This window comes from Somniosus microcephalus, chromosome 11, assembly GCF_052327205.1.
Source record: "Somniosus microcephalus isolate GS21.2 chromosome 11, FLI_Smic_1.0, whole genome shotgun sequence".
NCBI classification, from domain to species: Eukaryota; Metazoa; Chordata; class Chondrichthyes; order Squaliformes; family Somniosidae; genus Somniosus; species Somniosus microcephalus.
The window spans coordinates 95,941,161-96,085,339 of NC_140997.1; the positions used below are offsets into that span (position 1 = coordinate 95,941,161).

Below are 144,179 nucleotides of genomic sequence, written 5' to 3' on the forward strand. Positions count from 1 at the left end.
TTCCCTACCCCTCTCCATCCCTTCCCCCCCGCTCCCCCTCCGCTCCCCCCTTCCCTCCCCCTTCCCTCCTTCCCCTCTCCCCTCCCCCCAGTTGCTCTCTCTCTTCCCCCCATTCTCTCGCTCTCTCTTCCCCCCAGTCTCTCGCTCTCTCTTCCCCCAGTCTCTCGCTCTCTCTCTTCCCCCCAGTCTCTCGCTCTCTCTCTTCCCCCCAGTCTCTCGCTCTCTCTTCCCCCCAGTCTCTCGCTCTCTCTTCCCCCCAGTCTCTCGCTCTCTCTTCCCCCCAGTCTCTCGCTCTCTCTTCCCCCAGTCTCTCGCTCTCTCTTCCCCCCAGTCTCTCGCTCTCTCTTCCCCCCAGTCTCTCGCTCTCTCTTCCCCCCAGTCTCTCGCTCTCTCTTCCCCCCAGTCTCTCGCTCTCTCTTCCCCCCAGTCTCTCGCTCTCTCTTCCCCCCAGTCTCTCGCTCTCTCTTCCCCCCAGTCTCTCGCTCTCTCTTCCCCCCAGTCTCTCGCTCTCTCTTCCCCCCAGTCTCTCGCTCTCTCTTCCCCCCAGTCTCTCGCTCTCTCTTCCCCCCAGTCTCTCGCTCTCTCTTCCCCCCAGTCTCTCGCTCTCTCTTCCCCCCAGTCTCTCGCTCTCTCTTCCCCCAGTCTCTCGCTCTCTTCCCCCCAGTCTCTCGCTCTCTCTTCCCCCCAGTCTCTCGCTCTCTCTTCCCCCCAGTCTCTCGCTCTCTCTTCCCCCCAGTCTCTCGCTCTCTCTTCCCCCCAGTCTCTCGCTCTCTCTTCCCCCCAGTCTCTCCCTCTCTCTTCCCCCCAGTCTCTCCCTCTCTCTTCCCCCCAGTCTCTCCCTCTCTCTTCCCCCCAGTCTCTCCCTCTCTCTTCCCCCCAGTCTCTCCCTCTCTCTTCCCCCCAGTCTCTCCCTCTCTCTTCCCCCCAGTCTCTCCCTCTCTCTTCCCCCCAGTCTCTCCCTCTCTCTTCCCCCCAGTCTCTCCCTCTCTCTTCCCCCCAGTCTCTCCCTCTCTCTTCCCCCAGTCTCTCCCTCTCTCTTCCCCCCAGTCTCTCCCTCTCTCTTCCCCCCAGTCTCTCCCTCTCTCTTCCCCCCAGTCTCTCCCTCTCTCTTCCCCCCAGTCTCTCCCTCTCTCTTCCCCCCAGTCTCTCCCTCTCTTCCCCCCCAGTCTCTCCCTCTCTCTTCCCCCCAGTCTCTCCCTCTCTCTTCCCCCCAGTCTCTCGCTCTCTCTCTTCCCCCCAGTCTCTCGCTCTCTCTCTTCCCCCCAGTCTCTCGCTCTCTCTCTTCCCCCCAGTCTCTCGCTCTCTCTCTTCCCCCCAGTCTCTCGCTCTCTCTCTTCCCCCCAGTCTCTCGCTCTCTCTCTTCCCCCCAGTCTCTCGCTCTCTCTCTTCCCCCCAGTCTCTCGCTCTCTCTCTTCCCCCCAGTCTCTCGCTCTCTCTCTTCCCCCCAGTCTCTCGCTCTCTCTCTTCCCCCCAGTCTCTCGCTCTCTCTCTTCCCCCCAGTCTCTCGCTCTCTCTCTTCCCCCCAGTCTCTCGCTCTCTCTCTTCCCCCCAGTCTCTCGCTCTCTCTCTTCCCCTCCAGTCTCTCGCTCTCTCTCTTCCCCCCCAGTCTCTCGCTCTCTCTCTTCCCCCCCCAGTCTCTCGCTCTCTCTTCCCCCCCAGTCTCTCGCTCTCTCTTCCCCCCCAGTCTCTCGCTCTCTCTTCCCCCCCCAGTCTCTCGCTCTCTCTTCCCCCCCAGTCTCTCGCTCTCTCTTCCCCCCCAGTCTCTCGCTCTCTCTTCCCCCCCAGTCTCTCGCTCTCTCTTCCCCCCCAGTCTCTCGCTCTCTCTTCCCCCCCCAGTCTCTCGCTCTCTCTTCCCCCCCGTCTCTCGCTCTCTCTTCCCCCCCAGTCTCTCGCTCTCTCTTCCCCCCCAGTCTCTCGCTCTCTCTTCCCCAGTCTCTCGCTCTCTCTCTTCCCCCCAGTCTCTCGCTCTCTCTTCCCCCCCCAGTCTCTCGCTCTCTCTTTCCCCCCCAGTCTCTCGCTCTCTCTTCCAACCCCCAGTCTCTTGCTCCCTCTTCCCCTCCAGTCTCTCGCTCCATCTCTTCCCCCCAGTCTCTCGCTCCATCTCTTCCCCCCCAGTCTCTCGCTCCATCTCTTCCCCCCCAGTCTCTCGCTCTCTCTCTTCCCCCCAGTCTCTCGCTCTCTCTCTTCCCCCAGTCTCTCGCTCTCTCTCTTCCCCCCAGTCTCTCGCTCTCTCTCTTCCCCCCAGTCGCTCTCTCTCTCCCCCCCGTCGCTCTCTCTCTCCCCCCCAGTCTCTCGCTCTCTCTCTTCCCCCCCCAGTCTCTCGCTCTCTCTTCCCCCCCAGTCTCTCGCTCTCTCTTCCCCCCCCAGTCTCTCGCTCTCTCTTCCCCCCCAGTCTCTCGCTCTCTCTTCCCCCCCAGTCTCTCGCTCTCTCTTCCCCCCCAGTCTCTCGCTCTCTCTTCCCCCCCAGTCTCTCGCTCTCTCTTCCCCCCCCAGTCTCTCGCTCTCTCTTCCCCCCCGTCTCTCGCTCTCTCTTCCCCCCCAGTCTCTCGCTCTCTCTTCCCCCCCAGTCTCTCGCTCTCTCTTCCCCAGTCTCTCGCTCTCTCTCTTCCCCCCAGTCTCTCGCTCTCTCTTCCCCCCCCAGTCTCTCGCTCTCTCTTTCCCCCCCCAGTCTCTCGCTCTCTCTTCCCCTCCAGTCTCTCGCTCCATCTCTTCCCCCCAGTCTCTCGCTCCATCTCTTCCCCCCCAGTCTCTCGCTCCATCTCTTCCCCCCAGTCTCTCGCTCTCTCTCTTCCCCCCAGTCTCTCGCTCTCTCTCTTCCCCCAGTCTCTCGCTCTCTCTCTTCCCCCCAGTCTCTCGCTCTCTCTCTTCCCCCCAGTCTCTCGCTCTCTCTCTTCCCCCCAGTCTCTCGCTCTCTCTCTTCCCCCAGTCTCTCGCTCTCTCTCTTCCCCCCAGTCTCTCGCTCTCTCTCTTCCCCCCAGTCGCTCTCTCTCTCCCCCCCGTCGCTCTCTCTCTCCCCCTCAGTCTCTCTCTCCCTCAGTCTCTCTCTCTCTCTATCTCCCCATTCTCTCTCTCTCTCCCCAGTCTCTCTCTTCTCTCTCCCCCCAGTCTCTCTACTCTCTCTCTCTCCCGTCTCTCTCTCTCTCCCCCAGTCTCTCTCTCTCTCCCCCAGTCTCTCTCCCCCTCAGTCGCTGTCTCTCTCCTCCCTCAGTCTCTCTCTCTATATCTCCCCAGTCTCTCTCTCTCTCTATCTCCCCGTCTCTCTCTCTCTCCCTCTCCCCCCAGTCTCTCTACTCTTTCTCTCTCCCCGTCTCTCTCTCTCCTTCCCTCTCTCTCTCCTTCCCTCTCTCTCTCCTTCCCTCTCTCTCTCTCCTTCCCTCTCCCTCCCCTCTCTACCCCCTCCCCCTCTCCTCCCTTCCCCCCTCCCTTCCCTACCCCCCCCTTCCCTACCCCCTCCCTCCCCTACCCCCTCCCTCTCCTACCCCTCTCCCTCCCCCCTCCCTCCCTCCCCCCCGCTCCCCCTCCGCCCTCCCCTTCCCCCTCCTTCCCCTCTCCCCTCCCCCCAGTTGCTCTCTCTCTTCCCCCCCATTCTCTCGCTCTCTCTTCCCCCCAGTCTCTCGCTCTCTCTTCCCCCAGTCTCTCGCTCTCTCTCTTCCCCCCAGTCTCTCGCTCTCTCTTCCCCCCAGTCTCTCGCTCTGTCTTCCCCCCAGTCTCTCGCTCTGTCTTCCCCCCAGTCTCTCGCTCTGTCTTCCCCCCAGTCTCTCGCTCTCTCTTCCCCCCAGTCTCTCGCTCTCTCTTCCCCCCAGTCTCTCGCTCTCTCTTCCCCCCAGTCTCTCGCTCTCTCTTCACCCCAGTCTCTCGCTCTCTCTTCCCCCCCAGTCTCTCGCTCTCTCTTCCCCCCAGTCTCTCGCTCTCTCTTCCCCCCAGTCTCTCGCTCTCTCTTCCCCCCAGTCTCTCGCTCTCTCTTCCCCCCAGTCTCTCGCTCTCTCTTCCCCCCAGTCTCTCGCTCTCTCTTCCCCCCAGTCTCTCGCTCTCTCTTCCCCCCAGTCTCTCGCTCTCTCTTCCCCCCAGTCTCTCGCTCTCTCTTCCCCCCAGTCTCTCGCTCTCTTCCCCCCAGTCTCTCGCTCTCTTCCCCCCAGTCTCTCGCTCTCTTCCCCCCAGTCTCTCGCTCTCTCTTCCCCCCAGTCTCTCGCTCTCTCTTCCCCCCAGTCTCTCGCTCTCTCTTCCCCCCAGTCTCTCGCTCTCTCTTCCCCCCAGTCTCTCCCTCTCTCTTCCCCCCAGTCTCTCTCCCTCTCTCTTCCCCCCAGTCTCTCGCTCTCTCTCTTCCCCCCAGTCTCTCGCTCTCTCTCTTCCCCCCAGTCTCTCGCTCTCTCTCTTCCCCCCAGTCTCTCGCTCTCTCTCTTCCCCTCCAGTCTCTCGCTCTCTCTCTTCCCCCCCCCAGTCTCTCGCTCTCTCTTCCCCCCCAGTCTCTCGCTCTCTCTTCCCCCCCAGTCTCTCGCTCTCTCTTCCCCCCAGTCTCTCGCTCTCTCTTCCCCCCAGTCTCTCGCTCTCTTCCCCCCAGTCTCTCGCTCTCTCTTCCCCCCAGTCTCTCGCTCTCTCTTCCCCCCCCAGTCTCTCGCTCTCTCTTCCCCCCCCAGTCTCTCGCTCTCTCTCTTCCCCCCCAGTCTCTCGCTCTCTCTTCCCCTCCAGTCTCTCGCTCCATCTCTTCCCCCCCCAGTCTCTCGCTCCATCTCTTCCCCCCAGTCTCTCGCTCTCTCTCTTCCCCCCAGTCTCTCGCTCTCTCTCTTCCCCCAGTCTTTCCCCCAGTCTCTCGCTCTCTCTCTTTCCCCCGTCTCTCGCTCTCTCTCTTCCCCCCAGTCTCTCGCTCTCTCTCTTCCCCCCAGTCGCTCTCTCTCTTCCCCCCCAGTCGCTCTCTCTCTTCCCCCCCCAGTTGCTCTCTCTCTCTTCCCCCCCAGTCGCTCTCTCTCTTCCCCCCAGTCGCTCTCTCTCTTCCCCCCAGTCGCTCTCTCTCTTCCCCCCAGTCGCTCTCTCTCTTCCCCCCAGTCGCTCTCTCTCTTCCCCCCAGCCGCTCTCTCTCTTCCCCCCAGCCGCTCTCTCTCTTCCCCCCAGCCGCTCTCTCTCTTCCCCCCAGCCGCTCTCTCTCTTCCCCCCAGCCGCTCTCTCTCTTCTCCCCAGTCGCTCTCTCTCTTCCCCCCAGTCGCTCTGTCTCTCTCTTCCAACAACAACATGCCCTCAAAAAAGCCTTGGCACCGCTGGGCACCCCCAGCTAGTATTCAATAAATTAAAGATTTAACAGGGAGCGTATACTGGCCTGGAAAACATGACACTGGAATTACTTTATCAAAGGTGAGTCATTGCAGGTCTATCCATTATGAGGTCTATGTTAAAATATCTATGCACCAAAAAATCCAGACAACAACTTGCATTTATATAGCACCTTTAACGTAGTAAAATGTCCCATGGAGCTTCACAGCAGCGATTTTCAAACAAAATTTGACACCGTGTGGTGGAGAGAGAATTCCAGAGCTTAGAGCCCAGGCAGCTGAAGGCACAGCAACCAATGGTGAAGCGATTAAAATCGGGGATGCACTAGAGGCCAGAGGACTGCAGAGATCTCGGATAGTTACATGGCTGGATGAGGTTAGAGAGATAAGGTGGGGAGAATTGAATTAATAGGTTGTTTATTCATAAGGCCCTGCCCTGCAATGAGTTCTATCATGGTGAGAAAGTGGCCTCAGTAAGGTGTGGAAGTCAAATACACAACGCCCAATCCATCCTGTGCATCTGGGCTAACCTTTGTGCCCATAGAAAACAAATGGTTATGACACAGGACAAGACTCAAGAGCTCCATCTTCTGCACATTCCTATTTATGTTCATCAGTGCGCAGAGGCTCAGAGTGGCCTGCAGCGTGTTACTGAGCCATGGGAGACCTTCCTCATTGTCCCCAGAAAGCAGCACAAAACATGCAGGCCAGGCCACTAAGACATGCTTTAACATTGTGCCACTGTAACTGGGAAAGGTTTATTTTATGGCTGATTTGGAATTCAAAGCAAGGAGGCATCAGAAGCAATGGTAAAGGTGTCAGGAACTCTGAAACATCGTTAAAAAATTTGGATGAAATTGACCTGATAAGAGATATGTGCTTGCAGTCAAAATGCTTGCAGACAGGAACAGCTCACACAGCAAGTTTCTTATGGGAATATTACAGGAAGGTGGTGTTGATGTAGAAGCTTATTGAATGGTGGAGCAGGCTCGAAGGGCCAAATGGCCTACTCCTGCTCCTATTTCTTATGTTTCTTAAGAGACAAGTGACAGAATCACAGACAGCCACCAGAGGGCAATGCTGTTACAGGCTGTGGAAAGGGGAGGTTGTATCAGTGCAAAAGCTAAATACTGCAGATGCTGGAAATCTGAAATAAAAACAGAAAATGCTGGAAAATACTCAACATGTCAGGCAGCATCTGTGGAGAGAGAAACAGAGTTAACTTGGAGTACTATGCACAGTTCTGGTTGCCATATTACAAAAAGGATATAGAGGCACTGGAGAAGGTACAAAAAGGATTTACAAGGGTGATACCAGAACTGAGAGGTTATAATTATCAGGAAAGACTTAACACGCTGGGGCTATTTTCTCTAGAAAAGAGAAGGCTGACGGGTGACCTGATAGAGGTCTTTAAATTTTTTGATAGATTAGACGTAGAGATGTTTCCACTTGTGGGGGAGACCAAAACTAGGGGCCATAAATATAAGATAGTCACTAATAAATCCAATAGGGAATTCAGGAGAAATTTCTTTACCCAGAGAGTGGTGAGAATGTGGAACTTGCTACCACAGGAAGTAGTTGAGGCAAATAGCACAGAGGCATTTAAGGGGAAGCTAAATTAGGGTGACCATATGTCCCCGGATGAGGTACAGTGCCCCCGGGTAAACAATGTTCCCAGTTAATGAAACTCATCCCCGAATACCCGAGCTGCCACTTTATTTGAATAAGCTCCATTCATCTTAATTGTAGCTTGCGTAAAATCGCGCTCGCACTCAGGGACTCAGAGACGGACCAATCAACAGGGCCCACTGTTGACTGACAGGTTCTCTGCCCATTGGCATCGACGGACCAATGAAATGTCGGATCGCTGTTTGTGACGATAGTTTGGCTTTGACCAAACTGGCTTCAGTTTGGACCAATGAAAGGGGGCGAGTGTTGGCCAATGGGACGGCTGTGTTTGCGCGGGAGGTGTGATGGCGGTGTTGTCTGTGTGAGCCGGAGCCCGGGGACAAGTAACACTGTGGGTGTGTTAATGTGCGGAGTGGAAGGGTTTTAGTGTCTGCCTCTGCAACTTGGCAGATTGAGCTCAGTACCTCAGTCCCACTCAGTCCTATGAGAACAGTGCCAGTCTGAGGCTAAACATGGCTCTGCGTGTATGTGTCTATAGAAGGGGCTGTCTTTATGCCTGAGGATAGCGGAACTGCTGCACGCCATTTCCATTATAATACTGCCACAGGCAAGCAGCATGGTAATCCCCTGCCCTCAACCGTCTCTGTGCCAGGGCGACCCCCCTCTTCCCCAGTCTATGTGACAGGAGGGCCCTTTTTCCTCACTCTGCCAGGTTGATTCCCCCTCCCCACTAATGTTTGTGCCAGGGTGACGCCTCCTCACTAATCTGTGTGTGCCAGGGTGACCCGCTTCCCTCCCCACTAATCTTTTCTTGAAATGTGGCGGTAGCACAGCAATCATTAATAAATCTGTGAAAAATAAATGACATGGGCAGTGAGATGAAGAATGATTTTCTGACTAGGCCGGGACAGTGGGTACGAAAAACTGACATTCCCGCGCAGTGTTACTGTATTATTTATAAATGGTGTCTGAATGCACTTCAATAATGTGACGTCACATCCGCGGTAATTATATGCACATTTGTTTGGAATTTGTAGTGTATATGTGCAACTTTTAAAATATAGGCGGCTACAAATTTTTGCCTCGCTACGTTGCGCAACCTACATTTTCTGTCCTGGCTGCTTTGCGGTGCTCCCACCCTGTGTGTCCCTGGATTTAGTTTAGAAAATATGGTTACCCTAATCTAAATAACCACATGAGGGAGAAAGGAATAGAAGGTTAAACTGATGGGGTTAGATGAAGAGGGGTGGGAGGAGGCTCGTGTGGAGCATAAACACCGGCACAGACCAGTTGGACTGATAGGCCTGTTTCTGTTCTGTAGACTCTATGTAAACAGTTCAGGTCGATGACCTTTCATCAGAATCTTTCACCTAGTTCTGACGAAGGGTCACAGACCTGAAACGTTAACTCAGTTTCTCTCTCCACCGATGCTGCCTGACCTGCTGAGGGTTTTCCAGCAATTTGAGGTGATACGAGTTCCTGCTACTGGTATGGAACGTAACGTGAATGAACAACCTCAACTGACGTTTACACATCAGAAAGCACTGACCTGATCAAGAGGACCAACAGACACTTTGCGAACATTAGTAGAAACGTGTTGCCAGCCTGATCCTTGAGGATAACTTGGAGCAATACCTTGGCGAAACCATAAATTACCTAGAATAAAAATACCAATAATTTAGGAAAACTCACCTTTTCACACTGCAGAATAGCAATGCTCAGTAAAATCTTCATCTTGTATATATATATTAATTAAAAATACTTTATACCGATCCCTTTCTAATTCTCCATTTCATTTTTAAAAAATAATTTATGTTACTGCCTGAAAGGGCGGTGGAAGTGGATTCAATAGTAACTTTCAAAAGGGAATTGGATAAATACTTGAAGGGGAGAAATTTGCAGAGCTATGGGGAAAGTGCAGGGGAGTGAGACTAATTGGGTAGGTCTTTCAAAGAGCCGGCACTGGTACAATGGGCAAATGGCCTCCTTCTGTGCTGTATCATTGTATGATGCTATGATTTTTCCAGAAGGTTTTCCTATCCAGCTTGAATTTCCATCCGAGAGAGCTGTAGAGTGGAGGGTTACATGTGGCAATACGCAAGTGACTAACATTTGAAATATTTGAGTAGTCACACACGTTGCCACTAATTACCAATGCATCACAAAGAAATAAGATTTTTGGGGTGATTCATAAACCATGCGACGTCCCCAGGTATTGCACACAAAGGAAATTCTACCCTTTCCTTCAACGCAAGACTTGTAACAATGCTGATAGCTGCAGGCAGTCCCTTACACAACTATCTGTGTGAAACCAGTATAAGCTTGAGCTTGGGTCTGCATGGTTTACACTGTGTGGCTTGGATTCTTATTTTTAATATATATCTTTAGAATCATGATACAGCACAGGAGGAGGCCATTCGGCCCGCCGTGCCTGTGCAGGCTCTCTGGTAGAACTTTCCAATTAGTCCCACTCACCTGCTCTTTCCCCACAGCCCTGCAATTTTTTTTCTCCTTCAAGTATTTATCAAATTCTCTTTTGAAAGTTACTATTGAATCTGCTTCCACCGCCCTTTCAGGCAGCACATTCCAGATCACAACAACTTTGGTTCTTTTGCCAATCACCTTAAATCTGTGTCCTCTGGTTACTGACCCTCCTGCCTCTGGAAACAGTTTCTCTTTGTTCTTGGGATGTGGGCGACACTGGCAAGGCAGCATTCAGTGCCCATCATTAGTTACCCTGAGGGCATCAAGAGTTATCCACATAGTGTGGGACTGGAGTCACGTGTGGGTCAGACCGGGTAAGGGGTGGCAGACTCAATTTCCTGAAGGATATTAATGAACCTGTTGGGTTTTTACAACAATCCGGCAGTTTTCATGGTCTGGTGCCAGCTTATTAATATATCAGCTCAACATAAGCTCGAGTAGCAGAATCTCATCTTTCGATCAGGCATTTTACAACCTCGACACTGAGTTCAACAATTTCAGATCATAATCACCGCTCCCATTTTCTCATATAGCAGTTACTGGTAATGGTTCGGCTGCAACCATTTACACCTCTCTGGACCCTTTCATCTTGCACCATCATCCCTTTTGTCATTTAAATCTCTCCTGCCTTCCACCCCATCACAGACCTTACCTTTTGTTCTTTCCTCCCCTCCCCCCTTTTCCTTGGCTCTGCACTTGCTTAAAAACTGTTACTTCTCTAACTTCTTCCAGTTCTGATGAAAGGTCATCGATGTTAACTGTTTCTCTCTCCTCAGATGCTGCCTGACCTGCAGAGTATTTCCAGCATTTTCTGTTTTTATATTAATATATCGGATTTTTAAAAAAATTCAATTTCACAATGGGATTTGAACTCTCGACCTCTAGGTAACTATGGAGATGGCAAAAACGCTGAACAAATATTTTGTATCAGTCTTTACAGTAGAGGACACTAAAAATATCCCAACACTGGACAAACAGGGGCAATGGGGTGGGCGGGGGGGGGAGCTAAACACGATTAAAATCACTAAGGAGGTGGTACTCGGTAAGATAATGGGACTAAAGGCGGATAAATCCCCTGGACCTGATGGCCTACATCCTAGGGTCTTGAGAGAAGTAGCGGTAGGGATTGTGGATGCATTAGTGGTAATTTTCCAAAACTCCCTGGATTCAGGAAAGGTCCCAGCAGATTGGAAAACTGCTAATGTAACGCCCTTATTTAAAAAGGGAAGTAGACAAAAGGCTGGAAACTATAGACCAGTTAGCCTAACAAAATGTTGGAGTCCATTATTAAGGAAGCAGTAACAGGACATTTGGATAAGCATAATTTAATCAGACAGAGTCAGCATGGTTTTATGAAGGGGAAGTCATGTTTGACAAATTTGCTCGAATTCTTTGAGGACGCAACAAACAGGGTGGATAAAGGGGAACCAGTGGGTGTGGTGTATTTGGACTTCCAAAAGGCATTTGACAAGGTGCCACACAAAAGATTACTGCACAAGATAAAAAATCACGGGATTGGGGGTAATATACTGGCATAGGTGGAAGATTGGCTATCTAACAGAAAACAGAGAGTTGGGATAAATGGTTCATTCTCGGGTTGGCAATCAGTGACTAGTGGTGTTCCGCAGGGGTCAGTGCTGGGACCCCAACTCTTTACAATCTATATTAACGATTTGGAGGAAGGGACCGAGTGCAACGTATCCAAGTTTGTCGACGACACAAAGATGGGAGGGAAAGCAGTCGTCGGTCGTACGTGTCTTCACACTGTTCCCTTTGGGGAACTGTATGAAGTGGTGGAAGGATTTCTGGCCGCGATTAACGCTCCTTCCGTGACCGTAACCATCTTCGTACCAGCCATTAGGGTGGTTAGTCCTATGGCGGGAGGGTTTTACGGGCTCCCACAACCCATACGAGGGGGGGGGGGGCCACCCACACCCACGGACGCAAGTATCCCGCTGGATGTCAACCCAGAATTTAGAGCCGGAGCTCCGACTCCACTTGCCAGGACTGTCTGGAGCGGGGTTCGAAACCCTACGCCTTCTGGCCCAGCGGCGGGGATGCTACCGCTACGCCAAAGGCCCACTCCGGGAAAGCAGTGAGTGAGGAGGACATAAAAAACCTGCAAAAGGACATAGACAGGCTAAGTGAGTGGGCAGAAATTTGGCAGATGGAATATAATGTTGGAAAGTGTGAGGTTATGCACTTTGGCAGAAAAAAATCAAAGAGCAAGTTATTATCTAAACGGAGAGAAACTGCAAAGTGCTACAGTACAAAAGGATCTGGGGGTCCTGGTGCATGAAACACAGAAGGTTAGTATGCAGGTACAGCAGGTGATCAGGAAGGGCAATGGCATCTTAGCTTTTATTGCAAGGGGGATGGAGTATAAAAGCAGGGAAGTCTTGCTTCAGTTCTACAGGGTACTGGTGAGGCCACACCTGGAATACTGCGTACAGTTTTGGTTTCCATATTTAAGAAAAGATATACTTGCTCTCGAGGCAGTTCAGAGAAGGTTCACTCGGTTGATTCCGGAGATGAGGGGGTTGACTTATGAGGAAAGGTTGAGTAGGTTGGGCCTCTACTCATTGGAATTCAGAAGAATGAGAGGCGATCTTATCGAAACATATAAGATTGTGAGGGGGCTTGATTGGGTGGATGCGGTGAGGATGTTTCCACTGATGAGTGAGACTAGAACTAGGGGGCATAATCTTAGAATAAGGGGCTGCCCTTTCAAAACTGAGATGAGGAGAAACTTCTTCACTCAGAGGGTAGTAAATCTATGGAATTTGCTACCTCAGAGAGCTGTGGAAGCTGCAACATTAAATAAATTTAAAACGGAGATAGACAGTTTCCTAGCAGATAAGGGAATTAGGGGTTACGGGGAGCAGGCAGGGAAGTGGACGTGAGTCTAGGTTTGGATCAGCCATGATCCTATTGAATGCCGGAGCAGGCCCGAGGGGCCGTATGGCCTACTCCTGCTCCTACTTCTTATGTTTATGTTTCTTATGTAACTAGATTACTAGTCTAGGACAGTAGGTTACTGTACCCAAAGTACAGTCAAGACAATATACAGAATGTAGTAGCTTTATTGTTGTTGGTCTTTCATTACAGAATTAATGCACACGCAAAGTGTGGCAGCTTACCATTTTCATCCACTGTATACACAGACGTCTGGCCCACAGACACCTGTATCAGCTTCTGCTTGGAAGGGGGAGGAATGTGGTACCAACAGTCACCTGTAAAAGAAAGAAAGGAGAAAGACTTCTGTTTATATAGCATCTTTCATGGCCTCAGGATGTCCCAAACCACTTTACAGCCAATTAAGTACTTTGAAGTGTAGTCACTGTTGTGATGTAGGAAACGTGGCAGCCAATTTGCGCACAGCAAGCTCCCAGAAACAGCAATGTGATAATGACCAGTTAATCTGTTTTAGTGATATTGGTTGAGGAATAAATATTAGCCAAGGACACCGGGGAGATCGCTCCTGCTCTTCTTCGAATTAGTGTCATGGGATCTTGAACACCTACCCGAGAGGGCAGGTTTAATGTCTCATCCAAAAGACGGCACCTCCGACAGTGCAGCACTTCCTCAAGTACTGCACTGGGAGTGGGAGCCTGGATTATGTGCTCAAGTCTCTGGAGTGGGACTTGAACCCACAACCTTCTGACTCAGAGGAGAGAGTGCTATCCACTGAGCCACAACTGAAAACCTAAAAACACTGCTTGTCAACACAATTCCCCAAAATTCTAAGAGGACTGCAGCAGGTTTACATTACATCGTCACCTTAAATGCAAATTTGGATGTGCACAAGTTCCTTAAAAAAAAAAAGGTTATCAAGCATTTACATAAACCTAACTATCGGGAACCTGTACAACAATAAACTCGTTTCCTCAAAAAAAAACTTTACCGCTCAAGTATGTGTTTACCTGTAGAGTTTTGTGGGGAAACAGAACCACGGCAGAAAGCTGCTCCATCCCTGGCAATGGCCCAAACCTGGTAGTAACCCCCGATAGAGATTGATACAAACGGCTGATCTGTACCGATGTGCAGCCATGAAACTCCCTGAAAGAAAAGTTAGTTTGCTATGACATTTCGTTAAGTGTTGCATACAAAGCCATTTACAGATGGATGGTGCAAATTCCTTAGCGAGGTGGATAGCTGGGAGCAGTAATAGTGGTAGCACTCTCGCCTCGGAGTCAGAAAGTTGTGGCTTCAAGTTTCACTCAAAAGACTTGAGCACATGATCCAGGCTGACACTCCCAGTGCAGTAGTGAAGGAGTGCTGCACTGTCGGAGGTGTTGTCTTTCGGATGAGACGTTAAACCGAGGCCCTCTCAGGTGGACGTAAAAAATCCCAACAGCACTATTTCGAGGAAGAGCAGGGAAGTTCTCCCCGGTGCCCTGGCCAATATTTATTCCTCACCAACATCACTAAAACAGATTATCCGGTAGTGTGGGAGCTTGCTGTGCACAAATTGGCTACAGCACTTCCTACATTACAACAGTGACTACACTTCAAAAGTACTTAATTGGCTGTCAAGCTCTTTGGGATGTCCTGGTGTCGTGAAGGCCCTATGTAAATGCAAGCTTTTCTTTCTTTAATCTAAACAGAGAGATCCAAATGACAGCAAACTGCAAAAGCGAAGACTGCGTGGGTTTATAATAGTCACCTGAACCCTGCAATTGCATTACGGCCTTCAACGTACTCCTTCATATTGTTTTAAATAATACACACGTTTATTTTATACATGGCTATCTTAATCAGTTCTGTGTCCCTTTCTGTGCTGGAATTTGCTGAAAGTGCTCTCCATGTCCTTAGTGGATTAGGATGGTCATGTAACAATTGTGAAATCACAACAACTTTATTGAGAAATGATGCTCAACTGTTATTAGGACTTGGTGTACATTGTAGGACAATACACAGCAGAAAATAGTTTAACAAAAACTGTACAAATTAAAATAATTTGAAGTGACTGTGGGGTAGTGCCAAAACAGTTTACCTTGCTTCTGATATTTATATCAGAATGTTCACCCTTATTTTACTTCTGGAAGCTGCACTATTTAAAATCCAAGTTTGAAAGAGCAAAAAGTAAGCAAACCTTTAGTGGCTAAATAAAGTGGTCAAAAAATAATCCAAAGGCCAGGTAGAAATATTATATAAGACACAAGGAGTGACTTGAATAAAAGCAGTCAGAATTTCTGCTCTGATGATTGGTAAGATCCCATACTATTCAAAGAGCGGGGAGTTCTCCCAGTGTCCTCATCAACATTCTTCCCTCAACCAACATGACCAAAAATAGTTGAATTCATTGCTGTTTGTGGGACCTCAGTGAGTGCAAAAACGGCTGATGCATTTGCCTACAGGCGACAGTGACTACGCTTTAAAATCATTTTTGCGCGTGATGCACTTTGGCATACCCTGAGACACATGATCCGATGCTTTATAAATGCAAGGATTTTTTCTCTCCCTCAGAGTAGTGGGTATATGGAATAAACCCCAGTTAAATTAATAAATGCTGCTTCAATTAACAGCTTATCCATTCATCAATGGGATTAAAGGTTAAGGATGAGTACATATAGCAATGATTGAATGAATTGTTGACATGTTTAGATTCCTTTACTGCTGGGACATTGGGAGGGCTGTGCCACAGAAGGTAACTGGTTGGGATGAATAAAGTAGGACTTAAGTTACCTTCTGGGGGGGAGCAAACCCTTACCCCTAGAGATGAAAGGGCATGGGTAGGGTTCACGGTAGAGTGGATTGGGCACGGTCCGCAGAGGGAACGGGCATGATGGCCTTCACGCTTCTATGCTTGCTTCTTCTTTCGAATATGCTCACAGTTAGTCATTTGGGAATTACTGATCGGTACTTCAACTTATCTGTTGAAGTTTAGTTTTAAAGAAAAAAGACCGTGGTAAACAAGAGATTTGCTTGAAATGTACTACAGGTTAAAATGCATTTCCTTACTAGTGCATTTTGCTTGGTTACTCCCAGCCGACACAAGACATCTCCTTTGTTGCTAATGGCCCACAATGCTGCTTCGACGTCTGCTTTCTGTGACACGCACGGGATCAGTGAGATGTCCTGGAGTGCGATCGGTGCAACCTCAAACCAGGGACCTGTCGTAACTATTTTGCATTTTCTACAGAATTAAAAAACAAAAGTGCAATTAATCCTTTGCAATAGAAAACTGAAATCTAGTCAGCGGAGAAAGAGCATCAATTAATTTTTTTTCCAAATAGAATGATTTACAATATTAATGTAACCACCCTTTCAATTTCAACCTTTACCTTGCCCATCGTCTGCGTCGCACAAAATCTTTCATCGTCTTATATCCATGGTAAGAGCTGAAACAGGCAACATTTGTCAGGCATCAGACCACACATAATAACATGGTTACAAACTCATTTTGTGCCAAATCTCTTCAAAAATCATACAGGCAAAATTGAAATGCATGTTGTAAAAAGGAAATAAAAAAACAAATTATCAACAGCACCGCCTAATAGATGTGAAAAGATGTTTTGACGCGATGGGGAATAAAAACAACGACAACTTGCATTTATAAAGCACTTTTCACATAGTAAAACATCACAAGGTGCTTCACAGGAGCATTATCAAACAAAATTTGACACCAAGCCACATAAGATATTAGGGCAGATGACCAAAAGCTTGGTCAAAGAGATAGGTTTTAATGAGCATCTTAAAGTAGAGAGCAGCAGAGAGGTGGGAGGGAATTCCAGAGCTTAGGGCCTCGGCAGCTGAAGGCACAGCCGCCAATGGTGAAGGGATGAAAATCGGGGATGCTCAAGAGGCCAGAATTGGAGGAACGCAGCTATCTCGGAGGGTTGTACGGACGGAGGAGATTACAGAGATAGGGAGGGGCGAGGCCATGGAGGGATTTGAAAACAAGGATGAGAATTTTAAAATTAATTCGGTGCTTAACTGGGAGCCAGTGTAGGTCAGCGAGCACAAGGGTGAACCCTCTAAATTGCACTGGCAATCATCCCTCATGTTAATGGACACAGCTACACTCGCACGTTTCGAACAAGATACAGAGAGGTTACAAATGGAGAACATCTGATTAAGCTGCATTTCACAATCCCCTGAAGTCAAGCAATATACACTGCAGTAATTTTCAAAAATAAAAAACTTTAAAAAAATGTGAAATTTAGTTTTAACTGAGAATTATATCAGCACGAAAAACTATTTGAAAATCTACTCCCCACTGCAGCGTGCAAGCTCCGTCAGGAGAGGCATGTTAGTGCTACTCCTTCCAGTCAGACTCAGCATCAAGCAATGCAAGGTAATGCAGAGCTCAGCTGAGATACAGGGTAAATTTCCTTCAATAAGGTGTGGGGATGTTCACTGATGACTGAACAGTGTTCAGTTCAATTCGCAGCTCCTCAGATAATGAAGCAGTCTGTGCCCGCATGCAGCAAGACCTGGATGACATTCAGGTTTGGGCTGATAAGTGGCAAGTAACATTCGCGCAATACAAGTGCCAGGCAATGACTATCTCCCAACAAGCGAGAGTCTAACCACCGCCACTTGACATTCAACGGGATTACCATCGCCGAATCTCCCACCATCAACATCCTGGGGGTCACCATTGACCAGAAACTTAACTGGACCAGCCACATAAATAGTAGAGCATGGTCAGAGGCTGGGTATTTTGCGCCGAGTGTCTCACCTCCTGACTCCCCAAAGCCTTTCCACCATCTACAAGGCACAAGTCAGGAGTGTGATGCCTGATGAGTGCAGCTCCAACAACACTCAAGAAGCTCGACATCATCAAGGGCGAGGTAGCCCGCTTGATTGGCACCCCATCTACCACCTTAAACATTCACTCCCTCCACCACCGGCGCATGTGGCTGCAGTGTGTACCATCTACAAAATGCAAAGCAGCAACTAGCGAAGGCTTCTTCAGCAGCACCTCCCAAACCCGCAGCTTCTACCACCTCGAAGGACAAGGGTAGCAGGCGCATGGGAACACCATCACCTGCAAGTTCATAAGAACATAAGAAATAGGAGCAGAAGTAGGCCATATGGCCCCTTGAGCCTGCTCCGCCATTCAATAAGATCATGGCTGATCTTCTACCTCATCTCCACTTTCCTGCACTATCCCCATATCCCTTGATTCCCTTAATATCCAAAAATCTATCGATCTCTGTCTTGAATATACTCAACGACTAAGCTGCCACAGCCCTCTGGGGTAGAGAATTCCAAAGATTCACCACCCTCCGAGTGAAGAAATTTCTCCTCATCTCAGTCCTAAATGGCCGACCCCTTATTCTGAGACTGTGACCCCCGTGTTCTAGACTCCCCAGTCAGGAGAAACATCCTCCCTGCATCTACCCTGTCAAGCCCTGTAAGAATTTTGTATGTTTCAATGAGATCACCTCCCATTCTTCCAAACTCTAGAGAATATAGGCCTAGTCTACTCAATCTGTCCTCATAGGACAATCCCACCCCCCCCCCCATCCCAGGAATCAGTCTGGTGAACCTTCATTGCACTCCCTCTATGGCAAGTATATCCTTCCTTCGGTAAGGAGACCAAATCTGTACACAATACTCCAGGTGTGGTCTCACCAGGGTCCTATATAATTGCAGTAAGGCGTCTTTACTCTTATACTCAAATCCTCTTGTAATAAAGGCCAACATACAATTTGCTTTCTTAATTGCTTGCTGTATGTTAACTTTCAGTGATTTGTGTACAAGGACACCCAGGTCCCTCTGAACACCAACATTTCCCAATCTCTCACCATTTAAAAAATACTCTGCTTTTCTATTTTTCCTACCAAAGTGGATAACTTCACATTTCTCCACATTATATTCCATTTGCCATGTTCTTGCCCACTCACTTAGCCTGTCTATATCCCCTTGAAGCCTCTTTGCAGCCTCCTCACAACTTACATTCCCACCCAGCTTTGTATCATCAGCAAACTTGGATATATTGCATTTGGTCCCCTCATCCAAATCATTGATGTAGATTGTGAATAGCTGAGGCCCAACCACTGATCCTTGTGGTGCCCCACTAGTTACAGCCTGCCAGCCCGAAAACGACCCGTTTATTCCTACTCTCTGTTTTCTGTCCGTTAACCAATCCTCAATCCATGCTTGTATATTATCCCCAATCCCATGAGCCCTAATTTTGTTTAATAACCTTGTGTGGCACCTTATTGAATGCCTTCTGAAAATCCAAATACACCACATCCACTGGTTCCCCCTTATCTATTCTGCTAGTTACAACCTCAAAAAACTCTAATAGATTCGTCAAACATGATTTCCCTTTCATAAATCCGTGTTGACTCTGTCCAATCCTATTATTATTTTCTAAGTGCCCTGTTACCATGTCCTTAATAATAGATTTGAGCATTTTCCCTGCTACTGATGTCAGGCTAACTGGTCTGTAGTTCCCCGTTTTCTCTCCCCCGCCTTTCTTAAATAGTGGGGTTACATTTGCTATTTTCCAATCCATGGGAACCGTTCTAGAATCAATTGATTTCTGGAAGATGACAACCAATGCATCCACTATCTCTATAGCCACCTCTTTCAAAACCCTAGGATGTAAGCCATCAGGTCCAGGGGATTTATTGGCTTTCAGTTCAATTAATTTCTCCAGTACTTTTTTTTACTAATACTAATTTCTTTCAGTTCCTCATTCTCGCTAGACCCATGGTTCTCCACTACTTCCGGGAGGCTTTTTGCATCTTCTTCCGCTAAGACAGACACAAAGTGGTCGATTTTCATTCAGCAGTCGGGAAGGAGGCGGGACTACAACTTTTGGGTTTTAGTCCCGCCTACATCGACGTCCGACCAATCCACGCGATTTTCCCTTGATTGACCTTGTTGAGCCCACCCAGCGGGCTCAGCAGGCCAATTAAGGGCCACCCGGCAACAGGTGACGTCACAGACTGAAATTTCATCTGTCAAGAGGTCTTGACAGATGAAATATCAGTGTTTCACAGCTGTTTGAAGCTGTCAAACACTGACAGTCTGACTTCTAACCTGAGTCCTTCTACACAGACTCAGTTAGAACTCTCACCGGCAATTGAAGCTGAAGGCTGTCACTTGTGACAGCTCGCAGCCATTTTGCTTTCAGTGCCGGCTGAGTGATGGACTCCCGAAACCTAGAGGAAGAAAGGCTGTTAAGGTAAGTACAGGTAATTTAAACTTCTTTACACACTTTAGACACACCAAACACACTTACCTTTGCACTCATGCACCCATCACTCACCTGAACACCGACATCGCGACCCCTCCAAGTCCTTCAACCCGACGGCCCGCCTGTTCTAACCTGGCGTGGCTTGGAGCCGTCGGGAATCCCACACGACACCCCTCAAAATAGAGATTAGGCTAAAAACTGCCTGTTAACTACCTGTTAACAGGCAGTTAATTGGCACTAATCCCTTCCCGCCTCAGGTCGGTGGGTCCCAGTGCGGGGCGGGTACTCGCCTCCTTTGAAACTTACGTGGAGGCGGGTTTTGGGCGGGATGGTGTCGGGACCCCCGAATTCGGGATTTTTGCCCCCCGCATACCTAAAAGCCCGCCTCACGGCACACTGAAAATCGAACCCAAAGTATTTGTTTAATTTCTCTGCCATTTCCTTGTTCCCCATTATAATTTCTCCTGTCTCAGCCTGTAAGGGACCCACATTTACTTTTGCTAATCTTTTCCTTTTTCCATCCCAGGAATGAATAAAAAGAGTCGCTCCTCACTTTACTACAACATTCATTCACAGGATGTGGGCGTCACTGGCATGCCAGCATTTATTGCCCATCCCTAACTGCCCTTGAGAAGGTGGTGGTGAGCCACCTTCTTGAACCACTGCAGTCCATGTGGTGAAGGTACTCCCATAGTGCTGTCAGGGAGGGAGTTCCAGGATTTTGACCCAGCGATGATGAAGGAACGGTGATATATTTCCAAGTCAGGATGGAGTGTGAATTGGAGGGGAACTTGGAAGTGGTGATGTTTCCATGCGCCTGTTGCCCTTGTCCTTCTAGGTGGTAGAGGTCACGGGGTTTGGGAGGTGCTGTCGAAGAAGCCTTGGTGAGTTGCTGCAGTGCATCTTGTAGATGGTACACACTGCAGCCATAGTGTGCCGGAGGGAGTGAATGTTTAAGGTGGTGGATGGGGTGCCAATCAAGCGTATCAATCAAGTTAGCACTGCATAAGTTAAGAAATCACTAGTACCGTACATATAAGACATAAAGATTAGTTCCAATCGCCGATATGTTCAAGTACTTACGCAGGGAAGTCACTTGCGAATTGCCATCCTTCCCGATCAGTCCCGCCTGGGGCACTGAAATCAATATACCAATCAGAGGCCTGACAGTGAAGAAACAAACATAGTATTTCAACATGGCTTCAAAGAAAAACCAGGTTATCTAGATAACGCCTGTGTTTTTGGAAATACTCTTGATGGATGTGATTTAATCTTTCAGCAGCGAACAGAATATGATTAGTTCAAACGTAGAATCTTACATCATGGAAGGTTTCACCTTATTGTCCGTGTCCTGGGCCAATATTTATCCCTCAACCAACATCACTAAATCAGATTATCTGGTCATTATCACATTGTTGTTTGTGGGAGCTTGCTGTGTGCAATTGGCTGCCGTGTTCCCTACATTACAACAGTGACTACTTTTTTTTTTTTTTTTTTAAAGTACTTCATTGGCTGTAAAGCGCTTTGGGACTTCCTGAGGTCATGCAAAGCACTATATAAATACAAGTCTTTCTTTTTCTTCCCTCAACCGTGTCCGTTCTATCTCCCGCACTTCTGCCCTCACCCCTGCCCCCCCCTCCCGGAACCACGATAGGGTTCCCCTTGTCCTCACCTTTCACCCCACCAGCCTCCACATTCAACGGATCATCCTCCGGCATTTCCGCTACCTCCAAAGTGATCCCACCACCAAACGCATCTTCCCCTCCCCTCCCCTTTCAGCATTCCGTAGGGACCGCTCCCTCTGAGACACCCTAGTCCACTCCTCTATCACCCCCAACAGCCCTTCCCCTTCGCCTGGCACCTTCCTGTGCAAGCGCAGGAGATGCAACACCTGCCCCTATACCTCCCCCCTTCCCACCGTCCAGGGCCCCAAACACCCCTTCCAGGTGAAACAGCAATTTACTTGTACTTCTTGCAATCTAGTATACTGTATTCGCTGCTCACGATGCGGTCTCCTCTACATTGGGGAGACCAAACGCAGATTGGGTGACCGCTTTGCGGAATATCTCCGTTCAGTCCGTAAGGGTCACCCCGAGCTCCCGGTCGCCTGTCATTTTAATTCACCGCTCCATTCCCACTCGGACCTCACCGTCCTTGGCCTCTTGCATTGTTCCACGGAAGCTCAACGTAAACTCGAGGAACAGCACCTCATCTTCCGATTAGGCACTTTGCAGCCTTCCGGACTCAATATCGAGTTCAACAATTTCAGATCATAACCTCGGCCCCTATTACATTTTTACTTATATTTTTTTCCACCCCTTTGTTTTGGATCTTCCCTTTCATCCCCCCTTTCCTTTTTTTTCCTCTCTCCCACACGGCAGCTCTCTCTCATCCTGCCAGTACACTTCACACCTAATCTTGCCGTCTTTTGTCTCCACTGTCCTATTACCATCTCGTCTGGTTTTGAATACCTCTTAATGTCTCTTTTACTTCTTTTACTTCTTTTGTTCTATCGCAGCCCTGCCTTCGATCTATTTTATTTCCTTTCCAGTTTGAAAAAGGGTTAGACCCGAAACGTCACTCTAATTTCTCTCCACGGATGTTGCCTGGCCTGCTGAGTTTTTCCAGCATTTTCTGCTGTTATTTCTTTTTCTTTTGCTGTTCTGCTCTCTGCTGCCACCATCTGTCATGAATTACAGAATTGATTCTCAACTTCCAGTGTATTTCCACCAACAACAACAACTTGTATTTATATAGCGCCTTTAACATAGTAAAACGTCCCAAGGTGCTTCACAGGAGTGTTAAGACAAAAATTTGATGCCAAGCCAATTAAGGAGAAATTAGGGCAGATGACCAAAAGCTTGGTCAAAGAGGTAGGTTTTAAGGAGCGGCTTAAAGGAGGAAAGAAAGTTAGAGGCGGAGAGGTTTAGGGAGGGAATTCCAGAGCTTAGGGCCTCGGCAGCTGAAGACACCGCCACCGATGGTTGAGCGATTATAATCACAGATGCTCAAGAAGACAGAATTTGAGGAGGGCAGATATCTCGGGGGGGTTGTGGGGCTGGAGCAAATTACAGAGTTAGGGAGGTGCGAGGCCATGGAATGATTTGAAAACGGATGAGAATTTTGAAATCGAGGCGTTGCTTAACCGGGAGCAATTGTAGGTCAGCGAGCACAGGGGTGATGGGTGAACGGGACTTGGTGCGAGTTCGGACACAGGCAGCCAACTTTTGGATGACCTCAAGTTTACGTAGGGTAGAATGTGGGAGGCCAGCCAGGAGTGCATTGGAATAGTCAAGTCTAGAGGTAACAATGGCATGGATGAGGGTTTCAGCAGCAGACGATCTGAGGCAAAGGCGGAGACGGGCGATGTTACGGAGGTGGAAATTGTTGTATCCGTGTGTTAATGGAGACACGGAATGCAGGAGTTGGTTTAACAGGTGTTTACTGAACAAAGTCTGGAGGTGAAGTAAAAGATACAAGACGCTATACAGGCTTATATACCCGAGTGGTCACTACCGGTATTACAGTACACAGGGGCTCTTAAAGGTACATACACTACAATTCCTCCCCTTTTAGATAATTAGTACATAACATTTTAAGTAATCATTAATTAACATGTTTACAAGAACAATAATCTACACATTTGCTGCAATTAATCAATTATAAGTCAGTCTCTCTGGAGGCTTCCTGACTCGGTCCGGATAACGCCTCGGTGGTCTAGTAGTTTTCGGTGGTGTAGTAGGTTCTTTTGGCAAGGTCGATTCGGCTTGAATGCCAGTGTCGGGTTCATCTGGTTCCAGTATCACCGGATCGGAGGTAGATACTATGGGTATCTCTGCTTCATCATTAGGCGTATAGAGTTGTGGTGTAGGTTGTCCCTTTTCGGATGACTCTATGATCTGGTCAGCATGGCGCCTTATTATGCTTTCACCAATGTCCACGGTATACATCAGCGGTCCTAGTCGTGTGCAAATAGTTCCAGGCTGCCATTTCTCGGTACGGTAGCCCCGAGCCAAAACTTGTTGACCTATCTGGAAGGTTCTAGTTGGCCTTTCATTCATGCCTTGAAATTGCCGGTTCTCTACGTCCCTTCTGATGTTTGGCTTGATCAAATCCAGCCGGCATCTTAGTCTTCTATTGAAAAACATCATGGCGGGAGTTTGGTTTGTAACCACATGTGTTGCATTCCTGTATGCAAACAAGAAGTTATCTACCTTATGTTGTAGATTTATGTCTTCATTACCCATGGCCTTTATGGCCTTCTTGAAGGTCTGGACAAACCTTTCAGCTAATCCATTGGTGGCAGGATGGTATGGGGCGGACGTGTAGTGCTTAACCCCATTGTTTTTTTAAGAACTTCCTGAATTCTTCGGACACAAATTGCGGTCCATTATCAGAACAGATCTGTTCAGGCAGCCCATTCCTGGCAAATATGGTCCTTAATACTGTGATGGTTTTTTCCGTGGTGGTGGAGGACATCTTTATTACCTCCGGCCACTTGGAGTGTGCATCAACCGCGATTAAGAACATTGAGTCCATAAATGGACCAGCAAAGTCGATATGTACCCTTTGCCATGGAGATGAGGGCCACTCCCATGGATGTAGAGGGGCTTGTGGTGGGGCGTTTTGGACCTTCTGGCATCCTAGACAGCTCTTGGTCATTTCTTCGATGTCTCCATCGATACCTGGCCACCACACAAACGCTCTGGCTAGGTTCTTCATTTTCACTCCACCCAGATGCCCCTCGTGAAGCTCCTTTAGCACTTTATCCTGGAGTTTGGGTGGAATCACCACTCTGGATCCACACATCAAGGTTCCTCGGCACACTGACAGCTGTTCTCTTCTTTGCGAGAATGCTGGCAACAGTGGTTCGCCATGTGCTGGCCATCCCTTCACCGTTAAATCGTAGACTCGTGAGAGAGTCGGGTCATTTCTCGTTTCCTTTTCAATGGTAGAATTTGTTACTGGTAGACATTCTACTATGGTTGAGTGGAACATCTCCACTGGGTCCACTGTAGGTGCCTCTTCTACCGTTGGCAACGGTAGGCGCGATAAACCGTCAGCATTCCCATGCTGTTTTGATCCTTTGTATTCTATGTCATATTGGTGTGCCCCTAGGAAAAGGGACCACCTCTGTAGCCTTTGCGCTGTCATAATGGGAACGCCCTTTTTAGGGTTGAATATGGAGACGAGGGGTTGATGGTCAGTCAACAAGGTAAATTTTTGTCCGTGTAGGTAATGGTTGAATTTCTTCACTCCCCACACCAGGCTGAGTGCTTCCCTGTCGATCTGGGCATAGTTACGCTCAGCTGAGTTCAATGAGCGTGACGCAAAAGCTATCAGCCGCTCCGAGCCATCAGGGAATCTATGCGATAATACCGCTCCTACGCCGTAAGGGGATGCATCGCACGCCAGTCTGATTGGCAGTGATGGGTTGTAATGAACCAACACTTCCTTGGACGTGATCAAGCCTTTGCATTTATGGAAGGCACGTTTACAGTCTTCGCTCCATTTCCAAATTACTCCCGTTTGTAGCAGTGCGTTAAGAGGGTGCAGAACAGTTGACAAGTTCGGTAAAAATTTATGATAGTAATTTATCAATCCCAGGAACGACCTTAATTGTGAGACATTTTCAGGTGCTGGGGCTTTTATGACCGCTTCAATTTTTTCAGGTGACTTATGCAACCCTTCTTCGTTAATTATATGGCCACAATATGATATTTGTTTCTGGAAAAATTCGCACTTGGGGCGATTTGCTCGTAGGCCCCGTTCTCTCAGCCTAGTGAGCACCTGCTCCAAATTGGCAAGGTGCTCGTTGTCGTTTTCTCCTGTTATAAGGATGTCGTCTAGGTAGCATTGAGTCCCCGGAATCCCTTGCAGGACTTGCTCCATAGCTCTTTGCCAGATAGCTGGAGCTGATGCTACTCCGAAAACCAGTCGATTGTACTGGTACAGGCCTTTGTGTGTGTGTGTTTATCGTGAGATACTTTTTAGAGGCCTCCTCAACCTCCATCTGTAGATATGCCTGTGCCAAGTCAATTTTGGTGAAACGTTTCCCTCCGGATAGTGAGGCGAAAATATCTTCTAGGATACTGTATCGTGTGAAGGACCGGGTTTACAGTCACCTTGAAGTCCCCACAGATGCGAATTTTTCTCTGTTCTTCAGATTTATCATTATTCAACGTTTTCTTCATGACCGGGACGATGGCTGTTGCCCACTCGCTCCAATCTACCTTGGATAACACGCCTGCTTTTTCCAAATTCTCCAGCTCTGCCTCGACTGCTGGACGAATTGCGTATGGCACCGGCCTTGCCTTAAAAAACTTGGGAATTGCCGCATCTTCCACTTTTATTGAGGCGGTGACGCCTTTCAAGGTTCCTAGTTCCTGTTGAAACACTTCTTTGGCGTTAGCCAAGATGTCTTTTAATCGTTCAGGTATGATGTCATCATCATTTTTTTTCTTACTGGTCACCGTCAGTGCCTGAATGGAGTGCCAGTCTAAACGTATCTTCCTGATCCATTCACGTCCCAACAACGGTGGACCACCATCTTGCAGAACGTATAAATACAACTTCTGTATTTCCTTGCCGTTGTATACAACAGGCACCTTTATTTTCCCTCTGGGGTATACTTTCTGCCCCATATATGTCTTCAAGATAATGGATGTGTCTTTCAAAGGTATATGCGGAAATAGCCGCTCGTAATCCCGTCGACTTATGACGGTCAGAGCTGATCCTGTATCTAGCTCCATTTTAACTGGGGACCCCGCTATCGTGAGGGTAACCCAAATGGTCTGGTAATCTTCTTTGGCAATTACATTATGTAATTTGAGACAGCTTAGTCTCTTGTTTCCGGAGTCGCTATCGCTCTTCTGGTCTTCGGAGCTACTGTCCGTCATCATTTGTACCTTTCTGTACTTTTCCTTATTGATTTTTTTTCTGTCAGTGGATTTTTTGTTTCCAGATCGGCATACACGTGCAATGTGTCCCATCTTTCCGCATTGCCTGCATGCTTTGTCCTTGAACCAGCAGTCCCTCTGGTCATGGGTGGATCTGCCGCAGCAATAACATCTCTCGAAACCCCGTGTCATTTCATGGGTGCCGAAGTCCTGTGGCTTTTGCTGTATCTCTGCAGCTGCTCTTGCTGCTGCTTCGTATGATACAGCCACACTGAAAGCCTTGTCCAGTGTCAAATCTTTCTCAGAAAGTAGCCTTTTCTGTGTCCCTTCACTTAGGAGACAGCAGACGAATTTGTCTCGTAGAGAATCTGCCAGTCCTGCCCCGAATTGGCAGTGCTTTGACAGCTTTCTTAATTCGGTGAGGTAATCAGCGTTACTTTCATTCTTGTGCTGATTCCTCCTGAAGAATTTGAATCGTTCCGCTATCAGCAGCGGTGTTGGGTTTAAGTGCTCCTGTAGGGTATCAACAATCTCCTTAAAATTCTTGTCCATCGGTTTGGATTAAGTTTCGTAACAGCCCGTATGTCCTTGCGCCCATCAGATTTAGAAGTACCGATGCCTTTTTATCATCCTCTACTTCATTCGCTGTGCAATATACCTCCACTCTTTCCACATATGTGGTCCAATCCTCTATATCACTATCGAAAGCAGTAATATTGCCAGTCTTAGGCATCCTGAAAATCAAAAATGATGCCTCCCGCGCTTTCCTTTCTTCCCTGCTGAGAAAAAATGGCGCCTCCCGCGCTTTCCCGCCGCTGCTGACAATGCTGTTCTCCGCGGTTTTTATTTGCACAGATATTTTTAATAGTTGGAGACTCGTTCCCGCCGGACTCTCTGGAACTTTTCCCTCCCTCTGCTTGGTCCGAATGCCGACCTGCTTTGCAGCGCCGGCCGTCTCCCGAGTGCTCCACCCTCCGTCTCTGTTTGCCTCTGCCTTCCGACTCGCTGCTCAGCCCCGCTGCAGAGCCACCCGATCAAGCCCCAGCCCGCCGCCCAGGAAGGATTAGTGCAGTACCTGCCACCAGCCCGGCTAGCTGGTGAAATCACAGTTTTTTTTTTTTTCTTCTTTGACCTTCGTCTCAGGAATCGATCTCCTTGAGGTGCTGCCGAATTGTAGGTAAGTCCGTTTCCAATTCGTCGCCACTGTTGTATCCGTGTGTTAATGGAGACACGGAATGCAGGAGTTGGTTTAACAGGTGTTTACTGAACAAAGTCTGGAGGTGAACTAAAAGATACAAGACGCTATACAGGCTTATATACCCGAGTGGTCACTACCGGTATTACAGTACACAGGGGCTCTTAAAGGTACACACACTACAGAAATAGACGGTCTTAGTTATGCTGCGGATGTGTGGTCAGAAGCTCATTTCAGGGTCAAATATGACACCAAGGTTGCGAACAGTGTGATTCAGCCTCAGACAGATGTTAGGGAGAGGGATGGAGTCAGTGGCTAGAGAACGGAGTTTGTGACGGGGACCGAAGACAATGGTTTCAGTCTTCCCAATATTTAATTGGAGAAAATTTCTGCTCATCCAGTACTGGATGTCAGACAAGCAGTCTGACAATTTAGAGACCATGGAGGGGTCGAGAGAAGTGGTGATGAGGTAGAGCTGGGTGTCATCAGCGTACATGTGGAAACTGAGGCTGTGTATTTGGATGATGTCGTCAAGGGGCAACATGTAGATGAGAAAAAGGAGGGGGCCAAGGATAGATCCTTGGGGGACACTAGAGGTAACGATGCGGGAGCGGGAAGAGAAGCCATTGCAGGTGATTTTCTGGCTACGATTAGATAGATAAGAATGGAACCAGGCGAGTGCAGTCCCACCCAGCTGGGCAACGGTGGAGAGTCTTTGGAAGAGGATGGAGAAGTCAACCATGTCAAAGGCTGCAGACAGGTCGAGAAGGCGAGGAGGGATAGTTTACCTTTGTCACAGTCACTAAGGATGTCATTTGTGACTTTGATGAGAGCTGTTTTGGTACTGTGGCAGGGGCAGAAACCAGATTGGAGGGATTCAAACATGGAGTTGCGGGAAAGATGGGCACGGATTTGGGAGGTGACAACACGTTCAAGGACTTTGGAGAGGAAAGGGAGGTTGGAGATGGGGCGGTAGCTTGCAAGGACGGAGGGGTCAAGGGTTGTTTTTTTTTGAGGAGTGGGATTATGACGGCAGATTTGAGAGACAAGGGAACAGTACCTGAGGAGAGAGAACTGTTAACAATGTCAACTAACATGGGAACCAGAAAAGGAAGTTGGGTGGTCAGCAGTTTGGTGGGAATAGGGTCGAGGGAGCAGGAAGTGGGTCTCATGGACAAGATGAGCGTGGAGTGGTCATGAGGGGAGATCGGAGAGAAACTGGAGAAAGGTGCGAGTTCGGGGCTAGGGCAGGGGAGAAACTTCAAGGAAGTTTGGCCTGGTGGGCTAGGGGAAGAGGGGGAAGTGGCAGAGGCAGCTGATCAGATGGTCTCAATCTTTGAGACAAAGAAGTCCACGAGCTCCTCACACTTGTTGTTGGAGGTGAGGGTGGCGGAGACAGGGAAGAGGGGTTTAAGAAGAGTGTTAGCAGTAGAGAATAGAAGCCGGGGTTTATCTTTGCATTCCAGAATGATTCTGGAATAGTGAGCAGTTTTTGCAGACATGATAATGCTTTATGTGGTCAAGGCAGATCTGGCGGTGAATGGCTAAACCAGTTGTCCACCATATCCGTTCAAGTCTGCGTCCCTTGAACTTAAGGGAGCGAAAATGAGGGCCAAATCAGGGGGAACGGCCAGGGTGAGAGAGCGTAATGGTTTTAATAGGGACTAGGGCATCAAAGGTGGTGGTGAGGGTGTGGTTAAGCAGATCGGTAGCTGCAGAAGTGTCGTGGTGAATGGAGGGCCAAAGGCTGGACAGTTGGGATTTCGTAAGAGAGGTGGGGGAGAGTTTTTTCCAGGGGCGGACACAGAAGAAAGTAGAGTTTGTGGGGAAGGGGAATATGGGTGGAGAGCAATACAAGGAAGTGGTCAGAGATGGCTTTATCTACGATTGACACGATGGGAGTAATGAAGCTACAAGAAATGGCAAGGTCAAGGGGGTGGCTGTGAATATGGGTTGGGGAGTTCCCATGGAGGGAGAGATTAAGGGAGGATAGGAGGCTAGTGAACTCAGAGGAAAGAGAGCATGATGAATTGAGATGGAAGTTGAAATCACCGAGGATGAGAAGTCACAGTGCAGAGGCTGAGGGAGGAAGGCAGTGAAAATATCTTGGTGATAAAATTTTTATGGTACTTGGGTGGGCAGTAGAGAATGCATGCGCGGTTTCTGCCATTAGAACGCCATGGAGATGGCTGCGTGGGACCTGCAGATGGTTGTGCGGCTGCACAGCTAAACAGGAACATTGGTTGTAGGGCTGGAGGAGCTGACAGAGGTAGAGAGACCACTGCAGGCAAAATATTTACAGAACATCTTTCATTGTATTATGGACAAGGTACAAGTTAAAATCCTGTCCCATTATTCTGCACAGAATCTGTCCTTTTTGCAAGGCCAATGCTTCACATTACTGGACTTTATTTACATTAAATGGGGTAAATTATTACAGTAATACACAATTAGTAAGATTCAAAACCTGTGCTTTATTTATATACCTTGCAAAATGTTTTATGTAAATTGAGGCAGAAGGGAACAGGGCTGCCGACTGTTGCCCTCTGACACTACAAACTGAGTTACACCATTGGTTGAAGGGCATGAGATGTCCGACCCAGTGGATGTGAGTGAGGGGTAGCAGTCGGGGAATTCCAATTCCCCTCAGCTCGGGGGAGGGGGTGGGGAAGTGAAGGAAGACAAATAAAAAGTCAAGGCTTCTGATTTTCTCCTTGGCAAACTCTGTTGAGAGTGTGTGAACTTGCAGGTCATTCCGCCCATTTACCCCCATTCTGTGAATGGTGCTTACTTCTCTTCCCCTTCATCATCCCCCCCCCCCTTTTCTCCATGTTTTACGAAAATGCTTGTTTATCTTTCAGTCTTCAGTTCTGATGAAGGGTGACATGCCCAAAAACATAAATGTCCTCTTTTGGACTTGGCTGTGTTCTCCCTACTGTTACGGTAAACTCTTAGCACTCAGTATCAACAGATCCCATGGGAATAATGGTTTACTGAAGGTGGGGAGAGCGGTTGAAAAATGTAGAGGGGTTTTGAAAGAGTTCCAGGTTGACACATGAAGTTTGGCCAGTTAGGCATAGTACTGGAATCCTGTATCAGCCTATGGGACCATACCCCAGCGTGAGTCACTATGTGCAGAAGGGTCGGGGAGCTTGCAAGGAAAACTGCCGCAAAAGATTATACAGTTATCCCTGTAGCTTCTAATCACTGTTTAAAAACTTACAATGATTTAAAATCTTACAGCAGATTAAAAGACACGTGCGTTACCCCGCAATCCTGGAAATAAATACAAATAATGTCCAAGTGCTTATGGAGATCGCAAATGAAGGGCCTTAGTTCAGATCCTAAAAGGTGCAACCTTGTGTCTGACAAACGTGGTTTGAATGTGTGGAAAGAATGAGTAGGAAGTGTAGAATAAGAGGACCTCTCAGGTGGATGTAAAAGATCCCATGGCATTATTTCAAAGACGAGCAGGGGAGTTCTCCCCGGTGTCCTGGCCAATATTAATCCCTCAATCAACATCACTAAAAACAGATTACATGGTCATTATCACATTGCTGTTTGTGGGAGCTTGCTGTGTGCAAATTGGCTGCCGTGTTTCCTGTATCACAACAGTGACCACACTTCAAAAGTACTTCATTAGTTGTAAAGCACTTTGGGATGTCCTGAGGTGCTGAAAGGCGCTATAGAAATGCAAGACTTTTTTGTGTCTTTCTGTCTTTCTTTTTATTACAAGGTTCTCAGACAACGACTTCAGTAGGCTGTACCGTTAGTGGATTCCTAAAGTGGATTTACAGTAAAAGTAACAGTTTATACTTTAACAGGCTATTGAGGCATACTGAGAGATCCACATACCCACGCCCATTGCGAAGGAGGTTTGGTGTGTGCTTTTGTACATTCCTGCAGACCTGATGCATCGCTCCACATGTACCTGTCGGTCGGCAGCCCCCTGTAAGAGAAGAGTAGGATGACCACGGCTGCTAGTACAGGATGCCCTTCTGTCACAGCACCTAATTCACATGCAGGCTTCTCATGGCTGCTTTGTTAAGAAGTTACATGCTTACATTGATGGCTCCTAGTTCTGGTCTCCCCCACAAGTGGAGACATCTTCTCTACGTCTACCCTATCAAACCCTTTCATCATTTTAAAAGCCTCCATTAGGTCACACCTCAGTCTTCTCTTTACTAGAGAAAAGAGTCAAAGCCTATTGAGTCTTTTCTGATCACTAGGTGTTGTCCAAATAATTTATTACTCAAAAACATATATTGTAACAAGATTCTGACCATTTCTACACATTATAGACAGATAATTAGAATAATAATAAGAAAGCTAGGAAATGCTGAGCACCCAAATAGAGGTCATTCAAGCACATTGGAAAATAGCAAAATCTGCTCTGGGACTCAACTTCAAATTCCAGGGCAATAGCTAGCTTCAGAGAGACCAGGAATCAAACCTGGAACTTTCTGGGCTGTATGGCTATACACAGGACAGTGTCCTTATCCATTAGGCCACCCAGGGAGATGGGGCAATTTTCTAAGCATACAAAATTAAGTTACATATTGCACATGTGTTGCATGACCAAAATATTTTTGCATACAGGTATACACAGTGTCAGCCTTGGCTCAGTGGGTAGCATTCTTGCCTCTGAGTCAGAAGGTTGTGGGTTCAAGTCCCACTCCAGAGACTCGAGCACATGATCTAGGCTGGCACCCCAGTGCAGTACTGAGGGAGAGCTGCACTGCCGTCTTTCGGATGAGACATTAAACCAAGGCCCCATCTGCCCTCTCAGGCAGATGTAGAAGATCCCATGGCACTATTGGAAGAGGAGCAGGGGAGTTCTCCCCGGTGTCCTGGCCAATATTGATCCCTCAACCAACATAACAAAAACAGATGATCTGGTCATTATCACATTGCTGTTTGTGGGACCGTGCTGTGCACAAATTGGCTGCCATGTTTCCTACATTATAACAGTGACTACACTTCAAAAAGTACTTCATTGGACATCCTGAGTTCATAAAAGGCACTATATAAATGCAAGTCTTTCTTTTCTTTCTTTCATTCATGAAATCGCCTTCAAAGTGTGGACAATAAAGTTTGAGCTTCTGAATAAATTCTTGTAATAATAAATAATAAATCCTATCAAGAATTCAGAACAAAGGTTTTCTGCTCATGCATTTTAAGTTTGTTCCATACCTACTACTGTATCCAGTAACAGGATTCCAACGCTGGTTTTCATAGATGTAAACACACATTACATCTGACTGTGTATAAATATTATCTGTACTGCTAGCCAGTCCTGAAAAAGCAAATTACAAGTCATAAAGCAAAGCAGCTTTTGCAAAAAAAAATCAGCACTTAAAGTATATAATTCATACACTTACAGAAATGTGGCATAAGTGAACCCTGGAGAAACAAGACAGCAATGTCTATCTAATAGACAGAGCACCACACGGTGTAAAGTGTCTTTAGACGTTTCCACAATTGATAAAGTGCTAGTTAAATTCAAGAACTTTTCTTCTTTTTCATCAGTAAGTGAATTTTCATTCAATAACAACTTGAATTTATATAGCGCCTTTAACATAGTAAAACGTCCCAAGGCACTTCACAGGAGCGTTATCAAACAAAATTTAACACTGAGCAAAGAAGGACACATTAGGACAGCCGGCCAAACGCTTGGTAAGAGATAGGTTTTAAGCAGCGTACTAGAGGTGGAGAGGTTCCAGCCCTGCAACCCTCCGAGAACTCTGCGTTCCTCCAACTCTTTTCTCTTGTGCATTCCCCACTTCCTTCTCCCAACCATTGGTGGCCGTGCCTTCAGCCATCTACGCCCTAAGCTCTTTCAGTTGTTAAATTCTGAGATTTTGTGATAGGGCACAAGTAAACCAGTGACACAGAATGGAGAGCACACAGTACAAAAGGTGAATTTCCATCCTGCTTGTTTCCTGACGCGAGCTGCGATAAATGGGGAGGTGCGAAGCAGAGGCTGCCTACAGGGGATTCATGTATGGTGGTTGCTATCACCTCTTGACAGACAACCAAGAAACACTGGGAGCACAGGCAGCCTGGGAGCACATTGACTGGCCACCTCAACATAGAGCTGCTGAGTCCAGGTGGGCTAAAGTTTGGGGGGGGGGGGGTAGTCATTTACAAAAGAAATAAATGACATAAAAAGAAAGCAATTAAAAAAGAATTACCTTGAAATAAACCACCTCCATATCCACCAGTGTAAACCCAGGCTGTGTGATCATATCCAATGCCCCACACGATTCCTTGGCTGTTACATTCAACCAAACGGAGATGTCCTCCAATCTGACGCCAATACCTACAGAAGACAATTATAGAATCATAAATCTTACAGCACAGAAGGAGGCCATTCGGCCCATCGTGCCTGTGCCGGCTCTGTGAAAGAGCTCTCCAATTAGTCCCACTCCCCTGCTCTTTCCCCATAGCCCTGCAAATGTTTACTTTTCAAACAATTCCCTTTTGAAAGTTACTATTGAATCTGCTTCCACCACCCTTTCAGGCAGTGCATTAGTACAAAACTACACATAAATGCACTTGGACAGCTTTACCAGGGTCTAAAGGCGTTCTCTTTATATACAGGGGTACAGTTTTTTATGACTGTGTAACGTTTGTTGGTTTGTAAACTTTTGTAGCAGTTTTGAAAAATTTTGCAGATAGTGAATTGCAAATATTTCATGGCATAGTTTCTCACATTTCAATCTCTAGCATTCGGAATTAAAAGGGAAAAAATGCAGATATCTGCACTGCGCATACATGCCTATCTCTATCTATCCCCTTGGAAAGGAAATTAGGCAAGCGTATAATAAACAACTGAACTGCTAATGCTCATATTGCGCCCTGACGAAATCTAATTTTTAAAATATTGATTCTTGGGATTTGAGCGTTGCTGGCAAGGCCGGCATTTAGTGCCCGTCCCTAGCTGCCCTGAGAAGGTGGTGGTGGTGGGCCTTCTTCTTGAACTGCTGCTTGTGGTTTTATACAATTGAGTGTCTTGCTGGCCACTTCAGAGGACAGTGAAGAGTGAACCACTTCGGTGTGGGACTGGAGTCACATACAGGCCCAGACCGGGTAAGGATGGCAGGTTTCCTTCCCTGAAGGTCATTGTTGAACCAGTTGCTTTTTTTTTTAAAAACTACAATCTGACAAGCTTCATGGCACCTTTCTCCACCTCGCATTTCAGTGCAAGCTATACTGACCACGTTACTGAAGCACGCAGACCCTGTATTGCCGTTCAGATTGCTGGGCATCCTGAAAAAGACAAGCTGTTGCATGGACTTACAATTGGTCACTTGGCGTAGGATGTGATGCTGCTTCCAGACTTGGGGTTGGCTCACTGACAAAGATATCTCCTTTACACGTGACCGACCAAAGAGCCTGGTGGGACGGGGGTCCTTGGAGTTCCCTGCTGTCACAGCATGCTAAAATCAGGACAGCAAGCTGCAGCACAACACATAATACCACATTACAAAACATAATAACACACGTAAATATAATACAAATTTTGCCTGCTGCAGCTGGCTGCTAAAAACATTCTGTTTTCCATCAGCCCATTTGACAGGGAACCAGGAAATGAGAAGTTGCTTTTATCTGGACTTTTTAAAAATGTTACAAAGAGCAAAACAAAGACTGGGGCTCTCACACAGGGATAAGGTAGAGCCTGAAATATCATTAACAAACTTAAAAAACATTTTTTTAAAAAGTTACTTTTTTATCATAGAAATTTGACATTCCACAAAATTTAAATGAGTTTTTCAGGGCCATGTTTGTTTAACAGTCAATATGCTGTTAAAACTCCAGTTACACCTGTTCCAGCAAGGTCTAACTTTTAATGGGGTATTTAACAGTGATATTACCGTGGAAAAGCCCAAGTTTTCATCAGTTTCACTGATTTCACTGATTGACAGCTTAGAGGGGGCGGGGGCACAGTGCAGCCAGTGTCGGAGTAGTGAATGACTGACCGTAACTTCAGGATTTCCATGTTTAGATGCACATGCGCTACATCCTAAAGTTGCGGTCAATTTCAAAGGGATAGTAATGGCAAATGCTAGTCATTCGCCGTTATTACCACCGCAAATTCCGGCCCATAATAACTGCCAGGAAAGACTGAACAGGCTGGGGCTCTTTCTCTAGAAAAGAGAAGACTGACGGGTGCCGAATAAAGGTTTGTAAAATTCTGAAAGGGTTTGAGCGGGTAAATGTAGAGAAGATGTTTCCACTTGTGGGGGGAGACCAGAACTAGGTGACCAGTAAATCCAATAAAGAATTCAGAAGAAACTTCTTTACCCACAGACTGGTTAGAATGTGGAACTTGCTAACACATGGAGTAGATGAGGCAGATATAGCATAGTTGCATTTAAGGGGAAGCTAGTTAAGTACATAAGTGAGAAACAAATCAAAGGATATGCTAATAGGGTTAATGAAGTAGAGTGGTAGAAGGCTCATGTGGAGCATAAACACCAGCACAGACCAGTTGGGTCGAATGGCCTGTTTCTGTGCTGTAAATTCTATGTAACTGACCATCAACAACAACAAAAGCAATAACTTTCATTTATATAAGAACACAACAAATAGAAGCAGGAGTAGGCGATTCGACCCTTTGAGTCTGCTCCACCATTCAATAAGATCTTGGATGATCTTCTACCTCAACTCAACCTTCCTACACTATCCCCATATCCCTCGATTCCCTTAGTATGCAAAAATCTATCAATCTCTGCCTTGAATATACTCAACGACTGAGCATCCACAGCTCTCTGGGGTAGAGAATTCCAAAGATTCACAACCCTCTGAGTGAAGAAATTTCTCCTCATCTGAGTCCTAAATGGCCAACCCCTTATCCTTACTGAGCCCCCTAGTTCTAGACTCTCCAGCCATGGGAAACATCCTCCCAGTATCTATCCTGCCAAGCCCTCTAAGAATTTTATATGTTTCAATGAGATCACCTCTCATTCTTTTAAACTCTAGAGAATATAGGCCTAGTCTACTCAATCTCTCCTCACAGGACAATCCCCATATCCCAGGAATCAGTCTAGTAAACCTACGATGCACTCCCCCTAAGGCTAGTATATCCTTCCTTAGGTAAGGAGACCAAATATAGCGCCTTTAATGTCGTAAAAATGTCCCAAGGCGCTTCACAGGAGTGTTATCAGACAAAAATTGACACTGAGCACATAAGGAGTTATTAGGACAGGTGACCAAAAGCTTGGTCAAAGAGGTAGGTTTTAAGGAGCATCTTAAAGGATGTGGTGAGGTGCAGGAACATCCCAGGGTTGAACTCTTGTCTGCCTTGCATTGGCTGATCTCAAGAGGGCTAGCAACACACCATTACAATCTACTGAAATGCATTGGAGCTGGAGGAGAGGGGAGAGAAGGAAGAAAAAAATCAGCCTAGGAACCCCTCTGGAAAGGGGGTGGCACATATATGGATAAAAGGGGTTCGCTGTGATTCTGGTCCACCCCTTCCCTTAGTTGAATAGGATGCCAACAAGCTCAGTCATTCTCACATGTGCAGAATGGTGCTTTGGGTCAAAGGTCAGCCAGTGCCCATGGAGCCATAAACCATGCACAAGTCAGTGTCTTCAGGGGAGATGGGCAAAAAAATGGGGGGGGGGGAAACAAATCAAATCATTTCTTTTAACTCTAGATTTTCCTGTGCGATGACTCCTTCCAAGGGCTGCAGGGCATTCTGAAGGGGGAGGACGAACAGTCAGAGGTCGTGGTTCACATTGGTACCAACGACATGGGTAGAAAGAGGGATAAGGTCCTGCAACAAGAATTTAGGGAGCTAGGTAGCAGATTAAAAAGCAGTACCTCAAAGGTTGTAATCTCTGGATTACTCCCGGTGCCACGTGCTAGTGAGTATAGGGATAGGAGGATAGAGCAGATGAATGCGTGGCTAAAGAGTTGGTGCAGGATGGAGGGCTTTAGTTTCCTGGATCACTGGGTCTGTTTCTGGGGAAGGTGGGACCTGTACAAGTCGGACGGGTTGCACCTGAACCAGAATAGGACCAACATCCTTGCGGGGAGGTTTGCTAGTGCTGTTGGGGGGGGGGGGGGGGGTTTAAACAACTTGGCAAAGGGATGGGATACGGAGTGGAGCTATAGTAGGGGGTGATGCACAGCCAAATATAGAGGAAAAAACAAGTCAGTCTGGAAGGCAGAGCAAATATGTAACGGCACAAGGGAGTATGGCAAGGCTGGATGGCATTTATTTTAATGCAAGGAGTCTTACGAGTAAGGCAGATGAATTGAGGATGTTGATGAACATATGGGAGTATGATATTGTTGCTATCACAGAGACATGGTTGAGGGAGGGGCAGGACTGGCAGCTCAATATTCCGGGGTATAGAATCTTCAGGCGAGACAGAGGAGGGTGTAAAAGAGGAGGGAGTGTCGCAATATTAATCAAGGAGTCAATTACTGTTGTAAGGAGGGATGATATCTTAGCAGGTTCCTCTAATGAGGCCATATGGGTAGAACTTAAAAACAAAAAGGGGGCAAGCACTTTTCTGGGAGTGTACTATAGGCCCCCAGAGAGTCAGGGGGAGATAGAGGAACAGATATGCAGCCAAATCTCAGAGAAGTGTAGAAATAATAGGGTAATAACAGTAGAGGATTTCAACTTCCCCAATATTAACTGGGATAGTTAAGAGTGTGAAAGGCTTAGAGGGTGCAGAATAATTAAAGTGCATCCAGGAGAGCTTTTTGAGCCGCATGCAGAAAGTCCTACAAGAGAGGGGGCAGTGCTGGACCTAATTCTAGAGAATGTAGCCGGGCAAGTGGTGGAAGTGTCAGTAGGAGAGCATTTTGGTGACAGTAACAATAATTCGGTGAGATTTAAGGTAGTCATGGAAAAGGACAAAGATGGACCGGAAATAAAGGCTCTAAATTGGGGGAAGGCCGATTTTAATATGATAAGGCAGGATCTGGCCAAAGTGGACTGGGATCAGCTACTTGTTGGAAAATCCACATCAGAGCAGTGGGAGTCATTCAGAAAGGAAATAGAGAGAGTACAGCGCCAACATGTTCCCGTAAAGGTCAAGTGTGGGACCAACAAGTCCAGGGAACCCTGGATGTCAAGGGATATACAAGAATGGATTAGGAAAAAAAGGTAGGCTTTTGGCAGATACAAAGGACTAAAAACAGTGGAAGCCCTAGAGGAGTATAGAAAGTGCAGGGGGGTACTTAAAGAAATTAGGAGAGCGAAGAGGGGGCATAAAAAACACTGGCGGGCAAAATAAAGGAAAATCCCAAGGTGTTCTATAAGTATATTAAGGGCAAGAGGATAACCAGGGAAAGAGTAGGGCCCATTAGGGACGAAAGTGGCAATGTGTGTCGAGCCGGAAGATGTAGGTGAGGTTTTAAATGAGTATTTTGCATCTGTGTTCACTATGGAGAAGGACGATGTAGGCATAGAAATCAGGCAGGGAGATTGTGATATATTTGAACAAATTAGCACTGAGAGGGAGGAGGTACTAGCGGTTTTAGCGGGCTTAAAAGTGGATAAATCCACAGGCCCAGACGAGATGTATCCCAGGCTGCTGTGTGAGGCAAGGGAGGAGATTGCAGGGACTCTGACACAAATTTTCAGAACCTCTCTGGCCACAGGGGAGGTGCCAGAGGACTGGAGGACAGCTAACATAGTACCATTATTCAAGAAGGGTAGTAGGGATAAACCAGGGAATTACAGGCCAGTGAGCCTAACATCAGTGGTAGGGAAATTATTGGAAAAAATTCTGAGGGACAGAATTAGTCTCCACTTGTAGAGGGAAGGATTAATCAAGGATAGTCAGCATGGCTTTGTCAAGGGGAGATCATGTCTAACCAATTTGATTGAATTTTTCGAGGGGGTGACTAGGTGTGTGGATGAGGGTAGTGTAGTTGATGTAGTCTACATGGACTTCAGTAAGGCTTTTGAGAAAGTCCCGCATGGGAGACTGGTCAAGAAGGTAAGAGCCCATGGGATCCAGGGCAATTTGGCACATTGGATCTAAAATTGGCTTAGTGGCAGGAAGCAGAGGGTGATGGTCGAAGGTTTATTTTGTGACTGGAAGCCTGTGTCCAATGGTGTACCGCAGGGATTGGTGCTGGGTCCCTAGCTGTTTGTAGTGTACATTAATCATTTAGATATGAATGTAGGAGGTATGATCAGTAAGTTTGCAGATGACATGAAAATTGGTGGAATGGTAAATAGCGAGGAGAGAAGTCTCAGGCTACAGGATGATATAGACGGGTTGATCAGATGGGCAGAACAGTGGCAAATGGAATTTAACCCTGAAAAGTGTGAGGTGATGCATTCTGGGAGGACTAACAAGGCAAGGGAATACACAATAAATGGTAGGACCCTAGGAAGGACAGAGGATCAGCGGGACCTTGATGTGCATGTACATAGATCCCTGAAGGCAGCAGGACAGGTATATAAGGTGGTTAAGAAGGCATATGGGATACTTGCCTTCATTAGCCGAGGCATAGAGTATAAGAGCAGGGAGGTTATGATGGAGCTGTACAAAATGCTAGTTAGGCCACAGCTGGAATACTGTGTGCAGTTCTGGTCGCCACACTATAGGAAGGATGTGATTGCATTGGAGAGGGTGCAGAGGAGATTCACCAGGATGTTACCTGGGCTGGAGTGTTTCAGCTATGAAGAGAGACTGGACAGGCTGGGGTTGTTTTCCTTAGAGCAGAGAAGGCTGAGGGGGGACCCGATTGAGGTGTACAAAATTATGAGGGGCATAGATAGGGTAGATAGAAAGGAACTTTTCCCCTTAGTAGAGGGGTCAATAATCAGGGGGCATAGTTTCAAGGTAAGGGGTAGGAGAGTTAGAGGGGATTTGAGGAAAAACTTTTTCACCCAGAGGGTAGTTGGAATCTGGAACTCACAGCCTGAAAGGATGGTAGAAGCAGGAACCCTCACAACATTCAACAAGCATTTAGATGAGCACTTGAAACGCCATAGCATACAAGGCTACGGACCAAGTGCTGGAAAATGGGATTAGAATAGATAGGGCTTGATGGCCGGCGTAGACACGATGGGCCGAAGCGCCTCTTTCTGTGCTGTATAACTCTATGGACACAGCCGGCACTGCCCGGGGGGGGGAGGGGGGGAACAGGAGGCCAGGTAGGGCGGCGCGAGGAGGTGCTGGCAGGCGGCCACCGAAAAAAATGGCCGCCCGCACCTCCCCTTTAATTTGCGCCACTACCGCCACAGGTAGTCCCCCTGAACCGGTCGCGATTTGCGACCGGCGCTACAGGGGGGGGCGCGACCCAATATCGCGTTCGGGGCGGTAGCGGGGCGCTGCGCACACCGATGACGTCATCGGTGGCGGCGCAGCGCTACAGGCTAACGCCGCCATTAGCGCCCCGCTAAATTTCGCAGGAGGCGTGGCCAGTGGCGCTAAAGCCACTGAGTGCCCTCTTTAGGCGCTAACTGGTGGCGCAGCCCACCGAATTTCTAGGCCTATGACTCTAAGGTTTATTAAGTTGATTGGGCCTATACTCTGGAGTTTAGAAGAATGAGAGGTGATCTCATTGAAACATATTGAAGGGGATTGACAGGGTAGATGCCAAGAGGTTGTTTCCCCTGGCTGGAGAGTCTAGATCTAGGGGGCATAGCCTCAGGTTAAGGGGTCGGCCATTTAGGACAGAGATGAGGAGGAATTACTTCACTCAAAGGGTTGTGAAACTTTGGAATTCACTACCCCAGAGGGCTGTAGGTGTATTCAAGTCATTGAGTATATTCAAGGCTGAGATCGATAGATTTTGGGCACTAAGGCAATCAAGGGATATGGGGATTGGGCGCGAAAGTAGAGTTGAGGTCGAAGATCAGCCATGATCTTATTGAATGGCGGAGCAGGCTCAAGGGGCCATATGGCCTACTTCTGCTCCTATTTCTTATGTTAACATGCCCCACTCTATAGGGAAGCATCTGCTCCTAGACGCCCCTCAGCCCAGGTGAGAAGAGTGATGCAGTGTGCGATGCAACCTCATGCCCTACAAGTCTGCGGCAAAGCAAATTATGTGGTGAGCCACACAGCTGCCTTTGTCTGCTAGCTTTATTGAACCTGACCATTGCACAATGACTTGCTATTTATTTATAACCACAGTTCTGCTCCACAGATGTCTTGCAAAAGTAAAAGCAAATAATAAGTCGTACCACAGACAGGTTCCTTGGCTCACATCTAAATATCACATCACAGGTGTAGTGTATGTAACCTGAAGAAGGAACTATATTCTGCAGCCCCTGTATACTGCAGTACTAGTAGTGACCACCCCTGTATATAAGCCTGTGTAGTAACCTTGCATAGTAGTTCCAGTTTTGTCTCCGTTCAGTAAACACCTGTTATAACCAACTCTTGCAGTCCGTGTCTCAATTACACACGGAGGTTACACTGGCGACGAACAGATCCGAACTTACCTACAGTTCTGCACCACCTCACGGGGATCCATCCCTGAAGTGAAGTTATTGGAGGTCGAGGCCAGAAGGAAGAAATCCAAAAAGAAAAAAAAAACAAACAGCAGAAACGGGCGTCGACCGTGGGCAACCGCCCTCTGATTCATCGAATTAGAAGATTTACAGGAGAGGCTGTCGAGAGCGGGGCTTGGTTATCCAGTCTATGGTGTTCCAGCTAATCGGGCTGGTGGCAGGTAGTACACTGATCCTTCCTGGGCTGCGGCGGGCTAGAGCTCGATCGGGTGGCTTTTCAACGGGGCCCAGCAGCGTTGTCGGGAAGAGGAGAGGGTGGAGCACACAGGGCGCGGCCGGTGCTACGAAGCCGGGCAGCGTACAGACCCGAGAAGAGGGAGGGAAGTGTCCCATAGGGTCTGCGCTGACGACGGGAACAGTAATTAAAATAAAAGAAATTAGAAGCGCAGAAAGCCGTGAGGAGCTGCAGTTTGCCACGGGGACCGCAGAGAGCGGCGTTGGCAGCAGCGCGGGGGGAAGCGCGCGAAGACCATAGGGCGTCGCCATCAAGGCATAAAAACGCCAGCAACAGCGCTAGCAGCAGCGGGAAGGCAGAAAGCGCGGGAGGCGCCATCTTAATCCAGCGGGGAAGAAAGCAAAGCGCGGGAGGCGCCATTTTGTTCAATCGGGGAAGAAGGCAAAGCGCGGGAGGCGCCATCTTAGATCTCCAAGATGCCGAAGACTGGCAATATCACTGCCTTCGATAATGCAATAGAAGACTGGACCACGTATGTGGAAAGAGTCGAAGTATATTGCGAGGCAAATGAAGTAGCCGATGAGAAAAAGGCATCGGTACTACTAAACTTAATGGGCGCAAAAACGTACGGCCTATTGCGGAACCTGATCACTCCAGTCAAACCGATGGCAAAGAGTTTTAACGAAATTGTTGATATCCTACAGGAACACCTAAATCCTACACCGCTGCTGATAGCAGAAAGATTTAAATTCCACAAGAGAAATCAGCATAAAGATGAGAGCAATGCTGATTACCTTACGGAACTACGTGGGCTATCGAAGTACTGCCAGTTCAGAGCAGGACTGGCAGATACCCTACGGGACAAATTTGTCTGTGGACTCCTGAGTGAAGGAACCCAGAAGAGGTTACTCTCAGAGAAAGAGCTGGCGCTAGATAAGGCTTTCAGCGTGGCAGTATCGTACGAAGCAGCAGCAAGGGGAGCTGCGGAAATACAGCAAAAGCCACAGGAATACGGCACCCATGAAATGACACGGGGATTTGAAAAATGTTATCGCTGCGGCAGAACAACCCATGACCAGAAGGACTGCTGGTCCAAGGACAAAACATGCAGGCAATGCGGAAAGATGGGACACATTGCACGAGTTTGCAGGTCCGGGAAGAAGACTAATGACAACAAAAAGGCTACTAAGGAACAGTACAGGAAAGTACAAAAGATGACGGACAGTAGTTCCGAAGACCAGAGCGATAGTGAATCCGGGAACAAGAGACTAAGCTGTCTCAAACTGCACAACGTAATCGCAAAAGAGGATCACCGAACCATTTGGGTCACCCTCACGATAGCAGGGTCCCAAGTCAAAATGGAATTGGACACAGGATCAGCTCTAACCGCCATGAATCGACGAGACTACGAGCAGCTATTCTCACACATACCCTTGAAAGACACATCCATTGTCTTGAAGACGTATACGGGGCAGAAAGTATACCCCAGAGGGAAAATAAGGGTGCCTGTCGAATACAACAGCAAGGAAATACAGAAATTGTATCTGTACATACTGCAAGATGGTGGACCACCGTTATTGGGACGTGAATGGATCAGAAAGATAAGTTTAGACTGGCACTCCATTCAGGCACTGACTGTGGCTGGTAAAAAGGATGATGACGTCACACCTGGACGATTGTCAAAAATCTTAGCTAACGCTAAAGGGGTATTTCAACAAGGACTGGGAACTCTTAAAGGCGTAACCGCCTCGATAAAAATAGAAGAGAATGCAATTCCCAAGTTTTTCAAAGCAAGATCGGTACTGTATGCAATTCGCCCAGCCGTCGAGGCAGAGCTGGAGAATCTGGAGAATGCAGGCGTGTTATCTAAGGTAGACTGGAGCGAGTGGGCGACAACCATCGTTCCTGTCATGAAGAAAACGTTAAACAATGGGGCAGTAATTCCTCCCCAAACGCGTGAGTACGGAAGGGGTACTCACGCGTCTGGCCGGAGGAAATGCCGGTTTTCAGCATGCACAGCGCATGCGCTGAAAACCAGCATTTCCTCTCCTCTAACCCAAGAGTTGAAGAGGCTAGCGCGTGCGCTGTAGGGGGCAGCGCGTGCATCTTAGATTTCCTCTGTTTTGGGGGATTTGCGCATGTCTAAAGGCCTCCGGTCTTTACGCTTGTAAAAAGCACACGTAAGTATTTATTTTTACAGGTAAGTGGTGTTTTAGTGTAATTTAGAATTTTTTTTCCCACAGGTTTATTATTTTAAAGAATCTACAATAAGGTAAGTTTAGTTTTAGACCCTTTTTATTAAAAAATTAAAAAAAAAAAAAAAAATTATTGTTTAAATTATTTTTTTTTAAACTTATTTATACTTAATTTAATGATTGGGATGTTTTTAAAATTTTTATTTAAAGTTTAAATAGTGTTTTGGGCCCCCGTAGTTTTCATGAGTTTGACAGTTCTTACTCTCAAACTCATGAATGAACCTTCCCCTCCCCTGATTGGTTGTACAGTGCTCACCTGATCCCAGCCGGCACATCGCACTAACTACGCCGCTGGATCAGGTAAGCACTGCGCACTGACATCTGAACCGGGCCTGTGACAGGAAATGCAAGCAGGCCCGGGCTTCAGATGTCAGCGCGCAGGGTGAGTGCAGATCGGGGGCTTGCACGCGCGGCAAGCCCCCGACAAATAAGTCTGAGGAGCCAAGGAAGGTTCGCATCTGTGGGGACTTCAAGGTGACTGTGAACCCAGTCCTTCACACAGTACAGTATCCTCTTCCGAGGATAGAAGATATTTTTGCCTCACTATCTGGAGGGAAGCGTTTTACAAAAATTGACCTAGCACAAGCATATTTGCAGATGGAGGTTGAAGAATCCTCCAGGAAATATCTCACGATAAACACTCACAAAGGTCTTTACCAGTATAATCGACTGGTATTCGGAGTAGCATCAGCTCCGGCGATATGGCAAAGAGCGATGGAACAAGTCCTGCAAGGGATTCCGGGGACTCAGTGTTACTTAGACGACATCCTAGTGACAGGTGAAAATGACAGTGAACACCTTGCCAACCTAGAGCAGGTGCTCACTAGACTAAGAGAACATGGGCTACGAGCCAATCACCCCAAGTGCGAGTTTTTTAAAGAAACAGGTATCGTATTGTGGTCACGTGATTGATGAAGAGGGGTTACATAAGTCCCCTGACAAAATTGAAGCGGTAGTTAAGGCTCCAGCGCCTGAAAATGTGTCGCAACTGAGGTCATTCCTCGGATTGGTGAATTACTACCATAAGTTTTTGCCGAATTTGTCCACAATTCTGCACCCACTGAACGCCCTACTACAAACTGGGGTAGCATGGAAATGGAGCGATGAATGTAAGCGGGCCTTTCAGAAGTGTAAAGACCTAATCACTTCAAGAGAAGTATTGGCTCACTACAACCCATCACTACCGATAAGACTGGCGTGTGATGCGTCTCCCTACGGCATTGGAGCGGTACTGTTACATAAATTCCTTGATGGTTCAGAGAGGTCGATAGCTTTTGCGTCACGCTCGTTAACTTCAGCCAAGCGTAACTACGCCCAGATTGACAGAGAGGCCCTCAGCCTGGTGTGGGGGGTGAAGAAGTTCAATCACTACCTGCATGGACAGAAATTTACTCTACTAACTGATCATCAACCTCTTGTCTCCATTTTCAACCCTCAGAAGGGCGTCCCGATAATGACAGCACAACGGCTACAGAGGTGGTCCCTTTTCCTAGGGGCACACCAATATGACATCGAGTACAAAGGAACTAAACAGCATGGGAATGCTGATGGATTGTCGCGCCCACCGTTGCCGATGGTGGAAGAAGCACCTGCAGTGGATCCTGTGGAGATATTCCACTCGACCATAGTCGAATGTCTACCTGTGACGAATGCAAACATAGAAAAGGAAACACGAAATGACCCGACACTCTCCAGGGTCTATGATTTAACGGTGATGGGATGGCCAGCACATGGCGAACCACTGTTGCCAGCATTCTCGGCGAGAAGAGAACAGCTGTCAGTGTGCCGAGGAACCTTGATGTGTGGATCCAGAGTAGTAATTCCACCCAAATTGAAGGATAGAGTGCTCAATGAGCTTCATGAGGGTCATCTGGGAGGGGTAAAAATGAAGAACTTAGCCAGAGCGTTTGTGTGGTGGCCGGGAATCGATAGAGAAATCGAAGAGATGACCAAGAGCTGTACAGGATGCCAGAAGGTCCAAAACGCCCCACCACAAGCCCCTCTACATCCATGGGAGTGGCCCTCATCTCCATGGCAAAGGGTGCACATTGATTTTGCTGGTCCCTTCATGGACTCGATGTTTTTAATTGCGGTGGATGCACATTCAAAGTGACCAGAGGTAATAAAAATGTCCTCAACCACCACAGAAAAAACTATCACAGTCTTACGAACCATATTCGCCAGAAATGGGCTGCCTGAACAGATTTGCTCCGACAATGGGCCACAGTTTGTGTCTGAAGAGTTCCGGAGGTTCTTAAAGAACAATGGTGTTAAGCATTACACATCCGCCCCATATCATCCAGCCACCAATGGATTGGCTGAGAGGTTCGTTCAAACATTCAAGAAGGCTATCAAGGCAATGTGTAATGAAGACATACCCCTACAACACAAGGTGGATAACTTCTTGTTTGCCTACCGGAATGCGACACATGCGGTTACCAACCAAACTCCAGCCATGATGTTCTTCAATCGAAGACTAAGATGCCGCTTGGGTTTGGTTAAGCCAAACATCAGAAGAGATGTGGAGAACAGGCAGTTTCAGAATATGAATGAAAGGCCAACCAGGAGTTTCAAGATAGGTCAACCAGTTTTGGCCCGGGACTACCGCACAGAGAAATGGCAGCCAGGAACGATCTGCACACGGCAAGGACCTCTAATGTATACCGTGGACGTTGGAGAGAGCATTGTAAGACGCCATGCTGACCAGATTCTAGAGTCACTGGAAAACGTCAAGTCTACACCGCGATCCTATACACCTGGTGATGAAACCGAAGTACCAATTGCATCTACCTCAGAATCGGTGATATTGGAAGCAGACGAATCAAACAACGACGTTGATCCCGAATCAACTTTGCCAGAAGAACCTGATACCCCAAAGAGGCGTTATCCGGACAGAATCAGGAAGCCTCCTCAAAGACTGAATTTATAATTGATTAACTTCAGCTAATGTATATAGCAACTGTAATTGTAAATATGTTATTTAATTATTAATCGAATGTTATGTACTGTTTAGCTAAAAGGGGAGGAATTGTAGTGTATGTAACCTGAAGAAGGAACTATATTCTGCAGCCCCTGTATACTGCAGTACCAGTAGTGACCACCCCTGTATATAAGCCTGTGTAGTAACCTTGCATAGTAGTTCCAGTTTTGTCTCCGTTCAGTAAACACCTGTTACAACCAACTCCTGCAGTCCGTGTCTCAATTACACACGGACGTTACAACAGGCTCCCACAGTAGCTCAGGAGATGTGTGGGAAATGCTGAGCAGGAATTACCCAGCTTCAATCCCTGATTCATGTTGAGTTGGCTGCACTTCTCCTTCATCGGGCAATGGGGATGCTACAATTCAACATCCCCAGGCCAAGGAGAAGAAAATTAACCAGTGTTTTTGTTCCTAATTTGGTGACCCACTGCTGGGATGTGCACATACGTGGGCAGGATCAGGCAGTATGGAGATACACAAAATCTAGGCTGACACTCCCAGTGCAGTACTGAGGGAGTGCTGCACTGTTGGAGGTGCCGTCTTTTGGATGAGACGTTAAACCGAAGCCCCGTCTGTCCTCTCAGGTGGACGTAAAAGATCCCATGGCACTATTTTGAAGAAGAGCAGGGGAGTTCTCCCCGGTGTCCTTTCCAACATTTATACCTCAAGTTACATCACTAAAACAGATTAAATGGTCTTTTATCTCATTGTTGTTTGTGGGACCTTGCTTTGCGCAAATTGGCTGCTGTGTTTCCCTTCATTATAACAGTGACTACACTTCAAAAGTACTTAATTGGCTGTGAAGGGCTTTGGAACGTCCTGAGGTTGTGAAAGGCGCTATATAAATGCAACTTCTTGCTTTCTTTACAACTGGCACAGAGTCTGGTAAATTCTTGCCTTAATTCTGCATTGCTCCAATTCCATTTACACAATACCCCAAGAATTAGCACGTAAACCACCAGAATTAGAATTTAGAAACATTTAACATTTCCAGTCATGGAAATTAGCTTTGAGGACTTGTTGGACTCCATGTCCCTGAAGTCAAAGCATCATAAGGTACAAAGCTGGCTGATTTGAGCCACACTGGTAGTGACAGGCAACTCGGAGTATTACGAAGTATTTATAGCACAGAAACAGGCCATTCGACCCAACTGGTCTGTACCGGTGTTTATGCTCTACTCGAGCCTCCTCCCACCCCTCTTCATCTCACCCTATCAACATATCCTTCTATTCCTTTCTCCCTCATGTACTTATCCAGCTTCCCCTTAAATGCATCTATACTATTCACCTCAACCACTCCCTGTGGTAGCGAGTTCTACATTGTAACCACTCTCTGGATGAAGCAGTTTCTTCTAAATTCCCTACATTCTCACACTTGTAGGATGTCTTTCATATTTCACATTTTTAAAAACAATTTATTCTCCAGCTGCTAGATTCAGACAGCAGGAGCCTAGCGAGACGGGATTCTACCTGGATGAAGAATGTTAGTACAGGCTGTGACTACATGGTATATAACCCATTGAGCTGCAGGAAACGGTTAGCAGGCTGGATCATCCCTCATTCGGTCACTTACCCAGTCATACATTTCTTGCTCGGTAGCCGTTGCCAACCTGATTGGCCATCTCTGTTTCGTCCTCTCGGGAGTGTAAATAGCAAACGTGTGTTTCGATTCATTAGCAATCGGAACCAAAATTGTAACTTCATTTAAAAACACGTGAAGGTACTGTAACATTTAAAAGGAAAAAAGTCAGCCAACTTAAAGGATTTATTATTAAAAGGTTAGTAAATATATCTGCATTAAAGATAACTCAAACAGTGATTACTGCAGAAAAACAGCAGTGTGCATAAAAGGAGATGCATCTTTTATATTTATATCTAAATTTAATGTTCTCTCCTTCCTTATGAACAACTGTTTGTTAAATAATTTAGGGCTCAATATCCTCATAATGCAGTTGAGTCATTCTCTCACCAGCCTATACCTGGGTTAGGTTGGTGCAACAAATAATGAGCTAGCTATTCGTGTCTTCATCACTGTGCATCACTGCTGGGAGAACTGGTGGAGCAGGCTGCCCAGCCTATCCACTCACAGGATAGCAAGAGGGCCCTTTTAAATTGTTTTTGTTACTTTTTTTTTTGAAGGCTAAGACAAATTCTTCTTTGCTCACAGTCTCCCAGGCCACCCGAGGACAAGCTCTCCTATCCATGCTGTGCCGAGTCAGGTGATGCGAGATATGCAAGTGTGGTTTGACCAGACAACTGGTGTCCATTTCTAACAGTGGGATGGCGGAGACTAATAACGCTATGTCTTGTGCGGGACGGGGGGCAAGAAATCATACCTGCACTCCCCTTCCATTATGTACTTTTACTTGCCACTTTCTTGAACATAGGAACAGGAGGAGGCCATTCAGCCCCTCGAGCCTGATCCACCATTCAATTAGGTCATGGCTGATCTGCATCTCAACTCCATCTACCCACCTTGGTTTGGTACAGGAACAAGGATGTCTTGCTGCAGTTGTACAGGGCCTTGGTGAGACCACACCTTGAGTATTGTGTGCAGTTTTGGTCGCCTTATCTGAGGAAGGATGTTCTTGCCATGGAAGGAGTGCAGCGAAGATTCACAAGGCTGATACCTGGGATGGCAGGAATGACGTATGAGGAAAGATTGGGTCGATTGGGCTTGTACTCGCTGGAGTTTAGAAGAATGAGAGGGGATCTCATCGAAACGTATAAAATTCTAACAGGACTAGACAGACTAGATGCTGGAAGGATGTTCCCGATGGTCGGGGAGTCCAGAACCAGGGGTCACAGTCTAAGGATAAAGGGTAAGCCATTTAGGACAGAGATGAGGAGGAATTTCTTCACCCAGAGAATGGTGAACCTGTGGAATTCTCTACCACAGAAGGCAGTGGAGGCCAATTCATTAAATATATTCAAGAAGGAGTTAGATATATTTCTTCAGGCTAAAGGGATCAAGGGATATGGAGAGAAGGCAGGAACAGGATACTGAATTTGGATGATCAGCCATGATCTCATTGAATGGCGGAGCAGGCTCGAGGGGCCGAATGGCCTACTCCTGCTCCTATCTTCTATGTGTCTATGGTAACCCTTAATACCCTTACCTCAACAGCTTTTTGGGGGACGAGAGTTCCAGATTTCCACTACTCGTAATGTGAATAAGTACTTTCTGACATCACCCCTGAATGGCCTAATTCTAGTTTTAAGGTTTTTCATGTCATTTGACGGTAGGATCAGATTACCAAAAACACATGAGTCCTTCAAGATAGAAACACCTTATAAAACATAAGTATCAAAGCGGATCTGCTGAAATGTTATTTACAGCGCAGCACGAATCAAAGGCTCTTTTGGGCTGCCTTATGCACACATCATTAACTAGGAACAACAACAGCCAAGATGGAGATAGTTTTTCTAACACAGGTTATTTGCTGATGGTCACGAGTTAGTGGAGGGTGCTGGTACCTCGGATACTATACTGCTCTCACTGAATTACTGACAACAAAGAATCACTTTACAAACTGCATCCTCGAAGCTATCTACAATATTCCAGCGCTGGATTTTGCTTCCAAACTGTCCTCTGCCCAGAGCTCCCATTGTGTTTTTATTTTCTTCCCTTGTTCTGGTCTCCACCATGCAATGCACTGTCACTCTTTGGGCAAAGTGATAAGCAAGAAAGCTGCAGTCAATGTTATTCATGTCATACTGCTGGGAAGTGTATGAATAATCCTAGACGTATGGTCAGAGGGGATTTTCCTACCTCTTCGCTGGGTAAACAGCAGCTGTCCACTTCTGATGAAGGGTCATCAACCTGAAACGTTAACTCTGTTTCTCTCTCCACAGATGCTGCCTGACCTGCTGAGTATTTCCAGCAATTTCCGTTTTTATTATCTGTTCACTTCTTGATCCCTTTGCCGCATTTTTTGCTCACTTTTCCCTATATCTCTGTCTTTCTCTGCCTTCTTGCTAACTTCTGCCTGAATCTCCCCCAGTCGCCCGGTGAAGGGGTTAGAGTTATGCTATGCTTAGTCAAGCCCCTATGGGAAAGCAACAAAGTGCAGTTAAGAAGAAAAAACACCGGAAAAAGTGCAAGAACGACAAAGGTGATTGCAACTCGGGCAATTTCCCAACACTTCTTAACACAGCACAGATGCAGTTTCTATAAGTAGGCGTGCATCACCTATGAACCAACCTGCTCTCCCTTATATGTGATGTGACTGGACAGTGCGTCACAGGACTAACCATTATCCTTTTACCAAGATATGATATACAAGAAAACTATATGGCTTGCCCACCAAGTTCTTCTGTCCATTTTAATAATCAGAAAATACCACAAACCCAAACCATAATGTTCAGGCTAACACTAATAATCAAATTTATTTACAAGTAAGAATAATTACACAGAAGCACTACATATCTGATTTACACAATACTTAAATAGTTACAAAAATAGAGTCCAAAATCCTAGCAATTTGTTCCAGTTTTTATTAAGTGAAAACAATTTCTTAGGAAGTGCTAAGGGTTATGGAACCAAGGCAGGTAGATGAAATTAAGATACAGATCAGCCATGATCTCAATGAATGACAGAACAGGCTCGAGAAGCTGAATGGCCTCCCGTTTCTATGTTCCTGTGCTTGGTACTTTCCAAGTACTAGGCAGAGGCTATGCATCGCATGCTCTGATTGGCATGTGTCTGGGACCTTTTCACAGAGACCCTGATGATATGTTACATGGCAAAGGCTTTCCACAAAGCTCCTTTCAAATCAATTTTTATTGTCATTGTTAGTGCACAAGTGCAGTACAACGAAATGTAGGCTTGCGGCTCCCGAGAGTGTACATTTGGATTAAGACATTTAAACATTCAACATACATTTGGCTTGTAGTATATTAACATAAACATAACCATAATAAAGTGCATTGGCAGATGTGCAGGCTTTAGAGTTTCTTTGTGGAGTTCAGTAGGATGACAGCCCTGGGAAAGAAGCTGTTCCTAAATCTGGTCGTACGGGTGCGAATGCATCTGTAGCGTCTCCCAGATGGCAGGAGGGCGAACAGACTGTGGCTGGGGTGGGTAGGGTCTTTGATGATGGACCGTGACCTCCGTAGACAGCGTTTCTGGTATATGTGCTCTATGGTCGGTAGCCGGGTGCCGGTAATGCATTGGGCAGTTTTGACTACCCGCTGCAGGGCTTTCCGGTCATAGTAGCTACAGCTGCCATACCATACTGTGATACAGTTTGTCAGGATGCTCTCTATAGTGCAGCGGTAAAAGTTAGAGAGGATCAGGGGTGACAGGTTACATCCCTTCAGCCTCCTTAGGAAATATAGGCGCTGCTAGGCCTTCTTTGTATTGTGGAGGTATTGAGGGACCAGGAGAGGTCTTCCGTGATGTGGACTCCGAGGAACTTAAAGCTGTCCACCCTTTCCACCACAGCCCCATTGATGTGGATGGGGGGGGGTGACTTCCGCCTTTCGACTTCCTGAAGTCCACAATGATTTCTTTGGTTTTCTTGATGTTGAGGGCCAGGTTGTTATCGGCGCACCACTTCACGAGATGCTGGACCTCCTCCCTGTAGGCTGACTCATCGTTGTTGGTGATCTGGCCTACTACCGTGGTGTCATCCGCAAACCTGATGATGGTGTTGGAACCATTAACAGCCACACAGTCGTGGGTGAAGAGGGAGTAGAGGAGGGGGCTCAGCACACATCCTTGTGGGGCCCCCGTGTTCAGGGTCGGGGGGGGGGGGGGGGGAGGTGTGGTTACCTAATTTGACAGACTGGGGTCTGTTTGTTAGGAAGTCCAGGGTCCAGTTGCAGAGGGAAGTGTTCAGGCCAAGAGTTTGGAGTTTGGTTGCCAGCTTGTTGGGGACGATAGTGTTGAATGCTGAGCTGTAGTCTTTGAACAGCATTCTGATGTAGGTCTCCTTACCATCTAGGTGATTCAGTGCCTCAGATAGAAACTGATAGTCAAACCAAGAAACTAACCATACCAGGAAACCCCACTTGTACTTGTACAGTTCTTTTAGACCTCTGAAGGTAGACTTTCGTTTGAAGATTAAAGATGTTAGACAAATTATTGGCAGGGCATAGAAATGAGCAGATTGGCCTCGCCCCTGGTCCAAAGCCTAAATAATACGTACTGGAGCTTTGGCTAGCGTGAAACTTTCTTGATGGTTTAGCAATCAAAAGATAACAAACTTTGTCTTCACCAACCGTTGACAGATTTGCACATGTTAGCATTTCAAGGTGGTAGTTTCTGAAGTAAGTAACCTATGTGGCGTCCAACTAAGCTAGGGGACTTCCCCACCCTCCTCATCCCTGTCCCTCGCTGGAGCAGTAGGTGTCTCCAGACAGCTTAGTACATTGTTTACCCCAAGCAACAAGACAAAGGATCGCGTCTAAATTTAAAAAGGCCACGTTTTGCTGACAACGTTTCGCCCATTGAGGAATTGTAGGGGGTGCTGTGCAAGTGCGGCATCATGTGCCCCAAAAACCAGACAGTTAGGACACAGGGGCCTAGAAATTCATCTCGGGCGGTGGCACAAAACGGGCCGTATCGGATCGAACACCAGTTATATGCAGTGGCTGATATTCAGTTGCATTGACTACAATAGAACTGAATATCAAGGGCTGCGTATGACGGGCAGCCGATCCGATACCACTCGGCTTGCACCACCGCCCAAGACAAATTTCTAGGCCAGTGTCAGTATTCACTTTATACAACTACGTGAAGCCAATCTTTTACATTACATTAGTCTGACTATATAGGTCACATAAATAACAACAAAAATGTAATACCGATTTTTTTTTAAACTGTTTGAGGCATTATGGAGTTCTGCCTCAAATATGTTCTGTAAGACAGAACTTGTGGTTTGAAGCTGGACTTTGACTCAAATCTCCCTCAATATAGGCAGGTGGAATGGGGGAGTAGCTTCACTGGTGAGACTAAACAGTATAACTCACAAGCAACAAAATTATGAATGAGCTACGGTCTTGCTCATGACTCAGATGTTCCACTGCTGATCAGGATAGATTTATCCCATTTTTAAATAAAACCTTTACACATGTCTTTATGTCATCAGAAGCGTGGATATATAATAAACAATCTCCTTATTTCTCGAACTACATGTGGCTCACTACTTTCAATCATAGAATGCAGGAGTGTTGCATTTGCACTTAGTCTATAAATATTTAAACATAATTCACTCTACAACGAAAGCAGATTTCAACTTTGGGTCAAGACTAAAATGAATAGCTTTTGAAAGTTTTTTTTAATGTTTAAAAAAAATGTATTTATAACAAAGATGATGCTTGACTGTAAAGGAACGGACTACAGTATCAAGCGCTGCACATAACAAGCAGCCGATATACCTCTCGTTTTGCGCCAAATTAATTTCTAGCCAAAATATTTTTTCTTCATTTTTGTAAAAACAAATTTACCAGAAATAAAAACTGCCACAGCATAAATGATTCAAATAACTGATCGTTATTCACCTTAATCTTTTGACATATTTCAGCTTATTTAAATACAACGATTAAAACTATTCTCCAAATATCTTTAGCTCCACTCCACAACATTGAGCTATGCAGTGGGATATATGAATTGTCCTTGAAGTAGCCAGGTACATTTAGCAAGCAAAGGTCTAGTTTACACCTCCTGTGGCATACAGCCCTGTCTGAAAATTAGAGGGCGGCAGAAGAGACAGACAAAACTCACCTTCTTCTCCTCGTTGAACGTGTAGTAAATGAAAAAGATCCCATCCCGCTTCCCATCGTTCCCTGTAAACTGTTCCAGTGCTACCCTGACGTCTATCCATTTGTGCGGCTTCCCATCTCTCCACCACTGCATCGCTCCCTTCTTTATCCACACAGACTAGGTATAATAGAGTGGCAGGGAGAAGAGAACAGTTACGAACTACTGGAAGCACATTTATCCATCCCTAAATAATAGGCAACATTCTCACCATTTTCCAAAAATAAGGAACCCAGCTCACAAGGAGGGAAAGTCACCTGAGAATCAGATTGAAATATTCAGCTCCTCGGGTGATGGTTTAACGTGACGGTGATTAAACCATAACAAGAATCTCTTCTGCACTACAAGAATAAAACTTAAGGTGCCAGCCCCTGGTGAAACGTCTTTCATAACTAACCAAAGAATGAAAGCATTAATTTGAGAGAAATATTATGAAGCAATAATGTAAATGTTCAAATTATTGTTGGGTCAGCCGTGGCTCCGTGGGTAGCATTCTCACCTCAGAGTCAGAAGGTTGTGTGTTCAAGTCCCACTCCAAAGACTTGAGCGCAAAATTCAGGCTGACACTCCCGTGCAGTACTGAGGGAGCGCTGCACTGTTGAAGGTGCCGTCTTTCAGATGAGACGTTAAACTGAGGCCCCGTCTGTGATCTCAGGTGGGCGTAAAAGATCCCACGGCATTATTTTGAAGACGAGCAGGGGAGTTCTCCCCGGTGTCCTGGTCAATATTTATCCCTCAACCAACATCACTAAAACAGATTATCTGGTCATTATCACATTGCTGTTTGTGGGAGCTTGCTGTGCGCAAATTGGCTGCAGCATTTCCTACATTACAACAAAAAGTACATCATTGTCTGCGAAGTGCTTTGGGATGTCCTGAGGTCACGAAAGGAGTTATAGAAATGCAAGTCTTTCTTTTAGATTTTAGAAGCAGCTTACCTGCTCCACAGCCTGCTCATAATGTTTAAAATCCTCCAGCTCTCGTTTGGACCGCTCAGTTAACTGATGAACTATCTGTTTCCGCCAAACTGTCTGCTGGGCACAGCTAATGGGCATCGAGAACGATTGCAGAGTGAACGGCTGTCCTGCAAAATCGTGGACACATAAAATATAGTGGACCATGCCTCTATCTTTTTTTTGCAGATTTATTTTAATATTTAAGAGTCAAAGGAATAGAACATCCTGGCATTATTGTTATCTGAACCTGATTGTAGATGATAAAAGAAACCTGTTCGAGAGGGTGGGATTGTGAAATGTAATGGCAGCGCTAATGTAGAAACTGAATGTTTTTCTATATGTTCATAAAATACCAGGTCTGGAATCAAAGCTGAGCCTCAAGGTTTCATTATGTGGGACAGATAATTTTGCCAGACATTGTGGATGAAAGTGGCAGCAGGTGGGTGATTAGAAGTGTGGCTAGAAGATCAATATAAAGAACATTCAGTCCATTTTAGCTCATCCATTCCAAAAGACTATAACCCCAACATCATCATGGTATCTAATTGTTCCTTAAATGATTCCAGAGATTTTTCCTCCATTACATCAATCATGAATTTGCCTTCCACTAGTTTCAATCTGTGTCCCTTTTGTCGTACTCTCAGCTTAGTTTAAAGCCATTTTTCAGAATGTTGCCGGACCGGGAGTCAATGTGGGTCAGCGAGCACAGGGGGCGATGGGTGACCGGGACTTGGTGCAAGTTAGGATGCGGGGCAGCAGAGTTTTGGATGAGCTCAAGTTTACGGAGGGTGGATAGTGAGTTGGAATAGTCACATCTGGAGGTAACAAAAGCACAGATGAGGGTTTCAGCAGAATATAAGCTGAGGCAGGGGTGGAGACCTACTGTACACTACATTCAATGAATAAAACATGTTCAGGATTTGCTGTGACATTGCGAAGAGATGCAATTACCATTAGTGCATTATTATACCTATAAATGCATTATCACTATTATTACTGGTTATATGTTTTCAGGAGCAATACTGTCAACTAACGGTGACAAACAACGACGACATAAAAGGGATTGACTACCTGACTGGGCGGTGAACCAGTTCAGCTGGGTGTGAGCTTCTATGTCACAACTTCCTCCACTGAGCCAGGCCCAGAGTTGCCGCTCATCAGACACATAATGCTCTTCAATTCCAAAAGGATAGGCTCCTACAGAAGAAACACTGGACGTTTCAGCCAAGTCTAAAGTTATTGTGTTTGAATCCGAGTGGGCGATGTCCAATTCAGCACCATTCCACAGAGAACGCCCTTGGTCTGTCAAACACTGAGATCGGGCAACAGATGGTTCAGAAACAGGTTGTGTCCGTTTCGCTGAAGGTTCTTCAATTAAAGAGATGGTCTCAAATACACTCGCAATGTTGTCACAATTTTTCTCGATGGCAGGACTGGTGGCAGCAACATCTCCATCTGCAATGGCGTGAAGAAGATTCGCACTCTCACCAATTGTTTCAAGAACGCTTTCAGTTTTCTTTGCTACTTTGTCCATTTCGGCGGAAAAATCGACATCGCTGCTAATGGAAGCTTGGGATGGTAACCTAACTTCATCACCAAAGAAACACCCAGCACTGAAACAAAACCAAAAGAGAAAACAAAGTTAAAAGCATTTAAGGTAATTGGCAAAAGAACCAGAGGCAAGATGAGGAGAAGTTATTTTATGCAGCGAGTTGTTGTGATCTGGAATGCACTGCCTGAAAGGGCGGTGGAAGCAGATTCAATAATAACTTTCAAAAGGGAACTGGATAAATAATTGAAGGGAAAAACATTTGCAGGGATATGGGGAAAGAGCAGGGGAGTGGGAATAACCGGATAGCTCTTTCAAAAGAGCCAGCATAGGCACGATGGGTTGAGTGGCCTCCTTCTGTGCTGTATCATTCTATGACATATTATTTAGGGTCAGAAAAATACTTAACGAATGTGGAAAGGAGTTTTCACTACAGGAATGTGCAGACTCTATTTAAACATAATTGTGAGAAGTAGGGAAATCTATTTAATTTTATTAAAATAGCTGAATTTAAAATGGAGACTTCTCACATCAGTTGTTGGGAAAATGCTGGAATCCATTATTAAGGAAGTGGTAACAGGGCACTTAGATAATCATGATATGATTAGGCACAGTCAACGTGGTTTTATGAAAGGGAAAGTGTGTTTAACAAGAGTTTTTTGAGGATGTAACTAACAGGGTAGATAAAGGGGAACCAGTGGATATAGTATATATGGATTTCCAAAAGGCATTCAATAAGGTGCCACATAAAAGGATGTTATGCAAGATAAGGGCTCATGGGGTTGGGGGTAAGATATTAGCATGGATAGAGGATTGGTTAACGGACAGAAAACAGAGAGTAGGGATAAATGGGTAATTTTCAGGTTGGCAGGTTGTAATTAGTAGGGTGTCGCAAGGATCAGTGCTTGGGCCTCAGCTATTTACAATTTATTTTAATGACTTAGATGAAGGGACCGAGTATAATGTATCCAAGTTTGCTGGTGATACAAAACTAAATGGGAAATTAAGCTTTGAGGAGGACACAAAGGGCCTAGGGATATAGATAGGTTAAGTGAGTGGGAAATAAGGTAGCCAATGGAGTATAATGTGGGGAAATGTGAGGTTATTCACTTTGGTAGAAAGAATAGAAAAACAGAATATTTTTTGAATGGTGAGAAACTATTAAATGTTGGTGCTCAGAGATATTTAGGTGTCCTCGTACAGGAAACATGTTGACCTTTATTGCAAAAGGATCGGAATACAAGAGTAAGAAAGTCTTGCTATAATTGTACAGGGCTTTGGTGAGACCACGCCTGGAGCACTGTGCACAGTTTTGGTCTCCTTACCCAAGGAAGGATATACTTGCCTTAAAGGCGGTGCAATGAAGGTTCACTAGATTGATTCCTGAGATGAGAGGGCTGTCCTATGAGGAGAGATTGAATAGATTGGGTCTATACTCCCTGGAGTTTAACATAATGAGAGGTGATCTCATTGAAACATATAAGATTCTGAGGGGGATTGACAGGGTAGATGCTGAGAGGTTGTTTCTCCTGGCTGGAGAGTCTAGAACTAGGGGGCATAGTCTCAGGATCATGGGTTGGCCATTTAAGACTGAGATGAGGAGGAATTTCTACACTCAGAGGGTTGTGAATCTTTGAAATTCTATACCCCAAAGGGCTGTGGATGCTGAGTCTTTGAGTATATTCAAGGCTGAGGTAGATAGATTTTTGGACTCATGGGGAATCAAGGGATATGGGGATCGGGCGGGAAAGTGGAGTTGAGGTTGAAGATCAGCCATGATCTTATTGAATGGCGGAGCAGGCTCGAGGGGCTGTATGGCCTACTCCTGCTCCTAATTCTTATGTTCTTAGAAAATGGCAGGCTCTCACACTGCAGGGAATCAAGTAGCTGATGAGATTACAATTTGGAGGCGATATGAACTCAGACCCTGGGAGTCATCAGTCTGGCAAAGCCAGGCCAGCTGAATAGTACAGTTACAAGGAAAGGCTTTTGGTTCATCAGAGTAAGCCGTAACCAGCAGAGGAACAGGAAGTGTTTCAGCAGACAGCTGTTTCTCAGGTATACTGTAGATTTAGTGTTTATTGCCCTGTTTTCTCCAGAGGAATAGCTGAACATGGTGGAACATGCGACCAGTGCTAGAAGGTGAATAAACCAGAGGAATCGCACCAAAGTACAGCTGCAGTCTGTGCCCATTATTAAGCAACCTTTCATAAGGGTAGGGATAAATATAGTAGGGCCATGCCCATCAGGAGTAAAACTGCATACAGACAGTGGAAAACTATGGGACCCGTAACAAGTAGTTCTCATGTCAATGGGTAACATGTCAGGGCTGTTGGGGTATTACAACTGCTCACTTGAGTTGGGTTCTTAGAATTGGGATCTGGGTGTTTGAGGTGATTCAAGGGTTCAATAGGGTAGATAGAGAGAAACTATTTCCTCTGGTGTGGAGGAGTCCAGAACAAAGGGGCACCCAGTTCAGGGGTGATGTCAGGAAGCACTTCGTCACACAAAGTGTAGTGGAAATCTTAAACTCTCTCCCCCAAAAAGCTGTCGAGGCTGGGGGTCAATTGAAAATGTCAAAACTAAGATTGATAGATTTTTGTTAAGAGTATTAAGGATTACGGAACCAAGGCGGGTAGATGGAGTTAAGATACAAATCAGCTTAGGACCTCGGCCATTCTCAGGGGCTTGAAGCCTCATTGAATAAAGCTTGACTGGCTGGTTAAATGCTATTGTCACAACAAGCTGTTCATCACAATCAGATTCCAAATATGTTGGGTCTTTTTGTAGACAATTGCCAAATCCATATTCATCACTTTCATTAAGACATTCACACCCAGCCTTATCTATAAATGGCATCAAATCCATATATCCTCTGGGAATGATCTCATTGAATGGCAGAACAGGCTCGAGGGGCTGCATGGCCTCCTCCTGTTCCACTGTTACTTCCTATAAGCGATGATCATTTGCTTTGCAACATTTAAGTGACAACTGTAAAGTACTAAAGTTAGAACATTCTGCAGATGCGCTTTATTTGCTGGGTCACTGTACCTTACAAGACTGGTAGCACTGCCTGCACAAGAAGCTCGGTCGTGCTCTCTGTTCACTACTATTACTTTCCAGGCCTTTCCACTGTATTCAGTAGGCGTCACACCATGACGAAAATAGATAGCGCGGTCTTCATAGCCAATTCCCCACACCTTGGAATAAGAATAGGAAAGAAATGGGGTGTAAGTAGCCCACAGCGCAGTTTGTTGCCAATTTAACTTTGGTCCAATCTGTAACTCAAAGCATTTGGGTATGGTATCATATTGACAGGTGAAATTCAAAGCTGAATTTAGTTAATACAATTACAACCTTGAGCACCACTCACAACAACCCTCCTACCAAATGGAGTTAATTAAGGATGTTTTGAAGATCATTTTAAAAGGATTTAAGAATGAAATAGACAAAGTAAAAGGTGCTGTAAATGAAAACGGGGTAGATTAAAACTAATAAAAATTGAATTATTAAAATGCTTTTCTGAAATAGCACAACATAGCTTTGTGCTAGTTTAGTGCTTCAGTTATGTGTCGTTTTACATTCGCACTAAATGTACTATGAGTGAGCAATCGGTAATCACGCTGGCATGGCTTAATCACTAATCAATACAGTCATTAGGAACCACAATGGATTGAATAAGACAATCTGAGGAACAAATAATTTCCAAATAATCAGTGGTTTTATTGAGACCAACATTTATCTGGTATTAAAACCAGAGCACTGTCAAAAAAGGAGGAACAGCATTATTCTCACCTGATCATTTAATCCCACATTCACCATCACCATCTCTACATTCACACAAATCCAACCTGTTCCAGCAGGGTTCTCAGAACAGACACCTCTTCGAAACCAAACCTATCAACAGAAAAAGACAACTCACAAAGTTACATATATATTGCTGAGGTGTTCAAAATTATGAGGGTTTTGATAGAATAAATAAGGAGATACGGTTTCCACTGGCAGCGGGGTCAGTAACCAGAGGACATAGATTTAAGATAATTGGCAAAAGAACCAGAGGGGAGATGAGGAGAATTTGTTTTACACAGCGATTCATTATGATCTGGATTGTACCACTTGATAGGGTGGTGGAAGCAGATTCAATAGTAACTTTCAAAAGGGAATTGGATATATACTTGAAGGAAAAGTAAAAATTTTCAGGGCTGTGGGGAAAGAGCAGGGGAGCGGGTCTAATTGGAGAGCTCTTTCAAAGAGTCGGCACAGGCACCATGGACCGAATAGCCTCCTTCTATTTGTATGATTCTATGATTACCACTTCTCAGTGACATAGAACAACTATTCTTATAAGAAATTGTTTCTTTCTCCTTTGCAGTTTTCATATCTATGTAAAACAACAACTTGTATTTATATCGCGCCTTTAACATAGTAAAACATCCCAAGGCGCCTCACAGGAGCGTAAACAGACAAAATGTGAAACCGAGCCACATCAGGAGATATTAGGACAGGTGGGCAAAAGCTGGGTCAAAGAGGGAGGTTTTAAGGAGCATCTTAAAGGAGGAGAGAGGTGTAGGGAGAGAACTCCAGAGCCCAGGGCCCAAGCAGCTGAAGGCATAGCCGCCAATGATGAAGTGATTAAAATAGGGGATGCGCAAGAGGCCAGAATTGGAGGAGCGCAGAGATCTCAGAGGGTTGTAGGAGGTTAGAGAGATAGGGATAGGGATAGGGAGGGGCGAGGCCATGGAGGGATTTGAAAACGATGATGAGAATTTTAAAATCGAGGCGTTGCTGGACCGGGAGCCAATGTAGGTCAGTGAGCAAAGGGGTGATGGGTGAACAGGACTTGGTGCGAGCTAGGATACGGGCTACAACAATAATACCGAGTAAAGTAGGCTACACTTCGGAACAAATTAGAAACGTGTACTGCCCAAGAGTGTGGCTGAATTCCCATGATAGTCGGACCAAATTAGGAGAAACCTTGATCTATCAAAGTCTGACAATATCAAAGCTATTCATGGGCTCCCATGGTCTTTGATATATAAAGACAGCACTGGGTGATTGGTTCTACTTTGTAGTCTATTTCCTTTTATTAGTCTTTTAATAATTTATTGAAAACACATTTTTTTCCAACGTGAATTTATTATGTGATTCAGAAGTTTTGTTCAAGAGCAATGGGAAAATAATAAACAGCCCAAGGCTGGAGACAGAGAAGAGAGATTCCAAGAGAAACTTGAGAGACAGTCAAACAAGTTTCGAACATGGATTGAAAACCAAACCGTGTCAATGGGAATCAGAAAGAGGACATCCCAAAAATTGATTTTAGCGGAGTGGGCAACATGGAAAAAGAGTAGATACAATTATTTACTCAGATTGCATCAGATGGACAAAGCAAAAAATAAGTTACACAAAGGATAGCAATTTCAAAAGAAGCATTTAGCAACAACTAGTGCCTTTAACGTAGTAAAACATCCCAAGGCGCTTCATAGGAGTGTTATCAAATAAAATTTGACACCAAGCCACATAAGGAGATATTAGGGCAGATGACCAAAAGAGGTAGGTTTTAATGAGCGTCTTAAAGGAGAAAAGAGAGATAGAGAGATTTAGGGATGGAATTCTAGAGCTTAGATCCTTGGCACAGCCGCCAATGGTGCAGCGATTAAAATCGGGGATGTGCAAGAGGCCAGAATTGGAGGAGCGCAGATATCTCGGAGGGTTGTAGGGCTGGAGAAGGTTACAGAGATAGGGAGGGGCAAGGACATGGAGGGATTTGAAAACAAGGATGAGAATTTTAAAATCAAGGCATTGCTCAACCGGGAGCCAATGTACGTCCGTGAGCACAGGGTTGGATGGGTGAACAGGACTTGGTGTGAGTTAAGATATGGGCAGCAGAGTTTTGGATGAGCTTAAGTTTGTGGAGAGTGGAAGATGGGAGTTCGACCAGGAGTGCATTGGAATAGTCAAGTCTAGAGGTAACAAAGGCATGGATGAGGGTTTCAACAGCAGATGAGCTGAGGCAGCGGCAGAGTCAGGCGATTTTAAGCAGGTGAAAATAGGCGGTCTTCTAGATGGCGCGGATATATGGTCGGAAGCTCATCTCTGGGTCCAATACGGCACCAAGGTTGCGAGCAGTCTGGTTGATCCTCAGACAGTTGTCAGGGAGAGGGATGGAGTCAGTGGCTAGGGAACGAAGTTTGTGGCAGGGACCAAAGACAATGGCTTCGACCTTCCCAATATTTGAGTCTCCATGCAGCCACAAAATCAAGCAAGGGATAAGAAGCAGTATGTTTAAATGTTACGTGCGGTGAAAAACTTTGTACGGAAGTGAAAAATCTACCTTGAATGTTAGGAGCAGATGATAGACTGGAGGCCGTTTCAATTATGCTGCTACCGATATATGTTGAAAATGAGACAAGAAGTATGATGAATGAGAGGGCCCAGGAACTGAGAAAAATGAAATAAAATATGTAGATGCATTATTCCAAAGGCACAAAGAAAGGTTATTGGGATTCATATTTTCTGGAAAAGCTGGTAATTGAGCATGAGGAAGGCAAAGAAGAATGTGGTTAGATGATGTGATGGAATCAGCAGGTACACTATCTGAGGCTGATACAATCCACCCGTGCAGAGACCAGAAAGCATGGAGTGCACTGATCACCAGTCTCCACAGCAGAGACAACAAACGGAGAGAGAACAAATATGAATCCAATTTTTGAAGCAAATGCGCATAGTAAAGTCTTTCACTACTTATTTTAAGGTGTCAGCCGTGGCTCAGTGGTAGCACTCTTGCCTCTGAGTCAGAAAGGATTTGGGCACAAAATCTAGGTCGATACTCCCAGTGCAGTACCGAGGGAGCGCTGCACTGACGGAGGTACCGTCTTTTGGATGAGACGTTAAAACAAGGCCCCATCTGCCCTCTAAGGTGGTTGTAAATTTTCCAATCCTCTCTGGCTACAGGTGTGGTGCCGGAGGACTGAAGGACTGCTAAACGTTGTACCTTTGTTTAAAAAGGGAGAAAGGGATAGACTGAGTAATTACAGGCCAGTCAGCCTAACCTCGGTGGTGGGAAAACTATTGGAAAAAGTTCTGAGGGAAAGGATAAATCTTCATTTAGAAAGTCACAGATTAATCAGGGACAGTCAGCATGGATTTGTTAAGGGAAGGTCGTGTCTGACTAACTTGATTGAATTTTTTCAGAAGGTAACAAGGAGGGTCGATGAGGGTAGTGCGTTTGATGTAGTCTATATGGATTTTAGCAAGGCTTTTGATAAGATCCCACATGGCAGACTGGTCACGAAAGTGAAAGCCCATGGGATCCAGGGCAAAGTGGCAAGTTGGATCGAAAATTGGCTCAGAGGCAGGAAGCAAAGGGTAATGGTTGATGGGTGTTTTTGTGACTGGAAGGCTGTTCCCAGTAGGGTTCCGCAGGGCTCAGTACTAGGTCCCTTGCTTTTTTGTGGTATATATCAATGATCTAGACTTGAATATAGGGGGTATGATTAAGAAGTTTGCAGATGATACTAAAATCAGCTGTGTGGTTGATAATGAAGAAGAAAGCTGTAGACAGCAGGAAGATATCAATGAACTGGTCAGGTGGGCAGAACAGTGGCAAATGGAATTCAATTTAGAGAAGTGTGAGGTAATGCATTTGGGGATGGCTAACAAGGCAAGGGAATACACAATAAATGGTAGGACACTGAGTAATGTAGAGGAACAAAGGGACCTTGGAGTGCATGTCCACATATCCCTGAAGGTAGCAGGCCAGGTAGATAAGGTTGTTAAGAAGGCATACGGAATACTTGTATTCTATGCCTCAGCTAATAAAGGCAAGAGCAGGGAGGTTATGCTTGAACTGTATAAAACACTAGTTAGGCCACAGCTAGAGTACTGCATGCAGTTCTGGTCACCACATTACAGGAAAGATGTGATTGCACTAGAGAGGGTACAGAGATTTATGAGGATGTTGCCAGGACTGGGGAATTTTAGCTATGAGGAAAGATTGGATAGGCTGGGTTTGTTTTCTTTGGAACAGAGGAGGCTGAGGGGAGACCTTATTGAGGTGTATAAAATTATGAGGGGCCTAGATAGAGTGAATAGGAAGGACCTATTTCTCTTAGCAGAGGGGTCAACAACCAGGGGGCATAGATTTAAAGTATTTGGTAGGAAGTTTGGAGGGGATTTGAGGGGAAATTTCTTCACCCAGAGAGTGATGGGGGTCTGGAACTCACTGCCTGAAAGGGTGGTAGAGGCAGAAACCCTCACCACATTTAAAAAGTGCTTGGATGTGCACTTGAAGTGCCGTAGCCTACAGGGCTATGGACCAAGGGCTGGAAAGTGGGATTAGGCTGTATAGCTCTTTGTTGGCCGGTGCGGACACGATGGGCCAAAATGGCCTCCTTCCGTGCTGTAAATTTCTATGATTCAATGGGCCGTATTTTCCGATGCCTACGGGTGTGTACGAGCTGTGTACACACCCGTAGGGACATCGGAAATGCCGGTTTCAGGCATGCAAAGTGCATGCGCTGAAAACCAGCATTTCCGATCTGTCAAGAATGCTCTTGACAGATCAGACGCCTGCCCTAGAGTAGGGCCTCTGCGGGCAGAGAGTTCCGTTTTCTGCACAACCTCCGCCCGCTGAAAACCCTTAGAAATCTTACGCCTGGTAAAAGCAGGCATAAGGCCTGCTTTTACCAGCATATAAGAGTTGAAAAAAGTTTTTTTTAATGTTTTTTTTCACTCATTTATAATTTAAAAACACTTTTAAAAAAGGTAAGTTTATTTTTAGCCTGGTAAAAAACTTAAATTATTTTTTTCAAAAAATTACATTTTTGTTTAAAATATTTAATTTAATGTAACTTTAACTCATTTTAAAAACGTGATTTAAAAAAAAATTATTTGATGTTGTAGTGTCTTTTTGGGGTGATCTCCATTCATATATTTGACAGGTCTATCTCTCAAAAGTATGAAGGGAGATTCCCTTCTCCTATCGGCTGGCCTGACCCACGTGATCCCAGGGACGCTTGCAAACTGCATGCACCCCTGGAATACGTGGGCCCTGCGCATTTCGAATGTGAAGAGGTCCAGGAGCGAAAGTGTCCGGACCTCAGGAATCCTCAGGTAAGTTTGTAGATTTTTTTCCGATAGGAGGCATCCGCACACAGGAAGCCTCCGATCGGAAATTACGGGCCTATGATTCTAAAAGATCCCATGGCCACTATTTCGAAGAAGAGCAGGGGAGTTCTCCTGGGTGTCCTGGCCAATATTTATCCCTCAATCAATATACAGGAAACTTTGTTATATCCGGCACCGACGGGACCAAGCTGTTGCCGATCTATCAAAACTGCCAGACATACAAAGTTAATGTTGAAGCATACGGAGGTTTTCATCTCCGTATCTGACAACAAACACTGTTGCTTAGCAACAGCTTGTAAACAGTCGGCCCGTACCTTGGAAGCATCTCTGTAGCTTAGCAACAGCTTCAGAGAGACTTTCCAGAGCCCGACTGTTGAAAACAAAGCCACGAGAAGAAAAAAAACCTAACAAAACGGCTCCTGATTTCTGCCGGTAGATCGAGGTTTCCGGACATACCAACCTCCGGATAAACCAAAGTTTCCTGTACTGAAACAGATTATCTGGTCATTATCACATTGCTATTGGTGGGAGCTTGCTGTGCGCAAATTGGCTGCTGTGTTTCCCACATTACAACAGTGACGACACTTCAGAAGTACTTAATTGGCTGTGAAGTGTTTGAGATGTCCTGAGGTTGTGAAAGGTGCTACGGAAATGCAAGTTCTTTCTTTTATTTGTCTACTTAGCCATTTCTTGTTCAGTTGACGAGATGCGTGCATGCAAACAGCAGCATGGGTTTCTGCACTATTTAAGAATATTGATTGGCTTAAGAAAGCAGATACTTTTGAGATTTACCACCCCACCCCCCAAAAGAGCTCAGTAAGTACAGTAAATGCACCATGTAGTTACAGCACTGACTGATGCAGAACACAAAGGTCCTAGGTTCAAACCCCCTGGTCTGTGCTGTGTTTGCTGATCTCAGCTGAGGCAGCAGAATTGGGGTGGGGGGAACCCCAATCTAATGTGCATATTACTTACTATATTATGGTTTAAAAGATTTATAGCGTGTGCACTTACTCTTCTGTCCCGTGTGACAGCCCACAGCACATTAACGCCCACTGAGACCTGGACAAGACCATTTTCAGAGTTTGGAGGTTCAACAATCTTCCAACAATTCCCTATGGACCAAGCAACAGAGAACACATTTATTGCATTCATGAGCAGTACTGCACGTTGTCGTGGGACTATTATTTGACCAACAATGCAGCATTTCAATTTATGAATAAATACACTAGCAGACATGACTGTGCCCATGCAGAAAGGCTTTGGGAAAGTTAGGTATGAAGAAATATAACCTTAACATAGATGCCTTAATATGCCACATTTAACATAGAGGTTCTGGGCTCTTCAGTGAACTCTAGTTGTCCAAATTTTCTCGCGGTTTCACGGAGTTAATCCGGCTGCCGCCAACAAGACCAAGAGCTAAACTCCAGCCCTAAGCTGTAGACCCATCCTCCTCCAGGGCCTCTGCAACATTCATATACTATAACAGCCAACACCTGACTTTCTCACTTGCTCCAAGGGAGGTGGCCCTTTAAGAGCTGCTGCTTCGTCAGATTTTACCACCTCCAGCCAACCTCTCTAGGTAATTCAATAGCAAAATACTGCAGACGCTGGAAATCTGAAATAATAACAGAAAATGCTGGAAACACTCAGCAGGTCAGGCAGCATCGAGGAGAGAGAAACAGAGTCAACGTTTTGGGTCGAACCCTTCATCAGAACTGGAAAAGTTTAGGGAAGAGAGGTTTTTAAATCAGGGGCAGGGGGGAGGGGAGGAAAGAACAAAGGGAAGGTCTGTGATAGGATGGATGGCAGGAAAAATTGACTGACAAAAGAGATGATAGTGCAAGGCAAAAGGAGAGGTAATGGGACAAGTTAAGAAACAAAAGATGGCTCTAGATGAGGTGTGAATGATGATGGCAGCAACATTAACAGCTACCATGTGAGGAAATAAGAGAAAAAAATATATAAAGAAATACAGGGGCCAATTTATAGTCTGAAATTGTTGAACTCGATGTTAAGTCCAGAAGGCTGTAAAATGCCTAATCGAAAGATGAGGTGCTGTTCCTCGAGCTTACGTTGAGCTTCAGTGGGACAGTGTAAGAGGTCGAGGACGGAGAGGTCAGAGTGAGAGTGGAGAATTAAAGTGACAGGTGACCAGAAGCTCGGGGTCACACTTGCGGACTGAACGGAGGTGTTCCGCAAAGTGGTCACCCAATCTGCGTTTGATCTCCCCAATGTAGAGGAGACTGCATCGTGAGCAACGAATACAGTATACTAAATTGCAAGAAGTACAAGTAAATCGCTGTTTCACCTGGAAGGAGTGTTTGGGGCCCTGGACAGTGGGAAGGGAGGAGGTAAAAGGGCAGGGGTTGCATCTCCTGCGCTTGCATGGGATCTAGCTGGGCGAAGGTGAAGGGGTGTTGGGGGTTATAGAGGAGTGGACCAGGGTGTCGCGGAGGGAGTGGTCCCTTCGGATTGCTGAAAGGGAGGGGGGGGGGGGGGGAAGATGTGTTTGTGATGGGATAACACTGGAGGTGGCGGAAATGGCGCAGGATGATCCGTTGAATGTGGAGGCTGGTGGGGTGAAAGGTGAGGACAAGGGCAACCCTATCGTGGTTCTGGGAGAAGGGCTGAGAGCAGAAGTGTGGGAAATGGAAAGGACACGGTCGAGGGCCATGTCAATCACGGTAGAGAGGAATCCTCGGTTGAGGAAAAAGGAAGACATACCGGAAACACCAGTATGGAAGGTGGCATAGTCAGAACTGATGCGTCGGAGAATGGAATGGAGTCCTTACAGGAAGCGGGGTGGGAGGAAGTGTAGTCCACGTAGTTGTGGGAGTCAGTGGGCTTATAGTGGATGTTGGTTGATAGCCTATCCCCAGAAATGGAGACAGAGAAGCCGAGGAAGGGAAGGGAAGAGTCGGAGATGGACCATGTGAAGGTGAGGGAAGGGTGGAAATTGGAAGCAAAGTGAATGAAATTATCTAGTTCAGGGCGAAAGCAGGAAGCAGCACCGATACAGTCATCAATGTACCGGAAAAAGAGGTGGGGGAGGGGACCTGAGTAGGACTGGAACAAAGAATGTTCCACATATCCCATGAAAAGGCAGGCATAGCTAGGGCCCATGCGGGTTCCCATAGCAACACCTTTTATTTGGAGGAAGTGAGTGGAGTCAAAGGAGAAGTTGTTCAATGTGAGAACAAGTTCAGCCAGGTGAAGGAGGGTGGTGGTGGGACTGATTGGGGCCTCTGTTCAAGGAAGAAGCGGAGCGCCCTCAAGCCGTCCTGGTGGGGGATGGAGGTGTAGAGAGATTGTACGTCCATAGTGAAAAGGAGACGGTTGGAGCCGCGAAACTGTTAAAGTGGCGGAGGGCGTCGGAAAAGTCTCGAATGTAGGTGGGAAGGGACTGGACAAGGGGGAAAAAAATAGTCGAGATAGGAAGAAATAAGTTCTGTCAGGCAAGAACAGGCTGAGACAATCGGTCTACCAGGGCAGTCCTGTTTGTGGATCTTGGGAAGGAGGTAGAAGCGGGCTGTGCGGGGTTAAGGGACTATGAGGTTGGCGGTCATGGAGGGAAGATCTCCAGAGGAGATGAGGTCAGTGGCAGTCTTGGAAACGATTTCTTGATGTTCGATAGTGGGGTCATGGTCCGGGGGAAGTAGGAGGAGGTGTCAGAGAGTTGCCGTTCAGCCGCCACATGGTAGAGGATGGTTCGCCAAACAACAACAGCGCCACCCTTGTCAGCAGGTTTAATGACAATGTTAGGGTTGGATCGGAGAGAACGGAGTGCTGCAAGTTCAGAGGGAGGTAGGTTGGAGTGAGTGAGGGGAGCAGAGAACTGGAGACGGCCGATGTCACGCCGGCAGTTAGCAATGATAAGATCTAGAGAGGGTAAGAGACCAAAGGGAGGGGTCCAGGGAGACCGAGAATTCTGAAAGCGGGAGAAAGGGTCTGCTTTGCGGGGGGAAGGACAGAGAAGTGGGCACGGAGACGAAGGTGACGGAAAAAGAGCTCGGCGTCTCTAGGTAATTGTTCTTTTCCCTGTAACCCAATCAAATGAGGGGGGCGGATCTTATATCTCAAAATTTAGCACAGTCTATGCATCGGGCCACAGGCACCACCTCATTTTTGCCAAGGTCGAAAATTCAAGACCATGGCCCCAATATTAATGGGGAGGTGGGGGAGGACGTAATTGGACGAAGAACCCAGCCAGGCTGGGGAGGTGGAGCCCTGCTGATTTAAATAACATGGTGCAGTCTCCCACCTGACAGCCAGCCAGACTGATAGCCTGGCTAGTGGGTAAGAGTGCACACAAACGGCAGGAGGCTGCAGTTGGGGACCCGTGGGGATGGTACCCAGCAGTTAGTGGTGTTTCAATGCTCGGGGCCATGATCGGGCACGGCGGGGGGAGGTGGGGAAAGAGGGCTGAGAGGTAGGGGCTGTGGTCAGGGCCAGATGGTCCTGCTGTGGGATCGGTGGGGGGGAGAATAACTGACACCCGTTATTTTAATTGCCCCCTCCCTGTGCCCAGTTTCCGCTAGATGGGGGAAGTTAAAATCGGGGCCCATATTCCTTTGTCCTGTTTTTGTGGGCATGGAATTTGTAAAGGGTTGTTCTTAGAATTGTTACCTCATTGGTAGCTAAATCCTAAACCAAGATCTGTTAGTATTAATAGCTGCATTATATATGTGAATGGAAGCATAGATATAAAGTTCATATGTGATGCATGAGGTTCCATGGTGTGCAACTAAATGGCCCACGATGACAAGAAGCTTGGCACTTCTGAAATGACATACACACAGTCCTCAGGAGCCTTTGCAGCTTTAAACATCATTGTACTTTATTAGGACTAAAGTTGTTAATCGTATGTGTCATTAACTTCTTTACCCAGAGGGTGGTGAGAATGTGGAACTCGCTACCACAAGGCGTAGTTGAGGTAAATAGTATAGATGCATTTAAGGGGAAGCTATATAAACACATGAGGGAGAAAGGAATAGAAGGATATGCTGATAGGATGAGATGAAGAGGGGTGGGAGGAGCCTTGTGTGGAGCATAAACACCAGGATAGACCAGTTGGGTCAAATGGCTTTTTTCGGTGCTGTACATTCTATGTAATTCTATCTATAATAGAGATCTTTTGGTCTATACATTGAGTAAGGATCCTAATTTTGATGTCTATCTCAATATATTAACATTAACCCACCATGGCTGGTTAACCATGAGAGGACATTCATGCTGAATCACAATTGAAACTGTGTACCTTTGGGGTTCTCTCTGTTTATTCCTTCCCTCACCATTAGCTGACCTTCCCACAACACAGCACACAAAAGGTCACCTGGTCCACAGGTGATCAGAACTACTTCCCCGAGAGTCTGGATTTCAGTCCACGACGAACCCTCGGGATTCTGATCATTTATATTTTCTCTATAAAATACCTGAAAGAAATTAAATGCGAAATTATACACTGCGTTGATTCAGTTTAAGAGCTAGTTATATTTTCTAGCACAAAACTTGTCCTTAAAGGAGCCATGTGCCATAAATGTCCACTTTCCACCAACTTCATAAAATAAAACACACGCACACACACGGGGGAATTTTACCTAAAAAAAACAGGTGGGTTGGGGTCGTGTGGGAAGTTAAAGTTTTAAAAATCTGAACCCGCCCACTTGTGGTTTTAACAGAGGCGGGATGGGGGGTGGGCTGCCAACCCACTGCCAAGAGGCAGGTCATCTATTTAAATATTATAAATGAGGCTGGAAGCCTCTGCTTTAACCTCCATTTTGAATTTAATTTTAGCTGTTCGGGATTCGCACACCTCGTGAAACCCGCTAGCTAATGCCTTTACACTTACCTCCTGAATCCAACAACCCTGCTGAACCCACCCCCGCCCCCCACGATTGGAGACTGTGTTCCTCCGGCCGCCAATTGTTCCCCAAGCACCCCCCGCCCGCTCCTCCAGTCCTTCCCCTGCTCTGCTGGCCCCCGATTATTGCTGACCCCACCCCATCCTGCTTTGCCGGCAGCACTCCTCCCACCCTGCTCCTGATCCTCACCCTTCCCCCTCTGTGCTGGTCCCGACCTCTGATCCTTACCCGACATCGCCCCACCCCTGTGCTGGTCCCGGCTCCCGATCCTCGCCCGATCTCCACCACCCGCCCCACACATTGGTCCCAGCCCGCGATCTTTCTCGGCAGCCCCCCTCCCGTGCTGGTCCTGGCCACCGCTCTTTCTCCGATTCCCCATTAAAATTCAACACGCACACACACACAACCTACATCACTGCATTGTCATTACACATGTACAACAGAAAAGACTAGCAACCATACAGATCTTTCGAAAAAGATAATGATAGGAAAAGGCCAGAAGTTGGTCTCAATGTTGGGGTGGTAACACTGACTTCAATGTCACAAAGTCTGGGGAGGTGGGGTGTGGGGGGGGAGGGGGAAATAGAGATTCATACTCGAGATTGCTATCCAGTCACTGCTGATGGAAGTGATGATGCCTGGATATTGAATGTGAACAAGATCAGGTTTGGCTGTGTTGCTCCCGCAGGTATTTTCAGGCCAAAAACCTGGGGCGTGGCCAGTTTTTTGGGCATGTGCCGAATTGACTCTTGAACTAGTGTAAAAGATCATGGAAACTCAAGTGTAAGTGGCTATGGGTGTAACGAATGTTGCCTCTAATTTTTTTTGCGCTGCGCAGCCAATGCAAAAAACCACGTATGCGCGCTTTTTGCATTTAAACGCCTGTGAGCTGGCTGCACTTGAGCTCCAGACCACTGCGTGGCCATGTAGCTTAAAGGGAACACTGGGTGTAACTCATGTCTAAAATTTCACGATCTTTTGCACTATTTCAGCTTGCGCTGATTTCCGGGTGGAAAACACCCGTAAACTCCAGGCCATTATGTTTTTACATTGAGAATTTTGCCAAAAATATTTCCATGTCAATGCCCCTTTAAGTCTCTGAATTTATTGTACCTTTCCCTGGATTGTTACTGCCCAGACTGAAAGATGTCCTAAAGCCTCATCAGTGATATCCCATCCGCCTACTGCAATATCATTAAAGGGATCTGGCAGCTGTTCAGTCTCTTGCGAGGGAACCTAGAAAGAAAAGACCCGACTTAAAGACTACATTAAACAAGGTTCCATTTAGCTGTTCAGTTCCAATTCAATTAGTTTAAAAGTACATAACTTGAAGAAACACTTTGGCCTAGAAATTCAGTGGGCTGCGCCACCCGTTAGCGCCCAAAGAGGGCACTTAGTGGGTTTTACCACTGGCCACGCCTCCCGCTAAATTTAGCGAGACGCTAATGGTGGCGCTAGCCGTTAGCGCTGCGCCGCTACCGATGACGTCATCGGCGTGCACAGCGCCCCGCTACCGCCCCGATCGCAAAATTTGGTAGTGCCCCCTGCTTTAACGCCGGTCGCAATTTGCGACCGGTTCAGGGGGGCCTACCTGCGGCGGTAGAGGCGCTGAGGTGCGGGGCAGCCATTTTTTTTGCTGGCCGCCTGCCAGCAGCTCTCCGCGCCGCCGTCCCCGGCCTCCTGAGCCCCCCCCCCCCCACGGCGGAGTGCTGGCTGTGTCCCAAGAGCCCGGCTCTTCTCCTCGGTGCCGGGCTCTTTTGCCGGCACTCGCGCTCTTCGAGCGTGCTGCAGCAGGCCCCTCCCCTTTAAGAAGGGGAGGAAGGCCTGCAGTACCGCAGCGCGCCGTGCCGCAGCGTGTGGCGCTGCGGCACATTGCGCTGTGAACTTCAGTTGCAGCGCCCCAAGAGGGATGCGGGGCGCCTCCAGTAGCGCCACGCTTCCCTCTGGGGCGCGCAAACTGAATTTGCGGCGGGCGGCCGCGACTTCTTCTGGGGCGCTACTTCTGGCGCCCTGCTTTGAATTCACTACATTAATTATAAGTCTGTATTGGCATTGATAATACTGTAAAAGCTTATCTATGGGATGCAAGCCTAATGACTTATTTCACATCACTAACAACGGTGCTCCTTTGCATTTAATGGTCTTTAGCTCTCATGCTCCAAGTCTCAATGTGTTCCCATAATCATATGGAGATATTCAGCATAGCAAGAGCACAGACAGCTGAGATAGATTGGGATTCATCCTTTGCCCTCCTCTGCCCTCCTTTGATCTGTATTTACTTTAACCTATTTGAAGAAAAGTTGGTAATGATTTAATCTGTTGGAAAATATGTTATTATTGCCTAAATTAACAAAAACAAATAAAACTGAGCAAATCATCACGCATTACCCACGGGACATGCCTAGGGTGACTATCTGTGTAGTATTTTCTAACAATTTTAAACTATGTTTTAGTTTATAATCATATAAACAGAAACAAGAATGGGCTCTTGCTGGATACAGTATGCAGCAAATGGGCAAACTTATTCCATTTACAACTGGGTCACTCACTCACTCGTCAGTCCAATTCACCTGCTGAATGAATATGAATGAACTGGCCATGTGTCTTCCATTTAGAAGGCTCGTTCTGCAAATTCACACAACGGTGCATTCTAAATTATTATTTGATTCTTAACACTACCTGGAGGATAGACTGTCAACAAACCTTTGCCCACATGTCACACGACTTGTATCTCCTGTAACGGATCCATCGCCGCCGACGCACACAAGAGTTCCACCGCTTGTCTTTTGTGTAAGTGGCGGGAAAATCAATGGCATACGTCCAACCCTAAAATGGCAAACACCAACAGCTTTGGGTATTCTGTTCAAGTTACAGGTTTAGAAAATAGTACTGTAAAATCACCAGCACAGACCAGTTGGGCCGAATGGCCTGTTTCTGTGCTGTTCATTCAATGAAATCATTAAAATAATAGAGCTGCTACATACAGATGCATCAATGGTCTCTCGAAAGAGAACCCTTCTCCTCTCCTGAAGGCAGTGTCTCAGGCGGAGGTACGGTTCCGCAGGTAGTAAGCGCCTTGGGACATTTTACTACGTTAAAGGCGCGAGATAAGTGCAAGCTGTTGTAGTAAACTAACGATCTGCCAGAATAAGCAAGAATGGCTGTATGAGAAGGAGCTCAAATGTGTTTATAGAAATTTGTTGAATTACAGGATGATTTAGCAACATTTTCTGCAGTTAATATGCAAAGTAGTTTCATTGTGTAGCGTAAGGGGTTATAGTAATCTCCACAAATGTTATTAAACAAAGATATTCTATCTAGAAATCTAAAATGCTATTCAGTGAAGGATGTACGGTATTTACCACAAAGGAACACATATCTCTAGCGCAAGATACAAATTAACTTTTAAAAAATCTATGAAGATTCTGAATTTAATAAAACCTCCATTTGCTTATTAATAGACCTTGGCCTAGAAATTCGGTGGGCTTTGCGCCCAGTTAAGGCCCAAAGAGGGCCTCTGCGCCATTGGAGGAGTTTGCGCTGAAATGGAGCCCTGCGCAAATGGCGCCGGTAGCTCTGCGCCGGCACCGATGACGTCATCGGTGTGCGCAGTGCCCCGGTTCCGCCCCGATGTCGGCCCGACCCCCATATTTAGTTGCGGCTGCCTCCTCCGTGGCGGCCGCTACTAACATCGGGAGACCAGGGCCTTCCTGCAGCCTTAGTGGGGCGCATAAAGGTGGAGGTGCGGCCGGCCGCTTTTTCGGCGGCCGCCTGGCCGCACCTCCCTCCCCTGCCTCCTCCACCACCCCCCCCGCGGCATTGCCGGCTGCTTTCCGCGAGCCTGGCACTTCTCCGTGGTGCCGGGCTCATTTGCCGGCACAATCCAGCGGCGATCTCCCCCTTGCAGGCACCTCCTCCTTAAGAGAAGGAGGAGGCCTGCAGTACAGCAGCCTGCCGCACCGCATCGGGTGGCGCAGCGGCTCCTGGAGCGCTGAAATTCACTTTCAGCGCCCCAAGCGGGGGCGGGCACGCCCTGGAACAGCGCCCGGTCCCGCCTTGGGGCGCTAAAAGTGAATATGGGACGGGCGCAACTGGCTCCGCAGCCAGCGCAAAATTTTTGGCGCAACCGAGCTGGCGGGGCTATACCCAATTTCTAGGCCCTTGTGTCAAGCTACTTAGTTACTGACCCAAAACAATATACAGGAAACTTTGTGCTATCCGGCACCGACGGGACCGAGCTGTTGCCATTCCCTCAAAACTGCCGGACACTCCAGCGCTAATGTTGAAACATACGGAGATTTTCAGCTCTGTGTGAATCAACAAACCCTGTTGCTTAGCAACAGCTTCTAAACAGTCGGCAAGCGTCTCTGTAGCGTCTCTAGCTGAAGCTGTTGCTTAGCTACAGACCTTACAGAGCTTGACTGTTGAGAAAAAAGCAACGAAAAGAAAAAAACAGCTCCTGATTTTTGCTGGTGGCTCGAGCTTGCCGGACATTTAGCCTCCGGATAACACAAAGTTTCCTGTACTTTTTTCAATAATTAATTAGAATTAACTCCTTCCTTGTATAAAGGATGGGCAGATCTGACACTAGGTACTATAATTCAGAAGGTGAGAAATGGCAACTATTTATCCACTAGGATAATTAGAAGTGGCCCTTCACCAAAATTTAAGCCCTATATTTGTCTTAAATCTTTTCCTCATCTCTGGAGATACAATCCACAATGTAAATGCATCTCTGCCCTCTCAGGTCACTCCAGGAAAGACATGCAACCTAGTAATAGTGTCAGCTATGGCTCAGTGGGTAGCACTCTCGCCTCAAAGACAGAAGGTTGTGGGTTCAAATCCCACTCCAGAGAGTTGAGCACAAATATCCAGGCGGACACTCCCAGCGCAGTACTGAGGGTGTGTTGCACTGTCGGAGGTGCCGTCTTTCAGATGAGACGTTAAACCGAGGCCCTGTCTGCCCTCTCAGGTGAACATAAAAGATCCATGGCACTATTTTGAAGAAATGCAAAGGAGTTAGTCCTGGTGTTTATCCCTCAATCAACATCACTGGTCATTATCACATTACTATCTATGGGAGCTTGCTGTGTGCAAATTGGCTGCCGCGTTTCCTACATTACAACAGTGAGTACACTTCAAAAGTACTTCATTGGCTGTAAAGCGCTTTGGGATGTTGTGAAATGCACTATAGAAAAGTCTTTGGGGGAAAAATTCAGTATCGCCCCGTTTGGGGCGCGATTATCGGCCGGGCGCAAAGTTTAGCGCCTGGCGCTAATTATCGCCTCAGACTGCAAACTTGGCTTTTATCGCCCCTGGAGGTGATTGGAGCGCTAAATCAGGCGCTGCATACCTGTCTTAAGGCGCAAAGGCCGAGGAGTGAGGCACTAACTCAGAGTGCAGGCGCAGCGCAGGTGATGTCAGTTAGCGGTGGAAGACAGACACACTGGCGCCGGACAGTTCTTAAAGGGGAGGGTCGATCTTGCTCTCCAGCTACACCCTGCTCATTGGAGCCTTGAATCTCGGCCTGGAGAGACCTGTGACTACATTTTCCAGCCAAGGACTATGGAGAGGGTGAGAGAACGAGCTCTGCACTTCAGCGAGCAGGCCTTGGAGGCTCTGGTTGGTGCGGTGGAGTGCAGAAGATCTATACTCTACGCTGAGAGTGGCAGGAGGCCTTTGCCGCGCGACTACAGAAGAGTGTGGAGGGAGGTGGCTCAGAACGTCTCCTCCAGGAGCATGGTGCCCAGGACCCATACTCAATGTCGCAAAAAGTTCAACGACCTCACTTGGGTCGTCAGGGTGAGTGGCTTTTTTTCAATACCTCTCCATCCCTCCATCTCAACCTCACTCTATGGCCAGAGGGTCTTAAAACCCCAATGCCCAACACTCATCTAACACCTATGGCCCTCTCATGAAACACACACACATTCCACACTTTGCATACAGTAAGGGCTATTCACCTATGGGAGGCACATCAGACAAGACCATGGCTGCATACATTAAGGGCTATTCAATTATGGGAGGCACATCAGGCAAGACCATGGCTGTATATTTACTCAGACGCCGTCCTTTTTCTTGCAGGCCAAGCTACCTCATAATAGGAGACAGCAGCAACGGACGGGTGGAGGGCGGCCTCAGCTGCAACCCCTCGGCGATCTTGAGGCGCGTGTCCACAGGATTGTGGCAAGCCAGGTGATCGGTCCTGTCGCACCTGGACAGGCCGACCCCATTCTGGACAGCAATGGTAAGGTCATCACCTTTTTCTCCTCTCTCATTCCACGTGTTCCTCACAACACCAGCCTTTGACACTTTCAATCCAACTTACTAAATCGCTGCACTTATTCCTCCCTTACTGCCCCCCTGTCCTCACGTTAAAGCCACTCTTGTACCTCCCTGCTTTCAGATGGTGATTCACCAGCTGAGGAGACGGGCCCTCAAGCTGCCAGTGGGAGTGAAGCTGCAGGCGAGGAGGAAGAGGAAGCCGGAGCATCAGCACCACCCTCTCCCGAGGAAGCCCATGCCCACACTGGGAACACGTCTTCCCTGGAGGGGAGCAGAGGGTGAAGGGTCTGATGAGGGTGAAGCTACGGGACCCAGCGGGCTGCAGCAACGCGATGGGGGTAGGGAAGCTCGGGGACCTTCGCCCCGGAGGGAGAGTAGGCCAGCGAGTCCTGCTGCACTGGACGCAGAGGAGGAGCGGCTCATCACTGAAATGAACACCCAGGCAGTGAACATGCACACTGAGCTCATGGGTGCAGTGGGAAGGGTGCCCGAATGCATTGAAGCACTGGCAAGGAGTGTGGAGCACTACGCTGTAGCACAGGCGGATGCCACGCTAAAGCTTAGTGCTGCAATTCAGTCACTGGCTGCCGTGATCCCATCTCAGACTGCTCTCACGCAGACTCAGATTGAGACCACGCAAGCACTGACTGCTGCCATTGTCGCTGGTCCGGACACATTTCCCTGGGGCTCTCACCGTGCCGTAGCAGGCCAGCAATCTGTGCTCCAGCAGATTGCTCCGGATGCTGATGTGCTGCCCCGTGGGAGTGCCAGTGTGTCGGTCGAGCAGGGAGTTGCTGTCCTCTCTCAAGATGACAGCATTCCTGCTGCCACCACTATCACTTCCCCATTGCACTTGCCACAGCCTGTAGCCCAGACTGTTGCCGCCCATGCAGAGTTGGTGCAGTCTGCAGCCGGGCCCTCCAGGCCTAGAGCTGGTCGAGGCCGTCCTTCAAGGGCATCTGCAGTCTCAGGTTCTGACAATCAGCAGCCTTCCACCAGCCTTTCTGCAGCCACTGGGGCCCCATTACGGAGCAGCAGTAGGGTGGGAAGGGGGGAAATGCGCAAGGGAAGGAGATCACCCTCGAAGGGCAAAAAGTAGGAGGTCTGACGAAATGTTGGTCAATTTTTTATTAAAGGCTGAGGTTCGTGTTCAAACTTTTGTTTAGTGTTTTGGACATTATCTCCAGGTTGTGAGAACCAGTTAAGTTAATGACTGATTTTTTGTGTTTGTTTCTATTAGTTTGTCATGAAGAAAAATGACACACACAGAGTTTGTAAAATAAATACGTTTTTGTATTCAAAATGTACATGTTTGGTCTTTGGAATCATTGCTACCTTGGCCGGCTTAGGGGTTGCGGGTTGGTTTCATTCATGTTGTTCTCCATGCCAGAAGCCATTTCCTGAGTAGGGGCCTAGAAGCGGCTTGCTATCAGCCGTTGACAGACGGCCCTTGCAGTTTCAACATTGTGGACCTCCCTCCTGCCTTGGTGCTGCTGATGATCATCCTCCTCCTCTTCTTCCTCCTCCTCCGGTGGTGCTCCAAGGCCTGGTGGCATTGGCTGGGTCCTGAGGATTGCCAGGTTATGCAGCATGCAGCACGCAACTATGAAGAGGGAGACTTGCTCAGGCGAGTACTGCAGGGCTCCTCCTGAGTGGTCCAGACAGCGGAACCGTTGCTTGAGCACGCCAATCGTCTGCTCAACTATGTTCCTGGTGGCGAGATGGCTCTCGTTGTACCACAGCTCAGCAGGGGTGTTGGGGTTACGGAGCGGTGTCATCAGCCAGGCGCACAGTGGATAACCCTTGTCTCCGAGGAGCCAACCACTTGGCTGATGCGGTGCCTGGAAAAGTTCCGGCACAGCAATCTGGCGCAGGCTGAATGCATCGTGGCTGCTGCCAGGATAGTGGGCATTGACAGCGAGTATCAGCTGTCTGTGGTCACAGACCAACTGGACGTTTAAGGAGTGGAACCCCTTGCGGTTGGGAAAATCCTCTGCATTCTCATGCGGTGCACGCAATGCCACATGCGCGCAGTTAATGGCGCCCTGCACCATGGGGAAGCCCGCTATCCTCGCAAAGCCCAGTGCACGTTCATGCTGTTTGGCCCGCGTCATCGGGAAAGAGATGTACTGACGTCTCCTTTTATAGAGGGCATTTGTGACCTGACGGATGCAGCAGTGGACCACGAACTGGGAGATATTGGCGATGTCCCCAGTAGCTGCTTGAAAGGAGCCAGTGGCATAAAAGTTCAGAGCCACTGTGACCTTCACTGCCACCAACAGAGACGTCCTGGTCCTCAGTAGAGGCTGCAGATCTGGCTGCAGCAGGTGGCAGAGCTCAGTGGCCACCTCCTTGCTGAAGCGCAGCCTTCGCAAACACTGCTCCTCAGACAAATGAATGTAGGAGAATTGTTCCCGGAATACCCTGGGAGGGTAAGGTCTCCTGTACAGAGGCCTGTTGGCCCTCCTCCGTCTGGCTATGATTGCCACTCTCTCTCTGCGTCTCTGTTGCCTCCGATTCTGCAGGCGCAGGACGATGCCCCAAATCAGTGCAGCCCCCACAGTCTCTTGGCAATCAAAGTAATGAAGGTCAAAAACAAAAGTACCTGCAAAGTGATGCTCAGTAGCCAAAACTACTTTACACAGCGTTGATTCAATGCAGAAGTCTCTCCTTCTCTCTCTCAGAATCTCTCTCTTTGTCAGAATGAGTGGTGCAAAAATGTCTACCACAGAAAAATCCAGGAAGAGGCCGCCTTTAAATAGCGCACCCACAGCCCCACACCGACTGGGAAATGTTCCAGTCTACCTGTCGTTGCTTGTGCCAGGCGGAAAGGAGGGGGGCGCCACTCAATATCCGGTCTGGGGCGCCACAAGGGCGTTGCATGCTCGAATGACGTCAAGATCTGCAGGCGCAGGAGATCGGGGCGGTATTGTTTAGCGCCGCTGCAAAATGTCTGGTCAATTTCGCGAGCTGCGCAGACATCGCCGCGCCCGGGCGCTAGTTGCTTTGCACCCCATTAACGCCCTCTTAAGGCGCTAACGGGAGGTGCAAACCAACCGAATTTTTCCCCCTTTCTTTCTTAATTCTAGTTTAAATTCTTTTACCAACACACATGACTGCAGAAACAACACGACAAAATAATAAAATTAAAAGGAGCTTTTCAATATGTCTTGAATACAATGGACAACTTTTAATTTATTTATGCTTTGACATGAGTAATGTTTTAATGAAGCAAAATTACTATTTTACAAGTGTAACATGTGCTTAGTGGGAACAGCCTGGAAGTATCAGAGCAGGAATGGCACCATGGAATATTGGTGAGAGGTTACTAGCCAGGTGCTCCCAGGTAGTAAAGAAAAGAAACAAAATGTTGGGCTTCATGAAAAAAGATAGAACATGTAAATCAATAGATGTGATTTTAAAGCTGGACTAGGCGTGACCACACAGAATCACAGAAAATTAAAGCACAGAAGGAAGCTATTTGGCCCATCACACCTGTCCTGGTATTAAAAAGAAAGACTTGCATTTATATAGCGCCTTTCATGACCACCGGACATCCCAAAGCACTTTACAGCCAGTGAAGTACTTTTTGAAGTGTAGTCACTGTTGTAATGTAGGAAATGTGGCAACCAATTTGCGCACAGCAAGCTCCTACAAACAACAATGTGATAATGACCAGATAATCTGTTTTAGTGATGTTGATTGAGGGATAAATATTGGCCAGGACACCGGGGAGAACTCCCCTGTTCTTCTTCGAAATAGTGCCACTGGATCTTTTATGTCCACCTGAGAGAGCAGACGGGGTCCCGGTTTAACGTCTCATCTTTAAGACGGCACCTCAGACAGTGCAGCTCACCCTCAGTATTTCACTGGAGTGTCAGCCTCAATTTTTGTGCTCACTAGCTCCTTAATAGGAACTATCTACTCTAATCATGCCCTTTGCCCCTACCTGTTTACAGTTTTCCTTTTAAAATATTTATCCAATTCACTTCTAAATGTTAATTATAGTAACTGCCTGAATAGCCACTTCTGACAAAGCAATCCGTGTTCTCATAACCCTCTGAAAAAAACTTCTTCTAATTTACCCCTTTGTCCTGCTAGCACTGTTCTTAAATCTATGCCTTGTTCTTTGCGATTAATTGATTGGAAAAGATGGAAAATCAAACGGAGGATGGAAGGGCTACAACAACACTCAAGAAGCTCAACACAATGCAGAACAAAGCAGCGTGCTTCATCAGGATTTTATCCACTAACCTAAACATCCACCTCCACCACTACCGGCACACTATGGCTAGAGTGCAATAAAAAGAAAATTCTACAACATCCAAATCCCAATCAAAATCTGGCTCAAAATATTTGACAGCATAATCCTGCCCATTGCACTGTACGGTAGTGAAGTATGGGGCCCGCTAAATCACCAAAGCTACACTAAATGGGAAAAACATACAATAGAAGCCCTACATGCAGAATTCTGCCGAAGCATCCTTCGCACCCAAAGAAAAACGCCAACAAATGCATGCAGAGCCGAACTAGGCAGATACCCACTGATAATAAACATCCAAAAACGAGCACTAAACTTCCTAAATCACCTCAAATCTAGCTCCCCAGACACCCTTCATTTCAAAGCCTTTCAGACCCAAGAGCTAAACCCAGAAAATAGTCCCCTGAGTCAGCTGCTACGGAAACTAAGTACTCAGCCGGACCCTGACCAGCCCCAGACCAACACAGCCGTCCAAACACCAATCCGAGTGAACCAAATCATTAAAAAATGCAAAGAAACCTACCTGGAACATTGGAACAAAATAACCGAAAGCCAAAGCAGATTAGAATGTTACCGGGCCCTAAAAAGAGAATATAAACTGGCAGACTACCTCACGACCATCAGAGACACAAAACAGAGACAGACCCTCACCAGGTACAGACTAAGCGACCACCAACTGGAAATTGAAAAAGGCAGATACAAGAAATCCTGGCAGCCTAGAGAGAATAGAATATGCGATCAATGTCTGGCTGGCGAGGTTGAAACAGAAATGCATTTCCTCCTAAAATGCGAAAAATTCAACACATCAAGAAACATATTATTCAACAAGCTAAGCCAAACAACCCCAGATTTCAAGGAATTGGATGATCTGTCAAAATTGAGATTAGTCCTAGGAGAAGGAGACAGACCATACCTTGGGGCCAAATATGTAACAACATGTCACAACCTGAGGACTGTTTAAAATTAAGACTGTTTAAAATTAATATTGAACGTACCAAATGAAGTACAAAGACTGTTTAAAATTAATATTGTTTAAAAGTAATATTGTATGTACCCAACAAATGTCAAATCGATTGACACCTACAGAATGTTGGAAAACTGTACCTTTTTGCTATGTAAGCTTTGGCAATATGGTTCTCTGTAAACTTTCATGCCAATAAAGCATTTTAATTGGATAATTGGAATTGTGTACCATCTACAGGATGCAATGCAGCAACTCACCAAGGTTTTTTCGGCAGCACCTCCCAATCCCGCGACCTCCACCACCTGGAAGGACAAAGGCAGCAAGCGCATGGGAACACCACCACCTCCAAGTTACCCTCCAAGTCACATACCATCCTGACTTGGAAATATATCGCCGTTCCTTCATCGTCGCTAGGTCAAAATCCTGGAATTCCCTCCCTAACATCACTGTGGAAGTACCCTCACCACACGGACTGCAGCGATTCAAGAAGAAGGCCCACCACCACCTTCTCAACTAGGAATGGGTAGTAAATGTTAGCCTTGCCAGTGACGCCCACATCCCGAGAATGATTTTTTTTTTAAAACGTTGCCTCCTTTTAAAAAACTAATTTTTGCTCTAATTTCTCCAGGGAAGTCCAACTTTGATTCCTTTACTCTTCAGATTCTGAAAGTATATCTCGGGGCGTTTGAAACTAGTTTTGCTAATCTGTCTGAGAAGGTAGAGAGGGGCAAGGGGATATCCTTGGAAGGTTAACAGCAAAATCCCATAAAGGGTTATGGTCAGGGATGGACAGGGACCTTACTTCAGGTCCTCTTTTACATTGGAGCTTTTTTTGTATATATTTACAGAAGAACACAAGGACATAAAAAATAGGAGCAGGAGTAGGCCATAAGGCTCCTCGAGCCTGCTCCGCCATTCAATAAGATCATGGCTGATCTTCAAACTCAACTCCACTTTCCTGCCTGATCCCCATATCCCTTAATACCCTTAGGAGGAAAAATTCGGTTGCTTTGCACCTCCCGTTGGCACAAAGCAACTAGCACTCGGGCGCGCCAATGTTTGCGCCACTCGCGAAATTGATCAGACATTTTGCGGCGGCGCTAAACACTACCGCCACGATCTCCTGCGCCCGCAGATCGTGATGGCAGTCGAGCGTGCAATGCCCCGGTAGTGCCCAAACCAGATATTGAGTGGCGCCCCCTGCCTTATCGTCTGCCGAGGGGAGCGTTTTGCCGTCGGGAAGGGACTGGGGGAGCGCTATTTAAAGGCGACCACTTCCTGCCTTTTTTTCTTGGCGACATTTTTGCACCACGCATTCTGAGAGAGAGAGAGACTTCTGGAGAGATTCAATGCTGTGTGAAGGAGTTTTGGGTACTGAGCGGCACTTTGCAGGTTCATTTTGATTTGACCTTCCTTGCATCGATTTAGAAGAGACTATGGGGGCTGCACTCTGAGCTCTTTCCCTGGGCCTCTCCATTGCTCTTTCCAGCAGATTTGATGTATAGGTCTCCCCAGGCTGAGATTCAAGGCTGCAATGAGCAGGGTGTGGATGGAGAGCAAGATCGACCCTCCCCTTTAAGAACTTGCCGGCGCCAGTGTATCTGTGTTCCATTACTGACTGACATCATATGAGCTTCACCAGTGCTCTGAGGTAGCGCCTCGGCGTTAGTGCCTTAAGAGAGGTGTGTAGCGTCTGATTTAGCGCTCCAATCACCTTCAGGGGTGATAGAAGCCAAGTTTGCAGTCAGAGGCGATAATTAGCAATGGGCGCTAAACTTTGCGCCCAGCCGATAATTGCGCCCCAAACGGGGCGATACCGAATTTCTCCCCCTTAGAGTCCAAAAATCTATCGATCAGCCTTGAACATACTCAACGACTCAGCATCCACAGCCTTCTGGTGTAGAGAATTCCAAAGATTCACAACCCTCTGAGTGAAGAAATGTCTTCTCTTCTCAGTCCTAAATGGCCATCCCCTTATCCTGAGACTATGTCCCATCATTCCAGACTCTCCAACCAGGAGAATCAGCCTCTCAGCATCTACCCAGTCAATCCCTCGCAGAATCTTGTATATTTTAATGAGATCACCTCTCATTCTTCTAAACTCCAGAGAGTATAGGCCCATTCTACACAATCTCTCATCATAGGGCAACCCTCTCATTCCAGGAATCAATCTAGTGAACTTTCGTTGCACTCCCTCTAAGGTAAGTATATCCTTCCTTAGGTGCAGAGGAATAGTTAAGTCTGTATTTTACTATTTGATTGTCTATTCATTGTTAAGAAATCCGTTTGGTAGATTACAGCCTAAGCCATGTTCTGATAAAAGTGTTTACTCCACCACTTTCTGAAGTCATATGAGGGTATGTGATACAGCCAGTAACCCAAGGTAGCTGGTCAATCCCTGGACACTATAATTATCTAGATATCAGGCAAATGAAGGCACAATCTGGTTTGCAAGGAACTAGAAAGTGATAACCCCTTTCTTTCTTGACGTATCTATATATCAAGAAAGAAAGGGGTTATCAGATTGGCAGGGTAGATGCCCTGACTATCTTCGCCTGCCTGATCGATGTGCACGCAATATGCTCAAGATAAACACAGTCATTTATTGTACCCTCTTACCCCTTTTTCTGTTGGCTCTCCTCCAATATTTTCATCCACGTACCAGTCGGATTCCCACTCCCAGTGCGGTGACGCGAGTTTAAACTCGTTCAGTGGTTGATGTGCCAACCCTGTAACATTACTCCATTGCCAGCGGTCACTGGGTAGCAGGCGGTCACTGAAACCATCCACAGGATTCCAGCGCTACATAAAATAGATGAAACAAATCTCTGAGGTATAACACACACACACAGGAATTGCGCACTTTTAAAACATCTAGTTACAGGAGTTTATCTTGGCAGCTAACATAAAAGGGAATCTAAAAGCATTCTATAGGCATATAAATAGTAAATGGGCAGTAAGAGTAGAGGTGGGGCCGATTAGGGACCAAAAAGGAGACCTACACATGGAGGCAGAGGGTATGGCTGAGGTGCTAAATGAGTACAGGTAGACTACCCTTTATCCGAACGTCCGAAAACCGAAACCCTCTAAAAACCGAAGGTTTTTTCGTTCAGCGTAAGTCGTGCGCACGACCCCCCGCGGACCCCCCCCGGCCCCCCCCGCCGACCCCGACCCCCGCCGCGGACCCCCGCCGGCCCCGACCCCCGCCCCGCTGACTTACACTGAGCGTCAGCGTAAGTCGTGCGCACGACCCCCGCCGACCCCCCCGCCGGCCCCGACCCCCGCCGACCCCCCCGCGGACCCCGCCGCCCCGACCCCCGCCGACCCCCCCGCGGACCCCCGCCGGCCCCGACCCCCGCCGACCCCCCCGCGGACCCCCGCCGACTTACGCTAAGTCGGCGGGGGTCGGGGTCGGTGGGGGTCCGCGGTGGTCGGGGCCGGCGGGGGGCTCGGGGTCGGCGGGGGTGGTCGGCGGGGGGTCGTGCGCACGACCCCCCGCCGACCCCCGCCGACCCACCTTCCGAAATCCGAAATTCTCCGAAAACTGAAACACAGCTGGTCCCGAAGTTTTCGGATAAAGGATAGTCTACCTGTACTTTGCATCTGTCTTCACCAAGGAAGAAGATGCTGCCAAAGTCATAGTGAAAGAGGAGGTAGTGGAGATACTGGATGAGATAAAATTTGATAAAGAGGTACTAGAAAGGCTGGCTGTACTTAAAGTAGATAAGTCACCAGGACCGGATGCATCCTAGGATGCTGAGGGAATTTAAGGAGAAAATGGCGGAGGTACTGGGTATAATCTTCCAATCCTCCTTAGAAACGGGGGTGGTGCCAGAGGACTGGAGAATTGCAAATGTTACACCCTTGTTCAAAAAAGGGTGTAAGGATAAACCCAGCAACTACAGGCCAGTCAGTTTAACCTTGGTACAGGAAACTCTCGATTTACCAGCACCTAAATAACCGGAAATCTCTGTTAACCGGCAAACTTCAGGAGTAGGTTCAGGTAAGTTTTACTTCATATTAGTGGCCGTTCCTGGATCTGTGGCTGTGTAATCGGGGTTCCTGCACTTGTTGCTAAGCAACATGCATGCTTGGTCTGTGGCCGAGGTTCCTGCAGCTGTTGTTAAGCAACAGGGAAGCCTGGATTTGTTGCTGTGTATGGAGCTCTCGTACCTTTTAACTATACCTCTCTGTAATCTGGACTTTTTGATAAACCGACACCACGCCGGTCCCGTCGGTGCTGGATAAAAAAGAGTTTCCTGTAGTGGGGAAGCTTTTAGAAACTATAATCAGGGACAAAGTTAACAGTCACTTGGACAAGTAGGGATTAATTAAGGAAAGCCAGCACGGATTTGTTAAAGGCAAATCATGGTGAACTAACTTGATCGAGTTTTTTGATGAGATAACAGAGAGGGTTGATGAGGGCAATGCAGTTGATGTAGTGTACATGGACTTCCAAAAGGCGTTTGATAAAGTGCCACATAGTAGGCTTGTCAGCAAAGTTGAAGCCCATGGAATAAAAGGGACAGTGGTAACATGGAGACAAAGTTGGCTAAGTGGCAGGAAACAGAGAGTAGTGGTGAACAGTTATTTTCCAGACTGGAGGAAGGTGTACAGTGGTGTTCCCCAGGGGTCGGTACTAAGACCACTGCTTTTCTTGATATATATTAATGACTCAGACAGGACATAATTTCAAAATTTGCTGATGACACAATACCTGGAAGTATAGTGAACAGTGAGGAGGATAGTGATAAACTTCAAGAAGACATAGACATGCTGGTGGAATGGGCAGACACGTGGCAGATGAAATTGAACTCATAAAAGTGCAAAGTGATATATTTTGGTAGGAAGAACGAGGAGAGGCAATATAAACTAAAGGGTACAATTCTAAAAGGGGTGCAGGAACAGAGAGATCTGGGGGTGTATGTGCATAAATCGTTGAAGATGGCAGGGCAGGTTGAGAAATCGGTTAAAAAAGCATACGGGATCCTGGGCTTCATAAATAGAGGCATAGAGTACAAAAGCAAGAACGTTATGATGAACCTTTGTAAAACACTGGTTCGACCACAACTGGAATATTGTGTCCAATTCTGGGCACCGCACTTTAGGAAGGATGTGAAGATCTTAGAGAGGGTGCAGAAAAGATTTACGAGAATGATTCCAGGGAAGAGGGACTTCAGTTACGTGGATAGACTAGAGAAGCTGGGGTTGTTCTCCTTACAGCAGAGAAGATTGAGTGGAGATTTGATAGAGGTATTCAAAATCATGAGGGGTCGAGACAGAGTAGTTAGCGAGAAACTGTTCCCATCAGCGGAAGGGTCAAGAACCAGAGAACACAGATTTAAGATGATTAGCAAAAGAACCAAAGGCGACATGAGGAAAAACATTTTTACGCAGCGAGTGATTAGGATCTGGAATGTACTGCTTGAAAGGGTGGTGGAGGCAGATTCAACTGTGGCTTTCAAAAGGGAGTTGGATAAGTACCTGAAGGAAAAAATTTTTGCAGGGCTACGGGGAAAGGGCGGGGGAGTGGGACTAGCTGAAGTGCTCTTGCAGAGAGCCGGCATGGGCTTCACGGGCCGAGTGGCCTCCTTCTGTGCTGTAACTATTCTATGATTCTAACTGCAACATAGCACAACCATAAATATAAAGATTAACATTTCACCTTATCGTCTGATCATTTCTATTTCCATGGCCATGGGCAGCCGAATAAGAACGGAATAAGAAATTTATTCCAGTTCAGGGGGCACAATATTGAATTTCAGCCTCAATTGGCATTTAAATGTGAGGCACTTTTATATTGTTACACAGCAATTAACTCTGAATACCCACAACTCATGCAGTCAACTGCACTGCCAGATATCACCCACCGCATCTGCCTCTGTTTGGATTCTCAGGGGAGAGGGGAAAAATAAATGAATTCAACAGAGTCCTGGCCGATTTTCCTTCTGCCACTGACATTATCAAAAAAACAGATGAACTGGTCATTCTGTTTGGGGGATTAGAATCATAGAAATTTACGACACAGAAGGAGGCCATTCGGCCCATCGTGTCTGTGCCAGCAGACACAGCAGATCCTGTGTGAAAAAAAAGGCAGTCTCATTTACCTACATAACAGTCACTGCACTTCAAAGCAATTAATTGTATGTGAAGTGTTTTGTGATGTTTCAGAAGTATGATATATAAATGCACACCTTTTCTCTGTGCGACATTGTACATTGTGCCTCATCTTAGTCAACATGGAACTTAACTGGTAGCGGTTGTGGGAGAAAAAAAATGCATTACGCAGCTGCCCTTGGCCAAAGAAAGGCAGCACTGATAGCAGCCAGGAAGGTAAGTTGTGTGGATAATCATAAAGGGAAAACAAATGACAGCAGAAAATCACAAGCACGTGTAACAAAACGATCCAATTTTAAGTCTCCATACCTGATTTTCGTATGTCTCTTCTTGGTATCGGATTGGGACATCGTTCGAATGGACACGAACATAGATCTGATGATCGCATGCAATTCCCCAACAGCACTGCTTGACAGCTGTCAGTCTCTTAAATTCTAAACTTCCATCTTTGCACAACTCCCAGTACTGGCCGGCTGTAGAGAGAGTATAAACTCTTCCATGTACATCCACAGCCCACAGAAGGGAGCTAGGCATGGCCGCCTCTAACAAGGAAAAGTGAATTCCATTAGTAGATTGGACTATCCAGCACTGAACACCTCCCATCAGTGTATTCCGAAATTTCTCCCCAACCCTTCACTAAGCATCAACCTCAGAAAACATACAACCAGAGGCCAGATTCACTGAGTTACGCTGAGCAATCTGTTGCCGCCTGCCAGAATTGATATCCCAATTGTCTCCTGAAGCTATGCTAAGTCACGTAGGAACACCTGGGAACAACCTTCAATTACAATGGTACTGAAAACCATTCTGAAATTTCAGCGGTTGTCAATGCAGTTTTGAATTTGGGAGTCCTCTACTGAATAATCTTCTGATTCATGTGGGGAAATTTAAAAAAACACCCAACATGGAGCTATATTGATAGTATCAGAGGATTAATGGAAGTCCATGGTACACAAGTCTTCTCACAGGAGATCTTGTAATTAGGTTCAACATAGTAGCTCTCACCTGGGAACTACTTGTAAACAAAAATGCACGTTAGGTCACTGCCTCTACTTTCAGCATTGATCCACAGCCACTTCAGTTAGTTCTGCAACTATTCACTACTGTAGTACAAGACATGGGTATGGTTCTTAATGAATACTTTGCGTCTGTTTTCACAAAAGAGAGGGACGATGCAGACATTGCAATCAGGGAGGAAGAGTGTGAAATATTAGATGAAATAAACATAGTGAAAGAGAAAGTATTAAGGGGTTTAGCATCTTTGAAAGTGGATAAATTCCCAGGCCTGGATGAAATGTATCCCAGACGGTTAAGAGAATCAAGAGAGGAAATAGCAGATGCTCTGACCATCATTTTCCAATCCTCTCTGGCTGCAGGTGTGGTGCTGGAGGACTGGAGGACTGCTAATGTTTAAAAAGGGAGAAAGGGATAGACTGAGTAATTTCAGGCCAGTCAGCCTAACCTCGGTGGTGGGAAAATTATTGGAAAAAATTCTGAGGGACAGGATAAATCTTCATTTAGAAAGACACGGATTAATCAGGGACAGTCAGCATGGATTTGTTAAGGGAAGGTCGTGTCTTACTAACTTGATTGAATTTTTTGAGGAGGTAACAAGGAGGGTCGAAGAGGGTAGCGCGTTTGATGTAGTCTATATGGATTTTAGCAACGCTTTTGATAAGGTCCCGCATGGTAGACTGGTCATGAAAGTAAAAGCCCATGGGATCCAAGGCAATGTGGCAAGTTGGATCCAAAATTGGCTCAGAGGCAAGAAACAAAGGGTAATGGTCGAAGGATGTTTTTGTGACTGGAAGGCTGTTTCCAGTGGGGTTCCGCAGGGCTCAGTACTGGGTCCTTTGCTTTTTATTTGTGGTATATATCAATGATTTGGACTTGAATGTAGGAAGTATGATTAAGAAGTTTGCAGATGATACAAAAATTGGCTGTGTGGTTGATAATGAAGAAGAAAGCTGTAGACTGCAGGAAGATATCAATGGACTGGTCTGGTGGGCAGAACAGTGGCAAATGGAATTCAATCCGGAGAAGTGTGAGGTAATGCATTTGGGGAGGGCTAACAAGGCAAGGGAATACACAATAAATGGTAGGACACTGAGTAGTGCAGCGGATCAGAGGGACCTTGGGAGTGCATGTCCACAGATCCCTGAAGGTAGCAGGACAGTCAGGTAAGGTGGTTAAGAAGGCATACGGGATACTTGCCTTTATTAACCGAGGCATAGAATATAAGAGCAGGGAGGTTATGCTTGAACTGTATAAAACACTAGTTAGGCCGCAGCTAGAATACTGCGTGCAGTTCTGGTCACCACATTACAGGAAGGATGCGATTGCACTAGAGGGTGTGCAGAGGAGATTTATGAGGATGTTGCCTGGGCTGGGGAATTTTAGCTATGAGGAAAGATTGGATAGGCTGTGGTTGTGTTCTTTGGAACAGAGGAGGCTGAGGGAAGACTTGATTGAGGTGTATAAAATTATGAGGGGCCTAGATAGAGTGGATAGGAAGAACCTATTTCCCTTAGCAGATGGGCCAACAACCGGGGGCATAGATTTAAAGTAACTGATTGGAGGTTTAGAGGGGAGTTGAGGAGAAATGTTTCCACCCAGAGGGTGATGGGGGTCTGGAACTCACTGCCTGAAAGGGTGATAGAGGCAGAAACCCTCATCACATTTAAAAAGTACTTGGATATGCACTTGAAGTGCCGTAACCTACAAGGCTACGGACCAAGTGCTGGAAGGTGGGACTAGGGTGGATCGCTCTTTGTTGGCCAGCGTGGACAAGATGGACCAAATGGCCTCCTTCTGTAAATTTCTATGATTCTGTGATACAACTTTTATCATTTACACTAATCAGGGGATATGTATTCCAACCTTATTAGTGGCATGAAAAAAAGCATGGAGAAACGGTTTCCACTGGCAGTAGGGTCAGTAACCAGAGGACACAGATTTAAGATAATTGGCAAAAGAGCCAGAGGTGAGAGGATAAGTTTTATTATGCAGTGAGTTGTTATGATCTGGAAATACACTGCCTGAAAGGGTGGTGGAAGCAGATTCAATAGTAACTTTCAAAAGGGAAGTAGATATATACATAAAAAGGAAACATTTGCAGGGTTATGGGGAAAGAGCAGGGGAGTGGGACTAATTGGAGAGCACTTTCAAATAGCTGGCACAGGCACGATGGGCCGAATGACCTTCTTCAGTGCTGTATCATCCTATAATTATTCATATGATCATTCTTACTACAATTATGCAGGGCATTGGTGAGGCCACACCTGGAGTACTGTGTACAGTTCTGGTCTCCTAAGGAAAGACATATTTGCATTAGAGGGAGTGCAACGAAGGTTCATTAGACTGGTTCCTGGGATGAGGGATTGCCCTATGAGGAGAGATTGAGTAGACTAGGCCTATATTCCCTAGAGTTTAGAAGAATGAGAGGTAATCTAAGTAAAACAAACAAAATTCTTAAGGGGCTTGACAGGGTTAATGCTGAAAAAATGTTTCCCCTGACTGGGGAATCTAGAACATGGGGTCAGTTTCAGAATAAGGGGTTGGCCATTTAGGACTGAGATGAGGAGAAATTTCTTCACTTTGGAATTCTCTACCCCAGAGGGCTGTGGATGCTCAGTCGTTGGGTACATTCAAGACAGAGGTCAATAACTTTTTGGGAACTAAGGGAATTAAGGGATATGGGGATAGTGCAGGAAAGTGGAGTTGAGGTAGAAGATCTGCCATGATCTTATTGAATGGTGGAGCAGGCTCGAAGGGCCAAATGTCCTTCTCCTGCTCCTAATTCTTATGTTCTTATGAAATAAGATTGAAATGTGATAATTCTCATAATCCATTTGTGATATGAAATGAACCACTTAAATGTCAAAGGGTAAAAATCCAAACCCCTAAATACACAGTGCATGGATCATTTTAGCCAAGTGATATCCATCTAGTAACTATCATAAAGCATTCAACAGTTGTAATTCTATTAAACAGTGCAATAATATTGCAGTAGGACCCGGTACTTAAAATAACAAGCCAAGCACAGCATCTTTCTTTGCACAAGTCCTACTTAAATACAGCTTCTGATTTTGAGCTACCTCTGTTCTGTGTGATCTACAGTTTCTCCCCGAAGTTGGTTAATGGGCCCTTGAAAAACTTCAACTCAGAAGAGCTGCTATAACAACAGCAGTCCTGCCCTTCAAATGAAGGCTTCACAATGGGGCCCCAAAACAACCTCCTTTTTCAAAATTATTTAGGTTTGACTAACCCCCCTGCTTAGTTTCCAAGGCTTAATATCCAAACTTCAGCTACTTACTGCAAATAGGATATTTTTCGGCTACTGAAAGACATTCAGCAACGTACAGCATTTACAGCTACTTTTATTTGTATACTGTAGATCTTATTTTACCCAATTAATTTGAAGGTTCAAATGCTGCTCCCGGTTATACTACTACCTAAGAACTCATAAAGTTTATGACCCATCTAGCCTTGCTATATCTCTCTCCCCACCTTCGAAAGCCTTCTCAAAGCCTGTCTCTTCAACATGTCTTCAGCCATCTTCAAACTCTTCCTCCCCATTCCAAAATGAAGCACTTATATAAGTTCTAGTTGCTGTTGTAGCCTGCCAAATAGAGTTACTCTACATTTTGTAGAATACTGAAATTTCTGACAGTGACAGCAGGTTATTCAAGCATTATTACTTTTTGACAGCCACTGTGTGCCTCAGAACAGATCAGCTGTTACTATCAAGTCAAAGAACTGAATTTTAGTAAGTGAACACAAGTTGGTACCTTTACAGAGCAAATGTGGGTTGGCCGACAGTCAGTCTTTCTCAATGGTTACTGGTGATCTTCTCAAGACTGAGGATCACAGTCCAATTCTATCTATATTTATTTGCATTGATTGATTGTCTTTCAGATGGGGCATAAACCACTCGATAGAAGAAATCATAAAGAACTTTTCAACAGATCCAGCTGGTTGTTAATGTAAACAAGAAATGGAATAGGACTAAACCTGCTTCCTTGATGGACCCCTGTACAGGTATGTCTATTTATCAATACGATGCAGCGGCATCTTCTGTGAAAAAGTTCCATTTCCAGTTTGATAGATTGTCAGATACTCCACAGGTCATCAGCTTTCCAATGAAACTGTGATGACAAATCCTATCAAAAGCTCTACAAATGCAAAGGTGCTGTTCTGACTTCATGATGAGAGTCATTGCATTTCTAGTCCCTGAAGTTGAAAGGATCACAGGGGAACTGATACCCTCCCCTTCATCCTCTCCAATCACACAGCCCACTCAGGGGCCGTCTCCAAATCTCACAGCCCTCTCAGGGGCCGTCTTCAAATCACACAGCCCACTCAGGGGCTGTCTCCAAATCACACAGCCCACTCAGGGGCCATCTCCAAATCAGTCACGGGCCACCAAGGAACAGGGAGAGGCAATATACACTTATTGGCACAGTTTTAAAGAGTGTGTAGGGACAGAGGGACCTGGGAGTTAATGTGCATAGGTCCCTGAAGGTGGCGGGGCATATTGAGAGAGTGGTTAGCAAAGCATATGGGGTCTTGGGCTTCATAAATAGAGGTAGAGTACAAAAGTAGCGAAGTTATGCTGAACCTTTATAAAGCGCTGGTTAGACCACAACTGGAGTACTGCGTCCAGTTCTGGTCACCACACTTTAGGAAAGATGTGAAGGCCCTTAAGAGGGTGCAGAGGAGATTTACCAGAATGGTTCCGGGGATGGGGGATCTTAGCTACAAGGACAGATTGGAGAAGTTGGATTTGTTTTCATTAGAGCAAAGGAGGTTGAGGGGTGATTTGATAGAGGTGTACAAGATTATGCTGGGTTTGGATAGGCTAGATGGGGAAAGGCTGTTCCCACTACTTGATGGTACAAGGATTAGAGACACAGATTAAAGGTTTTGGGCAAGAGATACAGGAGGGGCGTGAGGTTAAACTTTTTTACACAGCGAGTGGTGAGGACCTGGAACTCGCTGCCGACGGAAGTGGTGGAAGCGGAGACACTCAATGTTTTCAAGGGGAGACTGGATAGACACTTGAGGGAAATAAACTTGCAAGGTTACGGCGATAGAGCGGGGAAATGGGACTGACTGACTGACCTGGATCAGGGAGTCGGATGCAGCATTTCCAAATTTGCAGACGACACTAAACTAGGAGGGGGGGTGGGCTCAGAGGAAGAGACCAGGAAGCTCCAGAGCGATTTGGACAGACTGGGCGATTGGGCGGATAAATGGCAGATGCACTATAATGTGGACAAGTGCGAAGTTATCCACCTTGGGTGCAGGAACGGGAGGGCAAATTATTATTTAAATGGCAATAGATTGGGAGAGGGGGAAGTACAGAGAGACCTGGGTGTTCTTGTACACCAGTCACTGAAGGCGAGCATGCAGGTGCAACAGGCGGTCAAGAAGGCAAACGGTATGCTGGCCTTCATAGCAAAAGGGTTAGAATACAGGAACAGGGATACCTTGCTGCAGCTGTACAGGGCACTGGTGAGACCACACCTCGAGTACTGTGTACAGTTTTGGTCGCCTCATCTGAGGAAGGATGTTCTTGCCATGGAGGGGGTGCAGCGGCGATTCACCAGGCTGATACCAGGAATGGCGGGAATGACCTATGAGGAGAGACTATGTAGTTTAGGGATGTACACACTGGAGTTTAGAAGATTGAGAGGGGACCTCATAGAAGTGTATAAAATTCTGACAGGTCTAGACAGACTGGATGCAGAAGGAATGTTTCCCTTGGCGGGTGAGAACAGAACTAGAGGACATAATTTAAGGATAAGGGCTAAACCATTTAGGACAGAGATGAGGGGGAATTTCTTCACTCAGAGAGTGGTGAACCTGTGGAACTCATTGCCACAGAGGGCAGTGTACGCCAGCTCATTAAATATATTTAAGAGGGAATTAGATATATTTCTACGGGCAAAAGGGGTTAAGGGTTACGGAGAGAAGGCGGGGACGGGATACTGAATTAAAGGATCAGCCATGATCTCATTGAATGGCGGAGCAGGCACGAAGGGCCGAATGGCCTACTCCTGCTCCTATCTTCTATGTATCTATGTATCTATGACTGGATTGGTCTACAGAGAGCCGGCACGGACTCGATGGGCCGAATGTCCTCCTTCTGTGCCGTTATGACTCTATGACACTCAGGGGCCGTTTCTAAATCGGATCCACTCAGGGACCGTCTCTAAATCACAGCACCCATTCAGAGATCATCTCTAAATTAGACCCACTTAGGGACCATCTCTAAATCAGATCCACTTAGGGACCATCTCTAAATCACAGCACCCACTCAGGGGCCGTCTCTAAATCACAGCACCCACTCAGGGACCGTCTCTAAATCGGAGCCACTCACGGACCGTCCCTAAATGGCATGAATGACATATGAAGAGAGATTGGGTCAATTGGGCTTGTATTCGCTAGAATTTAGAAGAATGAGAGGGGATCTCATTGAAACTTATAAAATTCTAACAGGACTAGACAGACTAGATGCAGGAAGGCTGTTCCCGATGGCGGGGGAGTCCAAAACCAGGGGTCACAGTCTAAGGATAAGGGGTAAGCCATTTAGGACTGAGATGACCCAGAGTGGTGAACCTGTGGAATTCTCTACCACACAAAGCAGTTGAGGCCAATTCATTAAATATATTTAAGAAGGAGTTAAATATATTTCTTAAGGCTAAAGGGATCACGGGATATGGGGAGAAAGCAGGGACAGGGTACCTTCCACACCAGTGCTTCAGACATATCTTCCTTTTTCCGCAACCGAGGATTCCCCTCTACCGTGGTTGACACTGCCCTCGACCGTGTCAGTTCTATCTCCCGCACTTCTGTCCTCACCCCTGCCCCTCCCTCCCGGAACCACGATAGGGTTCCCCTTGTCCTCGCCTTTCACCCCACCAGCCTCCACATTCAACGGATCATCCTCCGGCATTTCCGCTACCTCCAAAGTGATCCCACCACCAAACGTATCTTCCCCTCCCCTCCCCTTCCCTTTCAGCATTCCGCAGGGACCGCTCCCTCCGAGACACCCTAGTCCACTCCTCTATCACCCCAAACAGCCCTTCCCCTTCGCCTGGCACCTTCCCGTGCAAGCGGAGGAGATGTAACACCTGCCCCTATACCTCCCCCCTTCCCACTGTCCAGGGCCCCAAACACCCCTTCCAGGTGAAACAGCGATTTACTTGTACTTCTCGCAATCTAGTATACTGTATTCGCTGCTCACGATGCAGTCTCCTATACATTGGGGAGACCAAACGCAGATTGGCTGACCGCTTTGCAGAACACCTTCGTTCAGTCCGTAAGGGTGACCCCGAGCTTCCGGTCGCCTGTCATTTTAATTCACCGCTCCATTCCCACTCGGCCCTCACCCTCTTGTATTGTTCCACGGAAGCTCAACATAAACTCGAGGAACAGCACCTCATCTTCCGATTAGGCACTCTGCAGCCTTCCGGGCTCAATATCGAGTTCAACAATTTCAGATCATAACCTTGGCCCCTATTTCATTTTTTCTTGTAATTTTTCCACTCCTTTCCCCCCCACCACCCTTTCCTTTTGTTTCTCTCTCACACCTGGCAGCTATCTCTTGCCCTTTACACCTTTACACCTCATCTCAGCCTATTACCATCTCGTCTAGCTTCTAATACCTTTTATTGTTTCTTTTTTACTTCTTTTGTATCTTTTATTCTTTTGTCCGATCGCAGCCCTGCCTCTGATCTATCTTTTCTTTCCAGTTTTGAAGAAGGGTTCGACCCGAAACATCAACTCAAATTTCTGTCCACGGATGTTGCCTGACCTGCTGAGTTTTTCCAGCATTTTCTGTTGTTAGACAGGGTACTGAATTAGGATGATCAGCCATGATCTCATTAAATGGCGGAAGAGGCTCGAGGGGCCGAATGGCCTATTCCTGCTCCTATCTTCTATGATTCTATGTTTAAATCACAGGACCCATTCAGGGATCGTCTCTACATAGGATCCACTCAGGGATCGTCTCTAAATCACAGCACCCACTCAGGGACAGTCTCTAAAATCACAGCACCCACTGAGGAAACGTCTCTAAATCGGAGCCACTCTGGGACCGTGTCTAAATCACAGCACCCACTCAGGGGCCGTCTCTAAATCGGAACCGCTCTCTGTAGATTCCCGCCGCCTGCTGGACAGCTGCCCCCGCGGCCTGCCCCCGCCGCCTCCAAGCGGCACCGTGTCGACGGACTGCGGCAAACACTCACCTGAAAACCGGAGCCGGCTTCCGGAACCTTCTCTCTTGACAACAGCCGAAGCTCCGTGGAAGTTCCGCCCCTCGGGATACGATTGGTCACCACCACTCCCCTCAAAATCCTGATTGCCCGATTGGTTGGTGTGCTGTCAATCATGTCGCGTTCAGTACGATCTGACGTCATGCAGATCAGGCATGTGCGTAACGTTCCCTCCCCCCCGACAGCTGAGATTAACCAGGATGGACACTTCACCAATAATCCTAAAGCAATAGGACACTGAGGCATTGAGGGAGATATTAGGAGGTTTGACTGAATCATAGAAACATAAACATAGAAAATAGGAGCAGGAGTAGGCCATTCGGCCCCTCGAGCCTGCTCTGTTATTCAATGAGATCATGGCTGATCATCCAAATTCAGTACCCTGTTCCTGCCTTCTCTCCATATCCCTTGATCCCTTTAGCATTAAGAAATATATCCAACTCCTTCTTGAATATATTTAATGAACTGGCCTCTACTGCCTTCTTTGGTAGAGAATTCCACAGGTTCACCACTCTCTGGGTGAAGAGATTCCTCCTCATCTCTGTCCTAAATGGCTTACCCCTTATCCTTAGACTGTGACCCCTGGTTCTGGACTCCCTGACCATCGGGAACATCCTTCCTGCTTCTAGTCTGTCTAGTCCTGTTAGAATTTTATAAGTTTCAATGAGATCCGCTCTCATTCTTCTAGACTCCAGCGAGTACAAGCCCAATCGACCCAATCTCTCCTCATACGTCATTCCTGCCATCCCAGGTATCAGCCTGGTGAATCTTCGCTGCACTCCTTCCATGGCAAGAACATCCTTCCTCAGATAAGGTGACCAAAACTGCACACAATACTCAAGGTGTGGTCTCACCAAGGCCCTGTACAACTGCAGCAAGACATCCTTGTTCCTGTACTCAAACCCTCTCACTACGAAGGCCAACATACCATTTGCCTTCTTAACCGCCTGCTGCACCTGCATGCTTACTTTCAGTGACTGGTGCACAAGGATGCCCAGGTCTCGTTGCACTTCCCCTTCTCCCAATCTATTGCCATTCAGATAATAATCTGCCTTCCTGTTTTTGACACCAAAGTGGATAACCTCGCATTTATCCACGTTATATTGCATCTGCCATGCTTCTGCCCAATCACCCAACCTGTCCAAATCATACTGGAGTTTCTCAGCATCCTCCTCACAGCACACACGCCCACCCAGCTTTGTGTCGTCTGCAAACTTGGAGATATTACATCTAGTTCCCTCGTCCAGATCATTAATATATATTGTGAATAGCTGGGGTCCAAGGACCGATCCCTGCGGTACCCCATTAGTCACTGCCTGCCTCTCGGAAAAAGAGCCATTTATTCCAACTCTTTGCTTTCTGTCTGCCAACCAGTTCTCTATCCAAGTTAATACCTTGCCCCCAATCCCATGTGCCTTAATTTTACACGCTAATCTCTTATGTGGGACCTTATCGAAAGCCTTTTGAAAATCCAAATACACCACATCCACTGGTTCTCCCTTATCTATTTTACCAGTTACATCCTCAAAAAATTCCAGTAGATTAGTCAAGCACGATTTACCTTTTGTAAATCCATGTTGACTTTGTCCAATCCGGTCACTTTTTTCCAAGTGCTCTGCTATTACATCTTTTATAATGGACTCTAGCATTTTCCCCACTACCGATGTCAGGCTTACCGGTCTGTAATTCCCCGTTTTCTCTCTACCACCCTTTTTGAGGGTGAGACTGAAAGCTTGATCAAAGAAATTGGTCTGGGGGAAGGGTTTTAAAGTGGAGAGACACTGAAAGGTTTAAATAGGAACATTAGGAACAGGGGGAGGCCATTTAGCCCCTCGAGCCTGTTCAGCCATTCAATTAGATCATGGCTGATCTTCTACCTCATCTCCACTTTCCTGTACTATCCCCATATCCCTTGATCCCCTTAATATTCAAAAATCTATCGATCTCTGTCTTGTATATACTCAAAGACTGAGCCTCCACAGCCCTCTGGGGTAGAGAATTCCAAAGATTCACCACCCTCTGAGCGAAGAAATTTCTCCTCATCTCAGCCCTAAATGGTCGGCCCCTTATTCTGAGACTGTGACCCCTGGTTCTAGACTCCCCAGCCAGGGGAAATATCCTCCCTGCATCTACCCTGTCAAGCATTGTAAGGATTTTGTATATTTCAATGAGATCATGAGATTTGGGCAACTTGGTAGGAAAGGGACTGAGCTGAGAATTTGGGAAGGCCATCTTGCCTAGTCCGAAAGCTAACCCGGACTGCACAGCCTCTTAGACTGAACCTGGAGGCTGAAGGTGGTGACAGAGGATCCTGTGAGCGAAACGGAGATAGGATCTCAAAAGTCATGTTGGCCGACCCCAAAATGATTTCCGGGGGAGGGGCTGATGACTTCCCTTGATCCCCTCCCCACCCCCACAGGCTCCACCACTGGACTACCCTGCTGTATATTTTCAGCTTTATCTGTTTTTGTTTTGGATTTCCAGCATTTGCAGTATTTATTCATAAATTTATTTTACTTCCTTTCTTTAAACAAAGTTGTTTTCTTCCATTTTTGACCCCAGCTCCCTCTTCTCCCCCATCCGCATACTATTCCCTGACTGAGGGGGATAGTAAATGACTTGCTCCCAGGAATCTGCTGACGCTATTTTGCAGACAACTGCTAGAATGAGTGTACGAGCATGCCAGAGTGGCCAGATGTTCAGATTTAACTCACTCCCTCTGTCATGTTGCACTGGGACTGGTGACCTGCAGCCTGTTATTCACAGCAAATTGCTCTTAGGCCCCATTCATGAATTCTGTGTCAATTGTACCATGTCCCCAGTTTAAATAAGTCACTCGCAGACCTAGAAATGAAACAGATATATTAAAATATTTAAGGTAGTATTATTTGCTGACCAACAAACCTCATGGTTTATTTATGACAATCATGTGAGTTTTGCGAATCTCTCTTCCCATTTTTCTACTCTGTTGGCGCACACGTCAGTAACCACAATGTAAATGTTGGTTTGCAATCAGTGTCTCCTGAGCTCTGCTGATATTCTCAGTAAATAAGAAGCTGAATTAAGCGGCTATCCTACTTTGTGGGCGCATTAGATTAGTGATTAATCCTTACTTATGTAAAGTGATAAAAAAAATTGCTTATTGTTTTTATAAAAAAAGCAAGTCGTTTTCAGGTGAACTTTTTTGTATTGTTTTCTCTGCATTTATGTTTGTTGTTCAATAATATTTTTCTTAGTTAATAAAGAAACAAAGCAAAGAAAAACAGACATGTCGTTGATATCAGGGTAAAATGAAACAGTTTGCAAACACATGGGGGTTGATTTTCAGTGTGCCATGAGGCGGGCTTTTAGGCGTGTGGGGGGCAAAAATCCCGAATTTGGGGGTCCCGACACCATCCCGCCCAAAACCCGCCTCCACGTAAGTTTTAGAGGAGGCGGGTACCCACCCCGCACTGGGACCCGCCGACCCGAGGCGGGAAGGGATTAGTGCCAATGCAGTTTTTAGCCTAATCCCTATTTTGAGGGGTGTCGTGTGGGATTCCCGACAGCTCCAAACCACGCCAGGTTAGGGCAGGCGGGCCGTCAGGTTGAAGGACTTGGAGGGGTCACGATGTCGGTGTTCAGGTGAGTGATGGGTGCATGAGTGCAAAGGTAAGTGTGTTTGGTGTGTCTAAAGTGTGTAAAGAAGTTTAAATTACCTGTACTTACCTTAACAGCCTTTCTTCCTCTAGGTTTCGGGAGTCCATCACTCAGCCGGCACTGAAAGCACAATGGCTGCGAGCTGTCAAATGTGACAGCCTTCAGCTTTAATTGCCGGTGAGAGTTCTAACTGAGTCTGTGTAGAAGGACTCAGGTTAGAAGTCAGACTGTCAGTGTTTGACAGCTTCAAACAGCTGTGAAACACTGATATTTCATCTGTCAAGACCTCTTGACAGATGAAATTTCAGTCTGTGACATCACCTGTTGCCGGGTGGCCCTTAATTGGCCTGCTGAGCACGCTGGTTAAAAGTAGTTTACTTGAAGTTTTAAGTGATTTTTGCTATGGTTATAGGGACTTTGTATATTGTGGTGTTATTTAGTGCTGGGCGGGCTCAACAAGGTCAATCAAGGGAAAATCGCGTGGATTCGCTGGACGTCGATGTAGGCGGGACTAAAACCCGAAAGTTGTAGTCCCGCCTCCTTCCCGACGGCTGAATGAAAATCGACCCCATGGAGTTTTTTCCCCAGGCATTAAAAACTAGATCTTAAAAATATATTTTTGCTATTGCTAGCAGATTGGACCCCTTTAAAGGTAAGGTGTCTGCAGCAAAAAATGTCCCTTTAAAATAGAGTGTTGCAGGCTGGATTCCTTTGAAAGGGTGTTGCAGATTTGGTTCCTTTAAGGAAGTATTACAGGTTGGATGGGATCCCTTTAAGACAGGGTGTTGCAGGATGGGTCACTTTAAATTGAAGTCTGCAGGCCGGGCTCCTTTAAGATGGCAGCCATGGCTGAGTGGGTAGCACCCTCGCCTTTGAGTCAGAAGGTCATGGGTTCAAGTCCCACTCCAAAATCATAGCTGAAACTCCAGTGCAGTGTTGAGGGAGTGCTGCACTGCCAGAGGTGCCGTCTTTTGGATGAGACGTTAAACCGAGGTCCTGTCTGCTCTCTCAGGTGGACGTAAAAGATCCCAAGGCACTATTTCGAAGAAGAGCAGAGGAGTTATGCCCGGTTTCCTGGCCAATATTTATCCCTCAATCAACATCACTAAAACAGATTATCTGGTCATTATCACATTGCTGTTTGCGGGAGCTTGCTGTGCACAAATTGGCTGCCGTATTTCCTACATTACAACAGTGACTACACTTCAAAAGTACTTCATTGCTTGTAAATGCTTTGAGATGTCCTGAGGTTGTGAAAGGCGCTATAGAAATGCAAGTCTTACTTTCTTAATGGGGTGGATGTTGCAGGGCAGGACCCGTTAAGATGGGGTGACTGTTGCAGGCTGGGACCCTTTTAAGGCAGAATGTTGCAGGATGGCGCCCACTAAGATAGGGTGTTTGTTGCAGGCAGGTTGGAGTCCCTTTAAGAAGGGTTGTAAGTTGCAGAATGAGCGCCTTTTAAATTGGAGTCTTTGTTGCAGGCTGGGGGGCTGTTACTGTGCAGGTTCTCTTTAACAGCAACAACAACAACTTGTATTTATATAGCACCTTTAAAGTAGTAAATCGTCGCAAGGCGCTTCACAGGGGTGTTAGCGGACAAAATTTGACAACAAGCCACATAAGGAAATATTAAGACAGATGACCAAAAGCTTGGTCAAAGAGGTAGGTTTTAAGGAGCATCTTAAAGGGGGAGAGAGGTAGAGAGGTTTAGGGAGAGAATTCCAGAGCTTAGGGCCTCAGCAACTGAAGGCATGCTTGCCAATGGTGGAGCGATTAAAATCGGGGGATGCTCTAGAGGCCAGAATTGGAAGAGTGCAGAGATCTCAGAGGGTTGTAGGGGCTAGAGGTTACAGAGATAAGGAGCGGCGAGGCCAGGGTGTGATTTGAAAACAAGGATGAGTATTTTTAAATCAAAGCGTTGCTTAACCGGGAGTCGAAACAACGAAGGTTCACCAGACTGCTTCCTGGGATGGGGGGATTGTCCCATGAGGAGAGATTGAGTAGACTAGGCCTATATTCCCTAGAGTTTAAAAGAATGAGAGGTGATCTCAAGAAATGAGAGGTGATCTCATTGAAACATACAAAATTCTTACAGGGCTTGACAGGGTAGATGCTGGGACTCTAGAACCAGGAGTCCCAGTCTCAGAATAAGGAGTTGGCCATTTAGGACTGAGATGGGGAGAAATCTCTTCAATCAGAGGGTAGTGAATCTTTGAAATTCTCTACCAGAGGGCTGTGGAGGCTCAGTCGTTGAATATATTCAAGACAGAGATCGATAGATTTTTGAATATTAAGGGAATCAAGGGATATGGGGATAGTACGGGAAAGTGGAGATGAGGTAGAGATCAGCCATGATCTTATTGTGGGAAGTCACACAACACCAGGTTATAGTCCAACAGCTTTATTTGAAATCACAAGCTTTCGGAGCGCTGCTCCTTCGTCAGGTGAAGTGCTCCTAAAGCTTGTGATTTCAAATAAAGTTGTTGGACTATAACCTGGTGTTGTGTGACTTCTCACATTTGTCCACCCCAGTCCAACACCGGCATCTCCACATCATGATCTTATTGAATGGCGGTGTAGGCTCAAAGGGCCACCTGGCCTACTCCTGCTCCTATTTCTTATTTCCGTATGAATCAATGTAGGTCAGTGAGCACAGGTGTGATGGGTGAACAGGACTTGGTGCGAGTTAGGATAAGATTGAGGTGGGGGGGGGGGCGTATGTTTTTAAATAGAGAGAGAGCAGGGTAGAGGCGGGGCTGGCCGCAGCGGACGCTGGCCCTTTAAGACGGGCGCGATTGTTGCGAAAGTCAGGCTGCGGCGGTCACGTGGTGCGGGTCTTGTGACTGTAACGAGCGGAGGGGAGTCCCCGGGCTGCGCGCGCACCGCCCAGTGTAGCCAACAGGTTGTTGCAGGAGCCGGGGCTGTGGGCCAGCGTTCACCCCGGTGCCAGACAGAGCGAGGCCAGCCTTGTCCCCACCCTGGAGAGGAGTCCAGTCCCCCTGCGCTCTGCTTTCAGGACTAAGACCGGCCGCCTCTGACTGAAGGAGGAGTCGCCACCTCCTCGTTCGCTCTCTCTCCCCCCGCCCCCTCTCCCGGGGAAAGAGGGCCACCGATGGACAACAAGCCGCTCTTGCAGGAGAGGCCGCCCGCGTACGCAGCAGTGCCGACCGGCTACGACTACGGCCAGACTTACGGGAGCATCCCGCCGCCTGGCTACCAGCCTCCTTCGTACGCCTACCCGGCCTCAGGTGTGCTCTTCCCTCTATTTATATATAACCCATCCCCTCCCCACTGTGTACAGGGGGCCTGAGGGGCTTCTGTTTTAATCTAATCTTCGGCCGGAGCCGGCAGAGTAACGGAGGAGTGGGGATCGTAGGATGGATGTAACTGCGTTGAAACTTCAATTCACCCGAGAGAAATATTCTTGATGTATTAACGGTGGGAGTTTTCCTTGGTGGTTGTATTTAGAAAGGCGAGGGTGGAAAGTCCAATTTCAAATGGAATTGGGTTGCTAACCATTATGTTGTAATCACTGGATTCAGGAAAGTTGCAAATAATTTGGAGCAAGACTTGGATCTTTAAAGCATTTTTGCCTTCCGCATTTAAGATTCTGGAGGTCTCACTATTAACTGCCAGGCTCGTAGTTGATCACGAAGTTGTGATTTGTTTTTAATCTGTGCAGTTTTTTTTAATGCATTCTGTGATTTCAATTTATGCCATAGGCAACTAGGTTTACACCGAATTGTTGCTTTAATCCTATGTTAATGGTCAATTATTTAAAATGTGATTGCTGTAAAACACAAGGCTTATCCCCTTCTCCAGCATGCTGAGCTAACTTTGGGGAGGCTGTGTGTCATTTTTGTAGGGTTTTGGAATAAATACTTATAACTAATACCTTTTTTTTTGTTTTGTAGGATATGTGCCTCCTGTAGGTATCCAGCCCCCCCCTGTATGCCCCGGGCCAAACTACTCGAGCACTTACACCATCATCCAGCAACCAGCTGCAGCTTCAGTTGTCGTGGTGGGTGGATGTCCAGCTTGCAGGTAAAAATGGTTTTCTAATAACTACTTGTGAACAAAAAAAAGTTCAACTTGTTGCTAAGATGTTGAGGAAAATGTAACTGTCCTGTAGAAAATTGTTAATTTTGTGATGTCTCAATTTTAAAAGGTTAGGAAGTATTTTGTGAAGGTGTATCTGCTTTTATAATTGAAAAAGAACTTGCATTTCTATAGTGACTTTCATGATCTCATGACTTCCCATAGTGCTTTACAGCCAATTAAGTACTTTTGAAGTGTAGTCACTGTAATGTAGGAAATGTGGCAGCCAATTTGCTATTCTAGTGATACAATACTTACTGTATCTATAATCCAGTGAAGAGTATCTGACTGACTAATGTTCAGTGTATGCGGTGTTACTTCAGGCCCTGTTTTTGAAGTACGTGTTTCTCTTTGGGAACGCTTTCTGCCAATACAGTGAATGTGATGGATTATAGGCTGTAAATTTGGACAATCACTTCAGTTTGTTCTCCCATATACAAATGTCCAGTGCAGAGAGTGAAGTTCCCAACAGAATGAACCCTGGATGCCCAATCTTCAAAACAAAACCTTGATTGGAATTAAGGTTTCTACTTGCATGATACCAAACTGGAAAATGTGGAGTGGTTCAGCTGGGTTGCTGTGTTCCAGTCAGGAATAGGAACCTGTGCTTTTTTTATTTTTTCCATTCCCTAAGGCAGGGGAACTTGAGCACCCCTCTTCCTGGGACTAGGGACAGGGTCACTGGCAAGGCTTGGAAGCTAAGCAGAGCCAGGCCTGGTTAGTACCTGGAGGGGTGACCATCAGGGAAGACCAGGTGCAGAAGGTCACGGAAGGAGCCCGAGGAGGGGCGGTTGGTGAGCAGGCCCGGGCGGTGGGCTGAAGATTGTCGGACAGGAGGAATGGTGGAAATGGAATGGCAGCGCGCACCGACGCAGTGGCTTTGCTTCTCCCAGTCATGGGAGCTTGCAAGATCACATTTTGTTGTTCATGTACTTGTGCAATGACAAAGTTGAATTATTATTATTATTATTATTCTGTCCTGGCTTGAGATCTAAGCTCTCTTCTGGGATCTGTGCTTTGTGGCTTGACTACTTGCTGTCTAAATGAGCTGGCCCATCACAGCTTGACATAGCAACATTTCTTTTTGTTGAAACTTGCTTGGCTAGACACAGGAAAATCTTAAACCAAATCTTTCCTATGGCCTATTATGAGGCTTTCCCCAGCCAGATTAAGCAGTGCAGAAGTGCAAAGCCCCTCTGCAGCAGAGTGTGCTTAAACCTTCCCTGCAGGAATTGAAAGATTCATTCTGATAAGTTGGCATCCAACCTGTGGGATTCTTAATTTAAGTAGAATGCCCACTTGCTTTTATTTATTCCTGGGATGTGGGCAAGGCTGGCATTGCTCATCCCATATTGCCTTCAAAGGTAGTGGTGAGCCGCTGCCTTGAATCGTTGCAGCCTTTGTGGTGACGGTGCTGCCGAAGAAGCCTTGGCGAGTTGCTGCAGTGCATCTTGTAGATGGTACACACTGCAGCTGGTGGTTGATGCGCCATCAATTACTCAAAAGACTGAGGTTGAGCGAGTAACAATCAGGCTTTTATTAACTAAAGAATGAAGGTCTTGTCTCGAGTGGTCGACCCGTCCAGAATACTAAGTGACTGGGAGGTAGTCACTTATATACCTGGAATAGTGGGAGGAGTCAGCCGAGGCATGTCCAGACCTGTACCTATTGGAATACACATACAGACAGACAGGTAGAACAGTGGTTTACCACATTCACCCCTTGTTTAAAAATGAGTCCGGCGGGGTGAAGTGTATTTAAAAGTTCGTGTATTGGAGTCTCTCCGGAGGTCTTGTCTGCCGCTGTGATCGACGTGGCGACGGCAGGGGTGGTGGAGCTTCCGGCGTCGCGTCCAGTGTAGGCTGGGGCCCTGGAGTGTAGTCCTCGTGGGTGACAGTCCAAGGCGAGCCGGCTGCTGGGGTTGGATATCGGGTCGGTGGGGGGGGGGGGTAATGGGTAGTGGGTTACAGCGGTCCCCGAGGGTGCGAGGTCTCGTATGGAGACTGTGTCCTCCCGCCCGTCCGGGTACGCAATGTAAGCGTACTGGGGGTTGGCGTGGAGGAGGTCGACCCTCTCGACCAGGAGGTCCATTTTATTGGCCCTCACGTGTCTTCTCAGTAGTACCGGCCCTGGGGACGTCAGCCATGGTGGTAACGATGTCCCCGATGTGGACTTCCTTGGGAAGACAAACATTTTCTCGTGAGGGGTGGCATTGGTGGCAGTGCAGAGCAGTGACCGAATCGAGTGGAGCGCATCGGGGAGCACCTCCTGCCAGCGGGAGGTCGGAAGGCCCTAGACTTTAAGGCTAGTAGGGCGGCCTTCCAAACTGTTGCATTCTCTCTTTCCACCTGTCCGTTCCCCCGGGGGTTGTAACTGGTGGTCCTGCTTGTGGCTATACCCCTAGCGAGCAGGTACTGGCGGAGTTCGTCGCTCATAAACGATGAGCCCCGGTCGCTATGGATATAGCTGGGGAAACCGAACAGGGTGAAGAGGCTGTTCAGAGATTTAATGACCGTGGCACTGGTCATGTCCGGGCAGGGGATAGCGAACGGGAACCGGGAGTACTCGTCAATGATGTTGAGGAAGTACACATTGCGGTCGGAGGAGGGGAGAGGCCCTTTGAAATCGACGCTCAGGCGTTCGAAAGGGCGAGTGGCTTTTGTCAGGTGGGCTCTGTCTGGTCTATAAAAGTGCGGTTTGCACTCAGCGCAGACTTGGCAGTTCTTGGTCATGGTCCTGACCTCCTCGATGGAGTAAGGCAGGTTGCGGGCCTTGATGAAGCGGAAGAACCTGGTGACCCCCGGGTGGCAGAGGTCATTGTGGAGGGCCCTCAGCCTATCGATCTGCGCGCTGGCGCAGGTGCCACGCGATAGGGCATCTGGGGGTTCATTGAGCTTCCCAGGCCGGTACAAGATCTCGTAATTGTAGGTGGAAAGTTCGATTCTCCACCTCAAGATCTTGTCATTTTTGATTTTGCCCCTCTGCTTGTTGTTGAACATAAAAGCAACTGAACACTGGTCAGTGAGCAGGGTAAATCGTTTTCCGGCCAGGTAGTGCCTCCAATGACGCACAGCCTCCACGATAGCCTGGGCCTCCTTCTCGACCGCGGAGTGACTGGTCTCCAGGCCCTGGAGGGTTCGTGAGAAGAATGCCACAGGTCTCCCCGCCTGATTAAGGGTGGCGGCCAGAGCGAAGTCGGACGCATCGCTTTCCACCTGGAAGGGGATGGATTCGTCCACTGCGTGCATGGTGGCTTTGGCAATGTCCTCCTTGATACGGTGGAAGGCCAAGCGGGCCTCTGCCATCAGGGGAAAAGAGGTGGATTTGATCAGTGGACGGGCTTTGTCTGCATAGTAGGGGACCCACTGAGCGTAGTAGGAAAAAAACCCTAGGCACCTCTTCAGAGCTTTTAGGCAGTGGGAATTCCATAAGGGGACGCATCCGGTCCGGGTCGGGACCGATGACCCCGTGTTCCACAACACAGCCAAGGATGGCGAGGCGGTCTGTGCGGAATATGCACTTCTCCTTGTTATATGTCGGGTTCAGGAGTTGGGCGGTGCGGAGGAATTTCTCGAGGTTTGCGTCATGGTCCTGCAAGTCATGGCCGCAGATGGTCACATTGTCTAGGTAAGGGCAAGTGGCCTGCAGCGCGTTTTGATCGACCATCCGGTCCATCTCCCTTTGGAAGACGGAGACCCCGTTGGTAACGCCGAAGGGAACCCTAAGGAAATGATGGAGGCGGCCGTTTGCCTAGAAAGCAGTATACTGGCGGTCTTCAGGGCGGATGGGGAGCTGGTGGTACGCTGATTTCAGGTCAATGGTCGAAAAGACGCGGTACTGCGCGATCTGGTTGACCATGTTAGCTATGCGGGGGAGTGGGTAGGCGTCCAGCAGGGTGTAGCGGTTTATTGTTTGGCTGTAGTCGATGACCAGGCGTTGTTTCTCGCCGGTCTTAACGACCACAACCTGGGCTCGCCAGGGGCTGGAGCTGCCCTCAATAATCCCCTCCTTCAGGAGCCGCTCCACTTCGGTTTTGATGAAAACCCTGTCCCCGGCACTGTATCGCCTGCTCTTTGTGGCGATGGGCTTACAGTCGGGGGTGAGGTTAGCAAACAGTGGAGGGGGGGTGACTGAGTGAGTGTGGAGAGGTTGCATCTGGTGCGCGGCGGACAATTTGGAGGCTGCTGGCTGCGGACTGTGAGTGGGGGGAGGGGGCCACCGTACGCCATCGTAACACTTTTGAGGTGGCACTGGAAATCCAACCCCAGTAGAACAGCAGCGCAGAGGTCCAGCAGGACCAGGAGTTTAAAATTATTGAACACAGTCCCGTCTACTACTAGTGTCACCACGCAGTAGCCGCCAATGTCCGCTGACTCGGAGGCCATAGAAATCTGGTGCGCAGGCAGGACTGGGAGAGAGCAACGCCGCACCGTGTCGGGGTGGATGAAGCTCTGTGCTCCCGGAGTCAAAAAGGCAGTTTATTGCATGGCCGTTTACCTTAACGTCCATTTTGGACCGAGCTAGCTGGTGCGGTCTCGTTTGGTCCAGCGTCAGAGGCCAGCGTAGGGGTCGGTGTGTCGCTGCGGGTATCGGATGGGGGGGGTGGGGTTGGCGGTCTGCTGCGTCCCGGCTGGTGTCCATGATTCCCATGTGGCTGGAGTCGTTCAAGATGGCTGCTGCTGCAGTGGTCCGCACATGGCTGGGGAGGCCCAAGATGGCGGCCCGCACGGCCCCCACGCGGCGCTGTTGGGGGCCCAAGATGGCGGCTCGCACGGCCCACACGCGGCGCTGCTGGCGTTCGGGGTGGCTTTGGCCTTGCAGACGCTGGCGTAGTGTCCCTTTTTTTTCGCAGCCCGAGCAGGTCGCATTCTTCGCCGGGCAGCGCGCTCTGGGGTGTTTGGCCTGGCCACAGAAGTAGCATGTCTGGCCTTGGGATACTGCTGTCTGGCTTTGGGACACTGCTGCGGTAGTTGGGCCATTGTTGGGCTGTGGCTGGGGTGGCACGGTGCTATGGGGCTGTCCTACCGTGTCCCAGGTTGTCGTTGTCCACGGTGCAGAGGAGTAGGCATCCATGCCCCGGAAGGCTGCGTCCAGCGTTATTGCGATTTCGGAGGCTTTGTCGAGGGTGAGGTCACTCTGCTCCAGCAGTCGCTGTCGGGTGTAGTTGGACCTGTGGCCCGCTACGAAGGCTTCACGGATCAGTTCCTCCGTGTACTTAGTGGGCGTTACCGCCTTACACCCACAGGCCCGGCCAAGCACGGACAGTGCTTGGAGGTATTCCTCAGTCGATTCCCCAGGTTGTTGCTTGCGACTCCCCAGAAGGTGCCTAGCGTATACTTCGTTCACAGGGCGCGTGTACTGGGTCTTGAGGAGCTGGAGGGCGGCTGTGTACGAGGTCGCGTCCCGGATGACTGAGTACACTCGGTGGTTCACCTTGGAGATCAGGACAGACAGTTTGTCTGCATCCGTTTCGACCGCAGTGGAGGCAGTCAGGAATGTCTCGAAGCCAGTGAGCAAACTTGGTGGAAGCGTCCGCTTCCCGACTGTCCAGGTCCAGGCATGCTGGTGTGAGGATCTTCTCCTCCATTATAAAACATTTAGTTAATAAAATTGATGCGCCATCAATTACTCAAAAGACTGAGGTTGAGCGAGTAACAATCAGGCTTTTATTAACTAAAGAATGAAGGTCTTGCCTCGAGTGGTCGACCCGTCCAGAATACTAAGGGACTGGGAGGTAGTCACTTATATACCTGGAATAGTGGGAGGAGTCAGCCGAGGCATGTCCAGACCTGTACCTATTGGAATACACATACAGACACACAGGTAGAACAGTGGTGCAGGGAGTGAATGTTTAAGGTGGCGGATGGGGTGCCAATCAAGCAGGCTGCTTTGTCCTGGATGGTGTCGAGCTTCTTGAGTGTTGTTGGAGCTGCACTCATCCAGGCAAGTGGCGAGTATTCCATCACACCCCTGACTTGTGCCTTGTAGATGGTGGAAAGGCTTTGGGGAGTCAGGAGGTGAGACACTTGCCGCAGAATACCCAGCCTCTGACCCGCTCTTGTAGCCACAGTATTTGTGGCTGGTCCAGTTAAGTTTCTGGTTAGTAGTGACCCCCAGGATGTTGATGGTAATGTCATTGAATATAGACACCACTATTGGGATGTCTTGGACACAGTGAGTCTTTCAGTGTTTACATTGTTTCTCCATTTAAAACCATTTAAAAGAAAACAGATTAGTGGAAGTGCTTCCACAAATAAAGAAAACATACACCATCTTTGACTCATTTCAAGCGTTAACGGACTGCTTAGTTGTGGTTTTTTTTTTTCCCCATGTCCCTTTTTCTGATTTTGAAGAACGGGTTCTGTACTATTAAGGGGCTTTTGCAGTTGCATCATATTGTTATGAAGTGACTTATTTTGACTAGGGAAATAAATTGGAGTGAGACTCTTACAGGGTCTTGGTTGAAAACTAGTAAATGAAATTCTGTGGACGTGGTCGCCCGCCCTTAACTGCTGTGGGGGGGAGGGTGGTGACTACAGTTGGCGTTCCTGCTCCTGGCCTAAGGGGAAAAATGGAATAAGGTTCCTGCTCATGATCAGTAACTCTGATGTATGGGCACTGGATGATTGGGCTTGGCTGTGATATCCTGTGGTCAAATAGCCTATGGACATTCTAAGAGTGTCCACTTGTGGTACAGCAGAGTGCTGTGCACGTGAAAGTGATTTGCATTTCTTTAGCGCCTTTCACAACCTTGGACGTCCCAAAGCACTTTAAGCCAATTAAGTACTTTTGAAGTGTAGTCACTGTTGTAACGTGGCAGCCAATTTGCCCACAGCAAGCTCCCACAAACAGCAATATGAATGACTAGATAATGTTTTTTACATGTTGGCTGAGGGATGAATTTTAGCCAGCACACTAGTGAACTCCCTCTGCTCTTTGAAATAGTGCCATGGGGATCCTTTGTCCACCTGAGAGCAGACAGGGCCTCTGTTTAACAGCATCCCCTCAGCACTGCACTGGAGTGTCAGCCTGAATCTTGTGCCCAAGTCTCTGGAGTGGGACTTACCCGAATCACGAGGTTGTGGGTTTGAGAGTGCGACCCACTGAGCCACGGCTGACACTTATTGTGGGACTGTACTATAGGAGGAGGGAAAGAAATCTGGGCAAATGTAGTTTTTTGTAATGTCAGAATCCGACTTAGTGGAACTTGGCATGTGGGGAACTGAAATATATGGAAAGAAAAAGCTCTTTTAGAGCTGGAGCATTACGGGAGTATTCTAATGGATTCATAAATTGCCAACTTCATCAGTAAGGATCGTTTATGTAAACTTTCAATATCTGAATGTTGAAGTGTGCAGATGAGTCCACATCTGTAAAGTGAGTCGGCAGGTTCAGGTTTCGAGTGTGTACCCTTCACAACCCGAGGGTCAACATTCCAAACATTAATTACTCTTTCCTTGGATACTATTTTTTCCCCAGCTTTTTCTGTTTCAGCCTTCCCCTTTTTTCTGTCTGTCTCTCCCTCTCCCCCTCTTTAAACTCTGACCTCCTGCAACCATTGATTGTTCTCATGAGGTTTACAGAATTGAGATTCCGAGCTATTTTGGACTTCCACATATACTGTGACTCACTGTCATGTGTTCCAGTTGCCATTGTAGACACTGCTCTTTCCCCAGAGCCTACCGTGAGGATTTCAAAAAACATCACCCCCTTCACTTTTTTTCTCTCGTGCGCTCTCCCTTCTCTGTGCCCCCCCCCCTCACTCCCCTCCCTCTGGGCCAGGCCTCGGCTTTTGGTCTATGTGCACGTTATGCCAGAGGAACTTCCTTGTTGATCATTTGACTTCTTGGAAATCAGGGTGTTTAAAATTGAAACCTAAAGTCAAATGGGCAGAGCACTTATTGTGTTCATTTGCTGCAGCGTTCTCCTGGCTGGGGAATGGTGCTGGAGAAGTGCTTTTATTCGACCTTTTAAAGAGGAACGTGTAATTAAATCTAATCAGTGTGTTGGCTCGTAAACAGCTTTATAAAAGTTCTGTTTGCTGCATTAAAACATTTTATTTTGAGCTTCTTGACCAGGAGAAAATGGGAAGTAGTGTGTTTACTGGAAATTCTGAAGTTAAATTTTAGAATTTTGAAATTCAAGAGTAGTCTTGTGTAAAAAGACTGTGAAACAGAGCTTCTGTTTCTTGCCCCCTCCCAATTGTTGGAGGTTAGAGATTCTTTTAAAATCCTTTCTCGTGGTTATCCCATTTTTCTTTCTCTTTCTTCCCGCCCCCCCCCCCCCCCCCCCCCAACCACACCAACACTGTCTTAAGTTTTGTTGGAGGAGGTAAGGGGGTGAATCTCATTGTCTCTTTACCCACCACTCCTGGCCCTCCCCTTCCCTCTCTCTGCCCCCCTCCCAGGATAGCACCCTGGCCAGACTTCCTTGTGTGCCTGACTCTTTGGTCACCTGCAGTGCGGGGCTGAAGACTACTGACCACGTCAACCTCGTGCATCATTTTCTTCTAATTCCATTTTTTTAATGTCTGTACTAAATTTGTGTTTTTGTTTTTAAGGTGGAAAGAAGCCTGTAGTTTAAATGCCCTCGGACTGATGCTCTGCCTGGCAGCTGAGCATTTGAGTACAATCCCTTTCTGTGCTTTAACCGCTTGAGTGCACTCTGCACTGTCCCATTGGTGCCTGTGGTTCCATTTTATGTCCTACATTGGCCCAGATATTCCGATCCCTATGGGTGTGTACGTGCTATGTACCCACCCGGAGGGACATCGGAAATGCCAGTTTCAGGCATGCACAGCGCATGTGCTTGAAAACTGGCATTTCCGATCTGTTAAGAATGGTCTTGACAGATCCTCCGGCTGCCCTGGAGAAGGGCCTCTGCGGGCGGATAGTTCCGTCTTTTTGGAGACCCTCCCCTCTGCCCGCAGAAAACCCTTACAATTCTTACGCCTGGTAAAAGCAGGCGTAAGGCCTGCTTTTACCAGGATAAGAGTTCAAAAAAGTATTTAAAAACATTTTCACTGATTTATCATTTAAAAATACTTTATTTTTTAAAAAAGGGTAAGTTTATTTTTAGCCCTGTAAAAAACTTAAATTTTTTTAAAATTTAAGTTTTACTATGTTTTTGGGGTGATCTCCATTCATATATTTGACATCTTCCTGTCCAGTGTATGAAGGGAGATTCCCTTCTTTGATTGGCTCCCCATGGCCCATGTGATCCCAGGGACGCTGCAAACTGCCTGCGCCTCTGGGATACGTGGGCCCTGCGCACTTGGAGTTTAGTGAGGCCCAGAAGCGTGCGTGTCCCGGGAGCCCTCTGGTAAAGGTGTAGATTTTTCCAGATCGCAGGCCTCCGCCCGCGGGAGGCCTGTGATCGGAAAATACAGGCCAATGTGTTGGAACCTTGTGTGCAACATTGAACCCGCTGAGACAATCAATTCAAACCTATTGTCTTCCTCGCTTTCATTGTAAAATGAGGTGCAGGTGGGGAAGCAAGAGAAGCTCAGTTTTAAAACTGCTCTTGAATTTCAAACACAAGTCTAAGATGCTTTATTATAAGCACACTATCTCTCCCTCTCCCTCTCTCTCTCTCAGCCCACGGTAAACGGATGTTTTCAACAGAAAACGGCCAACATCTTGTTCTGGGAAAATTAAATACAAACTCTTTCAGCTCATCAGGTATGAGCTGAGACGGCAAGCTGAGCATTGCAGGTCTGGCTGTTTGCAATGTAATCTTGTGGCGTTGGCTTGGCACAGCTGTGGAGTGTGTTCTTAGTCAGAAGGTTGTGGTTTCAAGCCCCATTCCATTCCCTATCCCTTGGGCACATAAACCAGGTCCACACTGTGGATAAACAGTAGGAACGGGGCTGGGCTTGGCTATGATCCCTTCTGCAGTCAAATAACACATTTACTAGGATTGCACAGAATGGCCAATTGGGTGAGGCACCCAAGGGTGTTGGATTGGTGCCTATGGAACTATTCATAGGAACAGGAGGAGGCCATTCAGCCCCTCAAGCCTGTTCCGCCATTCAAATAACAAAACGACTATCAATCTCAGTTTTGAAATTTTCAGTTGACCCCCAGCCTCAACAGGCGTTGTTTGGGGGGTGGGGGAGGGGAAGGAGAGGAGAAAGAGCTCCAGATTTCCACTACCCTTTGTGTGAAGTGCTTCCTGACATCATCCCTGAACGGTCTAGCTCTAATTTTAAGGTTATGCCCCCTTGTTCTGGACCCATCCCCACTAGAGGAAATAGTTTCTCTCTCTACCCTATTGACTCCTTTAATCATCTTGAACACCTCAATTAGATTATCCCTTAATCTTCTATACTCAAGGGATTACAAGTATAGCCTATGCAACCATAATTTAACCCTATTAGTCCCGGTATCACTCTGATTAATCTGTGTCTATTCCTTGGCATGAATTTGTTTGTACAGGTGTACTGAAGCGAGGTGAGAAAATTGACTTTTTAATTTTTTTTTTTTTTTTTTAAACAGGGTTGGTGTTCTGGAAGATGACTTCACTTGCCTGGGTGTGCTGTGTGCGATATTATTCTTCCCGATTGGGATCCTCTTTTGCTTGGCACTGCGACAGCGGAGATGCCCAAATTGTGGGGCCAGCTTCGGTTGATGGGATCAAAGTGACCAGACTACCTGTGGCCAAATTTTACATTTTTTTTTTTTTACTGTAAATTCTCCCCTATTGTGTATAAACTACCATGGATGACATGTCTTCATTCTATGATTTAGTTTGATAGAAATTGAGATATGATCTTTAAAAAGAAAAGCATAACAATTGAATGCCTGCAAGTAACTATAACACTGATTTTCCTTTTTTGAAAAGTTAATGTACAGGCAAAAATAATTGGTTCTGCACCTTACTGGTTCCTTGAATTGCAACTGAAAATGCTACAATTAAATTTGCATCCTCGTATTACTGAGTTTTTTTTAAAAACTAGTTACTCGGTGTCTAGTGATTTAAGTGTATTGTCACTGAGCAGAAGTGTGTCTCTAATGCATCGGGAATGTCGAGCCTTTTTGTCTTTGATATAGACATGGAATTTGTAAGCTATGAAATTGAAATGTTCTCATTAGTTTGCATATCTCTACCTGCAGGTACGAACAGATCATAGAATCCTGCAGCACAGGAGGAGGCTATTCGGCTCAGCGTGTCTATGCCAGCCCTTTGAAAGAGCTAACCAATTAGTCCCACATCCACCACTCTTTATAGCCCTGCAATTTTCTCCCTGACTCATATTTATCCAATTCCTTTTCGAAAGTTACTATTGAATCTGCTTCCACTGCCCTTTCAGGCAGTACATTCCAGATCACAACTCGGTGATTTAAAAAAAAAAATGTCTCATCATCTCTGGTTCTTTTGCCAATTACCTTAAATCTGTGTCCTCTGGTTACTGACCCTCCTGCCAATTGGAACCAGGTTCTCCTTATTTACTCTATCAAAACCCTTAATGATTTTGAATGCCTCTATTAAATCTTGGTGTTCTTATTTAGGATTTACCCACTGCAGTGAGGCAACAGCCCTTTCCAATCATCCAGGCCCCATGAAATCCAAACAGGACAATCCAACATGTAAGAAATATAAGCATGAATCAAAATACTATGCATGCATGGTTTTTTCCTGGTTAAAAGCTGTTGAGTGGGCTATGCGGGGCTGCAGCATGCTGCGCAGCTTAAAGCTAACATTGGTCACAACCATAACTGAACCAAGTGTGAAGTTTGTATATATGTAATTTTGTTTCACTCCAAGAGGACAATAACAAACTTCGCAACCTAATGTAAAGATGAGACTGCCCAGGTGTCCTTTTTTAAACTCCTGTTATATCCCAATTTCATCCTCCGTCAACTCGTCCACTTGCAGATTTTATCTAATTGCTTTTGTAGGATCCCTTCTGCTGACTCCAACTCAACTGCTCCCCTCCTGCCAAGTTTCTTAACATCTGCAAATGTAACCTGTTTGCATTGGGTTTATATAGATTAGAAACGGGAGGAGCACCATCACTGAGCTACTCCACTCTTTTTTTTTCTCTTTCCCCACCCCCACATCACTCCTCCATCTGTTTTTTTCCATAGAATGAATCTGTGCCAGCTCTTTGAAAGAGCTATCCAATTAATTTCCTTCAACCAACTCTTTGTCTACAGCCTGATTTTGCCTTGAATTCCCACCCCTTCTGTGCCAACCTTTATTGAGGGTGTTTTGGAAATCTTAAGTACAAAGGGTCATATCTTTCAACTGCCCACTTGGGATGTCAATCAGGCCTGTAATGTTTGCACGTGTTGCAGTAAGGTGATCAGATGTTTGTGGTGTGTTGGTACCTTGGCCAGCGAGAGCGCAGACCATCAATATTAATTGGTTTTTGGTCTCCACAGGGGGAGCAACTTATTATCAAAGGCCTTCTGAAAATCCAATGTTGTAAAGTCCCACAAGAGGTTAGTGTACAAAATTAAAGCACATGAAATTGGGGGTAATATACTGGCATGGATTGAAAATTGGTTAACAGACAGGAAACAGAGTAGAGATAAATGGGTCTTTTTCAGGGTGGCAGGCGGTGACTAGTGGGGTACTGCAGGGATCAGAATATATAAATGATTTGGATGAGGGAACCAAATGTAATATTTCCAAGTTTGCTGACAACACCAAACTAGGTGGGGTTGTGAGGAGGATGCAAAGAGGCTTCAAGGTGATTTAGACAAGTTGAGTGAGTGGGCAAACACATGGCAGATGCAGTATAGCATAGATAAATGTGAAGTTATCCACTTTAAAACAAAGGCAGAGTAGTATTTAAATGGTGATAGATTGGGAAATGGTTGATGTACAAAGGGACCTGGGTGTCCTTGTACACCAGTCACAAAGCAAACATGCAGGTGCAGCAAGCAGTTAGGAAGGCAAATGGTATGTTGGCCTTCATTGCAAGAGGATTTGCGTACAGGAGCAAGGATGTCTTCTACAGTTATACAGGGCTTTGGTGAGACCACACCTGGAGTACTGTGTGCAGTTTTGGTCTCCTTACCTAAAAGGATATACTTCCCAAAGAGGGAGTGCAGCGAAGGTTCACCAGACTGATTCCTGGGATGGTAGGACTGTTGTATGAGGAGAGAGTGGGTCGACTAGGCCTATATCCACTAGAATTTAGAAGAATGAGGGGTGATCTCATTGAAACGTATAAAATGCTGATCGGTGCTAGACAGACTGGATGCAGGGAGGATGTTTCCCCTGACTGGGGGGGGTCGAGAATGAGGGGTCACAGTCGCAGGATAAGAGGTAGGACATTTAGGTCTGAGATGAGAAATTTCTTCACTGAGGGGGTAGTGAACCTGTGGAATTTTCTACCACAGAAGGCTGTGGAGGCCAAGTCACTGAATATATTGAAGGAGATAGATTTCTAGACACAAAAGGCATCAAGGGCTAGGGGGAAGAGAGTGGGGAATATGGTATTGAGATAGAGGACCAGCCATGATATTGAATGGCGGAGCAGGTTTGAAGGGCCTACTCCTAGTTTTCTGTTTCTAACAGCTGGCCACGACATTCCTGGGCTTGGGATAGGAAAAAACCACAATTCCTCTCTCATAACCATTCACCTTCCCCCCCCCCCCCCCCCAATTACATGTATATGGGCAAGTAATGGCCAAGGACAGGTTTGGGTGAAGTTGTGATGCTTACTAGTCATAAAACCTAGCAGCGCTCAATGTCTCTGCTTACGCAAGATAAATGGCCATTTGAACGAGGCACCAGAGGGCAGCTGGAACTGTAGCAATGTGAGTCTCTGCACTGCTCTGAAAGCCAGTGAAAGTTGGAAGGGAAAAAAATGGGCAGAAATTTGAGGCCTCGTGTCACTTGGAATCAGCAGGCCCATAGGTTTCCAATCAGAGAAACATTGAATGGCGGAGCAGGCTCCAGGGGCCTACTCCTTCTCCTATGTAATCATGGTTGATCATCCCAATTCAGTACCCGGTCCCTACTTTCTCCTCATACCCCTTGAGAAATATATCCAACTCCTTGAATATATTTAATGAATTGGCCTCTACTGCCTTCTGTGGTAGAGAATTCCACTCAGGTGAAGAAATTCCTCCTAATTTCTGTCCTCAATGGCCTACCCCTGGTTCTGGACTCCCCACCCATCGGGAACATCCTGTCCTGTTAGAATTTTATAAGTTTCGAGGAGATCCCCTCTTCTAAACTCCAGCGAGTACAATCCCAATTGATCCAATCTCTCCTCATACCTGGGATGGCAGGAATGACGTATCAGCCTGGTGAATCTTCTCTGAACTCCTTCCATGGCAAGAATATCCTTCCTCGGATAAGGCGACCAAAACTGCACACAAGATGTGGTCTCACCAAGGCTCTGTACAACTGCAGCAAGACATCCTTGTTCCTGTACTCAAACCCTCTCGCTATGAAGGCCAACATACCATTTGCCGCCTTAACCGCCTGCTGCACCTGCATGCTTACCTTCAGCGACTGGTGCACAAGGATACCCAGGTCTCATTGCACTTCCCCTTCTCCCAATCTATTGCCATTCAGATAATAATCTGCCTTCCTGTTTTTGACACCAAAGTGGATAACCTCACATTTATCCATGGTGTGGAGATGCCGGAGTTGGACTGGGGTGGACAAATGTAAGAAGTCACACAACACCAGGTTATAGTGCAACAGCTTTATTTGAAATCACAAGCTTTCGGAGCGCTGCTCCTTCTTCAGGTGAAGTGGAGAAATGCATAAAGACACTGACTATATAGTCAGAGAATCATGTCAGATGTTTATAGGTAACCTTTATCTCTCTGCCGAGGTGCGATAAATGGCAGTTGGAAAGGTTACCTGTAAACATCTGACATGATTCTCTGACTATATAGTCAGTGTCTTTATGCATTTCTCCACTTCACCTGAAGAAGGAGCAGCGCTCCGAAAGCTTGTGATTTCAAATAAAGCTGTTGGACTATAACCTGGTGTTGTGTGACTTCTTACATTTATCCACATTATATTGCATCTGCTATGCTTCTGCCCAATCTGTCCAAATCATCCTGGCGTTTCTTGGCATCCTCCTCACAGCACACACACCCACCCAGCTTTGTCGTCTGCAAATTTGGAGATATTACATCTAGTTCCCTTGGCTAGATCATTAATATATATTGTGAATAACTGGGGTCCAATGACCGATCCCTGCGGTACCCCAGTCACTGCCTGCCACTTGGAAAAAGACCCGTTTATTCCAACTCTTTGCTTTCTATCTGCCAACCAGTTCTCTATCCAAGTCACTACCTTGCCCCAAATCCCATGTGCCTTAACTTTACACGCTAATCTCTTATGTGGGACCTTTCAGAAGGCTTTCGATAAGTCCACATCCACTGGTTCTCCCTTATCTATTTTACTAGTTACATCCTCAAAAAATTCCAGTAGATTAGTCAAGCACGATTTACCCTTTGTAAATCCATGTTGGCTTTGTCCGATCCTGTCCCTGTTTTCCAAGTGCTCTGCTATTACATCTTTTATAATGGACTCTAGCATTTTCCCCACTACCGATGTCAGGCTTACCGGTCTGTAATTCCCCGTTTTCTCTCTACCACCTTTTTTGAAGTGGGGTAACATTAGCTACCCTCCAATCCATGGGTACTGTTCCAGATTCCATTGAATTTTGGAAGATGACCAGCAATGCATCTACTATTTCTAGGGCCACTTCCTTAAGTACCCTTGGATGTAGATTATCAGGCCCTGGGGATTTATCAGCCTTCAATCCCATCAATTTCCTTAACACCATTTCCCTACAAATACTGATTTCTTTCAGTTCCAAAGATGTGCGGGTTAGGTTGATTGGCTATGATAAATTAACCCTTAGTGTTAGGGGGATTAAAATATATGGGGTTACGGGGATAGGGTGGGATATGTGTCGGTGCAGGCTCGATGGGCCGAAATGGCCTCTATCTGCACTGTGGGGTTTCTGTGTGTGTGATTCATCAGACCCTATGTTCCCTAACATCTCTGGGAAGTTATTTGTGTCCTCCTTTGTGAAGACAGAACCAAAATATATATTTAATTGGTCTGCCATTTTTTTGTTCCCCATTATAAATTCCCCTGATTCTGACTGCAAGGGACATATGCTGGACTTCACCAATCTTTTTCTCTTCACATCTATAAAAGCTTTTAGTGTCAGGTTTTATGTTCCCTGCAAGCTTACTCATTCTATTTTCCCCTTAATTAATCCCTTTGTGCTCCTTTGTTGAATCCTAAACTGCTCCCAATCCTCAGGTTTACTGCTTTTTCTGGCCATTTTATATGTCCTCTCCTTGGATCTTATGCTATCCCTAATTTCCCTCGTTAGCCACGGTTGAGTCACCTTTTTTGTTTTTATGCCAAACTGGGATGAACAAATTCTGTAGTCCATCCATGCGGTCTTTGAATGTTTGCCATTGCCTATCCACCGTCAACCCTTTGAGTGACATTCCCCAATCAATCCTACCCAACACACGCCTCAGACCATCGTAGTTTCCTTTATTTGAATTCAGGACCCTAGTCTCGAGTCAACAACTTCATTCTCCATCTTAATGAAGAATTCTATCATATGATCGCTCTGACCCAAGGGGCCTCGTACAACAAGATTGTTAATTAATCCTTTCTTGTTACATAATACCCAGTCTAAGATGGCCTGATCTCTGGTTGGTTCCTCGACATATTGGTCCAGGAAACCATCCCGTAAACACTCCAGGAATTCCTCCTCCACAATCTTGTTACTAATTTGGTTAGCCCAATTTATATGTAGATTAAAGTCACCCATGATGACTGCTGTGCCCTTATTGCACGCTTCTCTAATTTCCCTTTTAATGCCATCCCCGACCGCCGCCTTACTGTTTGGAGGTCTATATACCACTCCCACTAATGTTTTCTGCCCCTTGGTATTTCAGTTCTACCCATACAGATTCCACATCAGAGCTAATATCTCCTTCCTTACAATTGTGTTAATCCCTTATTTAACCAGCAATGCTACCCCACCTCCCTTTTTGCCTATCTTTCTTGAATATTTACTACAGCTAGGGGGCAAGGCTACATACTTGGAAATGTGTGAAACTGTACACCTGTTATTCACTTGCGTTTCCAGCTGTTTTACTAGGAATTCCCTGCTGTGAAGATCTGATCTCAAAAAAGACAAGGCTGAGTTTTTCTGCTTCCATCCCACAGGTGTGGATTAGAGCTGGTTTCTGGAGTCTGAGTTGAGAATCAAGAATTTAATGCAAACTGATTCTTTAACACTGCCCTTCTAATGACAGTCCAAATTAGAGTCCATAAGTTTGAAAAAGGATGGATTTCTCCTCCCAAGGAGTTTGGAAGAGACTCTCAAAGCATTTAATGCTGGCTCAATAATACCTTTTTAAAATAGAGCTGGATGACTATCTTATTTGGAACAGGATTGAGGGTGATGATAAATACAGATAGGAGTAATCAAATACTGTGTGGAACATGGATGGGTTTTAAGCTGCTAGGATCAGAGAAATGTCATGCCTGCAGGAGCAAGCGATGATTGATTTGTAAGGCAGGATGCAAGATTACATATGATAGCAAAATACTGTGGATGCTGGAAATCTGAAATAACACAAAATGCTGGAAAAACTCAGGCCAGGTAACAGCCGTGGAGAGAGAAAGTCAACGTTTCGGGTCGAAACCCTTCTACAGAACATTGCTCTCCAGCAACCTTTGCTAGAGAGCAATGAGTGGGACCATTAGGCAGTTTTAATTCTCCATAACCCACATCTAACTCATTACAAATCCCAAGCCTCTATCGGATCTTTCTTGTCTGTGTGGTTCATGTGTTCCTCCAATTCTGTCCTCTTGCACATCCTGAATTTAATTGCTCCCTCCACCATTGGCAGCTGTGCCTTCAGCTGCCTAGCTCTGAAATTCCCTCCCTAAACCCCTCCATCTTTTAAGACTCTCCTTAAAACCTCTGACCAAGCTCTATGGCTGTCAACATAGTAAACATTCCAAGGTGCCTTAACAAAAGTTAAGGGTGCTGTATAAATAAATATAAGTTAAGCTTGCTGGTCCATATCACAAGCTGTGTGAGAGAGAGAGATGTATGGATTGAGCTCTTTCTCCAATTCAGCATAAGTGCAAGGGGCTGTATAACAGTGTCTGCTACTGTACAGCAATCCCAGAAATGTCCCAGATACTGCAAAGTGGGGCATATATATTTATCACTCAAGTCTACATACTGCTGACCCTGCTGTTTGATAAGATAGTCTTTTGTAATTGAGTGCTCTAAATTTAATTGTGTCCCAGTTGGAACTTTGGCTAAAAGAGAAATTTCATGGATTTTAAAATATAGGAAATAAGAATTTGGAATGGGACTTGCATGCTACATCAAGCCAAAGTAGACCAATTACCCTCTGCACAGATGTGAATTATGCCTAACCTGGACGAGTTGGAGTTTAGATCCACTAGCAATTGTTCCCCCTTGTTTCTTCAGAGATTAGCAGCTCAGTTATTGGCCAGTTCCCTTTTAGGGCACATAGGTGGGCCAGCATAAAGTGCTTTACTTTTCATTTATTCTATGCTGTACCTGATCTGGGTGTGCTGGGAGCAGCCAGTGTGAAACATGGAAGAATTCCATTTCCCCACAGATATAGTTAGTACACAGAACAAAAAAAAAATCCCCTTTTAAATAAAAGTTGGACATTTAGCCAGTACATTTGCATCGTCATTTTACTTTACTTATTGCAAACAGAAATTATCAGCTCAGGTGTTAAGTACATAAAACAAATTATAAACATCAATTCTCTGAATGGAAGCCATGGAGGAAAATAAGTTTACTCCACTCATAGGGCGAATTCCAACTTGTCCTGAAAGCACTAAATACAGAAATACACACGTTTAAAATGGTTTTATTTAAAATAAAAACTGAAGTTTGTATGATACAGATTATTGCACTTTAGAAGACCTTGACTACATTTACAGTACATTCTTCAGCTTTAGGCCACATTAACCTATACAAATTAGGCAATAACCTTGTAGTATCATAATCTATAACCCTTTTTAATGAGTGCTTCCCCAATGAGAAAATAAGATTTTAGATCAAATCAATAGTGCTTGAAATTTTCTCTCCCTACCATGACAGAAATAAATTTAGGCTGGCAGAATTGTCTTCAGGCATTTCTTGCATAAATACAGCCTTCTAAAGGAAGATTGATCGATGATCACTCCATGAAATAGGCAATGCCATCATGGAAGGAAGGGAGAAAAAGGTGAGTCATCTAGCTTTTCTCAACTAAAAACATACTAGTGTAATTAGCTAATCACAGCATCGGCAATGGCAGTCACGGAGACATGTCCTACAGTAAAAGTAGCTTGCAATTGGCAACAAAGGACTATATACTCTATTTTTTGGTTCTAAATCAGTATCTCCTCCACCAAACATCAAAAATACAATATTTTTTTAAAAAGGTATCACTTTTGCTTCCATTAGATCACTGGCATTCTGTAAATCGGGGTCAGTTTCAATGTAACCCGCCCGCTGGGAAACTGATGGAATTGGGGGCAACACTGGTTTTACACCCCTGCCCAATTTTACACTCTAAGTGAATGGAGTGTAATACTGCGCAGGGTGTAAAACCGGCATTCCACCCGATCCCGGGGGTTTCCCGTCCAGCGATTTAGATTAAAATTGCTCCCCCGTCATTTCTAGTTATCTGACTTGTACTGATCAAAACTTCTCCTTCTTGAAGCTCTCTCAGAAAAACTGTTAATTACAAATCTCTGTCTTACATTTTTGTTCCAGAGGTAGTGTTCAGTTCAGATAATTGATATATATTTGGAAAATGCAAACATCTAGTGGCAGTAAGCAACTAACTGTTGAGAAACTACTTCGTTTCGTGCTTCAGAACCAGGAATTCTCTGGCTTCCTGCAAGTAGTCTGGCTGGTGGTGTTACAAAAGATTTCTGGTGATAAATACACCTATACTATACACTCCTTTCCTTAAGCACTTAAGTCTACATGTACATTCAGGGCCTCACAAATATTCATAGATGCACAAAACAGGTGTAATTTAAGGTTGTGATAACATTTTAAAAGTTTTAGCTTAGTGACCATCTGTGCAACTCGTTATGCAGTTATCAAAGGAAACTCGTTTTGCATGTTTACACATGTATGATACAAGGAGAATTTATTATATATATATATATGCGCGCATTATATATTCAGTTGGGTCTCAAAATGAGAGGTTAGACTGAGTAACATTTCCTAGATTTACCTTCAACCCGTATAATCTGTCTAAACAAACATGTCTTGTGTACTTGGCAGAGCTAGGATTAGTTTTCATGCCAACCGAAAAACTAGCAGAAATTAAAAGTAGGCCACTGTAGTCCCCCTCCCCCATTACTGACATCCATTGTGAGCTTGTAAAATTCCAAGTACTAAACCTTTTGAGTATACTTGTGTTGTTTCAGGCTATGCAGGGTTGCTTAATGTCCTGTTTTAAGCAGGCTTTCTGACACCACATCTGGTTTGTAAAACAGAAGTAGGTGTTTTCCACTATTTTACAAGCTAGATGCACTAGTTACTGAGATTACCAGGGTTTTCAACAAACTTGTGTTAACAGCTGTACCTGGAGCCATTCAGAGCAAGGACAGGACAGCGGTTTATAATGGTCTATTAAAATCTGTATTATAGTAGTCCTCGTAGATTGCTTTAGCTTCCAACACCAGTTTTGTCCTGTTAGTGCAGTAGTTATAGATGTTACACGTCCCCATCGCTAAAGTGGACTCCCAGCCAGTGGGCCAGAAACTGAATCTGAGCCTCAATCATCTTCAATAAGCACAATTCAATGTCAATGACCAGTGCATCTCATTGTTCCTAATGGGTATTTGGGACTGGGGGAACACAAGGGATAATTGCAGACTTTACACTGACCCCCTGTACTATTTGGTGACCAGTCCAGTGAAAACATGCATGTGAGTGGCTTAATCACTTTTCTTTCTCTTGATGGTGGATTGCTACGAATATCTCAGCCACTGGTGAAAACAAGAGCGAGCTTGCATGCATTTAGCATCTTTCACATCCTCAGGTCACCAAAAGTAATTAATTGGCTGTAAAATGCTTTTGGAAGTGTAGTCACTGTTGTTTTGTAGACAAACTAAGCAGCCAATTTGTACACAGCGAAGTCCCGCAAACAGCAATGAGATAATGATCAGTTAATCTATTTTAGATGGTGTTGGTAAATCCCAAACAGACACTAGTGGAACTGCTGCCGTGGGATTCCTGTGATATGAAGTACAAGAAACTCAGGAACTTTTCATGTCATGTTAAAAAATATATATAAATTATATGATTAACCACAGAATGACACTAGGTACAGAGCTGCTTTTAAGTGCCACACACCAAGCAACTGTGGAGCAGAATTACTGAAACACTGGGCTCCTTGTGACCCAAAAATTGAAGCCCTTTAGATTAACACAGTTACTAAAAACATTTTTGGGGCTTGACAAAATACTGCTCGAAAAATTTAGAAATATATACATCAGCTAAACGTGCCTGGAATTACTTGCATAAATTTCCATAGTGGCGGTCACACATTTGTATTTTGCAAAGCTCTAGCAAAATTGAGCTCTATGTAAAAATTTGAGGAGAAATTTCTTCACTCAGAGTGGTGAACCTGTGGAATTCTCTATCACAGAAGGCTGTGGAGGCTAAGTCACTGAATATATTTAAGAAGGAGATAGATTTCTAGACACAAAAGGCATCAAGGGGTATGGGGAGAGAGTGGGAATATGGTATTGAGTTAGAGGATCAGCCATGATCATATTGAATGGCGGAGTAGGCTTGAATGACCGACTCCTGCTCCTATTTTTCTAAGTTTCTAAAAAAATGATCTTTAAATCACAGAACTCAAAGTTTTTCAGCTGTTTCCAACCAGAATCAGCTCAAACAGTTCAAACGGCTTCATTAAATTTTTGCTGAGTATTTAAAATATCTCTAGGTTTATAATGCTGTTTCACTGACACTGCAATGTTGTCACTAGAATGTCAGTAAAATAGGACAGATATGTAAAGTTTTGACAACTATGCCCACTTGAACTGTGAAACACCTAGCAGTACAAATACAAATCTTGTCTTCCCAAACATTGTATCAGGAGAGTACTTTTAGCTGTGTAATACCAGGAAAATACTGGTACTTACAGTCCTGTCAAGGGTGTTGGTAGTGGATTAAGAGGCAGCACACAAGTATATTGTTCAACATTAAACCATATTGCTTAATTGAGACCCTTGCTATAGAATATTAGCAATACACTAAATAAGTTGTCTCATGACAACACACAGCATTGTATACATTTTATACATATTTTGCTGGATAAAGAGATGGGTAACTGAATTATTATTGCTGTCCCTGTCATGGAGAAACTCTTCTCTCTCTCAAGCTCCTCACCGAAGGGATAAAATTGAATTCCAGCATTGTCTCTATTATTATAGAGCTAAGGATTTAGAAAATAAGCTTCATCCCTTCATTTTAATCACATTTTGAGCATTAAGCAAACACGTTGGTTCTTCATCTGCATCACTTCCAGCTCGCTGGGGGTAGTGCTACATTTTACAGTATTCTATAAATTGCAGTCAAGAGGCAGAACAGAGACCAGAGACAGATTGATACTCTGCAGCTCTTTAAGAGAACAGTTCACAGATGGATATGGCAGGTTGACTCTGCTCCTGACAATCGTCAAGCAATAATACCTGGGTTTGTTGTGGAAGCAAAAAGTACACACAAGCAGTGGTGTGGGCCAGACATAAAAGTAGGGGGAAGGAATGCAAAGTGGCAACAGTACACTCGCTGAAAAGCATCAACTGCAATCTGCCCATCCAAATGTCAGACTCAAAATGGAGCCAGGTCTCTTTCCTGCGTCCGAGTTTAACCTTTGGGTCAGATGCTTCAAGTAGAAATAGGTACATTTGAAGGCGAGGGGGGCCGTTACACTTGACGTTCGGTCACATTGGAGCAACAATCAACAAAACAAACAGAACACTGATTTGGTTAAAAGGTCAGCTGAGTATAAGTCAGAGGAGGCTGTACTGGAACCGACTGTGCTCTGATCAGACCTCATCTTGAGTATGGTGCCCAGTTTGGTCTCCAAGGCCCAAAGGATGCATTCAAACTCCAGGGGGAGGTGCAGAGAGTAGCCATAAGGCTCATTTTTAACATCAGCAGACTAATTTATGGAGGAAGACTAGAACAACTGGGACTTCAGCCCTGAAAGAACCCGACGGAGAGGGGGCCTTACAGAAGTATGAACGATGTTAAAAAGTATAGAAAAGGTAAATCCGAAACACTACTGCAAGGTAACGCACAACAGTAAGAGAAGGGAGCATAGGCTCAAACTGACAAAAGGCAAATTTAAGGCTGATTTGCCACAGAGTAATCAACACTTGGAATAGACGTCTAGGTAGGGAAGTGGAGGTGAAAATTTTAGAATCCTTTAAGAACCAATTGGATGCAGTTTTTCTTTCTGGACCAATGAACTAAGATGGGGCAAATAGCCTTCCCCATCTTATTTACCTTGCAAAGTTTATTGTGCACCTTAGGAGTTTGAATTTACAGATACACATCTCACCTTTTCCACTTGTGCATTTCTCATCCTTAGCAAGCCACTGGTTAAAGTCACACTTAGATGTTCTATTTCAATTGCTCCATATTTCACAGTAGTTGCATTTTGGCCCTAACAAACAGTTTTGAGTGTGTTCTTTGTCCCATTTCCTTTGCACCTCTAAGGAGGGATGGATGTACTGTCAGCAACCAGTTACATTTTAGATAGCATACCTATTGTAACCACTAAGGCAAATCACTCCAATGAGTAACAGAAATGGAAGTAGCAAATACCTACAATATTTTTGAGGGGAAAAAAAACATTGACTTCCGTACTTCTCCCACTCCATGCAGAGGTGAACATAACCTCCATACCTTTAAATTGAGTGTATCAACTCCAGCAAAGGTACAGAGAATGTAATTTAATACACAAATTGACAGTAATTGTTTAATCTCTGAAGTGTTGCAGTGGATTGAAATGCTGTTTCTTTGCCTCTGGTCAGACTTTCTTTTTGGGATCTTGTAGTTTGTTACATGGATTTTATCCGACTATGATTGGGAAATGCTGCAAGTGTACAAATTAAAAGCACAAAACACACATGCATGTACAAACATTACTTTAAAAGATGGAGATCATCTCAATGGCACTTTTTATAAATAAGAAAAAATGCACAGTACTAACCCATTAAGTATGCTGATTTTTCTTCAGATCAATAAAGCTTTGGCTGATGCATTTAAAATGCACCTCAAATGGATCTGACCCAGCATTTAGGTTTTAGGAAATACTATCTAGTTGGGCTACTGTAGGTGAAGCACTGCTGCAGGGTGTGCATGTACTTACAGCAGAGATAGAAAGAAAAGGCTGCAAATCAGAAATGGAACAGAAAATATTGGAAATACACAGCAGGCCCATCAGCATCTGTAAAGAGAAAAAGGTGGGTTAATGTTTCGGGTGTGGATCAGTCAGTTTTGACTGGGGTTCTATATCCAAAATGTTAACTTCAGTCAAAACGGACAATGATCCATACCCAAAACATTAACCCACCTTTTTCTCTTTACATATGCTGATGGACCTGCCAACACTTTCTTTTTTATTTTGCACATATATATTCATAATTGCTTAAATTTAAATGGGAGGGGGAAAGTCTCTTAAGAATTTTAGATTTTATGAGTGAAAATGAGTTGATGATGCTCCCATCTCCTTTAAAATGACTCCAGTTAGGTATAAATAAAAGGGTTGGGAGCAAGGGAGATAGGGTGCAAAGGGCAGGAAAGAAAGGTTTTAAAAAAAAAGAAAATCACATACATCCCTGAGAGAAGAACTCAATGACATATCTATGGCTTACATTGCTGACGCCAAAACAAAATATGTCCTAGCCTATCACTAGTTTCAAATGCACATGCCAATGAGCTTGAGGCTTGTTGCAGCATGATCAGCATCAGTCATAGCCTCCATCCTTGTAACAAGCAATCTTTAGATACCTCCTCAGCAAATGAAACAATACATTTTACAGGGTTTTTTAAAAACTTTTTTTTTGGCTAGATATTAAACATCAAAGTAATAAATTTCTGCTTAAATTATAGTGCACAAGCCGGGATATAAGAATGTCTGCGCATCAGAATTTTGGAAGGCAACAGCACTTTCAAACAGTGAAAGTGTCCTAACAAAAATTTTCTTTCCCCCTTAAAAGATTAGTAACAAGATCCGCTGTAAACACTGCACTCTTTCACCAGCAAGATCTTCTGTCCCACCATCATCTTTATAAAATAGGAGCATTTTTGCAGCAATTAATTTGAACAATAGCATAAATAACTGACATTAATTGGATAATAAGCTGTAGAGACAGCAGTTTGTGCAGAAGGCATGATTGCTTATATAACATTAATTTAGAATGGCATCTGTTGGTTTCCATGTCACGACTGATACAAGAGCTACATTTATAACTCGTGCACTAAATAACTGGTGCCGATCTGTCATCTGTTATTGTTGGTCGGAGTTTTACTGTAGCAAAAGGATTTCCTCCACTGAAACAGGAAAGAGAACAAAGTATGACATAGTACTGACATAACTACAGCAATATTTCTCTACAACCACCAAGGAAGCTTTCCTGCAAATAAACATCTTGCAGTTTTTTTTCCACAGAACGTACACCATGTGTTTGGGGCCCGAATATAAAATGGTGCATGTTATATGTAAAAATCACAAATATTTTTGCAAAAGTTTTTGCATACATTTTGGGGGAATTTTAACCTAAAAAAATGGGTGTGTTGGGGTCATGTGAGAGGTTAAAGTGTTAGAAATTTGAATCCCGACTACAACCCACCTCCAACCCACTTCCAGTTTTAACGGAGATGGGGTTGGGGGCAGCCAACCCGCTGCCAGGAGGCGGTTCGTCTATTTAAATATTATAATGAGGCTGGAAGCCTCTGCTTTAACCTCCATTTTGAACTTAACTTTAGCTGGTAAGGTTTTACAGGTCTCACGAAACCCACCAGCTAATGCAAGGATCCAGGAGGTACGCGCCTTTACTCTTACCTCCTGAATCCAGCATCACTGCCTAACCCAACCCAGTGCTGGTCCAGCCCCCGATTTTCACCCGACTCCCACCCCCCTGGTGCTCCTCTGGCCCGATACACACACCCGACCTCCCACCCCTGCTGGTCCCGGCCCCCGAAACTAAGTGACCAACCACCCAACCCCCCCCCCCCCCCCAAATCTTCATCTGACTCCCCCCTCCCCCCCAATCTTCACCTAACTACCCCCCTCCCCCCCACCCCACTCCTCCAGCCACTCCCCAGCCAATCCCTCCCTCCCTCCTCTCTGCGGCCTAGTGCCACAGGTCTACTCACCCGGAGCCAGCCAGCCCCTCAATCTGGCTGACTGCGGGTGGGAAACAGAGGTTTCCCATGCAAATCAGGCCCTGCCGTTAAATTCAGCAAGGCCTGCGGGAAACCCGCTCTTCCGGGTTTCCTGACCGCTTCGGAGCCCCACCTTCCCCATTAAAATTCAGCCCAGTGCACCTGGGTTTCAGGACTATTTTGGTATATATGTATCCGATCTTTGGCACTTATCTTTGTGCAGACTAAGGGAATTATAGCCTTGAAACAGGATTTCAATGGAAAGCTTAAAGTTTTGTATCTCATGTCATACTGCAATCTTCTTGCTTTGTAGATTTATTCTATTTATGGAAATTAAAAACTTAAGGGGAAGGAAAGTTTGGATGGGGGGATAGTTTCAAAGTATTAAACTCACTATAGCGAAAAAAATATATAACAATGCTCTTTAAAAAATCCCATCAATTTTTGTCACCTCCATAGAGATCTGCCACACAGGCTTCCTTTCTGCTCTGTGACATCACGGATAGGGAGGTGCTCAAGTGTCTTGAGTGCAGTTCCAATGAGCAATGTGGACACTGGCTTCAGACCAGGGCGACAGCAAGGTGTTGAGCGTGCACCAATAAGAACATTTTAAAGTCATGGCAACATATCTCTTACCTGAGGAAAGGTGGTTTCATGATGCCATTCACCTCCGAACTCTGTAAAAGAAGCAAATGGAAGTTTGACTGCGCATCAGAGAATAAAGGGAAGATGGTTTAAAAAAGTTAACTGCATGCATCGAGTTTACACTCCATGGCATTGGTACTGGTAGGTTGTTGCTGCTGTACCTATAAAGACATAAAGAAAGAACTTGCACTTATATAGCGCATTTCACAACCTCAGGACATCCCAAAACGCTTTACAGCCAATGAAGTACTTTTTTAAAATTAAATGTTGACAACACACAAACCATATTGAGAATCTACAGCTGTTACTGCTTTCCAAGTGACAGTATTAACTATTCAGAGGAAAAATTAACTCTGTGAAATTTAAATAGAATACTTAGCTTTCCTACTAGCCATGTGGATAAATTAACTGTCTAATGTGGTACAGAGCAGGAAGGCCCCTGGTTTGTGCTGATCTCAGTCAGGGTAGAAAAAGGAGTGCTACAAGTTGTCCTTGGGGCCTTTTGAGTTAGGTAGGAGTGTACAAAAGAATTTCAGTAGAACTCCCACTCCTCATCACTATTCAGTGACCCTTGCTGGAAAGTCTGCATCTGGATAGTAAGACCGTATCCCCGAGTCCAAAAGTCTGCCAACATTCTCCGTCTAGACACACATGAAGAATAGCCACCTGGATGATGTACCAGAGGGCTGCCAAACCTTTTGGAAATATATTTCAGTATGTTTCAGGAGGAGAGACAATATGGCGGGAGATGGGGGTGGGGGGGCAGAGGTGGTGGGAAATAGGGAAGAACAGGTCAACTTAAATCACAAATTCATGCACTGGGGCCCCATCATGTAGCCTCTGCAGCTGAGTTTTTCCTCAAATTGAATCCAAACAAATGGCAAAATTGTAGATCATTCCATAAATCAAAGTTCCATTAAAACCCAATTTGCATAAATTATAACCTAACACCATCACTTAAGTCACTACCACCAGCAGACAACTATCTAACCGAGGTTAATCTGTGGGCTGCTCCTATCTAACCGAGGTTAACCTGCAGGGAGCTCCTATCTAACCTACCTATCGAAAAAAACAGGACAAATCCAATCCAGTCAATTACCACCCCATCAGTCTACTCTCAATCATCAGCCAAGTGATGGAAGGTGTCATCGACATGCTCATTTTGGGTTCTGCCAGGACCACTCAGCTCCAGACTTCATTACAGTTTTGGTCCAAACATGGACAAAAGAGCTGAAATCCAGAGGTGAGGTGAGAGTGACTGCCCTTGACATCAAGGCAGCATTTGACCGAGTGTGGCATCAAGGAGCCCTAGTAAAATTGAAGACAATAGGAATCCGGGGGGGGGGGGGGGGGGGGGTCTTCAGCTGCTTCATCAATGACCATCTCTTCATCATAAGGTCAGAAGTGGAGATGTTCGCTGATGATTGCAGTGTACAGTTCCATTCGCAACTCCTCAGATAATGAAGCAGTCCATGGCCACATGCAAGACCTGGACAGCATTCAGGCTTGGGCTGATAACTGGCAAGTAACATTCATGCCACACAAGTGCCAGGCAATGAACATCTCCAACAAGCGAGAGGCTAATCACCGCCCCTTGACATTCAACAGCATTACCATCGCCGAATCCCCCATCAACATCCTGGGGGTCACCATTGACCAGAAACTTAACTGGACCAGCCACATAAATACTGTGGCTACAAGAGCAGGTCAGAGGCTGGGTATTCTGCGGCAAGTATCTCACCTCCTGACTCCCCATAGCCTTTCCACCATCTACAAGTCAGGAGTGTGATGGAATACTCTCCACTTGCCTTGATGAGTGCAGCTCCAACAGCACAAGAAGCTTGACACCATCGAGGACAAAGCAGCCTGCTTGAATGGCACCCCATCCACCGCCTTAAACATTCACTTCCTGCAGCACTGGCACACCGTGGCTGCAGTGTGTACCATCTACAAGATGCACTGCAGCAACTCACCAAAGCAACTTCGGCAGCACCTCCCAAACCCGCAACCTCTACCACCTAGAAGGACAAGGGCAGCAGGCGCATGGGACCACCATCACCTGCAAGTTTCCCTCCAAGTAACACATCATCCTGACTTGGAAATACAACGCCGTTCCTTCATCATCGCTGGGTCAAAATCCTGGAACTCCCTCCCCAACAGCACTGTGGGAGTACCTTCACCACACGGACTGCAGTGGTTCAAGAAAAGGCTCACCACCACCTTCTCGAGGGCAATTAGGGATGGGCAATAAATGCTGGCCTTGCCAGTGATGCCCACATCCCAGGAACGAATAAAAAAATGAACCTGCAGGGAGCTCCTATCTAACCGAGGTTAACCTGCAGGTTACTTCGCTTTAACCTGCAGGTTACTCCAATTTAACCGAGGTTAACCTGCAGGTAACTCAGATTTAACCGAGGTTAACCTGCAGGGAACGCCGATCTAGCAGAGGTTAACCTAGAAGAGATAAATAAACGGCAAGAAATAACTGGTGAAATATGCTGTAATTTCATTAATCAGGTTTGTTTATCTGTATCTCTTTTTTAAAAATCAAGTAGTTACAGAAGAATTATGATTAACATATTTGGCTTTTTTTTTATTGCTAAAACATCATTGTGGTGTACAGATGTAAATTACTGAAACTGACTGTTGGGGATTAGAATTAACATTACTGGAGGAAACTTTCAGAAACCCAGAAATGATTCATTTCCACTGTGGTCATTCAGTTCCTTCGGCCTAAGTCAGCAGCCCCAGAGATGTCATCGGGATTTGCTGGTTAAATGCAAAATACTTTTTTAAAAATAAAAAGTACCCAAAATTAACAAAATCAAAAAGGATGCCAAATTATAAGACCTGATTTTTAAAACATATTTTCATTTTAATTGGATGGATAGGAAAAAATGCAGCTCCGGTAGAGAGTACTTTCTTTTGGTGAAAGTGGGTCAGATCATTCCTGCGCTGCATGCTCCAGTTATAAAATACAGAGATAGACTACTGCTTGAAAACAGTTCCCTTCTTGCAGTATAGATTTCAATCACAGGAGGGCAACATTTAGTAGGAAAAATACTTCACATAAATCAGCTTTCTGCAACAAATTCAACTCCAGTTAACACCTGCTTTTCCACAGCAGCATCCTATAAGCTATGTTTTGCCACTTTTTAGCATAATAAAACACAAGTATGGAAACATATAGCAAAAGAGCAAAGTCAATCCAGTACATTGAAAGAACCACGATAGGGTTCCCCTTGTCCTCACCTTTCACCCCACCAGCCTCCACATTCAACGGATCATCCTCCGCCATTTCCACCACCTCCAGCGTGATCCCACCACCAAACGCATCTTCCCCTCCCCTTTCAGCATTCCATAGGGACCGCTCCCTCCGAGACACCCTTGTCCACTCCTCTATCACCCCCAGCACCCCTTCCCCCGGCACCTTCCCGTGCAAGCGGAGGAGATGTAACACCTGCCCTTACACCTCCCCCCTTCCCACTGTCCAGGGTCCCAAACAGTCCTTCCAGGTGAAACAGCGATTTACTTGTACTTCTCGCAATCTAGTATACTGTATTCGCTGCTCACGATGCGGTCTCCTCTACATTGGGGAGACCAAACACAGATTGGGTGACCGCTTTGCAGAACACCTCTGTTCAGTCCGTAAGGGTGACCCCGAGCTTCCGGTTGCCTGTCATTTTAATTCACCGCCCCATTCCCACTCAGACCTCACCGTACTCGGGCTCTTGTATTGTTCCACGGAAACCCAGCGTAAGCTCGAGGAACAGCACCTCATCTTCCGATTAGGCACTTTACAGCCTTCCGGACTCAATATCGAATTCAACAATTTCAGATCATAACCTCGGCCCCTATTACAATTTTATATGTATTTTTTATCCACACCTTTCTTTTGTGCCCATCCCCCCTTTTTTTCTCTCCCACATGGCAGCTGTCTCTCATTCTGCCAGTGCATTTCACACCTAATCTAGAGCCGTCTTTTGTCTCTTTACTTGTCCTATCACCATATCGTCTCATTTTGAATACCTCTTAATGTCTCTTCACTTCTGTTTGTTTTTTCATCCCCATTCCGCAGCCCCCAAACTGGCCTTTTAATCTGTTTCATTTCCTGTGTTTCTTCAGTCCTGACAAAGGGCTTCGACCTGAAACGTTGACTATTTCTTTTGCCACGCATGTTGCCTGGCCTGCTGAGTTTTTCCAGCATTTTCTGTTGTTATTTCGGATTTCCAGCATCTGCAGTATTTTGCTATCGTACATTGAAAAATATATGGGCCAGTGTGTGAGATTGCCAAAGTCAGAGATCTTAAAAGTAAACAGACACTATCAACTAAAACATCCTGAAATATTCTTTCCACACATTGCTATGGAAGGAACTTCTACACACATGCAGTTCTTTCAAAGGCACAGTTGTACACCTCCCAAACCTGTGACCTCTACCACCTAGAAGGACAAGGGCAGCAGGTGCAGGGGAACACCACCACCCCCAAGTTCCCCTCCAAATCACAGACCATCCTGATATACATCACCATTCCTTCATTGTCACTGGACCAAAATCCTGGAACTCCCTAACAGTACTGTGGGAGTACCTTCACCACATGAACTGCAGCGGTTCAAGACAAAGACCCACCACCACCTTCTCAACTAGGGATGGGCAATAAATACTGGCCTTGCTAGCGACACCCACATCCCAAGAATTAATTAAAACAAACCTTGAAGCTTTATACATTTCTTTGCAGCATCATGACCGATGCCACATTTATTGATTTTATATGGGTTTAATAAATATTCTACACAAATGGGTGAAAAAAGATAGTAAATACCTCTTAATTTATATTATTTGGTAAATACATGAAGGCCAAACTGAAACTTATATTAAAGCGAAAGCACAAAATAAAATTGCAATGAATCAGGTCAATGTTGAGAAACGATCAGGCAGGCTGTGAAAATCTTTATCTCATAAAAGTGCTTCTTGCTTTCCAAGATAATTGCCTGGACATCTAATTTCAAGATATGGCCGTAAAAAGTGCCTCAGGTTTGGGAACATACAGTGGCAGAAGCTGCCACAAATTAATTAGCTGCAACATCCAAACGTTAATCGGCAAGAGAAAGAAGTGAGAAAGATCACTTACCTTGTTGAGTTGTCTTCATTCCTCAAAAAAGAAACATGCTCCACATAACACTGGAGTGAACTAGACGTTGAATTGTTCTGTGGAAACCACAAAGTGGGTGGCATCTCTAATGATGTTTTCAAAGTCTTCGGTGGGTTGGGACCAGGCCCACAGGAGTTCGTGCCGAGAGGTTCTCTGGCCCGGTCTGTGCTGAATCTCAAAAGAATGGTGCTGTCGGTGGTCCCCATCCCAGCCTGTGGATGGACTGGGTTGGCTCCTGTCTGAATGCCATTCCCATTTCTAATAGATGCTGTTGCAAATGGGAGTGCAGAGACACACAGCCAAGCCAGGTGATGAAACAAAATTCCCCAAGTCATAGACCATGCGCCCGTGTCTGGAGCATCCACTGCAGTTAGCTGTCCTTGCCATAGTTTGAAGCCAAGAGTCCCATTGTTTGGACTTGATAAAGGAATCCAGGATTAGGGTCCTAAACGTTGTCCTTTCATACCTAAACTGCACCTGAAATATGACCATTGAATCAACAACTGGAGTGATGTGTAGCAGGTCGGCAGAACCATACTGGATTGGACAGATGTTGTTCAATTTGTCAGGTACCCCAGCTCAAATTCTCTTGATGGTGGTCCAAAGAAAACCTCCTGACCACCACCCCCCCTCCACCCTGCTAAAAAGTCAAAGGCCAGAAAAAAGGGCCTGCTCCAGGTACAGGTATATCAAGTGACAATTTCAAGGCTCTTTCGCCCAATGTTGAATTGTTTTTGCTCTTTGGTCGAAGAATGTACCGTCCTACAGATCAATATCGTCCTTCAACATTTTCTTGGGAGGGACTCTATCCCAGATAGTAGCCAGAGTCTGAGCCAATTTCAGGATATTCCTGCATGGTGGAGCAAAAAGGGAATGCAAAGACTACGGGCTGGATTTTCATTCAGAAGTCGGGAAGGAGGCGGGACTACAACTTTCGGGGTTGTAGTCCCGCCTCCATCGAGATGCGGCCAATCCACGCGATTTTCACTTGATTGACCTTGTTGAGCCCGCTGGGCGGGCTCAGCAGGCCAATTAAGGGCCACCCGGCAACAGGTGACGTCACAGACTGAAATTTCATCTGTCAAGACGTGTTGACAGATGAAATATTAGTGTTTCACAGCTGCTTGAAGCTGTCAAACAGTGACAGTCTTACTTCTAACCCGAGTCCTTCTACGCAGACTCAGTTAGAAATCTCACTGGCACTGAAAGCTGCAGGCTGTCACTTTTGACAGATCGCAGCCATTCTGCTTTCTGTGCCGGCTGAATGATGGACTCCCGAAGCCTAGAGGAAGGAAGGCTGTAAAGGTAAGTACAGCTAATTTAAACTTCTTTACACAATTTAGACACACCAAACACACTTACCTTTGCACTCATGCACCCATCACTCACCTGAACACCGACATCTCGACCCCTCCAAGTCCTTCAACCCGACGGCCCGACTCCTCTAACCTGGCGTGGTTTGGAGCCATCGGGAATCCCACACGACAACCTTCAAAGTAGGGATTAGGCTAAAAACTGCCTGTTAACTACCTGTTAACAGGCGGTTAAATTGGCACGAATCCCTTCCCGCCTCGGGTTGGCGGGTCTCAGTGCGGGGCGGGTACCCACCTCCTTTGAAACTTACATGGAGGTGGGTTTTGGGCGGGATGGTGTCGGGACCCCCGAATTCAGGATTTTAGCCCCCCGCACGCCTAAAAGCCCGCCTCACGGCACACTGAAAATCAACCCCTACGTCACTGCAGTGGAGGCAATGGTAGTTACACCAGATCCAAATTCTCTAAGCAAAGCCTAGAGGATTCCAAAACCTACACCAAAGGACTCCTGCTTTTCAAGTGTAGGAGCTGCAGAGGAGTCCATCCCAGCCCTTCCTTTGGGCACCCAGGGAGTTGCAGGGAATGCATGGAGGGTAGACTGGAGGAGATAGGTCTGGAGGTAATGGTGGGGGTGAAAGACAACGGTCTACAGTAAATCAAAGAAGATCTGCATCCCTCCCCATGACACAAACCATCCTTAATAAAACAGCAACATCTAGACTGGAATTCCAATGCAAAAGGCATCAAAGGGCGCAATATTCCATACATCACCAAGGGAAACTTCCAGATCACAATGGCCGACAGCTTCAGTTCTGTAGGCTGGGGAGGGAGGTGCGGGGGCGGGAAAGAGAGCAAACAGAGGGTTCTTGCTGTCGATTGTTATCAAGTATAGACCTTGGGTGAGGGCATGCTGAAATGCCTCCACATTCAAATAGCCTGTCAACACACTCACAAATGAAGAATGACGAACCAGATGAGGTTTGAGAAGACAATCTGCTCTAATGGAGCTATAAACCAGCATGAGTGACCTTCAGGAAAAGGAGGATAGGAATTTTTTTAAATAATCCCCAGTCATGAGATATAGAAATATGGCAACTGATTTTTCAACAATATAATTACATCTTCAATACAACATTCTTTAAATTAAATCCTGATATGTAATCAATCTATTTTTGGAAGGTACACTAGGTCAAAGTTTATACAAACATGCATGCTAGATAGATTGTGTGTTGTTTTTACAAAATCCAGTAAGGTGCAATAACTTTCAGGGAACACAGTGATCAATGCAGCAGTCTTTCAAATGGTGAAATTATAGAATTTAGTGGCTTGGGGTCATGAGGAACTGGGTACCTTATTCCTATACTGCATGCCTTTCTACATTAAACATTAACTAGCAGCTCTATAGCACTGAAAAAGTTGGTTCTCATTTCAGACAGAGTCACCTGTTCATGTCACATGAATCTTCTGCTGAGCTGCTAGCTCGCGGTTGTGCCAAGCACTTATTTTCAATTGCAATAAATCCTTAATGGATTGATAAAACAATTACAGGCAAAGGACATGTTAATCCAAATATCAAGACTCCAAGTTCCCAGCCTAATTGATCACTGCCACTTAATGTACCAGTTGCAGTTTTTACACATTTGTTTCTACCTGTAATACCTTTTTAAAATATTGAATTCTAGATTTGTGTGCCCAGCGCTTACATCAAATTATATTGTATTATATAGAGTACATCCCAAAACAATGTAGGGGTGTCCCCTCTTCCAAAGATAGCTCACATATGTAGAATAATGCTTGTAAATCTTTTAGCAAAGTAAAATTGATATTTTTAGTGAAGTTTGCGTGCTCAAGGCGAGTAATGTCAGCACTTGGGAATACTTCCAGTTTGGGCACTCAATGTCAGCATATTTCTAGGTCATACAAGCTAACTCTCTTATAAATATGTCTCAACTCCAGCCTCAAAAGAGCACCTTTTCTACCAGTGAGAAATTCTATATTTCATGTACTAATCATCCTTCTCAGTGAGATTGCCAATGTGTGTCAAATTGTACTCTGGGACAACTAATCCCCAACACTTCAATCTACTCATTACTCCTTACTTACAACATGTTTATTTAGCCAAAGTAAACTGTATACATGTATTAACATAGGGGAAATTTGTGTGAATCGAACTTTGAGCATTTTACACAAAAGTATAGAATGGCAATATTTTCATAGACTTAGATTTACTTGTTAAAAAAAAAACCATGTCAAAATAAATGAAAGTAACTGGCTTTCTCCAGGCCCCCAAAATATCAACCTTCTACATACTTTACTATAGCAGATTTATTTTTAATTCCACATGCAAGGGGTATGAATAATTTTGAGAAGAAACCAAACACAAAGACTGGTTTAAAAATAATTATGTTGATAAAATCCAAACCTGGATTCCAATCATTTTATGCCCCAAAACAGATAGCAAGAGCTACAAAAAGGGAAAGAAACTTGCAAGGCATATCAAAATCAATACGAAGAATTTTTACAATTACATTAGGAAAAAGAGGGCGGTCAGGAGCAATATTGGCCCCATAAAAACTGAAAGTGGTGATATTGTCAATGACAATGGGGAAATGGTGGACATGTTGAATTATTACTTTGCATCAGTATTTACAGTAGAAAAAAAGGATAGCATGCTGGAAATCTCAAAGAAACTAATATTAAATTGGGGACAGGGGCTCAATAAAATTAATGCAAGTAAAACAGCAGTAATGAAGAAAATAATGGTACTTAAACGTGACAAATTCCCAGGGTCAGATAGTTTCCATTCCAAGGTTTTAAAGGAAGTAGGTGAGCACATTGCAGATGCCCTATCTATAATCTTCCTAGATTCAGGAACCGTCCCCTTAGATTAGAAAATTGCGCACGTCACTCCACTTTTTAAGAATGGTGAGAGAGGGAAACCAGGGAATTATAGACCAGTTAGCCTAACAACTTTGTCGGGAAATTGCTAGAGTCTATAATTAAGGATAGGGTGACTAAACATCTCGAAAATTTTCAGTTGATCAGAGAGCCAGCATGGATTTGTGAAAGGTAGGTCATGCCTGACAAACCTGACTGAATTTTGAGAGGAGGTGACTAAAGTAGTGGACAGGGGAATGTCTATGGATGTTATTTATATGGACTTCCAGAAGGCATTTGATAAAGTTCCACA

At 46.2% G+C, this 144,179-nt stretch overlaps 3 protein-coding genes across 6 annotated transcripts in view; 1 reads left to right on the forward strand and 2 right to left on the reverse strand.

Moving 5' to 3' along the window:
- Positions 1-5,156: 5,156 nt before the first annotated feature.
- Positions 5,157-99,748, reverse strand: tecpr1a (tectonin beta-propeller repeat containing 1a). Of its 3 annotated transcripts, none has more exons than XM_086001128.1 (23): positions 99,687-99,748; positions 90,742-90,974; positions 86,935-87,117; positions 75,509-75,631; positions 73,919-74,041; positions 72,202-72,376; positions 67,956-68,056; positions 61,611-61,712; positions 60,867-61,015; positions 57,338-57,879; positions 56,249-56,394; positions 55,275-55,430; positions 49,119-49,268; positions 34,934-35,091; positions 33,825-33,952; positions 32,824-32,926; positions 31,486-31,579; positions 20,620-20,699; positions 15,662-15,718; positions 15,339-15,513; positions 13,298-13,433; positions 12,515-12,607; positions 5,157-8,546 (listed from the first exon to the last, which is right to left on the reverse strand). In XM_086001128.1, the coding sequence occupies exons 2-23, from the start codon at positions 90,964-90,966 to the stop codon at positions 8,425-8,427; spliced, it is 3,321 nt and encodes a 1,106-aa protein (XP_085857254.1). In that variant the 5' UTR covers positions 90,967-90,974; positions 99,687-99,748; the 3' UTR covers positions 5,157-8,424. The 3 variants fall into 3 exon arrangements, with proteins under 3 accessions (XP_085857254.1, XP_085857253.1, XP_085857255.1); XM_086001127.1 differs by lacking the exon at positions 99,687-99,748 and adding an exon at positions 96,924-97,095; XM_086001129.1 differs by lacking the exons at positions 13,298-13,433; positions 99,687-99,748 and adding an exon at positions 96,924-97,096 and having other exon boundaries at positions 8,458-8,546.
- A 6,423-nt stretch (positions 99,749-106,171) lies between these two features.
- bri3 (brain protein I3) lies at positions 106,172-118,382 on the forward strand. Its single transcript, XM_086001130.1, has 3 exons — positions 106,172-106,600; positions 107,267-107,396; positions 117,947-118,382. The coding sequence occupies exons 1-3, from the start codon at positions 106,465-106,467 to the stop codon at positions 118,077-118,079; spliced, it is 399 nt and encodes a 132-aa protein (XP_085857256.1). The 5' UTR covers positions 106,172-106,464; the 3' UTR covers positions 118,080-118,382.
- A 7,936-nt stretch (positions 118,383-126,318) lies between these two features.
- baiap2l1a (BAR/IMD domain containing adaptor protein 2 like 1a) overlaps positions 126,319-144,179 on the reverse strand; it is a 166,684-nt gene continuing 148,823 nt past the window's right edge. For both annotated transcript variants that reach the window (XM_086001132.1, XM_086001131.1), the window contains 2 exons: positions 134,515-134,555; positions 126,319-133,044 (listed from right to left, as the gene is read on the reverse strand). In XM_086001132.1, the coding sequence (XP_085857258.1) occupies positions 132,972-133,044; positions 134,515-134,555 (114 nt within the window). In that variant the 3' untranslated portion in view covers positions 126,319-132,971. The remainder of the gene's footprint in view (positions 133,045-134,514; positions 134,556-144,179) is intronic.

Excerpts from the sequence above, each read along its gene's own strand:
- tecpr1a (XM_086001127.1), bottom strand. The coding sequence starts at position 96,993 with ATGAGGCGACCAAAACTGTACACAGTACTCGAGGTGTGGTCTCACCAG. Across the intron at positions 35,092-49,118 it reads AGCAAGAAATGTATGACTGG|CTTGCTGTCCTGATTTTAGC; the intron begins GTAAGTGACCGA and ends GTTGTGCTGCAG. Across the intron at positions 33,953-34,933 it reads CCTACGCCAAGTGACCAATT|GTATTGGCGTCAGATTGGAG; the intron begins GTAAGTCCATGC and ends TGTCTTCTGTAG.
- bri3 (XM_086001130.1), top strand. The coding sequence starts at position 106,465 with ATGGACAACAAGCCGCTCTTGCAGGAGAGGCCGCCCGCGTACGCAGCA. Across the intron at positions 106,601-107,266 it reads GTACGCCTACCCGGCCTCAG|GATATGTGCCTCCTGTAGGT; the intron begins GTGTGCTCTTCC and ends TTTGTTTTGTAG. Across the intron at positions 107,397-117,946 it reads GGTGGATGTCCAGCTTGCAG|GGTTGGTGTTCTGGAAGATG; the intron begins GTAAAAATGGTT and ends TTTTTTAAACAG.